The following is a 144,179-nucleotide window of genomic DNA, read 5'->3' as shown; positions in this document are numbered from 1 at the left end:
ATATTGAAGTTCAAATAAAAAAAAATTCAGGTATACAAATAATTTTTTGTAAAAAGCCATCTACAAGGTGAGGATGGGGTAGAGTAATCAGACTTCTACTTTTCCACAACTTCATTAGAACTGCCCAATGCAGCAAATGAAAATAAATATAGGATGCCCAGTTAAAAATTTAAATTTAGATGCAACATTTGGAACAGACTTATAACAACAAAGAAAATTATTGTTCATCTGAAATTCAAATTTGACTGGGCATCCTGTATTTTATCTGGCAGTCCTACCCACAACTAATGTCAAAAAGCAATGGATCAAGTGTGCAAAGTCCTGTGCAAAAGAAATTGGGACTTAAGTATTGTACTCAGCTAACTGAGCTTTCAATTAAAAAGGCAACAGACATCATGGTTTTGTTCTCAATCTTAAGGGAACGCTTGTAGTTTTTGCCCACTGCATAAGATGTTGGCTGTGTGTTTGTCACATATGTCTTTTGTTACTTTGAGGTATGTTCCCTCTATTCCCACTTTGCTGAGAGTTTTTATCATAAATAGGTGCTGGATTTTATCAAATGTTTTTTCTGTATATATTAATATGATCATGTGATTTTTATCCTTCATTTTGTTTATGCAGTATATCATGTTTATTGTTTGCAGATATTGTACCAACTTATATCCCTGGAATAAATCTCACTTAAAGGACCTGAACAAGCACTTCTCCAAAGAGGACATACAGATGACCAACAGACATATGAAAACTTACTCAAAGTCACTAATCATCAGAGAAATGCAAATTAAAATCACAATGAGGTATCACCTCACACCTGTCAGAATGGCCACCATCAATATGAACAAACAAGAAGTGCTGGCGAGGATACAGAGAAAAGGGCACCCTTGTGCACTGTTGGTGGGGATGCAGACTGGTGCAGCCACTGTGAAAGTAGTATGGAGTTACCTAAAAAAATAATGACCCAGCGATTCCATTTCTGGGAATTTATCTGAAGAAACCGGAAACACTAATTTGAAAAAATATATGCACCCTTATGTTCATTGCAGCGTTATTTACAATAGCCAAGATTTGGAAGCAGTCCAAATGTCCAGCAGTAGATGAGTGAATAAAAAAACTGTGGTACATTTACGCAACAGAATACTACTGGGCTGTAAAAAGGAAGAAAATTTTACCCTTTGCAACAGCATGGATGGACCTGGAGAACATTATACTAAGTAAAATAAGTCACTCAGAGAAAGACAAGTATCATATGATTTTACTCATACGTGGAATTTAAAGAACTATCAAGCAAAATAGAGATAGACAGCTCTTGAGGAGGCAGTGTTTGCTGGGGGTGGGGGGTGGGGAGGACTGAGCCAGAAAGAAAAAAAAGAAAAAGAACTCATGGAAATGGACAACAGTGTGGTGATTGTGTGTATAGGGTGTTGTTGGATGAAGGTGGAAGAGGGTATGGGGGGATAAGTGGTGATGAAAAAAAATTAAAATAAAATAAGAAAAAAAAAAGGCAACAGGCAGACATGAGAGAATCAAGTACTATAACTTCTCAATGAGGAAGTTCTTTTAACCATGTGGTGAGTAAAATAAAGAGCTCAGGAATGGAGAAGCCACGGTAAAAAAGAGTGCTGAATTTGGCAAGTTTTATAGAAGTTTGATTTAGAAGCTCACACATTGCCATCAGTTTTCCAAGTCTCTTCCTCTCTCACTCTGATCTACTTTCCACTGGTAGCATCATTCTCAGGACATTCTCTTCACGTGGTGGCCTCTAGTAGCTCTAGACTGACCTTCTACCAGCTTGGCAATGCTGTGGAAAGAGGGTGCTTTTTCTTAAAAGCATTTCCGAAAACCTCCTGGCCAGATGCTCATTTGCTTGTATTGGCTGGATGATGCAATGAGCCCAACCCTGGCTCAAGTATCATCACCATGGAAATAGGCTACTGCTCTTACTGGCTAGCTGTATTAGCTGGGGCTAGGGGTGGGGTCAGTCAGCTCCAATAAATCACTGAGAGTGGAGGAGGAGTGGTTCCCCCAAGGAAATTCAGGTGCTGTGACCAAAAGATGGGGAATGGATTCTGAGCAAACCAGAAGAGGCAACTATTCTATACATGGTATTTTTCCTCCCCAACTGAAGTGTAAACTTCTTTTTTTTTAATCCTCACCCGAGGACATTTTTTTATTTTTTGTTCAGATAGAGTGGGAGGGAGAGAGAGGAAGAGAGAGAGAGAGAGAGAGAGAGAGAGAGAGAGAGAGAGAGAGAGAGAGACATCGACGTGAAAGGGACACATCGAGTGGCTCCCACCCACACAACCCAACCAGGGGCCAGGGACAAACTGCAACCGAGGTACATGCCCTTAGCGGGAACCGAACCCGGGTCTCTCTGGACCGCAGGTGGACGCTCTAACCGCTGAGCCAAACTGGCCAGGGAAAGTGTAAACTTCTTTAGAACAGCAGCTCTGTATTACACTTCTTTCTGTCTCACACAATGACCACCTCAGTGTAGGTGCTCTAAAATATTAATTTGCTTTATTTGTGAAATAAGGGGCTAGGAATACTTGAACTCCAACATCCCTTCAGTTTTAATCAAGTTCTACGAAAAATTTCATGAAAACATGTCACGTGGGCCCCATATCAAGTGCTTTTTGTATATTCTATAGTAAACATTTGAACATTATTTGTAGGTATAGTTCACCATAGTTTCAATTTCAGAAATGTCAAACATTTTATGAAGTTATATTAGATGAGTATATTCTTATGTCTTCTTCAAGTCAATGATTCACAATACGAAGGAATAGTTTTCTTAATAATGCAGTTATTTTCCTAATATTCACATTTTCATTGAAATATGTTTGTCTTATTACTTCTAAACCTCTAAACAAGAAAGTTTTACCTTCATCCATTCTCCTCCCACTAATGTTGACTTAAAAATTCACTGTCTTGGGCCCTGGCCAGTTTGGCTCAGTGGTTAGAATGTCGGCCTGCGGTCCAGAGAGACCCGGGTTCGGTTCCCGCTAAGGGCACGTACCCCGGTTGCAGTTTGTCCCCGGCCCTGGTTGGGTCGTGTGGGTGGCAGCCACTTGATGTGTCCCTTTCACGTCGATGTTTCTTTCTTTCTCTCTCTGTCTCTCTCTGTTCCTCTTTCTCCCTCCCACTCTACCTGAACAAAAAATGGAAAAATGTCCTCGGGTGAGGATAAAAAAAAAAAATTCACTGTCTTGGTTAATTACCGTCTCCCATTTTGCTTAGGCAGAAACTCTACCAACTACCTTCCTCCTTTCATCCCCATTCAGTCGTCCACCAACTCCCATAGATTCTACCCCCTAGATATATTTTAGATGGTTCCTCTACTCTAAATCATTGCTCCCATACTCACTGCCATGGCTCAATTTCTATAGTTATTACTTCTATTGTACTGGTCATATGGATATACAGTGGTAAGAGAACAAGCTTGAGTCAGTCAGCTTGGTTCAAACCTGGCTCCAGTACTTTGTGTGATTCTGGGAGAGTTTATATAATCTCTCTTAGCCTCAGCTCCTTCTTCTGTAAAATGAGGCTAAAAATAGTACCTCATAGAGTTATTGAGAACATTAGGTGAGTTAAAACATAGAAAGCACTTAGATCAATGTCTGGCATCTAGTGGGTATTACATAAATATTAACCATTATTATTGTTATTGGTTTTGGTTACAGCAATTTAAGTGGCTGATTCCTGAAATATAATGAAAACTTATCAACAGCAGATTCACATGATTATTAACATTATTTTAAAATAGTAGCATTAGTGTTTTAATCACTAGCTCTCTGCAGAGTGTAGGGGCATTCAAAATCTAGTTCAATGCATTTTACTTGTCAAACGATGAAGGTTCTACACAATGACCACTAGATGGAAGCAAAACCTCTTATAAAATCAATTCTTACCAGAAACTGCAGCAGTGTACAAAGATCTATCCCTTTTGTCTCCTGTATTTGTACAGTCTCATCATCGTCAAAACAAAATAACATCATCATCATCAATCACCACCACCACCACCATCATCATCATCACCAAAAACAACAGCTACAACAAAGGCAGCTCATAAAGAGGTCCAACACTTTGTACATTAAACACAATTCAGAATAAAGGTCTGGAGAGCCTTTGCTGCAGAATTTAGAAATTATTAGTTAAAAAAATGCTGAAACTATCGTCATTTAACCAAAAGCCACCCACATTTACATAACAATAATCTCCTAAGGTTCATCATGGGAAAGATATGGGCCCCCTGTCCTATACCTAGGGACTGACACATAATGACCAATTGTCCCTGTGAATGACACACCCCCTCCAACGTTATTAAAAAAGAATTGTTGTTTTCCTATATTGTTTGGGATGAAGGTATTATAGGTATTTGATGACTTAATTACTAGGTTTATTTTTCCCTTTGAGATTTTCTATATCTCATCTTCAAATATGTATTTGGTGTCTTTCATTTGCAGTGAGGGGATTCATGTCTTTCTTCCTCCCTTATTTCCAGGGGGTCCCCAGCCTTTTCTTTCCCCACATAATTCTCCTGTATGAGATCCTCACCTCAGTGACACCTCCCATTACATCACTGTCATTATTATTATTACATTTTTGTCAGCAGAGATTCTCAATGGGCAGGGGGCTATGCACAGTAGGAATACTCCTAACCTCCATTCTGATGAGCTCAGCAGGAGCCGGCAGCTTTCTCTAATTAGCCCTCTCTGGCAATTAGCATGGATTGACACTCTTTCTCTTTGGGTGGGATTTGCTTGCTCTCATACATTTAAATATTCCCGGACTCTTTCACTTTTCTACTTTTCTTTTCCCCTCTCTCTTTTCTTTTCTCCCCCTTCTCACCTCCCTCTTTTCTCTCACTCTTAACATTCTAATTGTCTCCTTTCTACAATGCAATGCTATCTCAAACACACAACAATAAGAGAACATCCATATAATATAGATTTGATTTCAAAAGTGAAGGGAGTTTTCTTGCATACTAAGTATGTGTGATATTTTGGTAGGAAATGATTCTTTGCACTTAAAAGCAATGCTCAATCACTGCTGTCAGCCGCCCCAAACTGAATGAATATCGACTGGATGCACAGCGACACAAAGTGCAGCGACCTACTTAGGATCAACTCAAATCACACGCATGAAAAATGACTTCGATTCAGTCTCTTTCTTTTTTTCTTATCACACAATCTCTTTCCAAGCGGAAAGAGGTTTTACTTGTCTGCTCATTTCTCGAACCAAATCTCCATTTGAGACTTAGATTTCTTTAAGTGTAGTCCGGAACCTTAGCAGCTATGATTAGGTGATGGCAGAGGAATTCAATTTCTCACCATGCCCTCTTTTCTTCCCCCAGATCAGCCAACTGAGACAGCTCAGGCAAGAAGCAGGAAGGATGAATTTGGGTTACCCTACTGTGATCACAGCTGCTCGGTTCGCCCTAGTCAAGGAACACGTGCTGACTGGGGAGTTAAACAAATGAGCTAAAGCCACCTCCGGCGCCCTGTTATCCTTAATAAGGAGTTGAAGGAATTTCAAAGAAGGAAAGCATGTTTTTTTGTATTCTGGGGCAACGTGAATTCTGCTAAGCACTTCGATTTCAGAATGCACAAATGGAGAGAAGGAGGGGAAGGGAGAGAAAGAGGGAGGGGGGGGGAGTGTCTATTCTATTCTGTGTGCTCGCTGCCTGGCACAAAATGTATGCACAGCTACAGACGTCTGGGTTGCCTCTGGGGAGGGACTGGTGGAGATTCTCCAAGCACGTGGGCGAAGCTGTGGCGGTGTGATCTGCCTTGTCAGTCTCCTAGCTGGCCTCCCTGCTGCCTTATGTAACGTGGGCTGTTTGCTGATGGGCTCCTGCTTGATTGGCTCAAGGGTGGGAACTGCAAAACCTGTGCGCAGTCCCCGTGAGTGCTAGACTCAGGCAGCTGATTTGATTTTATATTTCTCCTGCACCAAGAGGTTAAACTGAGCACTTCTAAGGAAATCAACGTGGGTGCATGTGCACAGCATGCTGAGGAATGATGTGGATGAATAATGGAGGCAGTTTAGGTGGTCTGAAGTAGGAGTGGGTGGGTGGGGAGAATGAAACCCAAGAAGCAGCGAAGGAAATTGTGAGGGAAAATTCTCTCGCTATAGCAGCGAACCATAGATCATTGGAATTCTTTCCTTATCAAATGTAACCAGGGACCAGGGGACGGGAGCTAGCTGAGTGGAATGCCTAATAAAGGGGTTGTTTTTCTCTCACCGCCCTTTTTATCTAAATAGTGAAGGAAGTACATGCAGCAGATTGCAGGGCTTTTACAAGGAGGCGGAAAAAAAAAATAGACAAAACACAACAATGGAAAATTTGCAGCTGAAGACATAACTCATTGTACTGTATATTTTTTAAAGTCCACATTCATTTTTAGTCAAAAACCGTTTTAGAAAGTATTTCTATTTGCTCCCGAATTCTTGTCTGTCTTCCCAAAATGAAGTGACTTCACACTGCTTTTCACTATTTTGGCAAGCGTTTAACACGAACAGCCCAAATCTTTACACCGCTGCCCCTTTGAAGTTGCCTTATTTTCACTTCTCTGTAAACACGCCCAGCAACAAGGTATTGGGAGAGCTCCTCAAGTAACAGAAGTGTTTTGAATTTCTCTTGTACAAATCTCCGTGAGAACTAACACAACTCTCAGTGGGTCCTCCATAACCGCTAGCTTATGACTATACAGTTGAACAACTTAATGAGTTTTCTATAGATCTTCTCTTCCCCCCACAAAAATTTCTTTTGGGCTGATAATTTTGTTTACTCTTTCCGAGAGCCAAACGTTACTGAGATTCATCAGCAGAGGGCGCACTTTCACAGAAAATACACCAGTTCCCTGCTCTAGCTGCTCGCTTCCCCTCCCATTGGCAGGATGGAAGAAACAGGTTTTATTTGGAGGTATATTCCATTCAAATTCACTTTCTAGAACTTTGGTTTATTATTAGACCGTTCTCTTACTTGGGTGGAAGGGAAGAGAGAAAAACAGGTGTGTTTGTAACCATTGTGTTCCACCCCAATTCGGGGATGGCTTCAGAAACCGTTTAAGTTTTCAAAGATAATCAGAATGAGCCTGATCTAGTATGAATCTGGGAGCTCAGACTCCAGCTTCTCTAAAATGACAAATTGCTTCACGTTACACAAGAAACCACAAAAGATTCACACCCACCCTCGCCTCCTCCAGGCCTTGTCCTTTTGCAAGTGATTTGCAATCCCAGACAAGTGTTATATAACGATGAAGCAGAAGCCTGGAGCTTTGGCTTGTTATTTCTTTCGGAGAAAAGACATAAAAAAAACCTGTTATTATAGCACTATCCTAAATGCCTGTGAGATTGAAAAAATTTTTCTGAGAATTGTTAGAAACGTGGGGCAGTGGAACTGATCAAGTTTTGCATCAGTGCGAAAAACTGTGACCATCTGCAAGTGCAGGGGGCAGGGGCAGTTTGAATGAAAAGACACAATCTGGTGGGGTGAATGGAAAAGCTACAGACCTATAGTCAGGGAAAGCCGGATCTAGCCCTAGCTCACTGCTAACTAGCTAGCTAAGTGTCCTAAAATTAGTTACTTAACTTCTCTGGCCTCAGTTCTGCAAGCTGGAAATTAGATGATCTCAGAATTTCTTCCATTCTAGCGAGTTATTCTTTTCCCCAAAACAAATGTAGATGACATTATTAATTTGATTTATCATGGCGGATACAGAAGCACCCATTAATAAATCAACCATTTTGTAGGCTATAATAATATCTCAAACTTTCTAAAGTACTTTATATTTCACATTTATGAAAATAGCCAGTTATTTAGCAATAATTTTAGTATTTTTATGACAATGGGCCCTGGAGATTTCACTTCAGGGAATGCTAGAAAGAAATTGTGGTATGGTAGAAAAAAAACATGCTTGCATTGGGTTCCTGGATCTGACTTTTTTTTGCTGTATGACCTTGGACAAATTAGTTAACCATTCAGGCTTTTAATTTTTTGTCTTTCTTGGGGGAAAGTGATGGGAGGAGGAAAAATGATGCGAGGAAATTTTGAGGAAAATAATAAAAAGAGATGTGACAAAATCTTGTGAATCACAGACAAGAGAAAGAGACTAATTTTAATCTCCCCTACCTGTCTGGGCCAGTCTAGACCCTTCTCTCTCAGACCTGGCTATTATCAACCTAACTCTGAACCACTTTCCATTCCATCTCTGTTACTGTTGTCTAAAGCCTATAAAACATGGGGTAGTTAGGAATGGGTGCTTTGGAAGGGCCATGGACATACCCATGAGCTTTTGATTTTTAAAGTGCAAGAATCTCTTAGGGTTATAGTGAAAAATAATGAGCAAACTGGATGGCTAGGCACATAGTGAGCCATCAATACATGTGAACTCTTGAGTATTATTAATATTTATCATTACTACTACAATGTCCAACCTATAAAATTGTTTTCAGTGGTTCTCAACCTTCCTAATGCCATACATGCCTTTAATACAGTTCCTCATGTTGTGGTGACCCCCAACCATAAAATTATTTTCGTTGCTACTTCATAACTGTAATTTTGCTACTATTATGTCTTAGGCAACCCCTGTGAAAGGGTTGTTTGACCCCTAAAGGGGTCGCGACCCACAGGTTGAGAACTGCTGGTTTAGAGAGTTATTTAACCCCAAAGTCTGTGAAATATTTAGCTCTCTTTGTTATACTAACTTAGGAAATTCAAAATCACAAAATGTTGAATGAAGACATTTAAGGGGAGCTTTTCAGAGAGAGGATCTTTTTGAAAATGACCTCATCTTGATCTGCAGAAGTTGGAATTTGGGGACTGTTAGAATGTCTAGCCTTTGCAGACTAAGGAGACAGTGTGAAAAATATTTATTGTGGGGAGGGTACAGATTTCCACAGTGTAAGGTGGTGCTGGTCACTAGAAAGTTCTGTTGTGCAATGGTGGTGGGGGGAGGTGGGGGTTCCACGCCATTTCTGGTGATATCACCCCCACTGTCATTCCTGTGTCTCCTTGAAAGTGCATATTGCCTAGCTGGAGACAGAAACGAGGGGAAAAAATGGTGAAAGCCAGTACTGAGAAATCCCAAGTGATTAACTGAGTCCAGAGGATGGTGCATGAAGCAGTGTAATAGATTTACTTTGTGTGTCCAGGAGATGGGGATTTCTCTCTTTCTTTTTTTAGTTCCCAGGGCCATATATATATATGGTGTTCTTGGTGCCCTGCCTACATCCCTTGGTACGCACATCTACTTGATGCATCTGTTAAACATCTGTGACTCTATGAGCTCTTTTTCTGACTGGGTAGTATGCTCAGTCCCATTCTCAGAGCCAGCTGCAAGAGCCCCCAACTCTCAACCAATGCTGCACATGGGAGCTGTTGGAGAAATGTCTGTTTCCTTACCCACTGGTTGGGTTAAATCTGAGGTATGCTCTAGGCTGCTTCCCAGAGTTCCTCATTGGATGCGCATCCTTTGGAGCTTCCTTCCCTTCCCTGTACCATGTCTTCCCTCTGCTCCTGGTGTATATAGAGCCATTGGCACACTAATCCTTATTTCTGGGTTTGCTTCTGGAAGAATCCAACCTAAGATACCAGGTACAGGCTTCTATTTCAAAAATTTTACATGATTGTCTGCATACAGAACATGAGTTATGGTGCCATGCAGATCTAGATCTGAAAGGAGGTACTGCCACTTATCAGTTTTGAGACCTTGGGCCAAGTTCTTTAACTCCTCCAAGGTTTGAATTGCTTGTCCAAAAAATGAGAAGTGCAATAATGCCTAGTCATTGGATTGATGTGATGATTGAATATGATTCTGAATGTGAAGTGCCTTGCACAGAGTCTGGCTTGTATTAAGTTAGCTTTCAAATAAATACTGGCAATCACTGACTATTATTATTCTTATTCCCCCTCCTAATGTACATAGGAAGCTCATATATTGGCTGCAAAAGATGTCTTCTGGGCTACTATGGAAATCAGAGGAGAAAAATGATGATTTGTAGCCGTTTCATTCCTGTGACAGAACATCATTTCCTCAGGAGCATGAAGCTTCAATTTTAAAAATGCTGTATGAGCAGGAAGAAATGGAGATACAAAAAAGAAATGCCAGTGAAAGTCATCTTTCCCAGTTGGGCTCTGAACATGATAGGTGTGCAAGTGGGAGCTAGAACAGTGAACAAAGCCAGCATCTGAGGTGTTATTTTTAGAAGCTTGAGAAATACTGGGAAGAAGTAAGAGGGGAAATATTCAGCATTTATGTAACACATATTCAAGTAGCTCTGAAAGGAAGTTTTATATTTAATGGAGTTGTTAACAATTGGGACTTAAAGCCTAAAATATAAATAAGAACACTTCGCCAACTTGGGGGTATTTTGTTTGGTATGCTGTAGAATATTAGGTTTGGAGAAGCCTATGCAGGAATAGGTAATACACATGGAAATTAACATAGAACTGTTACTAAATTCCTGTTTGATTTTGTTTTAAGACTCTTACTAATGATTTTCTCCATCATACGGATTGAATTGTATCTCTCCCTACATGACAACACCAGCCCTCCTTGTCTATTGGCTTATCTCTTGTCATTCCTTTAAAAAATAGTATTTTTAAATTTAGTGCTTTTGTTCCTGTTGTTTCCCTACTTAAGCATGCCTGTTTATTTTTCTCCCATAGAAATCGTACCTTTCTTCAAATTTCTTCTACTACTGGGAACCGACTTATGAGGCTAGACAGAGAAATTGGGTCCATGACATGGATGCTGTTGTCTTTAGCCTATAGTAATTAAAGCCATTGGAAGTCTTTCAGGAGGGCAGTCACATTACTCACTGTGAGTCTTAGGAAGATAGTAATGACTCTGGCAGCAATGTAAAGAACAGCTTTAGAGAGGAAGACACTGGCACGAAGTTGGGAGGCTACTGTGATGGTTCAGGTGCAAGGAGGTCAGAACATAAGCTAGGCAAAGAGTAGAACCAAAGAGGTGGAAGGGATGACTTTGAGAGATCTCTGGAGTAGTAATTTGAAAAAATGCTGATGACCAACTGTATGTGGGAAATGGGAAGAAGAGAGGGTAGTGGTTACTTTGGGGAGGGGCTTCAGATTTCCACAGTTGTGGATGGTAGTAATAGAAGGCAAGTAGTGGGGTTCGAAGAGGTAAGAATTTTATTTGGACGCATGCTGATTGGCCATTCATTTGTTGCTACCCCAGTGTGCAACCAGCTCTCTGAGTCTGAAGTTGCAGGTAAGGACAGAGGAAGAGATATTGATTTGGTAGTCTCCTCCCAAAACTTGGCAATTAAATTATTGGGAAAAGGGAGTAACAAAAGAAGAGGGCTTTGGCAAAAGCAATATAAAAACCCAATATTTAAAAGGCGAATGAGGGAAGAGAAAACAGCGAATGAGAATGAGATGCAGTCTGAGAGGCAAAGGAGAATCAGAAGTGTGTAGCCTCAGATTTTGAGACAGGGCCTTCAAAAGGAAGGGGCTACTGAACAGCATGAACACTGCAAAATCATCATAAGGAGAGGAGAACCTAGGAAAGCTTAGTTGATTTTATATGTTGGTGACCAACACAGTTGCTAGGTAGAGATAGGCATAGATATCAGATTGCAGGGGACTGAAGAGGGTATGAGATAGGAGAAGAAAGAGGGCAGAACTAAATAACTTCTCAGAAGACTTTGACAGTGAAGGGTCACAACTGAACCAAAGCTAAAAATGACAGTTAGTGGTTTCTATGTGTAGACCCAGCTTCTATATTGACCTCTGCTAAATGGTGATTTGGTCCTATTGTCTAAGTCTGTCAAGATCAAGAGAGAAACTGGAGTGTGGCACAGGATCAAGAACCCCCAGGGCAATGAGTACTGCCAGGCACTGTTACAATAAATTGTTTAAAAAGTAGAACAAGCCCTGACCGGTTTTCCTCAGCGGTTAGAGTGTTGGCCTGCGATCCAGAGAGACCTAGGTTTGGTTCCCGCTAAGGGCATGTACTTCAGTTGTGATTTGTCCCTGGCCCTGGTTAGGTGGTGCGGGTAGCAGCCACTCGATGTGTCCCTTTCACGTCGATGTGTGTGTCTCTCTCTCCCTCTCTCTTCCTCCCACTCTATCTGAACAAAAAATGGAAAAATGTCCTCGGGTGAGGATAAAAAAAAAAAAAAAAGTAGAACAAGAGAATTCAGAGGTGTCTCCTATGTTGTGGGAACCAAATTTCCTTTTTGTCCTCGTCACAGAGGGGAGGAAAATATAATGATGCCCTAAATTCTCAATTGTGTAAGCAGGGATATAATTTGCATACACAGCCCAAGTAATGCTATTGGGAAAATTGTGCCTGAAGTCTTAATGAGGAAATTTAAACAGATGAGACGGAAGAATTAAAACTAATGTTAGCCTTTGCAGCCACTCAATTCCAGGCATAGCAATTTCTTCTTTTATGAATGTGAGGAGACTTTGATGACTAAATTAAAAGGAACAGGCAGCCTAGGTGTTGGGGTAGTGGTGAAATCCTATAAGAGTTAATGATGAAAGTAGAAAAGCATACACTTCTTTGGATTAATTACATTGTAGAGAAAATACTGATTTTCCGATTTAATTTGACCAACAGTTTTGGAGTGCCTGTGATGTCACAGGTATCATGCTTTTTCTCAGCACTGGGGACATAAAAGAAAATCAGAGACAATATCTTCCTTAAAGTATTTAGATCCTTGCCCTAGATGTCTAGCTCCTAATCAAGTCAAATCTAGTTTCTAAAAAATATTGGGATGAACAATAGTGACATCTTGTCTTAAAAAATGAATCTGGAGCCCTGGCCGGTTTTGCTCAGTGGTTAGAGCACTGGCCTGCCGACCGGAGACTCCCAGGTTTGGTTCCCACTAGGGGCACATACCTCAGTTGCAGTTTGTCCTGCCCAGGTTGGGATCGTGTGGGTGGCAACCAGTCAATGTGTCTCTCTCACATCGATGTTTCTCTCTTTCTTCGCCCTTCTCTCCCTCCCGCTCTATCTGAAGATTACACAAAAGTATCCTCGGGTGAGGATAAAAAAAAAAAATGAATCTGGACAATCATCATCAATAGCTGCCATATCAAAAAGAGAGGCAACCAGATATTCAAAGCCTCCTAATGGGAGTACAGAATACCTCTATGAAGTTTTCTTGTCAAAATATCAAAGCAGAATCTGACCAAGCCTTTAGATTTAACTACAAATTTATGGGAAACAGTGAAACGTGTTAAATGGTTCCATAGAGATGCAATTAGCAAAACATAGACTATCAAAACTCTACAGAAAAACAATATGCTTTCAACAACAAACTTGCATTGAAAAATGAGAGCGAGAATGAATTAGAAGCAAGAGACTGAGAAAGTCTTAAAAGACATTTACTAATTGCATAGTATGAACTTTATTTTGATTCTAAATTCAAACAAATTGTAAAAATACAAGATTAGAGAGAATTTGAATATTTACTAGGTATTTAATAACATTAAGAAATAATTGTTATTTTTTAGTGGAAATAATAACATTATGGCTATGTTTATAAAAATTAATCATTGTTTAGAGTCACTTGCTAAAATATATAATGATAAAATAATGTTATGTTTCGGATTTGCTTAAAATAATCTAAAAAGAGGGGGGATGTAGGTAGGGGTATATAAGAAACATATTTGGTCGTGAATTGCTAACTTTTAAACTGGGTGATGGGCCCATAAGGACCCTTCTTTCAATGCTTGTTTGTTTAAAATTTCCACAATAAAAAGTTTTTAAAAATTGGCAGAAAGTAGGTCTAGTATAATTCAGGATGATTAAATTTAGGTATTTTCCCCAATCAGTGTACTAGTTACAGAACTACTATGTGGCAGGTACAAGGCACTTTCGTTTACATGGGATGGGAAGAATGACAAGTTTGGCTATGTTTCCCATGGCTCAAAATGAGACATCACTGGCATACTTTTATCTGTTTTTCTTTCATCTTGAAGATGTTACTTCAGATGGTGATGTGAATTTTGGCATCAAGTAGGTTGAGAGCAGTGTTATGTGGCAAAACAAACTCCGAAACAGGGAGTATGGAGAAAAGAGGGGGATGCTCTGCTCTCACATTACCCAGGTCTCTTTCCCCCTCCTTCTCCTGGGAGATCTTTAGAGCCTTTCAATATATGTAGTGAGAAGGAACATTCCAGTCACTTAATCTTGGGTTGAAGATGTTTATAATATAGAATGAAATATGAATAATAGTGTTAAATATTTGAGAGGCATTGTCTAGTTTATTCCTCACATGGACTCTATGAATTAGATATTAGTACACTTATTATTATTTACATCTTACAGACTTGAAGAAGATAAGTGTTCTGTGCAGGGCCATGCAGCTGGCAGAGCTAGGTTCTAACCTGTATCTTTCTAACTCCTAAACCTTTGCTCACTACAACACCAAAGGCCTCTTAGCCTTTCTTTTCTATATCTCAGGAGTTCTGATGAAGACAACCCAACACATTTAGAAGGTTGCTGTTGCTCTGATTTTTCTGCTTTGTGTTATTTGCAACTTCTCCAAATGCTATTTCAATAGGCACCTTGGCTCTTTGAAGAGAAGTCTCCCAGAAGCTCTGTATGGTACTTGACCATTATGCACACATAGCTTACACTTTGGACGTGCATTTCCAAATGTATCTTTGGCCCAGCGTGACGCTCTCTGCTCAAGAGAATCTGTTAGTTTGTGATCTGTTCATGGTGACTAGGCTTTGGAAATCTGCTGTGTCTAACTGGGTACAGAATTACCAAGACATTGGGGACTTGCCATGTGGAAACTTGTCCCCCAACATCTGCATTCAAATCTGTGATATATTTTGCACATTTATGTTTATAGAAAGAATCTAATATGTTATCATTAGAGTTATCCTGTCTAAAAATGTGACAATACAGGGTTCAGAATGTGGGCTTCGGAATCAGACAGGTCTAGTTAATACAAACAGCTTAATAGCTCTAGGGCCTTAGGCAAATTATTTAACTTTTCTGAGCTTTAGTCATTTGATCTGACTAATGGAGATAATAACCTAGTGCAGTATAGTTGTGAGGATTAAAGGGCATGGCATAGTGACTAACACATAATATGAACTCAATAATTGGTTGTCCTTGTTGGTTTTAGAATTTCTCTTTACTACTATGTTTGTTATTTCTTTGGCTTTTGGTCACTGACTTTAAGGTTGAAAATGTTCTCTGTGCAAACAGCCAAATACCCAGATGTTAGATTTGGGGATGAAGGATAGGTTGGGGTAGGTTTAAGTGAAGAAGGATAAAGACAAATTTAAGGGAAAAGTTAATTTTTTTGAAGGTGTGGTTCAGTGATACTGTGGATTCTGATTTAGCCAGGAAGAGGAAATTTAGAGGTGAAGTTCCCTCCCTTCTTTCTCGCTTTTTTTTTTTTTTAAAATTTTTCTTTATTGATTTTAGAGAGAAAGGAAGGGAGAGGGAGAGAGATAGAAACATAGATGAAAGAGAATATCAATTGGCTGCCTCCTGCATGCTCCCCGCTGGGGATCAGGCCCACAATCTGGGCATGTGCTCTGCCTGGGAATCTGACTGGTGACCTCTTTGTACATGGGTCAACGCTCAACCACTGAGCCACACGGGCCGGGCCCTCCCTTCTTTCATGATTGTTCTTAAAGTAGGAATTGCCACCCTCTATTTGAGTCTTTATAAAGTATGAATTAATTTAGTTTGAATGATAAAGTACTATTTAGAGTAGAAACACTAAAACAACCTAAATCAGTATTAATTTGGGAAATTTATATAGGTCTCCTTACAAACTAGGTAAAATGAAAGAAAAGAAATATAACAAATTTAGTACTTATAACTTTTTTTTTTAGTTTAATCCTCACCTGAGGATATTTTTCCATTGATTCTTTTAGATAGAGTGGGATGGAGGGAGGGAGGGAGGGAGAGAGGGGGAGAGAGAGAAACGTCGATGTAAGAAAGAAACATTGGTTGGTTGCCTCCTGCATGACCCTGACAGGGGCTGGGGATCAAACCTGCAACTGAAGTACATGCCCTTGACTGGGAATAGAACCTGAGACTCTTTGGTTCACGGGCCGATGCTCTAACCACTGAGCAAAACCAGCCAGGGCAATAAACACATCTTTTCATCATCACTTTATATTCAGATGCTTCATTGAAGAGTTTGTGATTATACTACCCATAGGACAAATACGTTTTTAAAAAGATATGCAAAGGGGTACTTTAATTTGAGATAAAATTACCAATATATGAAATCAAAAGGTGCTGTATGTTAATCTCTCAGAATGAATTGAAGCTGATGTTATAAAAAATAACTATAGTGACAATGACGATACTGATGCATAACTATGTTAACCTGTCCAAGATGAATAAATTATTTCCTGACCCGAGTTTGAAAAAAACAATATTTTAACAATACATAATTTAATTTAATTTGTTATATATGTGCATGAAATTTAAAGTACAATAGTATAAGAAGACATTTGACTACTTAATCTGTGGGTCTACAAGTTTGTTTTTTAAATTAGCTCTGATTTTTTGGGGGGAAGAATTTTCTCTTTGGAAAACAAAGGTAGCAAACTTCTTGGGAAAGTAAGGGGACAACCAAAAGGAACACACTAGACAGGTTAAGATAAGAAGGTATTTAGGGCCTAAGTATTCCAGAAAACTAAAGACAGCATAATGTGAGGTCAAGAGCACAGACTATGTAGCTAGCCTGCCTGGATTGGAATCTGCAATGTTGCCAGCTCTATAAGGTTGAGTAAGTTACTCAGCTTTTCTGTGTCTCAGTTTCCTCACCTGTAAAATCAGCATAACAGTAATGCTTATCTCACATGTTGTTATAAGAATTGAATGAATTAATATTTTTAAGGAGCTTAGAACAGGGCCTTGTACATAGTAAGAACCTATGTGTTAGATAACATGGAGATAGATAAACCTGTGTCTTTCCTTGATATAGTTGGTTTTCCCCAGGAGGAATTGGTGCTTCTGCTACCTGGTTTCTGTATTAAAAAATATATATGTTTGTTTGCTTGCCTATGTATTTATTTATTTGCTTTAGGAGAACAAAAGCATATTCTAGGAGAAGATTGCATATGTGCCTGTGGCTAATGACTTAATGTAAGATGGAGTACAGGGCATAAGGAGGAGAATTGTGCTTCTGGGGTCAGACTTGAGCCCCCACAGATCTGGGATGCTCTCTTTGAAGGAAAAGATCTCTCAGTCACCTGGAGGCTGTGCCATAAATCCCTGTTAGCCTCTGCTCAACGCTATGCTCTGTTAGTGTATTGTCAAGAGCTTGTCCTGTGGAAAATAGTGAATACTGGCAAGAATGTGGGGTGGCTGATTGCTCATATACTGTTGGTAGGAGGGTCAAATGGCACAACTGCTTTTTAAATCTGGCAGCCTGGCTGGTGTGGCTCATTAGATTGAGCATTGTCCCATGGACTGAGAGGTCCCAGTTTAATTCCCAGTCAGGGCACAAGCCTGGGTTGTGGGCTCGATCCCCAGTAGGGGGCGTGCAGGAGGCAGCTGATTGATGTTTCTCTCTCACATTGATGTTTCTATCTCTCTCTCCTTCTCTATCTAAAAAAAAAAAATCTGTTTGGCAGTTTCTTCTAAAGTTGAGCATATGCCTACCCTATCACCCAGTAACCCTACCAATGACTATATTCCCAACAGAAATGTATACACATGTTCACCAAAAGTCATGAACTTGAATGTTCATGACAATACCGCTCATCATATCTAGATGTTCATCAATCAGGAAATGGATAAATGCATCTTGTAATATTTATGGAATAGAATACTATGCAAGAATGAGAAGGAACTATAACTCTGCTCAACAACACGTGCAACTTTTTCAAACATAATACTGAGAAAAAGAAGCCAGACACAAAAGCATACTGCATGATTCCATTTACATAAAGTATAAAAACAAGCAAAATGAATCTATGGTGATATGAGTCAGTGTAAGGGTTACCATCAGAGGAGATGAATGACTGGAAGCAGCAAAAGGAGGGGCTTTTATGATGCTGGCAATGTTCTTATTTTTGATCTGGGTGTGTTCAGTTTATGAAAACTCCCAGAGCTATATACTTATGATATGTGTACTTTTCTGTATATATATTAGACTTCAACAAATGTTTTAAAAAGGGAACACAGGTAATTTTTTTACATTCTGCCAACTGGGCATTGAGCATCTGGAGTTATTAATGCTGCTGCAATCTACACTTTGTATTCTAATTTTGTAAATGGTTTTGTTTTTATGTGTTTACGTCTTGTTTCTCTAATTAAATTTTAAGCTCTTTGATGAGATGACTGTGTCTTGTTTTTCTTTGTATTCCCGCAGTGAAGGAACAGTGTGAATGCTCATTAAATATTTGTTCATTTATCAGGAGGAAAAGCAGTCTTGCCTAGCTACCTCATAGAAGGGTATGGTTTTCATGTCCAATTGTAGCAAAATCTTTTAATAATTATGTTCTTTAATTTCAGACAGTCTTGGAATAGAGTGGCTATTTTGAGCTCTTAACCTTGTGTTTTAGACAATCTGATGTGCCAAATGCTTTGACTAAATTCTCCTGAGGTAAAGTGCCAGCTTTGGAATAGATTTTATGAGAAGCCAACTTTGAGAGCTGGCAGAATGGAGTGGCTGACTGCCAGCTGGAGGTGGAAAACTTGCTCTGAACTTTGGTTGACTACCTCCTTAAGTTACTGTGCCATGGATGAATTCTCTGGAGTTCTCCAGGGCTTGGAGAGAGGGAGGGAAAAGGAGAGGGAGAGGAAAGGAGGGAGAGAGGGGAAGGAGGGGGTAAGGGAGAGGAATGGGGAGGGGGAGAGGGAGAGAGAAAAAGAGAATAAGCAACTTATTTGAGGAGCAACTCCAGGGCCTTAGTCACAGTGGGAAATGGTGCTGGCTTAAGACACTGTCCATGAAATGAGTCAGCATGTCAGCTCATCAGCTGGACAAAGTCTCCGCCAGGAAGCTGTTATTGGGGAAAAATTTTACAATAAAATGAAAGCAAGCACTTATTCTCCTCCTTAAAGTAAAAATAGCTCTTGGTGGAAAAATTCTATACCACAAATAATGCACATGTAGTTATACTTATAAAACTCTGAGGACCTACAGGTAGGACTTTTTTAAAAAATCTCTCTCTCTTTTTTCTTTTACATTGAACAAAATGGTTGATTCTTTTTAGAGTGACATGTAAAAGAATCTTTTCAGACCCTGGGTTACTAAATATTTATACTGAAAATAATGTAGAAAAATACAGATTTTTCTGAAATCTGTAACTCTTTTAACTTATTCCAATTGGAGAAGTTATTGTAATTTTCTAGTATAATATTTTTTCACTTGGAAACTCAGAGCTAATTCTGCCTGCTTTTGTAGTCAGCTTGTAGGAGCAGCAGAAGGAAAAGGGGTGGTGTTCTGAGTTATTTTGTGAAATGCTGCATGGATTTCTTAGTTTTGTGGACATTGCTTATGGGGGCATGGAGCTTTCTTCATAATTTACTATTCCTTGTCCCTTCCTTGAACACACACACACACACACACACACACACACACCCTGAAGGCAGAATTTGTCTTGGTAAAAATTTAGTTGAAGCTGTACTGCGTTTATCTGGGATTTGGGGGGAATTCCTAGAGTGCCAAAATCTTGAACATATTTCTAGGGGTCTGGAAATTTCTGCAAGCCATTAGAGAGGGCAGAGAAGTCCTCAAAGTGTAGTGAGAGTTAGTCAGCAAGTGTGCACAGTTAGTTGACATTTCCTTCTCATTCTTCCACATCCAGAAAGTGTGATCTTGACAGTTGCTAGGCCAAGGCCTCAATACTGATTGAAGATTACTAACTGCTCCTCCCTTCAGAAAAAGGGAAACTTCAGCTGATTTGGAAACACCTATGAACTCAAATTATTTTCTTTTTAGGTAAAGTAGGAGGGATTTTAATTGATTCTTGACTCTGTCCTGAAACTTCCAAAGCTTACCATACTTGTACCCTAATGTATAGCTTTGGATTTTATTGTTAGAACATGTTTAAGGAGCTATAATCTTGAAAACCATCTTTAAGATAGCTTATTGTTACCTCTGTAGTCCTAAATGTAGCAGGTGTGTGTTCTGATGAATAGTTATTTAAAAAGCACTGTGTATATGAAGCAAAAACATGACAAATGCACCAATTTACACAGCTTAGGACTGTGAATTATCAGCAGTTGGTAATGAAATTTCTAGTTTTGTGGGTTTCATAGTAGGTGAAGCAACTGAGATGAGAGCAGATACTTTAGGGTGGAAGAGGTGGCAGTTTTTAGTTATGTTCAGGAGCTTTTGAGGTGGGGTGTGGGGACAGAAGGTTCCTATACTTATCAGGATAATGAACTCTGTTTCTCAGAGGACTGTATGGAACATTCTACCAGTGTCATGTGTGTCTTTGACTCCCTATGCCATACCATCAGAAGGAACTTATCCACCCTGGGTGCCCTTGCGTGCTCTCTCTGTTTTCACTTCTACCATCCTTTTCTTCTACAGCCCTCCACTTCTTTCCCCTCAGTATGGTTTCTTCTCAAACTTATCTACCTCACCCACATTATCCTGATAGAGTATTCAAGCAGATAGAACCTTTAGAGTCATTTAGATAGCTTTGCCATCTAGTTTTCTTGATTATAAAATAAGATGCCAAATAAATGTTTCCTGAAATAACTATCTACTAGGTTAGATGGGTTTTCATACTACTTTAAGATTTAGATCAGATCGACACTCCCTTCCATGACGATGTCCAAAACAGGTGACCCTCTTGATCCAAGGGGTTTCAGGATTTCTATGGACCAAGGAATGTCATATATTTGTCATTCTTTCTCTTTTTAAATGAGAATGTCTATTATGGTTATCATGTCACATTCTACTCATTCCTAGGTATTTTATAGCAGGGTTCAGCAAACTTTTAAGTAAAGAATCAGACAGTAAATATTTTAGACTTTTGGGCTATATGGTCTTATAGCAGCTACTCAGTCTGCCATTGTAGCATGAAAACAGCCATAGACAACATGTAATGGGTGTGGCTATGCTTTCCTAAAACCTTATTTACAAAAAATAGGTTAAAACTTTTCTGCAGGCTGTAGTTTACTGAGTCCATATACATTTTTCTTTTCACTCTGAGACTCCTATTATGAGAATTTTGTCACTTTAAACCTCTATATCACTTGACTTATATTTTATAATTTTACAGTTTCTTTTTTCTTAGCCTTTTCTGTTGTTTTATGGCAAAGTGCTCTTATGTGATTTATAATTCAGTAATTTGGTCTTTGGCTGCGTCTATCCTCCTACATATCATAGCTATTAAGATCCTTATAGTGCCTGGCCTGTGTGAGTCAGTGTCCCATGGACAGAGAGGTTCCAGTTTGAATCCTGGTCAGGGCACATGCCCGGGTTTCAGACTCAGTCCCCAGTAGAGGGCGTGCAGGAGGCAGTCAATCAGTGTATCTCATATCGATGTTTCTACCTCTCTCTAAAAAATCAATAAAAACATATTTACAAAATAAAAAAAATATCCTTATATCTATTATTATATTTTTGGTACTTAATATTTTCACTTGGTTCTTTTTTATGTTTTTTATTGATTTTATATAGAGAGAGGAAGGGAGAGAGATAAAGAAACATTGATTAAGACACAACAACACAAAATCTATGGGATGCAGCGAAAGCAGTTCTGAGAGGGAAGTTCATAGCACTACAGGCCTACCTCAAAAAAGAAGAAAAATCTCTAATAGACCATCTAACTTCACAACTTAAAGAACTAGAGAGCAAACAAAAAGAAAACCCCAGAGCAATTAGAAGGAAGGAAATAGTAAAGATCAGAGCAGAAATAAATGACATAGAGACCAAAAAAAAAAAACAATTCAAAAGATCAATAAAACAAAGAGCTGGTTTTTCGAGAAGATAAACAAGATTGATGGACCCTTAGCTAGACTCACTAAGAAACAAAGAGAGAGAACCCAAATACCCAGAATCAGGAATGAAAGAGGAGAGATAACAACTGACACCACAGAAATACAAAAGATTGTTAACAACTACTATGAACAATTATATGGCAACAAATTCGACAATCTAAGCGAAATGGACAAATTTCTAGAAACATATAGTCTCCCAAAACTAGATCAGGAAGAGATAGAAAACTTGAACAGACCAATAACAACAGAAGAAATTGAAGATGTAATCAAGACTCTCCCAGCAAACAAAAGCCCAGGCCCGGATTGCTTCACGGGGTAGTTTTACTGAACATTCAAAGAAGAACTAATACCCATTCTCCTCAAACTATTTCAAAAAATTCAAGAAGAAGGAAAACTTCCTAACTCGTTTTATGAAGCCAGCATAATTCTAATTCCAAAACCAGAAAAAGACACAACAAAGAAAGAAAACTACAGGCCAATATCCCCGATGAACATAGATGCCAAAATCCTGAACAAAATACTAGCAAATCAGATCCAGCAATACACCAAAAAAATTATCCACCATGACCAAGTGGGATTCATCCCAGGGATGCAAGGCTGGTACAATATTCACAAATTCATAAACGTGACACACCACATAAATAAAATGAAGAATAAAAACCACATGATAATATCAATAGATGCTGAAAAAGCCTTCGACAAAATCCAGCATCCATTTCTGATAAAAACGCTCAGCAGTGTGGGAATAGAGGGATCATATCTAGACATAATAAAGGCCATATATGAAAGACCTACAGCCAACATCATACTCAATGGGCAAAAACTAAAAGCATTTCCCTTAAGAACAGGAACAAGGCAAGGATGCCCACTTTCGCCACTCTTATTTAACATAGTACTGGAAGTCTTGGCCACAGCAATCAGACAGGAAGAAAAAATAAAAGGGATCCAAATTGGAAAGGAGGAAGTGAAATTGTCATTATTTGCAGATGACATGATACTATACATAGAAAACCCCAAAGACTCCATCAAAAGTTTACTAGACTTAATAAATGAATTTGGCAAAGTAGCAGGATACAAAATTAACGTCAAGAAATCGATGGCATTCTTCTACACCAATGATGAACTCACAGAAAGAGAAACTAAGCCAAAAATCCCATTTATCATTGCGGCAAAAAAATTAAGATACCTAGGAATAAACTTAACCAAAGAAATAAAGGACCTATTTGCAGAAAACTACAGGTCATTGAAAAAAGAAATAGAGGAAGATATAAAAAAGTGGAAGCACATACCCTGTTCATGGATTGGGAGAAATAACATCATTCAAATGTCCATATTACCCAAAGCAATCTATAGATTCAACACAATCCCCATCAAAATACCAACGGCATACTTCACAGAACTAGAGCAAATACATCAAAAGTTCATATGGAACCAAAAAAGGGCTCCAATAGCCACAGCAATCTTGAAAAGGAAGAACAAAGTTGGAGGGATCACAATACCAGATGTCAGGTTATACTACAAAGCCACTGTAATCAAAACAGCCTGGTATTGGCACAAGAACAGGCATATAGATCAGTGGAACAGAACAGAGAACCCAGAAATGGACCCAAGGCAATATGCTCAATTAATATTTGACAAAGGTGGCAAGAGCATACAGTGGAGTAACGACAGCCTCTTTAATAAATGGTGCTGGGAAAATTGGACAGCTACTTGCAGAAAAATGAAACTAGACCATCAACTTACACCCTACACGAGAATAAACTCAAAATGGATAAAAGACTTAAATGTAACTCATGAATCCATAAAAATCCTAGAAGGGACTGTAGGCAACAAAATTTCAGATATCATACGCAGCAGAATTTTTACTGACACATCCCCTAAGGCAATAGAAACAAAGGAGAAAATGAACACATGGGACTACATCAAACTCAAAAGCTTCTGCACAGCGAAAGATACAATCATCAAAACGGAAAGGCTACCCAGTGTATAGGAGAGCATAATTGCCAATGATATATCAGACAAGGGGTTAATTTCCAATACATATAGAGTGCTCATACAACTCCACAAAAGGAAGACAAAGAATCCAATTAATAAATGGGCAGAGGAACTGAATAGACACCTCTCCAAATAGGACATACAAATGGCTAAGAAACATATGAAGAAATGCTCATCATCACTAATCATCAGAGAGATGCAAATTAAATCAACAATGAGGTATCACCTCACACCTGTCAGAATGGTCACCATCAACAAATCATCAAACAACAAGTGTTGGCGAGGGTGTGGAGAAAAGGGGACTCTAGTGCACTGTTGGTGGGAATGCAGACTGGTGCAGCCACTATGGAAAACAATATGGTGTTACCTCAAAAAATTAAAAATTGAACTTCCATTTGACCCAGTGATCCCACTTCTAGGAATATATCCTAAGAAGCCTGAAACACCAACCAGAAAGAATACATGTACCCCCATGTTTGTAGCAGCACTATTTACAATAGCTAAGATCTGGAAACAGCCCAAGTGTCCATCAGTAGACGAATGGATAAAAAAGCAGTGGTACATATACACAATGGAGTACAACGCAGCTGTAAGAAAGAAAGACCTCTTATCCTTTGAGACTACATGGAGGGACCTGGAAAGTATCATCCTAAGTGAAACAAGCCAAACAGAGAAAGACAAGTTTCATATGATCTCACTTATTTGTGGAATATAATGAACATAACAGTCTAAGGAAGGGTAGGTAGTCCCAGAGACGCGGAAATGGGATAGACTGACAATCCCCTAAATAGGGGGGTGGTGGGAAGAGATAAACCACAGAACTTATATGCATGTATGCATGAACAGTGGACATGGACAACAAACTGGGGAAAGGGTGGGGAGGGAGGGGGAGGGGGGAATCAGTGGGGGGGAAAGGAGAAACATCTGTAACAAAAATTAATTAATAAAAAAATAATAAATAAAATAAACTACAAAAAAAAACAAAAAAAAAACCCTTACATCTTCTATGAAAAAAACCAAAAAAAAAAGAAAAGAAAAAGAAACAACATTGATTAGCTACTTCCCACATGCCCCTTACCGGGACTGAGCCTGCAACCCCAGCATGTGCCCTGACTAGTAATTGAACTGGTGACCCCTTAGTGCGTGGGGTGCGTCGGACAATGCTCAACCAAATGAGCCACACCAGCCAGGGCCACTTGGTTCTTTTAAAAGTCTTACTTTTACTACTTCATTATTCAAATAACCCTCCTTATTTATTCGACAGTACTTAATATGTCATCTGTTCCAGTAACTCTGCTTCATGTAGTATATATTGTTTAATTTGCTGTTTCTCTTTTGTAGATGTTGTATTACTGAGAAATAAAATTATTTTGTCTAGTGTCACCATGTTCCTTGGGTACCAGTTTCTCGCTCTAGTACTGTACAACAGGAATGAATGAAGCTCAGGCTCCAGTTGTTTATGTCCTCATGATGATTTTAAGGAGAGAAGAGTGTATGAACCCAAGTCTGGAATACCTCAGAAACCACAGAACTAATGCTAACAATCTCCATTTGCTGTTACTCCAAAAGGCAACTCTTCTTATCCTTCTAAATCCTTTCTTTAATTACTTAAGAAAGCCGGACTGGGAAGTGGTGGTCTCCTTATACTGTAGTCTACCAGTTCTGGAAATCTAGAGAGGAAGAAGGGAGGAGTGACTGCCTGTGTGGCCCTGACCAATCCATACCTGTTTATCAACTCCTTACTGCAAGGATGCTTTTGTGCTACTCTGAGAGAACCCCACTGACACTATCATTCTAGGCTGCTTCCACCTTTTCTATGTGAAGAGATGATCACATTGAGAGAATGTAGGGAAGGGGTAAGAGGAAAATTTAAAGGCTCTACTTAATCTATCTAATTCCTGCTGTGTTTGTCTGTCCACTTCCCCAGACTGTCACCATTCCCAAGGTACAAATTCATGACTGCATATGGCATCCTAAGACAGTCCAAATAGTTTTTTTTCTGTTAATTCCTTAGTTTCATCCTTTCCTCTCACTTGTAAAGTTTCTCTATGGTTGTTTGGTGGGGGCGGGTAGAGTCAGCAGCCTGTGTTAGTTCTTCACTTTGTCAAGAATCAAAAACTCCCTGAAGCCATCTTTTATACCCATTTTAAGACCTGTTTGGCCAAATAATTAAGGGATCTGTGATAACTACATTAGTCTTTCATCCAAAAGAAAACCGGACTTATCATAGGTAAGTCAGGATGGAGAAAACAGGAAAAAGAAAATAGACAATAGATGGATAACATGAAATATTAGAGCAGAAGTAAGTCTTAAGAAACCTCAATACAAGAGTAACTGCAATAAATGCAAGCATTCTAAAGTCACTATTAAAAGACAGAGAACATTGCTTGGCTGGTGTGGCTCAGTGGTTGAGCATCAACCCATGCACCAAGAGGTCACCCGTTCAATTCCCAGTCAGGGCACATGTCCAGGTTGTGGGCCAGATCCCCAGTGGGGGGCATGCAGGAGGCAGCCAACTGATATTCTCTCTCATCGATGTTTCTATCTCTCTCTCCCTCTCCCTTCCTCTCTCTCTAAAATCAACAGAGAACATTAAAAGAAATTAAAAATACGATTAATAGTACATTATCTACTTAAAACAGAAAGATTGAAAATAAAAAAAATGAAAAGATATACCAAGTAGATATGAGTCAATAGAATTTGGGGCAGTAGTCTTAATATTTGATAAAATAGAATTAAAACAAAATGTCTTATAAGAGATAAAAAGGCCTCTGTATACATGCAAAAGTTAGAATAGACTCAGAAGGAAAAAGGAATTATAAATACATATTTTCTAACAATATAGTCTCAAAATGTATAAAGCAATTACTCATAATATTAATAAATTATTCAACAATAATTTACTTAGATGTTTGAACATACTCCTTTCAAAAATTGATAAATCAAGCAATCAAAAACAGGGAGGTATAAATATAAAAATTAATAATCTTCAGCCATTAGATATTAATTAAATTCAATATATTTTTAGAACATTCTTAAAAATTGACAATGTAATAGGCCAGACAGGAAGCCTCAATAAATTCCAAAGTATCAATATTAAAAATCTATGTTCTTCCATAATAATATAATAAAATGAGAACATAAAATAAAAGAATTTCAAAAAATTCCTGTGAGCCCTGGCCGGTTTGGCTCAGCGGTTAGAGCATCGGCCTGCGGTCTGGAGAGACCCGGGTTCGGATCCCGCTAAGGGCATGTACCTCGGTTGCAGTTTGTCCCCGACCCTGGTTGGTCGTGCGGGTGGCAGCCACTCGATGTGTCCCTTTCACGTCGATGTTTCTCTCTCTGTCTCTCTCTTCCTCTCTCTCCCTCCCTCCCACTCTATCTGTGCAAAAAATGGAAAAATGTCCTCCGGTGAGGATAAAAAAAAAAAAAAAAAAATCCTGTGAGATTAGAAACTCAATAGCATACTGAAACCCACTTTGGTTAATAAGTAAACATTAAAATAAAATTCAAGTGAATTATAATAAAAATACTACTTGTCAAATTTTGTAGGACAAAGAATAATGTCCTTACCTAGAGATAAATTTATAGCTTATAATGAATTTATCAAAAAAACAGAAATGTGAAATGAAATGAGCTACACTTTAAAAAAAATCTTTACCAGAGGATATGTTTTCATTGATTTGAGAGAGAAAGAGAGAGAAAAAAAATAACATCAATGTGAGAGAGAAACATCATTCAGTTGCCTCCTGTATGTGCCTGATGGGGGACTGAACCAGCAATCTAAGTATGTGACCTGACAGAGAACGTTTCTGGTGCACGGAACTGGGCTCCAAAGAACTGAGCCACTTGGCTAGGGCAAAATGAGTTACACTTTTAAATCAAGAAGTTTTTTTTTTTTTTAAAAAAACTATGGATAAAATAGAGAGTAAAAATAATCAAAGGGCATAATGAATAACTCTAAGCAATTAAATTTGAAAACTAGAAGAGTAGATTATTTTCTGGAAAAAAATTTTAAATGCTAAAATTCACGGAGGAAGTTGGTGAAACAGAGTAAAAACCATTAAAAATCATGGGTGTCAATGGGAGGAAAAGGAGGGACATCTGTAATACTTTCAACAATAAAGATAAATTTTAAAAAACAACAAAAACAACAAAAAATATGTCAATTCCAAACTCCCGTTCCCTTTCCAGGATCATATATATATATATATATATATATATATATATATATATATATATATATATATTTTTTTTTTTTTTTTTTTGTATCCTCACCCGAGGACATTCTTTCATTTTTTGTTCAGATAGAGTAGGAGGGAGAAAGAGAGAGAGAGAAACATCGACGTGAAAGGGACACATCGAGTGGCTGCCACCCGCACGACCCAACCAGGGCCGGGGACAAACTGCAACCAAGGTACGTGCCCCTAGCGGGAACCGAACCCGGGTCTCTCTGGACCGCAGACCGACGCTCTAACCGCTGAGCCAAATCAGCCAGGGCGAGAGATCATATATTTTTATAGGTAATTTCTACTAAATCCTAAAGGAATAGTTAATTTTTATTGTAGATACATTGTTCTGGAAGATAGAAAATATGTCCATTTTAGGTTCTGAGGCTAATGAACTCTGGTTTCCTAAACTGAACGTGGACAAGACAGAAAAAAAATATTTATAAGACTATCTCCCTTATGATTGTAGATGCCAAAATCCTAGCGGAGGAAAATGATGTGGAAAATGCATTTGATAATTCAAAATCTTTTTAATATACATGTCTTCACAAAGTAGGAATAAAAATAACTTTATTAGGTACAGGTTATATGCCAAATTCCTAAAGCAAATATTATATTTAATTGAGAAATCTTAGAGAAATTTTTAAGATCAGGAACAAGGCAAGGATGCCTTGATCCCAGCTACTATTGAACATAGTATTAAAACCTGCGAAGTTTAAGAAAAAAACATAACAAAATAACTTTATAAAAATTAAAAGGTAAGCCCTGGCTGATTTGGCTCAGCAGTTAGAGCATAGGCCTGCAGTACGGAGAGACCCAGGTTCAGTTCCCGCTAAGGTCATGTACCTCGGTTGTAGTTTGTCCCCCTCCCCGGTTGGGTCGTGTGGGTGGCAACCACTTGGTGTGTCCCTTTCACGTCGATGTTTCTCTCTCTTTCTCTCCCTCCCACTCTATCTGCACAAAAAATGGAAAAATGTCCTTGGGTGAGGATTAAAAAAAAATTAAAAGGTAAGCAATAAAGCTATCATCTGTAGGTAATATAAATATCTACTTAGAAAAACCAATAGAATCAAGAGACAAGCTTCCGAAACACAAGATCAACTCATGAAGTCAATAGCATTTCTCTATACTAGCAATAACTGCCTAGAAATGATATTTTAAAAGGTACCATTTATAATAGCAAAAACAAAACAAGACTCAAAAATAAAATACCAAATATACACAACAAACCTACTAACAAACCAAAAAAATCCTTATAAAGCTGGGGTTGACAAACTATGGCTGATTAACTAATCCAGCCAACCATCTGTTTTTGTAAATAAAATTATATTGGAATACTAGGTACATCTGTGAAATATTATCTATAGTTGCTTTCATGCAACAATGGCAGAGTTGAATAGTTTTAACAGAGCCTGTATGGCCCACAAAGCCTAAAATATTTACTATCTAGTCCTTTAGGGAAAAAAATTGCTGACCCCTTCTCTAATGTATCTAGGAATTAACATAACCAAAAGTATACAACACCTGTGTGGGGAAAAATGTAAGCCCTATTAAAGGACAGAAAAGAAGAGCAGAATAAATGGGGAGACATTTCTTGCTCTTAGATTGAATGACTCAGTTTTATTAAAATGTCTGTCACCTCCAAATAAGTAACATCGACTATGTAATTGATGTGAAATAACTGCTTATATTAATTAATTATATAATGTACTCTAAATCCAGAATAAATCTAGATTTTTTGAGATATTCAGTAATTTTATTCTAAAAATTACTATAGAAGAATAAAGTTCTGCAAATATCTAATTCGATTTTGAAAAAGAAGAATAAAGAGGAGTTATCCATTCAGATATTAAGACATACTACAAAGCCATAGCAAGAAAAATATATGTGGTACTGGTGTAAGAACAAATAGATCAATGGAATGCAATAGAGAACTCAAAGACAGACCTTGTATAGATGGGAATTTAATATATAATGAAAGTGGCACTGGAAATCGATGGGAAAAGATTGGAATGTTTAGCAGATGACATTGGGAAAAACAGCTCATTATATGGAGAAAAAGGAAACTGGGACCTACTTAATACCATGTTCAAAAGTGAACTCCAGATACATGAAAGAACTAAATGTAAAAGATAAAGCTATAGTCTGGCCGGTGTGGCTCACTGATTGAGTGTTGACCCATGCACCAAGAGGTCACCAGTTAGATTCCCAGTCAGGACACATGCCCAGGTTGTGGGCCTGATCCCCAGTGGGGGGCATGCAGGAGGCGGCCAATTGATGTTCTCTCTCATTGAAGTTTCTCTCTCTCTCTCCCTCTCACTTCCTCTCTCTCTCAAATCAGTAAAGGAAAAAAATTAAGGAAAAAGATAAAGCTATAAAATTGAATTCAATTATATAAAAAAATAAAGATTTTTGTCCAATGAAGAAAATATGGGAAAAGTAAATAGTCGGATATGTGATAGACTGGGACAAAATATTTGCAGTGTCAAATTAAGGAGAAACTCCTGCAAATAAATAGGAAAATGATACCATAGTAGCAAAGTAAGCAAAAGGAAAAGAAGTAGCAACTTACAGGAAAAAAAAGGAGAAGAGGAAAGCAAATGACTATATCAGGTATATAAAGATATGTTCTAAATTATTTGTAATTAGAATTAGAGAAATGCAAAATAAAACAAGGGATATCATTTTGCACATATCAGGTTGGCAAACACGAGCAAGGTGGATAACACTAAGCCTGTGTGGAAATAGGAACCATTATACATCACTAGGGGGAGTGTGGGCTGTAGACTGTTGCTGACATTCTAGAGCAATATGGCAGTTTTCACCCAAATTAAAAATCTGTATGTAAGTGAGATCATGTGAGTCTCACTTACTTGTGGAATATAACGAACATAACAGTCTGAGGAACGGGGTAGTCACAGAGACGTGGAAGTGGGGTACAGACTGACAATCCCCTGAAGAGGGGTGAGGGGGAGAGATAAACTACAGAACTTATATGCATGTATGTATGAACAATGGACATGGACAACAAAGGTGGGGACAGGGTGGGGAGGGAGGGGGAGGAGGGAATCAGTGGGTAAAAAAGGGGAAACATCTGTAACAAAAATAAATTAATTAATCAAATTAAAAAAAAAACATAAAAAAAGAAATAAAAAAAAAATTTGTATATACCCTAAGAAGCCTGAAACACCAATCAGAAATAATATATGTACCCCATGTTCATAGCAGCATTAATTTACAATAGCTAAGATCTGGAAACAGCCCAAATGTCCATCAACAGACGAATGGATAAGAAAGCTGTGGTACATATACACAATGGAGTACTATGCAGCTATAAGAAAGAAAGATCTCTTTTTTTTTAATCCTCACCGGAGGACATTTTTCCATTTTTTGTTCAGGTAGAGTGGGAGGGAGAGAGAGGAAAAGAAGGAGAGAGAGAAACATCGATGCGAAAGGAACACATCGAGTGGCTGCCACCCGCACGACCGACCAGGGCCGGGGACAAACTGCAACCGAGGTACGCGCCCTTAGCGGGAACCGAGCCCGGGTCTCTCAGGACCGCAGGCCGGCGCTCTAACCGCTGAGCCAAACCGGCCAGGGCAGAAAGAAAGATCTCTTAACCTTTGAGATGACATGGAGGGACTTGGAAAGTATCATCCTAAGTGAAACAAGCCAAACAGAGAAAGACAAGTATCATATGATCTCACTTATTTGTGGAATATAATGAACATAACAGTCTGAAGACCAGGTAGTCCCAGAGATGTGGAAGTAGGGTACAGACTCACAATCCCCAGAATGGGGGGGTGGGAGAGAGATAAACCACAGAACTTATATGCATGTATGCATGAACAATGGACATGGACAACAAAGCTGGGGACAGGGCAGGGAGGGAGGAAGAGGGGGGAATCAGTGGGGGAAAAAGGAGAAACATCTGTAACAAAAATAAATAAATAAATAAATAAATATTTTAAAAAAATCTGTATATATTATAACCCAGAAATTTCATTTTTGGTTATATATCCCAGAGAATTCTCATAGAGATCTGTAAGTTTGCCACTTTCGAAGAGGCTCATCACAGCATTTATTTATAGGGGAAGTAGGGGGTAATCCAGATGTGCACCACTAGAGAAGCAGTTGATAGAATGTTAATGGTGCAACTCATGGAATACTGTACAGTAATGGAAGCATCTGACCAGTTGTACATAGTCACATGTATATCCTAAGCACATAGTGGGAAAGAAATTAAGGAGGGCATGCAAATGAGGGTGAGAATTGAGCCTAAAAGAATAAAGAAAAAATAAAATACAACAAGATCTGGGCCTTGCATAGCCCAATGATGAAAACATGCCACAGAGGAATATAATCAACTCAATCCTCTCCCAATCAATGTCATTAGCTGAATGCCTGCCCATTGCCTACTTCTCTCAGCCCCACTGTCTTTGACTTTGTGGTTGTGCCCATTTTTACAGGGAAAAGTCTCTTTGAAAGATCTTTGCCTTTGCCTGTACTGTAAAAGGTTAGGATTTCCTGCACTTCCCAGCTCTTATTGGTGTCAATGTCAGTCTGATCCAACTGAATTTATAGCTACTACATATTTCTTTCTCTTCTGGTCTATTGCTGACACCCATCACAGACTCCTGATACACTGTAGAATGATTATTTTCATATTTCTTCTTCAATGGTTTTTGTAAGAAGAAGTAAATGAGTTCACTTAATTATCTTGAATCAGAAGTCTAAAAGATTTATTATTTACTTTTTAATTTTGTGCTTCAACACTTCTAATCTAAATTTCAAACTCAGAGTTGTTGAAATAGCTTTCTTAGATATTTTAAGCTTGGCTTCCGAGAAAATTGCTTTAAACTAAGAATTCCAACACGTTTAGACAGAACTACTCTTTGTGGGTTTTGAATATGCCCTCAAAATCAACATCCTGGGTGCAAATTTGAGAACACTAAGCTATCTTTAAACTACTTTAGTACTTGAAGTAAAATTAAATTAATAAATCAATAAAGAAAGCAAAAATTGCATAAAAGCAGTGATTTATTTATGCATTAAATGCTAATATTGACACATATTATACTTTTTAAAATGCCAACAATTTTCTAAACTTGTTGATTATTTTAATTTTATTACTACTGTGCTTATAAATGTAGTTTTTAAAAATTAACCTTTAAAAATAAAATACATTTTAAAAAGTGTACAAATTGTAAGTATGCAGCTTGATAAATTTCCAGAGTACACACGTGTAATCATCAACTTGATCAAGAAGTAGACTTTACTAACACCCTACAAAGTCCCCTCATGTGAACTCCCAGTCACTTTCTCCTCTTGTCAAGGTAGCCAGTCCTAAATTTTTAAACCATAGATTAGTTTTTTCAGTTTTTAAACTTTAAATAATTGGAATAAAACCATACATATTATTTTGTGTCTGGTTTCTTCCATTCAGCATTATGTTTATGAAATTCATCTATGTCATTGTATGTAGATGTAGTTTATTACTTTTCTATTGCTGTATAATAGTTTACTGTATGAGTGCACCAAAATTTATTTACCCTTCTAACACTGATGAATACTCAGGTTATTTCCAGTTTGGGGGTTATTAACACCAGTGTTGCTGTAAATATTCTTGAGATGTTTTTGGTGTACATATATGCTCACTTCTGTTGGTTATGTTTGTATCTAAGAGTGAGAATTCTGGGTTATAGGAATACATATGTTCAGCAACTGTAGATGTCAACCAGCTTCCCAAAGTGGTTGTATCAATTTAAATTCCCAAAAGCAGTGTGTGAAAGTTTCAGTCATTCACATCCTTGTCAATACTTGATATTGTTAGTCATATATATATATATATATATATATATATATATATATGTTATTAATCCTTACCTGAGAATATTTTTCCATTGATTTTTAGATAGAATGGAAGAAAGAAGAGGGATGGAGAGAAAGAGAGAGAAAAACATCTATGTGAGAGAGACACATCAATTGGTTGCCTCCCACACAACCCCAACTGGGGCTGGGGATCAAACCCACAACCCAGGTACATGCTCTTGGCCAGGAATCAAACTCTTTGGTCCGTGGGCTGATGTTCTTATTACTGAGCCAAACCGGCCGGGGTGATATTGTTAGTCTTTTAAATTTTAGCCCTTTTATTAGGTATGTAGTTGTATCTCATGGTGGTTTTAATTTGTATTTTCCTGGTGATCAATACAATTGAGAATATTTTTTATGTTTAATGATTATTTGGATATCCATCTTTTAGATATATTTATTTAAGTCTTTTGATGCATTTTCCATTGTATTGTCTTTTGCCTACACATTTGTAAAAGTTTTCTTTCTTTCTCTCTTTCTTTCTCCCCCACCACATTTTCTCCCTCCTATTTCATCTTCTTTTAAAAATATACTCTGAGCTTGAATCTTTCCCATTTGTATGTGTTGAAAAATATTTTCTCCTGGAGTGTGAATTTCTTTTCACTTTTTTTTAATGATGTAGAAGCTCTGAACTGTAATATAGTCCAATGTATGGAAAATGTAGTGTAGTTTTTTTCCCCTCTAGTTTCCAGATCTCTGCCAAAATTCCCCCATTGTAATTTAATTTTTTGAATACATAATCTGGGCCATTTTAAAATCCATGTGTTATAACTCCATTCTCTGGATTTCCTGTGGTCTTTTTCTATTGTCTTTTAAAAAATGGTTTTTTGTTACATATTATCTCCTTAAATGTCTGATTACTTTTGATTGAGTGCCAGATATTTACACTAAAAATGTTATAGATGTTTTGATGCTCTGTATAATGAAAACTTTCTCCAGAGAGGATTTATTTTTGCATATGCTAGGTAACTATGTTTGGGGACGATCCCTCTTTCCCAATCAGGAATTGAGATGACATAAAGCTATGCTTTAATCCGCTTAAGGGCTGTTTTATTTCCAGTTCACCCTTCCTCTTAGAGTGTATGTAGCCCTTTGTGGTCCTGACTGATAGCTTGAGATATTTACCAGAACCCTTTTCCCAGGGCAGTCTGAACTCCAGATTTTGTGCCCTTATGCTCTGCTACGCTTAGCTTTTCAGCCTCTCAGCTGCTGCTTTCACTTCTGTAATTGGCAATTGCCTTAATGGTAAAAGTATTCCCAAGTGCCTGTCTCAAGTCTCTTAACTTCCATTTTTTTCTGGATCTTGACTCTGCAAATTCTCACTGCCTTGGTAGTTCTTTGATTCATTCAAGCTAAGTTTTTTAAAAAATCTTTTTTATCCCCTAGCTTTTCTAATTGTTCTCAGCAGTACTGTTGGTCTAAAACAACCCAGTCAGCTATTACTCCAGGGGAAACTTTTAAAAGTAAAAATCTGGTCATGCTATTCCCTCCTCAGAAACCTTTAATATGTCTTAACTTCTATCCGCTACCCACTCCTACCTTTATTTTTGCATATTTTTCTGAATCAGACATATTATTTTGTTTTCCGTTCTTTTCCTATATTTTGTCGTCTGTCTGGAGTTCTCTTCTGTCCCTTCACTGCCTCAAAAATAAAGTCAATTTCTTCATAAACAACATTCTATTTTTTTTCTTTTTCTTTTTAAAACCTTCACTTGAGATATGCTTCCATTGATTTTTAGAGAGAGAAAGAGAGAGGTGAGAGAGAAACATCGATCAATCAGTTGCCTCCTGTACGTGCTCCCACCGGGAATTGAACCTAAAACCTTTTGGTGTATCAGGCGATGCTCCAACCAACTGAGCCACCTGGTCAGGACAAACCATGCTCTATTTTATTCCTTCCTTGTATTCTTTTTTGTGTTTGACCTCTTATTTTATACATTCTATTTTAGTTGTAACTCTCACATAACCTTATAATTACTTGTTCATATGTTTGTCTTCCTCACTAGAATATGAGCTCTTTTTTTGGCCCAGACTGTATATTATTCATCTTTTTTATTTTGAGCTGCCTAGCGCAGTATTTAGCACCAAAGAGGTATCACATAAGTGTTTTTTTTTTTTTTTTTTTAGACTGAAATGAGTTGGGCTAAAAGAACACGTACATCTGAAAATATAGTTTTGTTTGGAGGTTATCTTTCCAGTCTGTCTTCTCTCAGGAATTAGTGAGGGCCTTAGGTAGGAATGGCCAATTGAAATGTTTCCCTTAGCTTCCTGACTGGTTGGTTGTCCTCTTTTATAATTACTATTTCTCACTGTCTATTGTGTCTAAAGGCGTTGCAGAGTGGTCAACGCCTTATACCAAGCCTGATCTTAACTTTACAGACATTGCAGCCTCTGAATTGTTCAATGTTCAAACTTTAAAGCATAAAGCCCTTAGTTTTATTTCACTGTTTCAACCCATTTGTTCTTTGACTGGTTCTTGTTTTTTAATCCTCACCTGAGGATATTTGCCCATTGATGTTTTTCAGATAGAGTGGGAGGGAGGGAGAGAGAGAGAGAGAGAGAGAGAGAGAGACATTGATGTGAGAGAGACACATTGATTGGCTGTCTCCCACACAACCCCTGACCGGGGCCAGGGATTGAACCTATAATCAAGGTACATGCCCTTGACTGGGAATACAACCTGAGACTTTTTGGTGAGTGGGTTGACGCTTTAACCACTGAGCCAAATAGGCCAGGGCTCAACCCATTTGTTCTTATTAGACCTCCATGGTTTTTCACAAATATTTTTTAGCCCATCCTGGATTTCAATAGAAAATTGACATCTTCTAGGTTGAGTGTTACCTGAAAAAGTTTTTCCTACTGTGTAGAAGTCATTTTCTCTGTACTTATACTCAAGATCTTGTTGTTAAATTTTTCCCCTCTGCACCCTGTTAACCAGCAAGTGTCTGGTGATTTGCTAGTTTATCGTATCATGGCATATGAGCAACATGGCTCTTGAAAAGCTTGGCTGTTCATCAAAACAATAATAAATATTAAAGTTAGAATGTGGTTCAATATATTATTTATTGATTCATTTATATTCTTCTAACCTTCAAACATAGTTTGAAGCAGGTTAGGTAATATAAAACAATGACCACAAAATAAAAATAAATGAATTTTTTAGAACCTTTTTTTACTTTATTGATTTTAGAGAGAAGAAGGGAGAGGGAGAGAGAGATAGAAACATCAGTGAGAGAGGACATTGATTGGCCGCCTCCTGCATGCCCCCCAATGGGGGTTGGGTCCACAACATGGGCATGTGCCCTGACTGGGAATCAAACTGGCGACCTCTTGGTGCATGGGTCAACACTCAACCACTGAGCCACACCAGCCAGGCAAGAATAAATGAATTTTTTTATTTTATTATTATTATTTTTATCCTCACCCGAGGACATTTTTCCACTTTTTGTTCAGGTAGAGTGGGAGGGAGAGAGAGGAACAGAGAGAGAGAGAGAAACATCGATGTGAAAGGAACACATCAAGTGGCTGCCACCCGCACAACCGACCAGGGCCGGGGACAAACTGCAACCGAGGTACGCGCCCTTAGCGGGAACTGAACCCGGGTCTCTCAGGACCGCAGGCCGACGCTGTAACCGCTGAACCAAACCGGCCAGGGCTAAATGAATTTTTTTAAAAAAAGAAAAGGAGAAAAACTAGCAAGAACTCCTTGCTATAAGAAGCTATAGATTTCACATACCAAATCTAGTTCTGTGCCTCCCGGTGGCTAGGGGGAAAAAGAGAAACTTAATAGACTTTATAACCCACATTTTCTCTTGTTAGAATCAATTCAGTATCTCCAGGGAAACTAGCAATATTTTTCTGAGGACATCTGAGAGAAATCAGTTTCTAATCCCAGCCAAATCATCTGACTTTTTAAAAATTGAAGATGTTACAAATCTCCAGTTTTGGTAAAAAGTAGTAGAAATATTTACATAGGTGATTAAAGAAACAAGTAATTTGATTTAAATCATAATAATTAATTTCCTTCTCTTACCATGAAAATGAATGATGTCAGATATGGTTTGGATTACTGTTGTGTTTTCTATAGGATTTCGATTATAATTAATAACCACTGCCAGTATGAACAATGGGTAGATGACACTGTGACAGATATTGAAAATGTGGAAGCGAACAGGACGGGATACATGGAACCTACTAGTCTCATAGTTAAACATAAGAACATATATAGATGTTAAAAGGATGTACAGTGTATCAGTTTCTTATTGGTTCTGTAACAAATCACCACAAACTTGGTGGCTTTAAATACATATTTAGTACAGTTATGGATGTCAGAAGTCTAGAATGAGTCGCAGGGGGTAAAATCAAGGTGTTGGCAGGGCTGCTTCCTTCTGGAGGCCCTAGGGGAGAATCTGTTTCCTTGCCCTTTCCAGCTTCTAGAAGCTGTGGCCTCCTTCCAGTAATTGTACCACTGAGATCTCTGCTTCCATCATCATATGTCCTTCTCTGACAGATCCACCTGCCTCCCTATTATATAATGTTCCTTATGATTGCATTCAGATATTCTTTTTTTTTTTTTTTTATCCTCACCCAAGGACATTTTTCCATTTTTTGTACAGATAGAGTGGGAGGGAGAGAGAGGAAGAGGGAGAGAGAGAGAAACATCGATGTGAAAGGGACACATCGAGTGGCTGCCACCGCACGACCAACCAGGGTCAGGGACAAACTGCAACCGAAGTACGTGCCCTTAGCGGGAACCGAACCCGGGTCTCTCCGGACTGCAGGCCGACGCTCTAACCGCTGAGCCAAACCGGCCAGGGCTCAGATATTCTTTAATTAGTCACATGCAAAGTCCCTTTTACCATTCAGGCAAAACATTCACAGGTTCCAGGGATTAAGATATGGACATGTTTTTTGGGGGCATCATTCTGCCTACCACAGAGTGCAAGCACACAATTGCCATGGTCTTTATATTAATTTATCTCTATCTCTATCTATCTGTCTATCTGTCTGTTTATATTTTTATGTATCTATCTACTGGATATGGCCTTTATAAACATAGTCAAGTTACTTAAAGTCTAGTTTTCAAATTTTCTATCTTTAAAATGTGGCAATAATATCCCATTCAGAGCCCTGGCCGGTTTGGCTCAGCAGTTAGAGCGTTGGCCTGCGGTCCTGAGAGACCCGGGTTCGGTTCCGCTAAGGGCATGTACCTCGGTTGCAGTTTGTCCCCGGCCCTGGTTGGTTGTGTGGGTGGCAGCCACTCGATGTGTCCCTTTCACATCGATGTTTCTCTCTCTCTCTCTCTCTGTTCCTCTCTCTCCCTCCCACTCTACCTGAACAAAAAAAAAAAAAAAAAAAAGGAAAAATGTCCTCGGGTGAGGATAAAAAAAAATATATATATATATATATATATATATATATATATATATATATATATATACCATTCAGAGAATGGTTATGGAGATTAAATAAAGTGGATGTGAAACATTTACCACTATACCTGGCACACAGTAGGTACTTTGTAAATGTTACCTGAATTAAAATTTATATCTAACACCTAAAACTTGTATACTGCAGAGAGTTTAAATCCAACTTGTCAGACTCTTTGGACAGAGAGAAAAATTTTATTCTTCTTTTAGGTTGCTGCATATTTTTAAGAGAATAGAAAATGTGGCTCCAGATAATACTAGCTTTGTGTCCCTTATTTGAAAACTAATCATATGGTGAAATATCAAATGCTTTGGCATTATATTCCATAAAACATAAGGGTGAAATGTAAAAATAGAAAAATAGAAAATCTCAACAATAATTCTGGTAGAAACGACTTGCAACTATTTAGCACCTTATTTTTATTTCTGGAACACTTTCTGTTTGAAGAGCTCAGATTACTTGGGACACATTAGCTAATTCTTATGGTAGCAGATGTAGCTGGTGCAATGAGGGAATAGGTAGTAGCAAAGAAGGGAAAAGGGATAAATCGGGCAGGTGTGACAAGCTAAAGTTTGTGTTTGGAAGCAGTTCTTGGCAAAGGTGAGAATATTTTTAGGTTATCTTTTCTTTTCCTGTGAAAGTCTGCAATACTCTAAAATTTGCTCCATTCTTAGAGCCTAGAAATAGAACCCTGGAAATAAAATGACTGCACGTTGGTGGTTATTGTGGGTTGGGAAGTGAAAGCCAAGAGTGGTGGTGGTTCTAAAACTTTTACTTTGTGATTTCTATGCCTCACCCCCTCTGGCTTCTTTGAGCCCCAGTAGCACATATCAATATTTTTCTGCCTTTTTCTACTTCCCCTGATGTTCCTCCCCCACACCAAAATACCTCCATTTAATCTTTTATTTGGACCACCACTGCCTGACAGTAATTCAGAGTTCTATTGTGCTGTTCTTTTTCATGAGATGTCAATAGATTTCAAAGCTTGGTCAGAAGACAGTACTGGTGGAAGATTTGGATGGCAAAGGAAACACATTTCCTCCATTTTTATTGTGTTCAAATTGCTTTCACTTCAAATCACTTGACAAATTTTTATTGAGGACTATTTCAATAAGCTTTTGGTGCTACATACTCGATATATAGCAGTAAACAACCTAGATATGGCTTCTGCCCTTATGAACCTTATAGGCTAGTGAAAGAGATAAATAATAAATGAGACTAATATGTAAATTAGATCATTAAGGTTGCTACAAGTACTAAGAATGAAATTAGCAGGGTAACAAGATAAAATGCAATAGGATGTAGTTTAGAAGAGGTGGGGACTTGGTCTGAAGAATAGAAAAAAGGTTAGTATGGCTGGAACATGATAAGGTGGGGCAGGGTTTTATAAGATGAGTTTAGGAAGGTAGACACACTTTTCAGTGATGCTTAGAAGCTTGGATTTTATTTTTAAAACAATGGGATGTTATAAGAGGGTTTTAAATGGACGTAATAACATTATCTGATTTATGGTTTAAAAACCACTCTGACTTCTAAATAGAAAACAGTTGAGAAAGGGGCAAGAGTGGAAGTAAGACGATCTGCTAGGGGATGTTGCTGGTCAGAGGTGCTGGTGGAATGGACCAGGGGAGAAAATGCCAATGGATAGATTTGCAATATTTTTGAGGTGGAATTGGAAGGAGTAGCTGTCAAATTGGTAGTGGGGGGTTGAAGGAGAGAAAGGAAACTTGGGTGATCCAAGATTTGACCAACTGGGTGACTGACTGATGGTGCCATCTACCAAAGTGAGAAAGACAGGTGGAGAAATTGATTTTGTGGAGGAAGCGAATTATGAGTTTTTGGTCTGTCAGTAATTTAAAGAATCTTTTAGAGCAGCCTAACTGGCTTCCAAAAGGAGATGTCATGTCAGCAGAAGATACAGTTTGGGAGTATTAGAATATCAATAGTATTTAAAGCTATAGGGCTGCATGAAAATATCAAGGTAAGACAGGGAAGAGGACTCTGGGGCTTATAAACATTTAGAGGTCAGTTGGTGAAGGAAGAACCAGGTAGGGAAAAGTGTGGTGTCACTGAAACCACAAAAGGAAATGATTTCAAGGAGGTAGTGATCAACTGTGTTGACTGTAGCTGAGAGCACATTGAGTTTGAGGACAGAGAGGTGACCCCTGGATCTGGCAAGATGGAGCTTGCTGGTTAACTTGATTGGAGTAGTTTCAGTGATGTGGTGGAAGAGTGAAAGGGAGGGGAAAATGAGGTAAACAAATATAGACACCAGTTTTGGCTTTCACAGCCTTAGTGTTATCTTTTTTAAACTTGTTGGGATGCCTTGGAGCAATCCTGGGGGATGAGTAAAGGTATGGAGGAAAGCAAGAATGTCTATTCCCTTATTTGAGCAATATTTGTTATAAAACACTAATTCAAGTATATTTGTCAATTATATTTGTATTAGAAGTTCTTAATACCTTACTTTTAAGGTGACAGGTGAATCTTGAATCAAACCTTCTGTCCTCTCTCTCTCTCTCTCTCTCTCTCTCTCTTTTTTTTTAATCCTCACCCGAGGACATTTTCCCATTTTTTTTGTTCAGGTAGAGTGGGAGGGAGAGAGAGGAACAGAGAGAGAGAGAGAAACATCGATGTGAAAGGAACACATCGAGTGGCTGCCACCCACACGACCGACCAGGGCCGGGGACAAACTGCAACCGAGGTACGTGCCCCTAGCGGGAACCGAACCCGGGTCTCTCAGGACTGCAGGTCGATGCTCTAACTGCTGAGCCAAACCGGCCAGGGCCTGTCCTCTCTTTTTCCTATTTTTTCCCACTTATCCCTTGAATGAAATATTTTTGGCATGTTCACTTTGTATGTGCTCTATATGTATTATAAACACTCTTGATTGTCTTAGTTTTTCTATTTTCCTTTCCTTTCATGAACTTAAATGAATGATCTTTCTTGTGGTTAGTTTCCATGTATGTGCCTATTTCCTTTCCTTTTTGTACCTTTTTCCTCCTGGGCTTTGTGCGGAGTTCCTTTGGCTGGGTTATTTTTGTATGTCCATTATGTTGCTGTCACATTTTCCAAAATGAGAACACAATGCTGGAGTAAGGTAGATATTCATGGAACAGATTGTAGGGATTGTAGGTGGTTGCTGACTCTAGGGTGAGGATTATTTTTGATTACTACCCTTTCAGTCAACTCCTTTTTTTTTTTTTTTTTTAATCCTCACCTGAGGGTATTTTTCCATTTATCTTCAGACTGAGTTGGAGGCAGGGAGGGAGGGAGAGACAGAGAGAGAGAGAAAGAAAAACATTGATGTGAGAGTGACACATCAACTGGTTGTCTCCCGCACGGCCCGACCACGGCTTGGGACCAAACCGCAACGGAGGTTCTTGCCTTTGACTGGAATTGAACCTGCAACTCCTTAGTTTGCAGGCCGACACTCCAACTGCTGAGTCAAACCAGCCAGGGATCAGTAAACTCTTACTATCATGGTCAGTAATAAATGACACTTTAGACCATACTAGAATGGTGAGAGGAGAATAAGAGCTTTCTATGGGACATGAAGGTCTAGATTGCATACTGTACTTGAGATTGCCGTGCCTTGTCATCCCTGGCACATTCCCAGATTACATTTCTGAGCTTCCCTTGCCATGGGGGGATTATGTGGCCATGGCATTGAGTTTAGGCCAGTGGAATAAGGGTACAAGTGAAGTGATCATCTTTCAGGCTTGACCTATAAAAACTTCTAGATTGATTCTCCATGCTATCTCCTCCCTTGCTTCCCAAGGTACAGAGAGAGTAACTATCCTGCAGTATAAACCAATGTTTTGGGGTTGGTAAAGCCACGAGATGGAAGGAGTTTAAGTATCTGAAGACCATGTGGAAGGCAATATTATACCTAGGAACATACTCTTTGGACTTCATGTGAACAAAAAATCAACTTACTAAGCCATTGAGATTTGGGGTCTGATTATTACAGGTGCTGTTATAACTGACTCTAATATACATTCCTGGTGTGATTTCTCTCTCTATAAATTGGCTCATTCCTCCTCATTCTCCTGGAGTCCCCTCTTCTCACTTTATCAAATTTGACAGCTACTTTGATGACCTGTTTTCTATTTTTTTCTAGCATAAAATATTTTCTGACCATTTCAGCCTGAGGTAATTTCTCCCTTCAAAATATTTTTTTTTTTTTTTGATGGGCAAGAGTAGAGAAAAATGTTTTGTTTAGTAACAAGGAATAAAAAGGAATTTTAAATTTATTTTCTCTTTTCTGGAGACTGAACTGTAGTAGTCAAATAGATAGCAACATACAAGAATTCCCTTGCAGTCCTTGATCTTTTGCAAAAAGGCAAAGATGCCTGAGTTATACCACTTGCAATCATTATTTTCTAGATAGAAGTGCCAGCTGTTGTGCTTTCCAATATATCAGCATTTTCCTTATTATCTTCAGGTTTTGTGACAGGAAACAGAAGTATTCCCTTGATGTTGATGGAGTCTGTGAGAAACGTGGTGACTTGGTCAATACCTGTGCCTCAGCCAACTGTGGGGAGCTGCTCATATTTCAAGGCAGTGCGTATGTTTTCACCTATGTACATGTATTTCAGTGCAGTGCAGAAGTTCTCATCATCACCAGTGGCCTTGGCCTTGGCCTGTTCTTTGAAAAGCTGCCGCTGCCTCATGATGCCATTCAGCTTGGTGTAGATTGCATATTTCCTTCATGACAAAAACTCAAAGCACTCAGTCAGACCCTCTTTAGAGTGGCGCTATTTTGCCAACGGGCTCATTTTCTGCAGGTGATCACAGATGAATGTAGGATTGATGCACGTCACTTCCAGGAATTCCCCAATAAGCTTATCAAGGAGCCTGGCGATGGTCCGAGGAGGGCATTCAACATATGTTTCCACAAAGATAGCATCAAGAATTTTACAAGTTTCTTGAGTTTTAAAGAGGTTAGTTTCTAGCAGCTTCACCCCCAGGGCGTTCTCAAGCTTTTCTACTATGCTGATTCTTTGGGATGGTGGGGTAAAGTCAATCTTGTAGACTTGACCCTCCAGGCCATCCGGATGTTAGGTAGCCTTGTAACTGCTAGTAATGTGCTTCATTATCCCTGAAATAATTTTCTGCATGATTTCCATGAGATCGTGATAGTCTGAGTAGGCCATGCAGAACTCACAGGTGGTGAACTCAGGATTGTGAGTCAAATCAATTCCTTCATTCCAGAACTAGCATCCAATTTCATAAACCAAGTCAATGCCACCAACCACCAGCATCTTATGGTAGAGTTCTAGAGCAATTCTCATATATAAATTCATGTCCAGCTCATTGTGGTCGGTGATAAAAGGTGTGGCCACAACTCCCCCTGAGAAGATGTTCACTATGGGAGTTTCAATCTCTAGGAATCCCAACTCATTCAAGAAATTTCTTATTTATGTGATGATTTTACAGCAGATGATAAAATTTTGCCTCACAAAGGCATTCAGAATCAAGTTCAAGTATCTCTGACCATATTGTGTTTCCTTGTCTGTGAGGCCAAAGTGAAGATGAGGTAACATATGCAAGTAAGAAGACAGCAGTGTGATCTCTTAGGGAATGATGCTCAGTGTACTCTTCTTGGTTTTCCCAGGATTCCCTTGAACTCCAATTATGTCTCCCTGATGCAGTTTGTTATTAATATGAATAAATTTTTCTTTGTGATTTAGAATTCCTAGAATTGGCTATGACTTGCAACTTGACCTCTCTCCTTGAGGTTCACAAAGATGAACTTTCCCCCCAAAGCTCTTTTGGCATGGACCCTACCTGCCACCTTTAAGGTGATTTTATTCAGATGGTTCCCAGGCTTCAGGTGACTGTATTAAGTAAGTGAGCAAGACATATACATGGAACATGTATAGGTATGGGTCTTTCCCAATGACTTTTAGTTGGTAGACTGCTTTACTGCAGATCTTGTAGTACTGGTTTGGGTCCAGGCTCTCCTCTCTGGCACCCACATCATTGTTAGTGGTGTGGCTGGTGGAAGCAGCATTGGCCTGGCTTAGTTGATTCTCACTGAGCTCCTCTTGCTTGGCCTCCTTCTCCTTTTTTCTCAGCTTTCAGGTGTCTCTTTAGCTTGTTTTTGCTCCGTTTCAGCTGTCCACTGTCCACATTCATCTGAAGCTCCTGCACCTGACCTGAGAGGTCTCCCTCCAAATTTCTAATGTGACTATTAGATTTAAATAATGAAAAGATCACAAGCTCTTAATACTTGTGTTACTTTGGATAAGTTACTTAACCTGCCTGAGGTCACTTTTCCTTTTCTGAAAAAATAGGCATTATACAGTCATGAGGCTGAAATGAGGTGATAAATGCAAAGGGCTTAGAACAGTATGTAGCATGTAGTAAGCACTCTATTATTAGGGTCAGTCGCCTACCAGTTTAGTTTAATTCTATACACTGAAATCCTAATTATGTCAAACACTGGGCTAGTGCAGTGGATATCACACTAAGGGATATGCTGTAGCATTAATTAATACATTAATGCAACTTATCTTCAATGGCATTTATTGAGCATCTACTATGTACCAAAGATTGGGCAATGTACTGTTGGGGATATGAATATGCCCCCAAGGAGGTCAATTACTTTCCATGTCCCCACAAGTCAGCAGATCAAATCAATTAATATTATTTGAAGAATTGCTTAGGAATATTTTTATTTCTTCTCCAAAGCTGAATTCCTATAGGTTTCAGGGGCATAACAAAATCCCTTACCTCATAGGGCTACTGCATAGGTCAAATGGTAAAATATATGGAAGTGCTCTGTAAACTTGAACATGTAAAGCAAATGTTTATGAAGATGTCAGTTTTCAAATCATTAAAGTTCTTAAAAAAATGTTCAACTTTGTATGATTTTGTCTTCTCCCCAAATTGAATATAAGCTTATTGTAGGTGAGATATGCATTATTTCATCTTTGTAAATCTCTGATATCTATCAGTGATCAGTAAAGAACAAGAACTCGATAAAATTTTATGGTCTATATTTTGCCCAATGAAGACCTTTGACTCTTTCCCGTTTTGGTGATTTTCTGCAAAGTAGTACCCATATACTGGGTGGAGGATTTGGCTACATTGGTTTCAAGAGAAGAAACTCATTTAAGGCATATTGTTGCTGTGGAAAATATATTTTAAATCATATTCTTCATTCTCTGAGAAAACTATCTTGAGTTTTAAAAACCAATTTTCAATGAAGAATCTGACAGGCAAGGAATGATTATTGAGCTCTTGGTCTGATCTGTGCATCTGTAGACAGTGTTGAATAAGCTGTTAATCCTTCCATCTTTATAGGATATTTTAGGGATGCTCATGGTGAGGTCATGCATATCCATTTTTGTAGTGTTCTCCCACTCTACCCACTCACCATGTGTTCTGGTGCTGTGATATTTTTGTCCACTCTCATAGTACTCTCTCCTTCTTACCTTTTTCCTTCTCTCAAACCCAGAAAAAAGAAACTTGGTTCTTCAATTTTTCCCCCCAAATTGAAATGTGACTGAGATTAGGAAGGAGGGCAGTGCTAATTTTCTTCCACACTTCAGATTGATGTTGAAATGACTCAGAGTAAACAGCTTGATATTCTGTAAAAAAACAATTCTTCAATTGAAGAAAAATTGTATCAATGATAAGAAAAAAAATGTTTATCTGAAAGAGATTTTCTTATATTCCCAACTTTCACTTTTAAATTCTTTCTGTTGTTAATGCCTTTCATGCAATTTCACGTATGCAGAAGGATTTTCTATAGGAAAAAATATCGAGTCATGCTCTTTACAATGATCCTAGGTGTGACTTAAATTAAGATGTATTTGTTTTTTTTCTTTTTAAAATTAATTAATTTATTTTTGGTTACAGATGTTTCTCCTTTTTCCCCACTGATTCCCCCCTACCCCTCCCTCCCACCCTGTCCCCAGCTTTGTTGTCTATGTCCATTGTTCATGTATACATGCATATAAGTTCTGAGGTTTATCTCTCCCCCACCACCCCCTCTTCTGGAGATTGTCAGTCTGTACCCCACTTCCACATCTCTGGGACTACCCCATTCCTCAGACTGTTATGTTCATTATATTCCACAAATAAGTGAGATCATATGATACTTGTCTTTCTCTGTTTGGCTTGTTTCACTTAGGATAATACTTTCCAGGTCCCTCCATGTCATCTCAAAGGATAAGAGATCTTTCTTACTTACAGCTGCATAGTACTCCATGGTGTATATGTACCACCACTTTTTTTATCCATTCATCTACGGACGGACATTTGAGCTGTTTCCAGATCATAGCTATTGTAAATAGTGCTGCTACAAACATGGGGGTACATATAATCATTCTGATTGGTGTTTCAGGCTTCTTAGGGTATATTCCTAGAAGTGGGATCACTGGGTCAAATGGAAGTTCAATTTTTAATTTTTTGAGGTAACACCATAGTGTTTTCCATAGTGGCTGCACCAGTCTGCATTCCCACCAACAGTGCACTAGAGTCCCCTTTTCTCCACACCCTCGCCAACACTTGTTGTTTGATGATTTGTTGATGGCGGCCATTCTGACAGGTGTGAGGTGATACCTCATTGTTGTTTTAATTTGCATCTCTCTGATGATTAATGATGTTGAGCATTTCTTCATATGTCTCTTAGCCATTTGTATGTCCTGTTTGGAGAGGTGTCTATTTAGTTCCTCTGCCCATTTTTAATTGGGTTCTTTGTCTTCCTTTTGTTGAGTTGTATGAGCACTCTATATATATTGAAAATTAATACCCTTATCTGATATATCATTGGCAATTATGCTCTCTCATACAGTGGGTTGCCTTTCCATTTTGATGATTGTATCTTTTATTGTACAGAACCTTTTGAGTTTTGTTGTAGTCCCATGTGTTCATTTTTCCCTTTGTTTCTGTCGCCTTAGGTGATTTATCAGTGAAAATTCTGCTGCATATGATGTCTGAAATTTTGTTGCCTACATTTTCTTCTAGGATTTTTATGGATTCATGAGTCACATTTAAATCTTTTATCCATTTTGAGTTTATTGTTGTGTATGGTGTAAGTTGATGGTCTCGTTTCATTTTTTTGCATGTAGCTATCCAATTTTCCGAACACCATTTATTAAAGAGGCTGTCTTTACTTCACTGTATGCTCTTGCCACCTTTGTCAAATATTAATTGAGCATGTTGCCTTGGGTCCATTTCTGAGTTTTCTATTCTGTTCCATTGTTCAATCTGCCTGTTGTTGTGCCAGTACCAGGCTGTTTTGAGTACAGTGGCTTTGTAGTATAACCTGAAATCTAGTAATGTGATCCCTCCAACTTTATTCCTCTTTTTCAAGATTGCTGTGGCTATTTGAGGTCTTTTTTGGTTCCATATGAACTTTTGAAGTATTTGTTCTAGTTCTGAGAAGTATGTCATTAGTATTTGGATGAGGATTGCATTGAATCTACAGATTTCTTTGGGTAGTATGGACATTTTAATCATGTTAATTCTTCCAATCCATGAATAAGGTATGTGCTTCCACATTTTCATATCTTCCTCTATTTCTTTTTTCAATGACCTGTAGTTTTCTCTAAAGAGGTCCTTTATTTCTTTGGTTAAGTTTATTCCTAGGTATCTTAATTTCTTTGCCACGATGGTAAATGGGATTTTGTTATTTTAAAGTTTTTTTTTTAGTTCATCATCGGTGTACAAGAATGCCATCCATTTCTTGACATTAATTTTGTATCATGCTACTTTGCCAAATTCACTTATGTATAAGTCTAGTAAATTTTGATGGAGTCTTTAGGGTTTCCTATGTATAGTATCATGTCATCTGCAAATAATGACACTTCCTCCTTTCTAATTTGATCCCTTTTATTTTTTCTTCCTGTCTGATTGCTGTGGCTAAGACTTCCAGTACCATGTTAAATAAGAGTGGCAAAAGTGGGCATTCCTGTCTTGTTTCTGTTCTTAAGGGAAATGCTTTTAATTTTTGCCTATTAAGTATGATGTTGGCTGTAGGTCTTTCATATATGGCATTTATTATGTCAAGATATGATCCCTCTATTCCCACATTGCTGAACATTTTATCAGAAATGGGTGCTGGATTTTGTCGAATGCTTTTTCCGCATCTATTGATATGATCATGTGGTTTTTATTCTTCATTTTGTTTATGTGGTGCATCACATTTATTGATTTGGAAATATTATACCAGCCTTGCATCCCTGGGAAGAATCCCACTTGATCATGGTGAATAATTTTTTTGATGTATTGCTGGATTTGATTTGCTAGTATTTTGTTCAGGATTTTGGCATCTATGTTCATCAGGGATATTGGCCTGTAGTTTTCTTTCTTTGTAGTATCTTTTTTTTGGATTTAGAATTAGAATTATGTTAGCCTCATAGAACGAGTTTGGAAGTCTTCCTTCTTCTTGAAATTTTTGAAATCTTTTGAGGAGAATGGGTATTAGTTCTTCTTTGAATGTTTGGTAAAATTCTCCCATGAAGCCGTCTGGGCCTGGGCTTTTGTTTGCTGGGACAGTCCTGATCACATCTTCAATTTCCTTTATTGTTATTGGTCTGTTCACGTTTTCTTTCTCTTCCCGGTCCAGTTTTGGGGGACTATGTGTTTCTAGGAAGTTGTCCATTTTGCTTAGATTGTCGAATTTGTTGCAGTATAATTGATCATAATATCTGTTAACAATTCTTTGTGTTTTTGTGTTTTCAGTTATTACTTCTCCTCTTTCATTTCTGATTTTGTGTATTTAGGTTCTCTCTCTTTGTTTCTTGGTGGCTCTAGCTAAAGGTGCATCAATCTTGTTTATCTTTTCAAAGAACCAGCTCTTTGTTTCATTGATCCTTTGAATTGTTTTTCTTTGGTCTCCATGTCATTTATTTCTGCTCTGATCTTTACTATTTTTTTCCTTCTACTTGCTCTGGAGTTTTCTTTTTGTTTGCTTTCTAGTTTTTGAAGTTGTTAGGTTACATAGTTTATTAGAAATTTTTCTTGCTTCTTGAGGTAGGATTGTAGTGTTATAAACTTCCCTCTCAGAAATGCTTTCACTGCATTCCATAGATTTTGTGTTGTTGTGTGTTCATTTTCATTGGTTTCCAGGAAGTTTTTAATTTCTTCCTTATCTCCATGGTAACCCATTCATTGTTCAATAACATGCTATTTAGCCTCCATGTGTTCCAATGTCTTTGCATGTTCTTGTTAAAATTGATTTCTAGTTTCATGCCATTGTGGTCTGAGAAGATGCTTGATATAATTTCAGTCTTGAACTGGTATAGACTTAGTTTGTGCCCTAACATGTGGTCCATCTTTGAGAATGTCCCATGTGTACTTGAGAAGAATGTGAATTCTGCAGTTTTGGGGTATAATCAATTCTCTGTAGATATCTATTAAATCCATTTGATCTAGCACTTCATTTAGAGTCTGTGTTTCCTTGTTAATTTTTTGTCTAGAAGATCTATCCAGTGATGTCAACGGGGTGTTGAAGTCCCCTGCTATGACTGTATTGCTGCTGATTTCTCCTTTGAAGTCCTCCAGAAGATTTTTAATATATTTTGGTCCTCCTATATTGGGTGCATATATATTTACCTAGGTTATATCTTCCAGTTAAATAGACTCTTTCAATACTATGTCATGGCCTTCTTTGTCTGTAGTTATGGCCTTCATTTTGAAATCTATTTTATCAGATATGAGTATTGCTACCCCAGGTTTTTTTCCTTTCCATTTGCTTGAAAGATTTTTTCCATCCCTTTACTTTCAACCTATGTGAGTGTTTTGTTGTGTGGTGGGTCTCTTGTAAACAACATATATGTGAGTCATGTTTTCTTATCCTGTCAGCTACTCTGTGTCTTTTTATTGGAGCATTCAAACCATTCACATTTAAGGTGATAATTGATATGTACTTATTTATTGCCATTTTTCTTTAGTGTGGTTTTATTTTTCTTCCTATTTCGTCTACTAATTACAGCAATCTTTGTAGCATATCTTGCAGTGCTGGTTTGGTGTTAATATATTCCCTTAGCCGTGTGTGTGTGTGTGTGTGTGTGTGTGTAAAGCTCTTTATTTGACCTAATTTGAATGATAGCCTTGCTGGATAGAGTAGTCTTGGATTGAGATCCTTGTTTTTCATGACCTTGATTAATTCATGCCACTCCCTTGTGGCCTGTAGTGTTTCTGTTGAGAAGTCAGCTGAGAGCCTTATGGGGCTTCCTTTGTAGGTAACCTGTTGCTTATCTCTTGCTGCCTTTAGGATTATCTCTTTGTCTTTAATTTTTGGCATTTTAATTACTATGTGTCTTGGTGTGGGCCTGTTTGGGTTCTTCTTACTTGGGGCTCTCTGTGCTTCTTAAACTTGAATGCCTTCTTCCCTCACCAAGTTAGGAAAGTTTTCTGTCACTATTTCTTCTCTAACCCTGGCCCATTTTCTTCCTCTTTGGGGACTCCTATGTTACGAATGTTATTACATTTCCAGTTGTCCCACAGTTCTCTTAAGCTATCGTCCTGTTTTTTAATTGTTTTTTCCTTTTGCTTTTCTGATTGGTTGATTTTTTTCTACCCTCTCTTCTAATTCACTGATTCAGTCTACAGCTCCCTCTACTCTGCTGGTTAGTCCTTCCAACGTGTTCTTCATTTCTGCCATGTCATTCTTCATTTCCACTTGGTTGGTTTTCAATGTTTCTATATCTTTATTCATGGGTGCTGATGTCCTTACTCATGCTGTTGATCTTCCTCAAGATCATGATTCTTAATCTCCCTCTGATAATTTGCTTAACTGCATTTCATCTATCTCATCTTTGATAGAGTTCTCTTGTTCTTTCATTTGGGATTTGTGTTTTTGTTTCACCATTTTGGCTATCTCAGTGTGTTTTGGAGCCTGCCAAATTTTCCCTGTGGGTGTTGGTGTTCTGCTGTTTATGGCTCCCTCTACTGGGTTTGGATGAGCCTGGGTGGGCCCACGTTCAACACCACTGTCAAGTTTTACTTTCCTGGGTAGATTTGCAAGCCCAGGAAATGTTCAGTTATCCTTTAGCTTTTTCCTGGTGGCTAGTAGTCTCAGTTACTCTGTGCCTTGGAATGTATCCCTGGTGTTCTGCATAAGAGGATTTCCAGAGGGTGGGATAATGCTGGTTGTTAATGAGCCTCAATTTGCATTTCTTTCCTTACCTGGGAAAGGCTGAATCTCCCAGGGTCAGGGTGGGGGTGCTGCTGATTTTCCCCAGAGCTCCGGGAAGGAGCACACTGGCCACTGTCCTTTGTGGCCTCAACTCAGCAAAAACTCTGAGTGCCCTCCAAATCCTGGGTGTCCCCACAGAGTTCCAGACCAGCCTGCCCTCCCTCTGCAGTAGCCCCCAGGTGAGTGGCTGTGGCTATTTTAGTGCTCTGTCCAGGTTCTCTGGGCTGTGGAGCGGGCTTGGTCTTTATTCCCCAAGGGCACTGCTCACAGCTAAGAGTGAGTGTTGGTGTCCCTGGGCTCCCAGCCTGCCACCTCACGCCTCAGCAGATCCTACTAGTGTCCCTGGTTATATGGTCCTGTCCTGCTGCTTTTCTGTTGCTTTTTTTCTGAGGATTTGTCTTTATTTTAGTTGTAATTCCTGTTTTGTCCTGGGAAATCGTCTGTGTAGATTCTATTCACTCTGCCTCTATTTTCCAATTGTCTAGGCCTATGTTGTACGCAGCTGGGTCGCACAGGTCTTTCTGTTGCCCCTGCACCCTGCAGGTCCTGCGGGTGAATGGACTGTACAGTCCCTTTGGGGACCTGTCTCTATGCCTAAGTTATGGGCTGCTGGGTCGCACAGGCCTCTCTCGTTCTTCAGCACCCCACAGGCCCAGTGGGTAACTAGATCATTCAGTCCCTGCTGGGTCGCACAGTTTTGTCTGGTGCTTCAGGACCCTGCAGGTCCCATGGGCAGGCAGCTGGATTGCACCAGTCCCTCTGGGGCTCCATCTTCCCACTGCTCATGTGAGCTGGTGGACTGCACAGGCCTCTGTGGAGCCTCAGGTCCCGCAGCTGGAGGCTGGGGAGTGCTGCTGCCCTGTGGGGCTCAACTCCTGCTCAGCTTTTGCTGTATTTTTTGAGGATGGGTCTCAGCTGTTGGTCTGTGCTTCTGTTGCCTGGGAGTGGATGTCTTCTCCCCAGCCTCTGTTGCTGGGGGTATATCTCCACTCTGATCTGGCCGCTACTATGGGGGATGGTGCTGGGCTCAGAGCTGTCTGAGGCTTCTGCTACAGGCACCTTGGGAGCTCCACCACTGTGCACCGGTCTTTGTTGACACAGAGTGTCCACTGGTCCGATGGTGCCAGGTGTGCTGGGCCCTATTTGCTCCCACTGCTTTCTCCCATGGAAGACCTGTCGATCTTCCAAAATGGTGGGACCTCCCCGCAGCGCAGGGAGAAGTGCCCTGAAGGGCCGCTTACTGTGGTAGCCGGCCTGTCCACAGCACAGGAACTTTCTGCTCAGTGTCTCTGCACTCCTGGGGTTTGGTTGTCCACCTTCACGTCCACTCACACTCTCTCAAACACTAGCTCACTCTCTCACACACTCACCCTCCCTCCGATCCTGCTGGCCACCATTTCTCTTCTAAATTAAGATGTATTTGTATAGAATTGAAATAAGATCTCTTTGTTGTTGGTCCAGCACCACGGACAGAGAAAAGGCTTCTAGTCTATTTCTCTATAAAGAACAGCTTGTAAGTCCTCAGTTCACCTTGCCCTTATATTAAATAATGTTATGTCAGGTCTTATCCCAGAACTACTGCCTCTTTGCATTTACTATTTTTGAATATTCTAGATATCATTTTTTTCTTTAGCTATAGGTAGTTTGAGATCAATTAGACTCTCATTTTATGAAACAACTACTTTTCAAACTCTATTCTCTCATTAAAAAGTTATTTTGAAATTATTATAGATTCCGAGGAAGTTGCAAAAGTGGTACAGAGAAGTCCTGAATATCCTTTACCCAGTTTCCAATGCAGGGTTGTCAAATTAATAAAAAAACAGAATGCCCAGTAAAATTAGAAATTCAGATAAACAATCAATACTTTCTCAGTATAAATATTTTTAGTATAAATATTGTTCTAATATTTGGGACATATTTATACTAAAATCAGTTGTTTTTCTGAAATTCAAATTTAACTGGGCTATTTCTTAAAAAAAATTAGGCCATATCTTGTTAGGGATGTGAAGTCAAATTACTGTGTTTTAAAGTTACTTGGAATAATTGTTCTTTGTCCATATTATAACAGCAACTGGATAAATAGTTATGTTCATTTATATAATTTTACTTTTGAATATTTTAGAAATTGCTTTTAAATTTAATTTTGTTTTAGATATTATTTACATGTTTCTAAAGTCATATTTACATAAATACAATTTCAATTAATTATTCCCTAAACTAATTAAAATTAGTTTGCTCATTTCTATGTTTTTAAAAAAAGATTTACTATCATTTTCCTAGGCACCACACTGTTATGAATATTTTATAAAACATTTTTATGAAATAGAATGAATGATTCCATGAAGTCAGCCTCTATAACATTGCATGGCCTTCTTTTGAGTTGCTTTAAAACACGTCACCTTTTATTCAACCTAGAGAAGAACTGGAATTTTATGCTAATTAGCCTCCTAGTTTCTTCCATTTTGTACATGACCAAAATTATTTTCACAAAGTCTTTAAAATAGAGAACCAAGAAGGGAGTTTTGCAAATGTAATCCTAATTTAGGTATTTAGATTTTGTTTTATTTTTATTTTTTCCATACAGTTGTTTTAAAATGAATTTTTTTTTTATCCTCACCTGAGGACATTTTTTCATTTTTTTGTTCAGATAGAGTGGGAGGGAGAGAGAGAAAGAGAGAAACATCGACGTGAAAGGGACACATCGAGTGGCTGCCACCCACACGACCCAACCGGGGCCAGGGACAAACTGCAACCGAGGTACGTGCCCTTAGCGGAAACCGAACCCGGGCCTCTCTGGACCACAGGCTGACTCTCTAACCGCTGAGCCAAACAAGCCAGGGCTAAAATGAAAATTTTATAAGGACCCGGCTACTTCTGAGTTGACACTAGAATCTTTCCGGTGACTTCAGCACAGGCCAGAAAAGCCACTCAGGCAGACCTGATGAGCAGCTTCTAAAACATGCCCTAATGAGTTTTTCTTATTTTATTTATTTATTTGTATTTGTATTTATTTTTAATAAAATAGATGAGGATATGTTTATTGATTTTAGAGAGAGAAGAAGTTGGGGGGGCATTTATGTGAGAAACATTGATTGGTTTCCTCCTCTGAGTGCCCTGACTGAGAATTGAACCTGCAAACTTTTGGTGTATGGAACAATGTTCCAACCAAGTGAGCCACCAGTTTTTTTTTTTTAAACAAAGTTCTTTTCTTTTGTTTTTTATTAATTAATTAATTTATTTTTGTTACAAATGTCTCCCCCTTTTCACCCACGGATGCTCCTCCCTATCCCTCCCCGCCCTGTCCCCACCTTTGTTGCCCATGTTCATTATTCATACATACATGCATATAAGTTCTGTGGTTTATCTCTCCCCCACTACCCCCTCTTCTGGGGATTGTCAGCCTGTACCCCACTTCCACGTCTCTGGGACTACCCCATTCCTCAGACTGTTATGTTCATTATATTCCACAAATAAGTGAGATCATATGATACTTGTCTTTCTCTGTTTGGCTTGTTTCACTTAGGATAATACTTTCCAGGTCCCTCCATGTCGTCTCAAAGGATAAGAGATCTGTCTTTCTTACAGCTGCATAGTACTCCACGGTGTATATGTACCACTGCTTTTTTATCCATTTGTCTACGGATGGACACTTGGGCTGTTTCCAGATCTTAGCTATTGTAAATAGTGCTGCTACAAGCACGGGGGTACATATATTCTTTCTGACTGGTAAAACAAAGTTATTTTAAACAACTCTGTATGTAGTTTCTATGTTTTGGAATTGTGAGAAGAAGCAATGAATTAATATTTCTTAAAAAAACCTATTTGGGGAGATGGAAATAAACTGTTATTCAATGATAATTCAATTAAAAAATTAACATGAGTTGTTAGTGTGTCTTGGATATTTATGAATATTTTAATTTTAACAAGAGAGATATGACAATTTAAGTGTAACAAATACTTATTATCATTTTGGGATAGTTTTGTGGCTATCTTCTTGCCTCCTATCTTTGACTCTTCTTCTTTTCTGAAAATATAAACCTTAACTTTTGAAATAAAAGTACATTTTTACCTTTTTGATTACTAAAGTAATATATGCTTATTGTAGAAAAATGGAAAGTGATAAAAAGCAAATTTAAAAAATAATAATTCCGTCCGGCCAGTGTGGCTCAGCAGTTGAGCATCGACCCATGCACCAAGAGGTTTCTGGTTCAATCACTGGTCAGGACACATACCCAGGTTGTGGGCCCGATCCCCAGTGGAGGGCAGGAGGAAGCCAATTGATATTCTCTCTCATCAATGCTTCTATCTCTCTCATCCCCTCACTTCCTCTCTCTCTCAAATCAATACAGGAAAAAAATTTTTAATTAAAAAAATAAAATAATAATTCCATTACCCAAAGAAAATCATAGTTATCACTGATGAAATTCTTTCTATGCTTATTTTACATAGATGAGATTAAATTTGCATGTATTCAATTTTATTTTTCTGTTTATCATTGAAATATATATATATATATATATTGATTTTAGAGAAAGAGGAAGGAAAAGGGAGAGAGAAACATCAATGTGAGAGAGAAACATCAATTGTTTTTCTCCCATATACACACTGACTGGGAATCAAACATGCCACCTGGGTACGCGCCCAGACCAGGAATCAAACCTGCCACCTTTTGGTACATAGGACAATGCTCAACCAATAGAGCCACACCAGCCAGGGTGAAACATAAGCATTTAAAAATATTATTAAAAACTTTAAAATAATTTATTGGTTGACCAAATTACTGTGACCCATGTGTAAAAAATTTAAAGAAAATTCAAAATGTGACTATAATCTTCTAAAGACAAATTCTGGAAAAGTGCACTTACTTATTAATCCTATCTTGGAGTTTTATGAACTGTGAGAAATCCATATCAATTTTTAAGTCTTTTTACAATAAATATTTTAAACATATGTCTTTACACCAGTGGTTTATGTTCCAGAACTCCCTGTGGGTCAGGCCAAAGCAAGTTTCCAACTGAGACTACTTCCTTGCATAGTTGTTTTTCCTCTTTCCTAGCCTGCTTCCCTCACTTCCTTTCTCATAAGGACTCTCCTTCAATACATCTTGTGAAGAGCAATCCCTGTCACAGCTTCTGCTTCTAGGAATACCAACCTAAGACAGTTGGTAGCAGGAGTGGTCCTGGAAAGCAGACTCTAAGGATGGGAATCTGGAGTCTGATCACTCAGCTGCTGGTGGCAATGGGAAGGACCTCATCATGGTGGAAGGTGGAGTATTGACAGTCCCCGGAATGCTGGAGTTGCATAGTTGCTAAGTCAGAAAGTGGGAATCTTCAGGACCATCTTAGAATTCTACCAACCTGTTTGAGAACTCTTGTGACACAGCTTTTAACACCCTGGTATAGTCCCAGGAGAACATTTTTACATGTTCCTGGGATAGCTCTTGAGAGCTTAGAAAAAAATGGTAATGGCCTATATTAAATGAAGTAGAGATGTCAGGACTGTCAAAACAGACTGTGAAGTAGGGGGTCAAAAGGCTCCCAGAAGGGGGCATGCTAGACTGGCTCTATTATATAAGACAAGATAAAACAACCAATTGACTATGTTCTTTGGGAGGGACCTATTTTCCAAGGCAATGAGGAATGCACTGGCAAAATAGGTATTGGCATCATTGAATAGCTTAATAGTGGCTTTTTCTGTAGGCCAGAGCTGACAGTAGGAAATGCTGTTGCACACCTGGTTCCCTAGGAGCAATAGAGATGACAGAGTCCAAGAATAGCAGAGGCAATGCTTAATTGACAGAGGCAAATATGAGCATAATAATTACAATGGGCAGCAAGTTCAGAATGGCAGCCAAGGGACCCTGGTTTGCAGCGATCTATGGAGATGGCTAATAGAACATGGTATTTTTAGAAGCAACATATACAGGCAGCCAGCCTTTGTATTGCTTAACATATATAATCACAAAATAACAAGAATGAATGATCAGAATGCTGAGGTCAACAACACAATGGAAAGCCACAGTCATATGACAGGTTCTATACCCAAGCCAGTTCTTAGACCTAGAATGAATTGACTGAAGACTGGGTTTTCATGACAACTACATCATTGCATGATACAGTAGTGATTTCCCAACTTCTTCCCTAAAAAAACTTATGGAGATTTCCTTGACTAATCATGCATGGAGGAAAGGGGAATACTCAGATATTTCTAGGGATGTTTGATACAGAGTCCTAGTTGGTGATGATACTCCAGGATCCAAGTACCATCATGGCCTCCACATATTAGTGTAGGGGTGTATGATGCCAGGTAGTGAATGGAGTCCTGACTCACAGTGGGTTCACCTGGGCACATGAACCCACCCAAAAGTATAAACAGTATGGACACACATAGCAGTTGGCAACCTTTACATTGGGTTCTTGACCTGTGGAGAAGCCCTGAAACTATATCCCACTCCCACTCCCAAGCTAAGAGAGCCAATCACAGACAATATTGCATCTTGGGTGGAATGGATTAAACTATGGGGAAAATAATATGAGTCTTTTTTTTTAACCTTTCTGGAAGGTGGGACTGTTTTATTTTGTGAGGAAAGCATGGATAGGGTACCAGTTGTGTTTTTTTCCCTCCCCACGACCCATCTGTTTTATACTTAGCTGCAACAATAAGGGTTCTGCCAATTTTAGATCTTTATTGTATGTGTGTGTTCTTCTTGCATCTTCATAGACATTTTCATGGGAATCTGAAGGGTTCTGTCTTCAGACAGAATTGTTAGCCAGATGTCATTTAAAAATATATGACTTTTATGGTTTCATGAGTTACATTTAAGTCTTTTATCCATTTTGAGTTTATTCTTGAAAAAATGCTCAGCTTCACTAATCATCAGAGAGATGCAAATTAAGACGACTATGAGGTATCACCTCACTCCTGCCAGAATGGCTGCCATCAACAAATCATCAAACAACAAGTGCTGGCGAGGGTGTGGAGAAAAGGGGACTCTAGTACACTGCTGGTGGGAATGCAGACTGCTGCAGCCACTATAGAAAACAATATGGTGTTTCCTCAAAAAATTAAAAACAGAACTGCCATTTGACCCAGTGATACCACTTCTAGGAATATATCCAAAGAAGCCTGAAACACCAATCAGAAAGAATATACGTACCCCTATGTTCATAGCGCTGTTTACAATAGTTAAGATCTGGAAACAGCCCAAGTGCCCATCAGTAGATGAGTGGATAAAAAAGCTGTGGTACCTTTACACAATGGAATGCTATGCAGCTATAAGAAAGATTTCTTATCCTTTGAGATGATATGGAGGGACCTAGAGAGTATTATTCTGAGTGAAATAAGCCAGTCAGAGAAAGACAAGTATGACATAATCTCACTTATTTATGGAACATCATGAACAAAATAAGCTGTTGAACAAAATAGATCCAGAGGCATGGAAGTAGGGAACAGACGGACAAACCTCAGAGGGAAGGGGGGTGGGGAGAGATGAACCAAATAACTTATATGCATAACCAATGGACACAGACAACAGTGTAGTAAAGGTGCAGGGGGTAGGAAGTGTGGAGGAGGGTGTCAATGGGGGAAGAGGGACGTCTGTAATACTTTCAACAATAAAGCCAAATTAAAAATATGTGACTTAAATAACTTTAAGAATAATTTAAATTTATGATTAAATCACATAAAAATGAATTTTGGCAGATAGGTATAAATGGCTATAGAATTATTTTCTTTTGACATGCCACAAACGAATCTTCAGGGAATTGAATTCACCATAAAATAGTTGCAGTTAAATTCCTTGCACCTACATTCACCTGAAGCTTTTGTAGGACTGTTACAAAATATCTTAGAAATACTGTCTAAGTCTATGATTATGTGATAAACCCAAAAGGTGGGAAATATATGAACATTATTTTGCTGTCACTTTATTCAGATTTCTACTTGTCAGCAACTTGTCCCTTGACTCATTCTCAGATGGCCTCTTGTCTTGGCTTGGGGCAGTCTTCAGTTTTTCACACTTGCTGTGGGCATGGCCATGGTAACTAGCCAGTAAGAATTTATTAAAAACTTACAGGGGAGTCAAATTGTGTGTAGATGGTGACCAGTTCAGGAAATCTGAACCTTTTGAACGTGATGATTTACCAGAAATAGAAGCCTTTAATTCCTGTGTGGACATGTGATAAAATGCTTCCAGTTTGAGTGCCTCCCATGACTCTATTCTTGCTATTTACTTAGTTACAGCATTAAGTTAATGTTACATGCTTGCCAGGAGTGAGGCCACTTAAAATTATTATAAATATGTATTACTTTGCTAGGGCTGCCATAAAAAAGTGCCACAAATTGAGTGGCTTAAAAAACAGAAATTGATTGTCTCACAGTTCTGGAGGTTAGAAGTCTGAGATCAAGGTTGTCAGCAGGGCCATGCTCACTTTAAAGGCGCTAGGGAGGATCTGTTCTAGGGCTTCTCTCCCAGCTTCTGGTAGTTCCTTCCCTTGGGGCAGTATACTTCCAATCTTTACATGGTGTTCTCCTTGTGTGTGTGTGTGTCTGTGTCCACATTTTCCCCCTTTATAAGGACAGTATGTATATTGAATTAGAGACCCATTCTACTTCAGTATGACTTCATTTTAACTAATTATATCTTTAACAATCTTATTTCCAAATAAGGTCACATTTTGTGGTACTGGGGTTTAGGACATTGACATGAATTTTGGGGGAACACAATTCAACTCATAACAGACTCTCTTCCTAAATATTCAGACAAGTGGTTCTCAATATTGGTTGTGTATTAGGGTCTATTAAAGAGTTTTAATAATTCTTATGCCCAGATTGCACCCCAGGCTAAACATATCAGAGTATGTATGGGACTCAGGCACTAGCACTTTTTAAAGTTCTGCAGGTGATTTCTATGGCACTCAGTGTGAAGAACCACTCTATTTGAGCATCCTTCACTAAAAATATAATTTCACCCAATTCTACAGATAAAATGTTAAGAAAATAAAATTACAGTAATATATGAAAATTTTCTCCTTGTTGTTAATAGCAGTAAGATTAGCTTTAGAATCAGGACAAAAATTTTTGAAAAAGTGGGATTATAGGTGATTTTTTTCCTTTTTAATTTTTCTACCAAAAAAAAAAAAAGAACATGGAATTATTGTACAAAACCCACCAATCAATAAACATTTTTCAAAATAAAAAACACATTTCCCTGGCAAGTATGGCTCAGTTGGTTGGAGTGTCATCCCATGAACCAGAAAGTCATGGGTTCAATTCCCAGTCAGAGCACATACCTACGTTGTGGGTTCAATCCCTGGTTAGGGTGTGTGCAGGAAGCAACTGATCTATGGTCCTCTCTCACATTGATGTTTCTCTCTCTCTTTCTCTTTCTCCCTTTCTCCCTCTCTAAAGATTAATAAAAAAAAAAAACCCAAACACATCCCTTTTTCTTATTCTTAACTATCATGGACATACATACATATAAGCATACATAGAAGCATTCCTTCTGGATTTAGTGTCATAAAGAAAACTTGACAAATTCTTGGCCCTACTATCTAATTGCTGATAAGTCAAAGAACTATAGGTGACTCTTTTTAAAACAAAATGATCATTTATGATAGCAGTTCACCAATATTTAATTGATTTATAGGTAACAAATTATGTTGCAAATCAGCTCAGATACCTAGGCATACCTTTCAAAACCAGTTCGTTGTGAAGTTTATTATAGGAAATCATGTTGCTCAACCTTAAGTATTCTAAAGTTCTCCATCTGAAATGGTTTAGAATTTTTGTTAAAGCCAAGGAAGAATTTGGTCACATGCTTTAAATTTTTTTCAGGATTAATTTATTGTGGTCTAGAACTTGTGATCTTTTCGTCTACTCTCTGTGAGTTAGTGGTGACCCAGTATTATTTCTATAAAAGAATGCTGGCCCTGCTCATGGGTAGTCCCTTGGCCTATTCAACTCTTTAATTTTCATAAAAGGTTAATCTCTACTATCCATTAAAGCATATTGTTCTACACTCGACTGGCAACATAGAATATAGTAACACCAAGAACTCATCTGGAAGAAGAATCTCAAGCTTGCTGTCATTCAATGCTTATCTAACACTTGGTTGGGATTTTAGCAATTCATCCTTTAGAAATAAGTGCACACATGTGGAATGGAATATGTTTAAGGTTTGCATTTTTTGTAATACAAAAGATTGAAAACAAATCTATCATTTTTTCTTTTGTGGATTGTACTTCTGGTGTTATATGTAAGAAATCTGCCTATCCTAAGGTCACAAAGATTTTTCTTTTGTGTTTTATTTTAGAAGTTTTTAGAATTTTAGGTTTTACATTTAGGTCTGTGATCTATTTAGATATAATTTTGTATATGTGGCATATTATTGATTGAAGTTCATTTATTTTGCATGTGGATATACAATTGTTCTAGCAAAAGAACAGTCTCCACACCTTTGTCAAAATCAGTTGTCCATAAGAAAAAAAACCCAAGTACACTGTTGGGATTGTAAACTAGTGCAGTCACTATGGAAAACTGTAAAAATTTATTAAGAAATTAAAAATAGAGCTACCATATGACCAAGAAATTCCACTTCTGGGTATTTATCTGAAGAAAACAAAAACAATGATTGAAAAATATATGCACCCCATATGTTCATTGTAGCATTATTTATAATCCCCAAGATATGGAAGCAACCTAGGTGTCCACTGATGGATGACTGGATAAAGAAAATGTTATATATTTTCTATAGAGTTATATTAAGTGAAATAAGTCAGACAAAGAAAAATACCTCATGATTTCACTTATATGTGAAATCTAAAAAATAAGATAAACAAACAAAACAAAAACAAACTCATAGATACAGAGAACAAACTGGTAGTTGCCAAAGGAGTGGTGGTGGGGAGATGGACAAAAAATGGTAAGAGGATTAAGAAGTACAAACGTCCATTTATAAAATAAGTCACAGGGATGTAAACTACAGCACAGGGAATATAGTCAGTAATATCATAATAACTATATATGGTAAAAGATGGGTTCTAGAATTATTATGGTGATCACTTTGTATGTTATATAAATGTTTAATCACTATGCTGTACATCTGAAAAAATATGTCAATTATAATTAAAAATAAATTTTAAAAATTGGTTGTTCATATATCTGGGGATCTATTTCCAAACTATATATTTTTCTTTTTTAAAAAAATGTATCTTTATTGTTCAAAGTATAACAGATGTGCCCTCTTTTTTCCCTCATTGTTCCCCTCCACCCCACTGCCCACCTCAGATCTTTACCGCACTATTGTCTGTATCCATGGGTTATAAACTGATGAATAAAATAGATCCAGAGGCATGGAAGCATGGATAAGATTGACAAATCTCAGAGAGAAGGGATGGGGGGAGCAGGAAGAGATGAACCAAACTGTATTTTTTCCTAATAATCTATTTGTGTCCCTTAACAGAAATATCACACTGCCTTGATTACCATGCCATTATAATAAATCTTGGACTTCATAAAAATTAAAAATGTCTATTCCTTGCACTGGCTGGTTTGGCTTAGCAGTTAGAGCATTGGCCTGCAGTCCAGAGAGACCCGGGTTTGGTTCCTGCTAAGGGCACGTACCTAGGTTGCGGTTCATCCCAGGCCCCGGATGGGGGTCGTGCAGGAGGCAGCCACTCGATGTATCCCTTTCACGTTGATGTTTCTCTCTCTCTCCCTCTCTCTCCCTCCCACTCTACCTGAACAACAACAACAACAAAAATGGAAGGATGTCCTCGGGTGAGGATAAAAAAAAAAAAAGTCTATTCCTTGAAAGACACTGCTAGAAAATGAAAAGACAAGCCACAGAATAAGAAAAAAATATTTGCAAATCATATATCTAATGAGAGACTTGTATTCAGAACATATAAAGAACTCTAAAACACAAAAATAAAGCAACCCAACAAAAATGGGCAAATTTTTTGAACAGATACTTCCCCAAGAAGATATATGGATGGCAAACCAGCACATAAAACATGCTCAACATCAACCCTGGCCAGTTTGGCTCAGCGATTAGAGCGTCGGCAGACCAGAGTCGTGGGTTCAATTCCGGTCAAGGGCATGCACCTTGGTTGTGGTTCGTCCCTGGCCCTGATTGGGGTTATGCAGGAGGCAGCTAGTCAATCTGCCTCTCTTGCATTGGTGTTTCTCTCTCTTTCCCTCCCACTCTATTTGAAAATAAATGGAAAAATATCCACGACTCACAGGTTGAGAACCGCTGCTCTAGATGGATCTGCAAGGAACTAGGAGCACTGGCTGCCTGGATAGTAAAGTGTGGGTTAACACTGGGAGGGTTGAAGAATGGAAGAGAGACTCTCACCATAAACATGGGTTGCTTTATAAAAATTAAAAAAACAGTTTTTTTGAAGTAATTCTAGACTCATAGTGCTGCAAAAAATGTATGGAGTCCCATGAACCCTTCACCTAGCTTCCTCCAATGATGACATCTTATATGATTGTAGCATAATATCAAACCCAGGAAATTGATATTGGTACATTACTATTAACTAGACTACAAACCTCATTTAGTTTTCATTAATTTTTACATAATCTCATTTGTGTTTGTGTAGTTTTGTGCAATTTTATCCCATGTATAGATTGATGTGCTTACAGTCATAATCAAGGTACAAAATTGTCTTATCACCACCAAGGAACCCCTAGGTGCAGACTCTATATTTGTATGTCCTTTCATGGGTTGCTTTTCAAACCATATGATTGTATTATATGTTTTAAAAATCAAATTTAAGGACTTCTGGTCAAGATGGTGGGTAGGTAAACACAGTCCTCGCCTCCTCCCACAACCACACCAAAATTACAACTAAACTATAGAACAATTACCATTTAGAACCACCTGAAATCAGGCTAAATGGAAGTCCTACAACTACAAAATTAAAGAAGCCACCACACAGAGACTGGTAGGAGGGGTAGAGGCGCGGACTGGCTGGTCCCACACCCACGTGCAGAGGATAAAAATCAGGAAGGAGATTGAGGCTGCTGAAGTCACAGGCAGTTCTTCTTAAAGAGCCTGCTTACAGACTTACTCAGACCTGCTCCCTCTGAGCTCCAATATGGGGGAGGCAGCTTGAAAGACACCAGAGCCATATGGGGAAAAACTGAGTTGTTTGGTCTTGGAGCGAGAGCTGGAAAGGCAGCTTTCTCTTGGACAGAAGTGCTGGTGGAAGCCATTGTTCTTTTGGTGAGCCCTTCCCTGGGGCAGCAGACAGCACCATATCTGGGACTCCAACAACTTGGTTCACACTGTTTGCCCCAACCTGAGTGATTCCCTGAGGCCCCGCCCCACCCAACTTTCAGGCCCACCCAAGCTGTTTCCAATGGCTTTACCATAGGATTGGCTTGTCTTGGCTCCTGCTTCAGATTTTCCTAAATTCTCTCAAACAAACAGCATCTGGTCTCAGCAAGCCCCATACCTCTAGCTAACTGGCCCCAGGCCTGGCACTAGAAACAGCCAACCTTGGTTCATAGCTTGGCGTGGCCTGGGTACGTCCAACACCACTACAAGAAGCAGCCATCTGTAGATCACTTTGTAGTTTATACCTGGTGGCCCCAGGTAGAACACCAGCAGTGACTGACCTTGTCCCAGAGCCAGCACACCCAGTAGACAGCTTCAGACTACATCAAAGTACTACTACCCAACCAACTCCACAAGCAACACACTGAAGGAATAGACTCAGTGGGTACCAGAGCCCTGCTGATATAAGTCTTTCTCTGTGTGGTGGTCCCTGCACAGCTGATCCTCCAAGGTAGTCTGAGGTCAGTGGTCAGTGGGCACAGCCAGTCCTTGCAGCTGATCAGCCTGAGTAAATCCCTCCCATTTAAGTGCCAACAGAAATCAAGAGTCAATTACAACAGAATAGTAGACAGTCCACACTAGAGGTGCGCCTCAAGGGCCCAGCTGGGGTAATCAGGGAGGCTGTGCCACTGGATCCTACAGGACACCTACAACAACAGGCCACCCTAGGAAGCCTAGGAGACATAGCAACTTTACCTAATACATAGAAACAAACACAGGGAAGCAGCCAAAATGGGGAGACAAAGAAACATGTTCCAAATGAAAGAAAATAATAAAACTGCAAGAAAAGAATTAAACAAAATGAAGATAAGCAATCTAACAGATGCAGAGTTCAAAACACTGGTTATAAGGATGCTCAAGGAACTTAGTGAGAATTTCAAAGAACTTAGTGAGAATATCAAGGAACTTAGTAAGGACCTCAAGAGCATAAAAAAGGACAAGTCAGAAATGAAGGATTCACTAACTGAAATAAAGAATAATTTACAAGGCATCAATAGTAGAGTAGGTAAAGTCAAGAAGCAAACCATCAATTTGGAATATAAGGAAGCAAAAAACACCCAATCAGAACAACGAATCTAAAAAAAATGAGAATAGTGTAAGGAGCCTCTGGGACAACTTCAAGTGTACAAACATTCATATCATGGGGATGCCAAAGGAGAAGAGAGAGAGCAAGAAATTGAAAACCCATCTGAAAAAATAATGACAGCCCTGGCTGGTTTGGCTCAGCCGCTGGAGTGTTGGCCCTCAGACCAAAGAGTCATAGGTTTGATTCTGGTAAAGGGCACGTACCTGGGTTGTGGTTCAGTCCCTGGCCCTAGTTGGGGTTGTGTGGGAGGCAGCCAGCCATGCAGCAGGCAGCTGGTCATGCAGGAGGCAGCTGTGTCTCTCTCATATCGATGTTTCTCTCTCTTTCACCTTCCCTCCCACTCTATCTGAAGATAAATGGAAAATATATGCTTTGGTGAGGATTTAAAAAAAGAAAGAAAGAAAAAAGAATGACAGAAAAGTTCCTTAACTTGGTGAAGGAAACAGACATACAAGTCCAGGAAGCACAGAAAGTCCCAAACAAGATGAACCCAAAGAGGTTCACACCAAGACACACCATCATCAAAATGCAAAAGATTACAGACAAAGAAAGAGTCTTAAAAGCAGCAAGAGAAAAGCAGTTACCTACAAAGGAGCTCCCATAAGACTGTTAGCTGATTTCTCAAAAGAAACTTTGCAGGCCAGAAAGGAGTGGCAAGAGATATTCAAAGTGAAGGAAAGCAATGACCTACAACCTAGATTACTCTATCCTGCAAAGCTATCATTTAGAATCAATGGACATATAAAGAGTTTCCCAGACAAGAAAAAGCTAAAGGAGTTCATCACCACCAAACCAGTATATGAAATGTTGAAGGGTCTTCTTGAAGGAGAATATAAATATGAACAATAAAATGGCAATAAATACATATCTATCAACAATTCAACCTACAAACAAAATGAGCAAGCAGAAAAGAAACAGATTCATAGATACAGAGAACTTTTTGTTGGTTGCTGGATGGGAGGGGGTGGGGGGGATGTGTGAAAAAGGTGAAGGAATTAAGAATGACAAATTGGCCCTGGCCGGTTTGGTTCAGCGGTTAGAGCGTCGGCCTGCCGTTCTGAGAGACCCAGGTTCGGTTCCCGCTAAGGGTGCGTACCTCGGTTGCAGTTTGTCCCCAGCTCTGGTCGGTTGTACGGGTGGCAGCCACTCGATGTGTTCCTTTCACGTCGATGTTTCTCTCTCTCTCTCTCTCCCTCCCACTCTACCTGAACAAAAAATGGAAAAATGTCCTCTGGTGAGGATAAAAAAAAAAGAATGACAAATTGGTTATTAGACTGATGACCCTCAAAGGGAAGTGGGGATGGGGCGGGAAGAGATAAACCAAAGAACTTCTATGCATATATCCATAACCAATGGACACAGACAATAGTGTGGGGAAGGCAGGAGGGTGGTGGAATCGGGGAGGAGGGGGGTCAATGAGGAAAAAAAGGGGGGACATCTATAATATATTCAACAAAAGAGTTGAGTTTAAAAAGAAAAAAAATCCAATTTAAAAACTTGTGGAGAGAAGCAAGCAAGATTTATAGAAGATATTTGTGACCTGGAAAAGTCCTGCATTATATGTTGAAGGGCAGGAGGTGGAAGTGGGAAGTTTTTTGACCATTTGGTAAATGATAATTCATTTATTTGGTAAAATATAGTCTTAATTAATTGCCTCCAGAGGACCACTGGGCTGCAAAATTTAGGTCTTTCTCTTTGCAAGTGAATTTATACAAATTACAATAAGGGTATATTAGATTATTGTGTATACATGTGTACAAAACAGTAAAAGTAAGCCTATTTTTTGGAGATGAACTCAATAATTCTAGTGACTCCCCTGGGAGGTTGCCCATTGACAAACGTGTCTTTGTCACTTCTCCTAAGGCAGTGTTTGTTTTTGTTTTTTTTCCAGGACTTTTACTTTTCAAACAGCTTATTTGAGGGAAGTACCAGATGGCTATGAACCCACTGAGGTTAATATCTGGCTTTTCCCTTACTATTATCTTGGCCATAAAATATGGACTTGATTAAAAAATCCTTTTATATTTGTCCTTTGGCCTTCCCAATCTTTCTTTTGCTGTCTTGTACAAAGAAGCAATTAATCAAATTGGGTCTCATTTTTGGCTAAGAAAATCCCTAAAACAATGGCATGAGTGATAGGCCTATAAACTTCTTAACTGCTTAAAACTTTGTAAGGTATATAAATGTCTAATTACCTGAAACTAATATAATACTGTATGTCAACTATAATTAAAAAATAAATTAAAAATGAAACTGGGCCTGGGCCTAGTAAGAGCTCAACAAATAATAATAATTGGTGGGCTGTGGAAGCTGCTGCTTTGTGAGAACCCAAGGAAGAAACTTCTCGTTTTTGTGATCCAGAACAACTCTTCCTTCCCTTGAGCCTCCTAGTCTATCTTTGTCTCATGGACACTGGGCAGAAAGCTTAACTGATTGTATTTCTTCTTTGTGTCTATTTCTAGATAATTGAGAGTCTAATTTATGGCCTGCCTCTCACCATAGTATTTTGTGTACTAACCTCATTCTTGGATTCAACCAATCATTCTTTCTTTTTATAATTAATTAATTAATTAATTTTTATTACAGATGTTTCTCCTTTTCCTCCCATTGACACCCTCCTCCCTACTCCTGCCCCCACCCTTCACATTATTGTTGTCTATGTCCATCAGTTATGCATATAATTTATTTGGTTTATCTCCCCCCCCCCCACTTCTTCTGAGGTTTGTCATTCTGATCCCTACTTCCATGTCTCTGGGTCTATTTTGTTCATCAGCTTATTTTGTTCATTATATTCCAGAAATAAGTGAGATTGTTGTAATGTGTCAGCAAGATAACCAGAGATGCACAGCTGAATTGTAAAGGAGCACTTTATTACACCGGCGGGCTGAGGATACAGCTTCCCCAAATCCTCAGCCCTGATTGTTCTTACTCGTCCACTTTTTTTTTTTTAATCCTCATCCGAGGACACTTTTCCATTTTTTGTTCAGATAGAGTGGGAGGGAGGAAGGGAGGGAGAGAGAGAGAGAGAGAGAGAGAGAGAGAGAGAGAGAGAGAGAGAGAGAGAAACATTGACATGAAAGGGACACATCAAGTGGTTGCCACCCACACAACCCAAACAGGACCAGGGAAAAACTGCAACCGAGATACACGCCCTTAGCGGGAACCGAACCCAGGTCTCTCTGGACCGCAGGTCAACGCTCTAATCGCTGAGCCAAACCAGCCAGTGTGCTCCTCCACTTGAGGAGGAATACTCCACATTCCCTTTTGGCTCTCCCTCAGGGCACCGGTACAATAGTGGGCGTGACAGTGATTACAGAAGTCAAAATAAGAATTGGTCACTGGGCTCATGACTTTCAGTTCCCAATACTCAGAAACTGCAAGATACTCAGAAACTGCAAGATACATCCCAACACTTTAGGCAAAATTCTTTTACTTCTAGGGGCAATTAACCTATTATTGGAAAAACACCAAGGAAGGTCCACTGCCCATAAAAATGGAATCATTTAGTGGCCCTTAGCCTGGGACCCAGATAAGGATGGAATTGCCTAGTCTCCAGATGGCCTTGATAAGAATGGAATCTAGTTGCCTTAGCCTCGGGGCCCAGGTCAAGATCATGTGATATTTGTTTTTCTCTGATTGGCTTATTTTAATTAGCATAATACTCTCCAGGTCCCTCCATGTTCTTTCAAAGGGTTAGAGATCCTTCTTTCTTAGAGCTGCATAGTATTCCATTGTGTATATGTACCACAGCTTTTTTATCCACTTGTCTATTGATAGACACTTGGGCTGTTTCCACATCTCAGCTATTTTAAATAGCACTGCAATGAACACAGGGGTGCATATATTCTTTCTGATTGGTGTTTCAGGCTTCTTAGGGTATATTCATAGAAGTGGTATCACTGGGTCAAATAGCAGTTCAATTTTTTTTTTGAGGAAACACCATATTGTTTCCCATAGTGGCTGCACCAGTCTGCATTCCTACCAGCAGTGTATTAGAGTCCCCTTTTATCCACACCCTCACCAGCACTTGTTATTTGATGATTTTTTGATGGTAACTATTCTGTCAGGTGTGAGGTGGTAGCTCACTGTTGTTTAAATTTGCATCTCTCTGATGATTAGTGATGTTGAGCACTTCTTCATATGTCTCTTGGCCATTTGTATGTCCTGTTTGGAGGGGTGTCTATTTAGGCCCTCTTCTCATTTTTTAATTGGGTTCTTTGTCTTCCTTTCGTTGAGTTGTATGAATACTCTATATATTTCAAAAATTAACCCCTTATCTGATGTATCACGGGCAATTATGTTCTCCCATACAGTGGGTTCCCTTTCCATTTTGATGCATGTTTCTTTTGCTGTGCAGAAGCTTCTTAGTTTGTTGTAGTCCCATTTATTATTATTTTTTTCCTTTGTTTTTCTTGCCCTAGGTGATGCATCAGTGAAAATTCTGCGGTGTGTAATGTCTGAGATTTTGCTGCCTACATTTTTTTAAAGAATTTTTATGGTTTCATGAGTGACATTTAAGTCTTCTATCCATTTTGAGTTTATTCTTGTGTATGGTGTAAGTTGGTGGTCTAGCTTCATTTTTTCTGTATGTAGCTGTCCAGTTTTCCCAACATCATTTATTAAAGAGACTGTCTTTACTCTACTGTATGCTCTTGCCACCTTTGTCAAATATTAGTTGAGCATAATGTCTTGGGTTAATTTCTGGGTTCTTTGTTCTGTTCCACTGATCTATTCAACTTATCTTTCTTTTTTTATGTCAGTTTTTTATTAATTAATTAATTTATTTTTGTTACAGATGTTTCTCCTTTTCCCCCCACGGATTCTCCCCTCCTCCTCCCTCCCCACCCTGTCCCCAGCTTTGTTGTCCATGTCCATTATTCATGCACAGATGCATGTAACTTCTCTGGTTTATCTCTCCCCCACCACCCCCTCTTCTGGGGATTGTCAGTCTGTACCCCACTTCCACGTCTCTGGGTACCCCCATGTTCGTAGCAGCCTTATTTATGATAGCTAAGATCTGGAAACAGCCCAAAGTCCATCAGTAGACAAATGGTTAAAAAAGCTGTGGTACATATATACAATGGAGTACTATGCAGCTGTAAGAAAGAAAGATCTTTTATCATTTGAGACGACATGGAGGGACCTGGAAAGTATTATCCTAAGTGAAACAAGTCAACTTATCTTTCTGAACTTCATTTCCCCTATGTATATATTTTCTTGAAGTTCCTTGCTTTCTGACATGAGGGTGTATAAATAAATGAGGCATACTAAGGCATTAATAAAGAGAGACCATGAATTTTCATCTCACCATGAGTGTATATTTAGAAGGAGTCCATAGAGTTTATTATAGGTTCTATCGCAGGTCTTACTGTGTCAGGGAAGGATAGTTGGGTAAAAGGTATTAAGAGATATTTTTTTAAAAAGGTGGAAAACAGGACTGACAGAAGATGGCAGCAGGCAGGACCAGAGGGAGGTGAGTGTGTGAGAGAGTGAGATAGTGTGTGAGAAAGTGTGAGTGGACGTGAAGGTGGATGACCAAACTACTGCAGTGCAGAGACTCAAAGCAGAATGTTCCTGTGCAGTGGATGGGAGCAGCCAGCTACCATGGTAAGCTACTCTTTAAGGCGCTTTTCCCTGCACCGCGGGGAAGTCCCACCATTTTGGAAGATCCCGGATTTTCCCTGGGAGGAGGCAGTGGGAGCAAATAGGGCCCAGCAACCTGAGCCCACCAGTGCACCTAGCACCATCGAACCAGTGGACACTCTGGGTCAACATAGATGAGTGCACAGTAGTGGAGCTCCCAAGGTGCTGGTCGAGGAAGTCGCAGATAGCGGGGAGCCCAGCACCATCCCCTGTAGTAGCAGCCCAATCAGAGTTGAGATATAACCCTAGCAACAGAGGCTGGGGAACAGACATCTATATTCAGGCAACAGAAATACAGACTAGCAGCTGAGACCCATCCCCAAAAACTACAGCAAAAGCTGAGCAGGAGTTGAGCCCCACAGGGCAGCAGCATTCTCCAGCCACTAGCGGCAGGACCTGGGGCTCCACAGAGGCCTGTGTGTTCAAGCAGCTCACAAGAGCAGTGGGAAGCCCAAAATGGACATCAATCCAGCTGCCTACCCATGGAACCTGCAGGGTGCAGGGGCACCAGAGAGGCCTGTGGGACCGAGTAGCCCACAAGAGTTGTGGGAAGCCTGAGCCCAAAAGGGACTGGTGCAATCCAGCTGTCTACCCATGGGACCTGCAGGATGCAGGGGCACCAGAGAGGACTGTGCTACCCAGCAGTCCATAAGATAGTCATAGAGCCAGGTCCCCAAAGGGACTGTGTGATCCAGTTACATGCAGGACCTGCAGGGTACAGGGGCAACAGAAAGGCCTGTGCGACCCAGCTGTGTACAAGATAGGCCTAGAGGATGTGAAAATGGAGAGAGTGAAAGGAAGCTACACAGACAATTTCCCAGGACCAAATGGTAATTACAACTAAAATAAAGACAAATCCTTGGAAAAAAGAAACAGTAAAGCACCTGGACAGGACCATATTTCCAGGGACACTGGTAGGATTTGCAGAGGCACGAGAGGGTGGCAGGCTGGGAGCCCAGGGAAAGCAGCAGTCTTAGTTGTGAGCAGCGCCCTTGGGGAATAAAGACCAAGCCTGCTCCACAGCTCAGAGAACCTGGACAGATCACTAAAATAGCCACAGACACTCCCCTGGGGACTAGGGCAGAGGGAGGGCAGACTGGGCTGGAACTCCGTGGGGACACCCGGGATTTGGAGGGCACACAGAATTTTTCCTGAGTTGCGGCCACAAAAAATGGTGGCCACAAAGGACGGTGGCCAGCGTGCTCCTTTCCCTAAATGTGGGAAAAAGCACACCCGCCACCCCTCAGAGATTCAGCCGTTCCCAGGTGAGGCAAAGAAATGCAAATTGAGCGTCATTAACAACCAGCATTTATCCCACTCTCTGGAAATCCTCTTATGCAGACCACCAGGGCTACATTCCAAGGCACTGAATAACTGAGACTCCTAGCCACCAGAAAAAAGCTAGAAGATAACTGAACCTTTCCTGTGCTTGAAAATCTACCCAGGAAAGAAAGACTTGACAGTGGTGTTTAACATGGACCCACCCAGGCTCATCCAAACCCAGTAGAGGGAGCCATAAACAGCAGAACACCAACACCCACAGGGAAAATTTGGCAGGCTCCAAAACACACTGAGATAGCCAAAATGGTGAAACAAAGAAACAAATCCCAAATGAAGGAACAAGAGAACTCTATCGAAGATGAGATAAATGAAATGCAGTTAAGCAAATTGTAAGAGGGAGAGTTCAGAACCATGATCTTGAGGAAGATCAACAGCATGAGTAAGGATGTCAGCACCATGAGTAAAGATATAGAAACACTGAAAATCAACCAAGTGGAAATGAAGAATGACATAGCAGAAGTGAAGAAGACATTGGAAGGACTAACCAGCAGAGTAGAGGGAGCTGTAGACCGAATCAATGAATTAGAAGACAGGGTAGAAACAATCAACCAATCAGAAAAGCAAAAGGAAAAACAATTAAAAACAGGAAGATAGCTTAAGAGGACTGTGGAACAACTGGAAACGTAATAACATTCGTAACATAGGAGTCCCCAAAGAGGAAGAAAATGGGCCAGGGTTAGAGAAGAAATAGTGACAGAAAACTTTCCTAACTTGGTGAAGGAAGAAGGCATTCAAGTTCAAGAAGCACAGAGATCCCCAAGTAAGAAGAACCCAAACAGGTCCACACCAAGACACATAGTAATTAAAATGCCAAAAATTAAAGACAAAGAGATAATCCTAAAGGCAGCAAGAGATAAGCAACAGGTTACCTACAAAGAAAGCCCCATAAGGCTCTCAGCTGACTTCTCAACAGAAACACTACAGGCCACAAGGGAGTGGCATGAAGTAATCAAGGTCATGAAAAACAAGGATCTCAATCCAAGACTACTCTATCCAGCAAGGCTATCATTCAAAATAGAAGGTCAAATAAAGAGCTTTCCAGACCAAAAAAAAAAAAGGCTAAGGCAATAAATATATTAACACCAAACCAGCACTACAAGGACTGCTGTAATTAGTAGACGAAATAGGAAGAAAAATAAAACCACACTAAAGAAAAATGGCAATAAATAAGTACATATCAATTATCACCTTAAATGTGAATGGTTTGAATGCTCCAATAAAAAGACACAGAGTAGCTGACAGGATAAGAAAACATGACTCACATATATGTTGTTTACAAGAGACCCACCACACAACAAAACACTCACATAGGTTGAAAGTGAAGGGATGGAAAAAAATCTTTCAAGCAAATGGAAAGGAAAAAAACCTGGGGTAGCAATACTCATATCTGATAAAGTAGATTTCAAAATGAAGGCCATAACTACAGACAAAAAAGGCCACTACATAATATTGAAAGGATCTATCCAACAGGAAGATATAACCTTGGTAAACATATTTGCACCCAATATAGGAGCACCGAAATATATTAACAATCTTCTGGAGGGCTTCCAAGGAGAAATCGACAGCAATACAATCATAGTAGGGGACTGCAACACCCCGTTGACACCACTGGATAGATCCTCTAGACAAAAAATTAGCAAGGAAACAGAGACTCTAAATGAAACACTAGACCAAATGGATTTAATAGATATCTACAGAGAATTACACCCCAAAACTACAGAAAACACATTCTTCTCAAGTGCACATGGGACATTCTCAAAGATAGACCACATAATAGGACACAAACTAAATCTCTACAAGTTCAAGAAGTTTGAAATCATATCAAGCATCTTCTCAGACCACAATGGCATGAAACTAGAAATCAATTGCAACAAAAACATGTAAAGACATTTGAAAACATGGAGGCTAAATAGCATATTATTTAACAATGAATGGGTTGCCATAGAGATTAAGGAAGAAATTAAAAACTTCCTGGAAACCAATGAAAATGAAGACACAACAACACAAAATCTATGGGATGCAGCGAAATCAGTTCTGAGAGGGAAGTTCATAGCACCACAGGCCTACCTCAAGAAACAAAAAAAAATTCTAATAGACTATCTAACTTCACAACTTAAAGATCTAGAAAGCAAACAAAAAGATAACTCCAGAGCAAGTAGAAAGAAGGAAATAGTAAAGATCAGAGCAGAAATAAATGACATGGAGACCAAAAAACAATTCAAAGGATCAATGAAACAAAGAGCTGGTTCTTTGAAAAGATAAACAAAATTGATGCACCCTTAGCTAGACTAAGCAAAGAGAGAGAACCCAAATACACAAAGTCAGAAATAAAAGAGGAGAAATAATAACTGACATCACAGAAATACAAAGGTTCGTTAACAAATATTATGAACAATTATACGGCAACAAATTTGAGAATCTAAGCAAAATGGATCGATTTCTAGAAACACATAGTCTCCCGAAACTGGACTGGGAAGAGATAGAAAACATGAACAAACCAATAACAACAAAAGAAATTGAAGATGTAATCAGACTCTCCCAGCAAACAAGAGCTCAGGCCTGGACGGCTTCACGGGGGAATTTTACCAAACATTCAAAGAAGAACTAATACCCATTCTCCTCAAACTATTTCAAAAAATCCAAGAAGAAGGAAGACTTCCAAACTCTTTTTATGAGGCCAGCAGAATTCTAATTTTAAAACCAGAAAAATAGCCTACAAAGAAAACTACAGGCCAATATCCCTGATGAACATAGACACCAGAATCCTGAAAAAAATACTAGCAAATCGGATCCAGCAATACATCAAAAAAATTATTCACCATGACCAAGTGGGATTTATCCCAGGGATGCAAGGCTGGTACAATATTTGCAATTCAATAAATGTGATACACCACATAAACAAATTAAAAGATAAAAATTATATGATCATATCAATAGATGCTGAAAAAGCATTCGCCAAAATCCAGCACCCATTTCTGATAAAAATGCTGAGCAATGTGGGAATAGAGGGATCATATCTCGACATAATAAAGGCCATATATGAAAGACCTACAGCTAACATCATACTCAATGGGCAAAAACTAAAAGCATTTCCCTTAAGAACAGGAACAAGGCAAGGATGCCCACTTTCGCCACTCTTATTTACCATAGTATTGGAAGCCTTAGCCACAGCAATAAGACAGGAGGTAAAAATAAAAGGGATCCAAGTGGGAAAGGAGGAAGTGAAACTGACATTATTCACAGATTACATGATACTATACATAGAAAACACCAAAGACTCCATCAAAAATTTACTAGACTTAAATGAATTTGGCAAAGTAGCAGGATACAAAATTAATATCAAGAAATCGATGGCATTCTCATACAACAATGATGAACTCACAGAAAGAGAAACTAAATAAACAATCCTATTTACCATTGCAGAAAAAAAATTAAGATACCTAGGAATAAACTTAACCAATAAAATAAAAGACCTATTTGCAGAAAACTACAGGACATTGGAAAAAGAAATAGAGGAAGATATGAAAATGTGGAAGCACATACCTTATTCATGGATTGGAAGAATTTACATCATTAAAATGTTCATACTACTGAAAGCAATGTATAAATTCAATGCAATCCCCATCAAAATACCAACAACATACTTCACAGAACTAGAACAAATACTTCAAAATTTTATATGGCACCATAAAGGACCCTGAATAGCTATAGCAATCTTGAAAAAGAGGAACAAAGTCAGAGAGATCACATTGCCAGATTTCAGGTTATACTACAAAGTCACTGTACTCAAAACAGCCTGGTACTGGCACAAGAACAGGCAGATAGATCAATGGAACAGAATAGAGAACTCAGAAATGGACCCAAGGCAATATGCTCAATTAATATTTGACAAAGGTGGCAAGAGCATACAGTGGAGTATAGACAGCCTCTTTAATAAATGGTGTTGGGAAAATTGGGTAGCTACATGCAAAAATATGAAACTAGACCATCAACTTACACCCTACACAAGAATAAACTCAAAATAGATTAAATACTTAAATGTGACTCATGAATCCATAAAAATCCGAGAAGAAAATGTAGGCAACAAAATTTCAGACATTATACGCAGCAGAATTTTCACTGATATATCACCTAAGGCAACAGAAACAAAGAAGAAAATGGGACTACATCAAACTCAAAATCTTTTGCACAGCAAAAGATAACAATCATCAAAATGGAAAGGCAACCCACTGTATGGGAGAGCAGAATTGCCAATAATATATCAGATAAGGGGTTAATTTCCAATACATATTGAGTGCTCACACAACTCAACAAAAGGAAGACAAGGAAACTAATTTAAAAATAGGCAGAGGAACTAAGTAGACACCCCTCCAAACAGGACATACAAATGACTAAGAGACATATGAAGAAATGCTCAACATCAGTAATCATCAGAGAGATGCAAATTAAAACAACAATGAGGTATCACCTCACACAGGCCAGAATGGCAGCCATCAACAAATCATCAACAACAAGTGTTGGCGAGGGTGTGGAGAAAAGGGGACTCTAGTACACTGCTGGGAATGCAGATTGGTGCAGCCACTATGGAAAACACTATGGTGTTACCTCAAAAAATTGAAAATTGAACTTCCATTTGACCCAGTGATCCCACTTCTAGGAATATACCCTAAGAAGCCTGAAACACCAGTCAGAAAGAATATATGTACCCCCATGTTTGTAGCAGCACTATTTACAATAGCTAAGATCTGGAAACAGCCCAATGGTCCATCAGTAAACGAATAGATAACAAAGCGGTGGTACATATACACCATGGAGTACTATGCAGTTGTAAGAAAGAAAGATCTCTTATCCTTGGAGATGAAATAGAGGGACCTGGAAAGTATTATCCTAAGTGAAACAAGCCAAACAGAGAAAGACAAGTATCATGTGATCTCACTTATTTGTGGAATATAATGAACATAACAGTCTGAGGAATGGGGTAGTCCCAGAGATGTGGAAGTGGGGTATAGACTGACGAACCCCAGAAGCGGGGCTGGTGGGGGAGAGATAAACCACAGAACGTATATGCATGTATGCATGAACAATGGACATGGACAACAAAGCTGGGGAGAGGGCAGAAAGGGGGGGTGAAGGGGGAATCAGTGGGGGAAAAGGGGGAAACATCTGTAACAAAAATAAATTAATTAATTAAAAAATTAATTAAAAGGTGTAAAACATCAGTCTCACGCATATATAAATTGAAGGTGTTAAAATAAAATAAAGGTGTTAACTTTACCTCATTAAGTAAATGAGAGAAGGCAAAGAAGTCCTAGGAAAAGTCATAGAAGTACAAATTTATATGGAATACAGGAATGTTTAAAGAAATTGCAAAAGTTTGCAAAGCTGGTATTTTTTTGGTTGTTTGGGACTTATCCCACTCATCAGTCAAAATTCATTGGCATGCCTATAGATGTCTATGGACAAGAATTACATGCCCTGGACGGTTTGGCTCAGCGGTTGCTGTGTTGGCCTGTGGACCAGAGAGTTCTAAATTTGGTTCCCGCTAGGGGCACGTACCAAAAAAAAAAAAAAGAGAATTAGTTTGGCCCTGGCCAGTTTGGCTCAGTGGCTGGAGCATCAGCCCATAGACCAAAGGGTCATGAGTTCAATTCCGGTCAAGGGCATATCCCTTGATTGCCGTTTGATCCCCAGCCCTTGTTGGGGCTCTGCGGGAGGCGACCAATTGGTGTGTCCCTCTCACATTGATGTTTCTCTCTCTTTCTCCCCCTCCCTCCCTCCCTCTCTCCCAATCTATCTGAAAATCAATGGAAAAGTATCCTTGGCTGCAAATTAAAGAAAAAAAAATAGTTTTCATTTCTATGTTATCTACAACTTGGGCTGTTGTCGACTAGCTCCATAGAATAAGGATCAGACTACCTGGAAGAGTGCACTAGAGACCAAGGATTGGCAATTTATTCCCAGAATCAAATCCAGCCATAGCCTATTTCTGCATGTCTGTGAGCTTAAAATGATTGAAAAAAATCAAAACGAGAATAATAGTTTGTGATATGTGAAAATTGTATACAATTCAAATTTCAGTATCTATAAACAAAGCTTTGTTATAACACAGTCCATTCATTTATTATTATCTCTGCTTTCACACGATAATGGCAGCATTGAGTAGTTGCCACAGAGAACTTATGCTCTGCAAAGATGGAAATATTTACTATTTGGTTCTACAGAAAATATTTGCCCATCCTGCTCTAGACAATTAATAGTTTTCCATTAAAGTGCACTTTCTCCTACTAAGTATAAAAATACTATTATGTCTAAGTTTCTCTGTCTCTTCTTTCTTCTCTTCCTTCCTTCCTTCAAACATTTATGGAATGCCTATTGTGTGCCAATACACTGATACAAATATGGGATACAAAGGGGAGAGAATACACCACTTCTGTGCTAATGTAGCCTTGTAGTCCATGGGAAGAGAAATATTAATCAAATAATCACATACAAATGTATAATTATGGATTGTGAAGTTCCCAGAAGGGAAGGAACAAGGTGTTATAATAATATGTATAAGAGATTTGGCCTTTGTGGGGTTGGGGGAGTAATAGCAGAAAAATCTTACCCAAGCAACTGAAGATGAATCTGATTACCATGTCTGACTGGTCATGGTGAGTATGTGGGAGAGTGAAGTAAGAGCTGAGGCCTTGTTGAGTTTGAGTCTTTATCTTGATGGCAATGGGTAGCCACTGAAGGGTATTTAGCAAGAGAGTAGTGATGTGTCAGTTGGACCTACAGATCAGACAATAGATAAAAGGGAGGCAGTAATTGACACAGGACATAAGCTGGAAGGTTACTGAAATAGTCCAAGCCAGGTCAGAATTTTTGCTTTACAAATCAAGAGTAGGTTTCAGTTTCAGGGTTGCAATGAAAAGCTATGCTCCTAACAGGGCTATTAAATCATGAGAGTTCTTTGTAGATCTGGCTTGGAGAGATTTCTTCCACAGGTCTTACTGAAAATCCATAGGGTGGTTTGTTGTAATAATAATTCACCGAATGACACCTTTTCTTTAGAGTTGCAAAGATCTACTGCCTCCTGTACACCACCTCCTCTACACTCACACTAGAGAGATGAGGGACTGACCTGTGCTTTTCAGATTATTATCTCATTCCACCTTGGAGGCATGCTTTAAACAAATGTGAAGCTTATGACTTCTTTTTCTGCATGACTGGAAAATTTCTATAGTGTTTTTTTTTTTTTTTTTTTTTTTAATGCTCTACAATTTCCTACTAATGGTTCTCCAGGCTGCAGGGGATTCTTTATATTGTTAACATTCTTACCTGCCAGGATCTTATATCCTTTAGAACCTGGTATTTGCCTTCTAGGCTGGAATTGAGTCTGTAACAACTGATATGACTAATCACATTTCCACAAGACTCTCAAACAGTTTCCTTTTTCTGAGGGGCTCTCCTGGTTCAGGAGAAAATTGGTAGGTTCCCCATTTGCACTCTTTGCATTTCAGATTGGTTTAGCAATTTTAATCCTTCCGTAGCAAGGCCTGCCTTGGGAGCCAAGTATACTTTTAGATTAGTAAATCCATCTAGATATGTCTTAGCGAGTCATATCTGTTTCTCCAAGGGTGACCAACCACCCTGTTCTGTCCATGACTGAGAGGTGTCCTAGATTAGGTATATAAGGTTATATATATTTGCAAGAAAACCAAATGAAGGCTCAGAGAGAGTGACTTATTGAAGGTCACATAGAGCACTTTAGGTAGAACAAATAGGTCACAGTTTTTGGCTCTATCTATTGAGGAGGCATGAAAAGATAATATGCAGGGTCAAAAATCTATATCATACCCATGTGTCTGCTTAAGGAAAAGCACTTTCATTTTTATTGTAAATCTATATATTTATTTATTTATTTATTCATGTTTTTATTTTTATTTTTTTATCCTCACCTGAGGACATTTTTGCATTTATGTTCAGATAGAGCGGGAGGGAGAGATGGAGGGAGAGAGAAACATAGATGTAAGAGAGACACATCAACTGGTTGCTACCCACACGACCCCAACCTGGGCTGGGACAAACTGCAACCGAGGTACATGCCCTGAATGAGAACCAAACCCGGGACTCTCTGGTCCATGGGTCAACTCTCTAACCACTGAGCAAAACCATCCAGGGCTTTATTGTAAATTTAATTAACATACTTATGATGCCAATATTCCTTGGAGAGACGGAGAGATGGGGAGGGGGTGAGAAGAAGGAAGGGAGCGGGAGAAGGGATGGGGGGTGGGGGGAGAGAGAGAGAAAGAGAGAGAGAGAGAGAATAATATGTCATGAAAAACAGCCCTGCTCCTTATTGTTACATATTCTGTCAGCAGCTTTCAGAATTGGCTACCAATCAGAAACAGCTGGAGATCTTTTAAAACACAGGGGTGCCTACATCCCATTCCCAAAGACTGCTTTAATTAATTTGAAGTGGGGCCTGGATAGCAGCAAGGTTGAGAACCTCCCCAGGTAATTCAAACACACAGATAGGAATGATAATCACTCTTCTAGTTCAGTGTTTCTTAAACATCCATGAGCAATAAATCATCTGGAAATTTTTGTGAAATGCAGATTTTAATTCAGCAGGTCTGGGGTAAGGCTCCAAAACTCCCCAGGGATGACCATGCTAATATAAAATGATTGCATTATTGTGTTGCTATAAAAATAGTTTGAATTTACAAAGTGCCTAGGTGATGGGTCTAGTCAGAAGTATTGCTTTGTCAAATATATTTAAATTGATGGGTTCAAACTGATGGGTCCATCCTTTGGGGCCCCTAACTTGTATTTTCAAAATATTCTGACTTCAAGTTATCACTGGTAGCTCCAACGTGGTGTCCATTGTTTCTTGGATTCTTGTGTATGCAGAGTTGATTCTGCCTTTGCTCCTGGTGAAGTCCATGTGGAATAATGCACACTGCTGCGAGTCAGCAGGCCATCCTTCTGTTTGGCTGTCTCAGTGTTGACCTTTTCCTCTTGGATACCACTGAGCTACAGAAGATCCTGGAATGAATGTGTTTACTATCCTATGATGGGAATCTAGAGTACAAGAATTTGTGTACTTGACATAGAAGGAGTCCTCTCCCAAAGACCAAATTGGGTAGCATATTCAGTTCTGTAGATGTATTTTTCCCCATTCCTGGTTCCATAGAGAACTTTGGCTACAAGTTACTCTTTTATAAGGTCTTTTAGACTAAAGCCATGGCGGGGTGATTCAGAGCAGTGCTTTTCATTTTCATCCCTCAGCTCCATTTGGGTAATGGGGTGTAATTCTGAATAAGTCTACATAGAGGAGTGAATGAGACTACAATATAATGGAGGTGCAACTCAGACATTTGCGAGCCCCTCAACTCTGCTCAGAATGAAACAAAGGAATTAAACTAAATAACATTTAATTATTGTTTAACTAATTAAAGGTCACTACTATTTTTTTTTTGCTTAGGTTCTCTTTTGTAGTATTGAATGTGTTAGGCATAGAAGATTTGCTAACTTGCCCACCAATATATCTCTATAATAATATTTCTTTGTGTCATCCCATCTACCTCATCATATTATTTGCTTTCTATGTGGAACAGGGCCCATATTTCTCAAATATTTGTTTCAAAATATAACAGTGCCCCCGGATAACTTTAATACTAGTTTCAATTCCTGAACTGTGCCAGCCATTTCCAGGAAGCACACACAGTGACAGCCCTCCATAACGTCTATTTTCCCTTTGTCTGATTCATAGCCAGATGTATATCTTCAGCTGACATTTAATAACACCAGAATGTTCTTATGAGTAGGAGGAGTAGGTGATTGCTTATGGGGACATGACTCAGAGGACTGGGGAAACCCTCCTTTTATCAAAATGCTTTCCTACCTTCTGTCTGATGCCTAAAATTCTTGCTAGAGAGCCCTCTTCTTTTGGTTAAGGTTCTAGTTCTTGTTAAATACTTTGAGAGGGAGTACCACTCTAAACCAGAGCTTCTCAAACTTTAACATGTTTATGAATCATCTGGGACATCTTGTTAAACTGCAGATTTGGTTTCAATAAGTCTAGGGTGAGACCCATAAATCTAAGTTTTAATAAGCTTCCAGGTGGGGCCAAAGTTGTGGGTGGACTACGCTTTGAGTGGCATGGGGGATCAATGGTTCTCAAACTTGGCTGCATATTAGAACCTCCTGAAGAGTTTTTACCAATCCAGAAGTCTAGACTGTGCTCCAGACCAATTAAATGAGATTCTCTGGGGGTAGGACCCAGACATAAGTATGTTTTAAAGCTTCTCAAGCAATTCCAATGTGCGGCCACATTTCAGAACAAGTGCTTCAAACCAGTGTTTCTCAACCCTCGCTGCTATTAGAATGACTATATCAAGGGAGCTTTTAAAAAATACCAACACCTGGATCTGCCTGGGATCAATTAAATCTGAATCTCAACTGGTGGGATTCAAGCATTAGTGCTTTTAAAAAGCAGCCTGAATGATTTCAATGTGTGATGAGGTTTGAGAATCGATGCTCTGTTAATCAGTCTTTGTAACTTCATATAGATAAAATCTCCCATAAGCAAGATATGGGGTAAGGGGAAGCAAGAGGTGGAAAGCTCAGAAAATGGGCCACACAAAGGGCAGGAATGTGAAGTAAGCTTTAAAATGGGGCAGGTGTGGATCTGAGCATTTTGTACACTGTATAACTTGGCCCAGGGCTACCATGGAGGGTGTTGACATTAGAGGATTTGGGAAGATATGATCATGGTACTGTCTTGTTGGTTAGTTAGACTGAGTAGTGGGCAGAGTACAATGTAAAAGGAGAGCCCACTAACTTTTAAAATTTTTTCTCTGAATTAGATACCTTACTAAGGGTGACCAATGACCCAAGTTTATTCAGAACTGTCCCAGATTTAGCACTGAAAATACTGTGTCCAGAGAAACTCCAAATTCCTGGGCAAACCAAGACAGTTGGTCACCCTAGCCTTACCTTTGCAGCTGTGACTCAAATTTTGGAATGTGACCACCACAGAAGAATGGATGTTTCTTTATGGCTAGTTGGTTGTTAGAAAATTGACCTCCTTGAGTTCTTAAGTGTTTTTCGTTCATTGTTAAAGATGAAGGCCAGGAATTGTGAAGATAGTGAGGAATTTGGAGAAACCTGATCCTGGATGCATGCTTAAGGACAATTGAATAGTTGATAGTAATTCTTTTAAATTATTAAAAAAAAGATTTGTGGTGCAAACACACACATATCACTGTTTGGTTGGCACAGCATTTACCTACATAGGCTTGGAAGCAAATAGATTCTGTGGAGATGAGAAAAAAATCATGATCTGTGCCCATGAGCTCCAGTCTGACAGATGAGCATAACCTACTCAGAGAGTATTTTCAAAGTACATGGCTTGAATGCAGATTTATGCCATGTAAAATGAATATGCAAATGTTAACAGGACACAAAGTCACAAAGTAAAATGCCATATCAAAGCTGGATGGGGTTAATTGGGAAAAACTTTTTTGAAGATGTGAATGTCACTTTATCAAATGAGAATAATATCACATTTCTAAAACACAATAAAAGCCCAAACACCAAAACTAAAACCAGAATAACTCAAAGTGCTCCTTAAACGAAGGAGATAAAATCTGGATGATTCAATGTCTGTGTTCTAGTTTACAGACTTCAGAATACAATCTCTGAGGCAATAAACCCTCAGCACAATTGAAGCCTGGTTTTGAAGCTACTTCAATTTGTATGATCAGGCTGCTGGTAGTTGGTTTCCTTGACTTAGAAGCCATCAGGAATTTCTTCTGGAAATTGGAACTTCAGGGTAGACTCTCTATAGCAGTGGTTCTAACATTTCAGTGTGTATCAATTATCTGGAAGACTTGTTAAAGAGAGGCTGAGCCTTACTCCTACTCTATTCAGTAGGTCTGGAGCAAGGCCAGAGAATCTCCACTCCAGGTGGTGCTGGTGCTGCTGGTCCAGAGATCACACTTTGAGGAAGAATGGATTAGAAGAGTTTTATAGACACAGGGATTCAGCTCATTCTAGAACACACCTTGCCATTTAGAACTTCACAACTAAAACTGAAGGATGTAAAAGGGATAAAAGTTGAAAGTCAAGAAAGCTAGATGCCACCTGGGGAAACAAACCGAAAATATCCTTATTTTTGCGTGTGCCTAGAACTATACCTATCCACTAAAAACATGGTGTTTCTTGATTTTATGTTTGTGCAGTCAAAATGACTCTTACCATTGTGGCTTAAAAGTAAAGAACATCCTGCCCTTGTTGGTTTTGCTCACTCAGTGGTTAGAGTGTCAGCCCAGAGACCAAAGGGTCTCAGGTTTGATTCCTGATCATGGGTTGTGGGTTCAATCCCCAGCCCCAGTAATGGTTCTGTGGGAGGCAACCAATTGATGTGTCTGTCTCACATCAATGTTTTTTTTTTTCTCTCTCTCTCTCAAAATCAATGAAAAAATATCCTTGGGTGAGGATTAAAATAAATCAATAAATCAATCAATTGATAAATACATAAAAAGTAATGAACATCTTACTGTTTAAAATGAGGAAATAAATCTTGTTTTCTCATGATTGATAACATGGTTACCATATTCTATTCTGAACATATATATCAGAATATGTCATTCATCCATTCTCTTCCTTGAGAGGGTCATCTTATTGGGTAATGATTTGGACTAATGAATTTCTTAGCAGTTTATGATGCCAGTAAGGTAATTTAATCAGTTGCTCAGGAAATACTGCAAGATACATTTCAATTAAAACTGTATATTTTGGACTTCTGACCAAGATGGCGCCGTAGGTAAACACGGTATCACGTCCTCCCACAACCACATCAAAGTTACAACTAAACTACAGAACAACCATCATTCAAAACTGCCTGAAACCAAGCTGAATGGAAGTCCTACAACTACAGAATTAAAGAAGCTGCATCGAGACTGATAGGAGGGGTAGAGGCATGACAGGCTGGTCCCACACCCACGTGTGGCGGATAAAAATCAGGAGGACATCTCGACTGGGAAGGTTCTCCCTGAGGACTGAGGGGTCCCTGTCCCACACCAGAAGCCCCGCTCAGGGTGCCAGTGCCAGGAAGAGAAGTCCCCATAACTTCTGGCTGGAAAAACCAGCGGGAACTGAGGCTCAGGGAGGCTGACGCGGCTGGAGCCCCAGGCATCTCCTTAAAGGGCCCGCGCACGGACTTGTCGGACTCTCTCCCTCTAAGCTTGGAGGGGAGGCAGCTCGAGGGGCACCAGAGACATACAGAAAAAACTGAGCTGTTTGGCACTGGAGCAAGGGCTGGAGAGGGGGCTTTCTCTGGGACAAACGTACTGTCAGAGGCCTTTGTTCCTTTGGTGAGCCTTTCCCTGGGGCGGCAGACAGCCGCCATATCTGGGACTCCAGCAACCTGGCTCACACTGGTAGCCCCACCCTGGTGATTCCCTGAAGCCCCACCCCACCCAACTTTCAGGCCCACCCAAGCTTTTGCCAGTTGCTAAACCATAGGATTGGCCTGTCTTGGATCCTGCTTCAGGTTTTCCTAAATTCTTTCAAACAAGCAGCATCTGGTCTCAGAGAGCCCCATACCTCTCGTTAAGTAATACACAGAAACAAACACAGCGAGGCAGCCAAAATGAGGAGACAAAGAAACAGGTCCCAAATGAAAGAACAGAACAAAACCCCAAGAAAAGAACTAAGCGAAATGGAGATAAGCAACCTAACAGATGCTGAGTTCAAAATACTACTTATAAGGATGCTCAGTGAACTTAGTGAGGGCCTCAAGAGCATGAAAAAGAACCAGTCAGAAATGATGAATGTATAGTCGGAAATGAAGGAAGCATTAACTGAAATAAAGAATAATTTACACAGATTCAACAGTAGAGTACGTAAATCCAAGAAGCAAACCATTGATTTGGAATATAAGGAAGCAAAAAACGCCCAATCAGAACAGCAAAAAGAAAAAAGAATAAAAAAAAAATGAGGATAGTGTAAGAAGCCTCTGGGACAACTTCAAGCATGCCAACATTCGCATCTTGGGGGTGCCAGAAGGAGAAGAGAGAGAACAAGAAATTGGAAATCTGTTTGAAACAATAATGGCAGAAAACTTTCCTAACTTGGTGAAGAAAACAGACATACAAGTCCAGGAAGCACAGAGAGTCCCAAACAAGATGAACCCCAAGAGGCCCACACCAAGACACATCATCATCAAAATGCAAAAGTTCAAGACAAAGAGAGAATCTTAAAAGCAGCAAAAGAAAAGCAGTTAGTTACCTACAAGGGAGTTCCCATAAGGCTGTCAGCTGATTTCTCAAAAGAAACTTTGCAGGGCAGAAGGGAGTGGCAAGAAATATTCAGAGTGATGAAAAGCAAGAACCTACAACCAAGATTACTCTATCCTGCAAAGCTGTTATTTAGAATTGATGGCCATATAAAGACTTTCCCAGACAAGAAAAAGTTAAAGGAGTTCATCACCACCAAACCGTTATTATATGAAATGTTGAAGGGTCTTTTTGAAGAAAATTATAAAATATATGAACAAACAAAATGGCAATGAATACATATGTATCGACAATGGAATCTACAAACAAAATGAACAGGCAGAACAGAAACATTCTCATAGATACAGAGAACATTTTGTTGGTTGCCAGATGGGAGGGGGTTGAGGGAATGGGTGAAAAAGGTGAAGGGATTTAGAAGTACAAATTCATTTCTAGACTGACAAACCTAAAAGAGAAAGGGGTTGGGGGTGGGAAGAAATAAACCAAAGAACTTATATACATAACCAATGGACACAGACAGTAGTGTGGGAAAAGGTGGGAGGGGGGCGGGAGTGGAGAGGAGGGGGTCAATGGGGGAAAAATGAGGAACATCTGTAATACATACAACAATAAAGATTTACAAAAAAACTGTATATTTTGAATTAATGCAAGATAGAAAGCTCTGTTGACTCTCTTAGGTTAGCTCAACTACAATACCTAAAGTAAATGCTTCTAACTCCTGCGGGAGAAATGTAAGCAAGGTAGTAGACTTTTTGGTCACTGATCCCCTATTTGTTTCCTCATTTCTTTCTTCCCAATGACATTCCAATTCTGCTCAGTTATCTACAAATCATTTATTTGGGAGGTGATCTCTGTTAGAGAGTGAGAAATGAAATAGAGAAGGGAAGGAAGTCAATCAAGGAAACATTATCAAGTGAGTTAGCACTGTGGAGCTCAGTCCTGCTGGGGAAATATGATGATGATAGAGGGCAGGCATGCTGTTAGGAGACAATTCTCTATGCTGTTTCTACATGTCTTGTGATAGCTTTGTCCTGCTCTATGCTTTCAAGGATGTTTGCATAGCAAATAGTATTGGAATATAGAGATAATGTCTCCATTCAGGGGCCAAGAGCAGATGTGTTTCCTGACTAGGATAATAAAGAGGGACAAAGATTGGGTAGGTTTGCCTAATAGCCCCTTATAAGATTAGTGGTTTCTAAGCTTGGGGTCCTGCAGCTATGACACAGACCCACTGTGTGCATAGCATTCACCTGGACCACTTCACATTACCTCCATGGGATTTGTGTGTCAAGGGAAACCAGTGAGAACATGAAGCTCATGCTGCCTGCTGTGCAGTAATTAAGTCTTTTGTATCAGACCCAGAGGACTCTTGTCTTCTGCCAGCACCCATGGAACTGCGGCAGGTTATCCTGCTAGTTTGCAGGTGGGGTAATATCTCAGACCCTTCACAGTCCTTGACAGATGTCTCAGACTAATCTCTCCTGAGCAATGATAAAGCTGGGGTATATAACAACTCTCAGTCATTGGTTGAAGGCTGCTCCCAGGAAGCATCAAATATCCAACATGTCCAGCTTTCTGCATAAACATGCTAAGTGACCTTCAACTTTGGAGAAAGTCCCCTGACAAAGAGATGTAGATGTTGCCATTTACAATTTGCTGTTGCACAACTGCCTGAATAATATAGGTAAGGCACAAAAAGGGTCTGCAGTACCTCCCCTGGGATTCACATACCTCAACTTAGAAACTGCCAGTGGATAGTAGTACAAGAGGGTAAGATACAAGATAAAGTCATAAGAGGTAAGGTACACCAGATCATGAAAGATTTTTTGAGCCATGTTAATTAATTTGGTGCAGTGCAGAGCTGTGGCTTTTTAAAAGTAGGGTAGCACAGCAGAATTTTCACTGATACATCACCTAAGGCAACAGAAACAAAGGAAAAAATGAACACATGGGACTACATCAAACTCAAAGCTTCTGCACAGTAAAAGAAACAACCATCAAAATAGAAAGATAACCCACTGTATGAAAGAGCATAATTGCCAATGATCCATCAAATAAGGGGTTAATTTCCAAAATATATAGAGTGCTCATACAACTCAACAAAAGGAAGACAAAGAATCCAATTAATAAATGGGCAGAGGACCTAAATAGACACTTCCCAAACAGGACATACAAATGGCCAAGAGACATATGAAGAAGTGCTCAATATCACTAATCATCAGAGAGATGCAAATTAAAACAACAATGAGGTATCACCTCACGCCTGTCAGAATGGCCACCGTCAACAAAGCATCAAACAACAAGTGTTGGTGAGGGTGTGGAGAAAAGGGGACCCTAGTACACTGCTGGTGGGAATGCAGACTGGTACAGCCACTATGGAACACACTAAGGTGTTACCTCAAAATATTAAAAATTGAATTTCCATTTGACCCAGTGATCCCACTTCTAGGAATATACCCTAAGAAGCCTGAAACACCAGTCAGAAAGAATATATGTACCACCATGTTTGTAGCAGCACTATTTACAATAGCTAAGATCTGGAAACAGCCCAAGTATCCATCAGTAGATGAATGGATAAAAAAGTGGTGGTACATATACACCATGGAGAACTATGCAGCTGTAAGAAAGAAAGATCTCTTATCCTTTGAGACGACATGGAGGGACCTGGAAAGTATTATCCTAAGCGAAACAAGCCAAACAGAGAAAGATAAATATCATATGATCTCACTTATTTGTGGAATATAATGAACATAACAGTCTGAAGAACAGGGTAGTCCCAGTGACATGGAAGTAGGGTTCAGACTGACAATCCCCAGAAGAGGAGGTGTGGGGGAAGAGATAAACCACAGAACTTATATGCATGTATGCATGAACAATGAACATGGACAACAGAGCTGGGGATGGGGCGGGGAGTAAGGGGGAAAGGATGTCAATGGGGGAAAAAGAGAAACACCTGTAACAACAACAACAAAAAAGTAGGGTAGCTAGTATATTGTATCTTAACTGTGATTGAAAAATAAAACAAGTAGTAAAGTAGGGTAGCTGCTATTTATTGAGTATCTACTATATATTATGCATCATGCCAGGGACTTTAAATATATTAACATAAATATTAATTTTCACACCATTATTTTCATTTTACATATAAGAAAAATGCTTAAGAGAATTTAAGACACTTGCTAAAAATTAACACTAATATTAATTTTCTCATTTACTCAATAAGTGAATGTGCCAGTCCTCAAGTCCAGCTGTGTTTGATCTGAAGCCAAAGGTCTTTTCACTATGCAATAGCTATCTCTTTTCTTCAAACAGTCTCCATGTATGAATAAATAAGATATAATTTGCCCAATGTGAAATGATTCATCTTAGGATTTGTGGCTTCTCATTTTATTTTTGAATAAGAGAAACTCATGTTTTCATTAATCTAGTATATATAATGTGACTATGAAATAACAATTTATTATTTATTTAATATAAACATTAAGCTAAAGCCAAAACCAATTTGTGGTTGATCAATAAGTTCCCTTAATTCAAATCCAAATATTCAACTATAATATTTTTGAGAATCATTGTAATCCAAGTTACCTTCGTATATTTAAAAACTCTAGATGTATAATGTATATTTAAATAGAAAAACTCCAAATATGTCAATTTTCATGTTTATCTAAGTGAATCCTGTGATTTTATTGTCATTTAGCCATATCTTATTTATATAACAAATGATTATGTCCCAAGAGCAATACCCATTTATGATGCTAATGGTTCATAAATAAATTCCCTCTGCACGCCTAAACACCAAAAGAAACCTTTGAGATGAAATCTTCCATGATTTATCTTAGCTCCTATGTGAGAGTATTGAGAAATGTTGGCAAAAGAATAATCCAGTTATTTTTGAGCTAAATATGGAAATGAAAGTAAATAGTGTCTACATTTTGAAGGCTAGCTAGGTGTTGAATTTTTTTCTAAACATTTCCCAAGGGTAGTTAAAAACAATGTGGAAATTCAAATGAAAATATTCTTTTTATAAATATGCTTAGTGCAGGAATTTTGAATTTTTTAATGAAAGCCTTCTAGATTACAAAGCATTTCTTGGAGTGTTTTTTCCTCTATGCTTTTCTTAGGGTGACTAAATGTTACTGCTACATTAAAAAGAAGCATAAAATATAAAATTCAGGCTTTACAATGAAGCCATTACTGAAGTAATCTGTTTGGTCACCTACACGCTTTTGCAAAGTCACATTTTTTTTATTTGAAAATTATAATATTCCTGGATTCTATTAGTTTAGAAAATTTTATATATTTTATACCAAAGTATAAAGGCCTACATTTATGGTAGGTTCCAGAGTTCCTCTGATAAATATATTTACAGCAGAGAGTAATTAAACTGCCTTAAAAATTAATTCTCAAAATGTCTGTATTTGGTTTGTCATTTCCAACTTTGTTGAGGAAGGGGCCTGGAGCTGATAGAGCTGAAAGGAATTAAGCTTGTATATTACATCACTTAATTTAAAAATTACTTAGAAATGCCTATGGAATTTGGTTAAAATCTATATCTGTAAGTGAAAATTATGTTGTGAAATGAAGAAATGTAGTAAAGGTCAAAGCTTCCTCAGAAAACTGAGAAGTCATGGTCGGCCTCCAAGAATACCAATTTTCTTAGATTCCTTCGGTTCTATAAAGGAAATAGGATGGGTACTTGGGAGCCTGAGGTTAATTCTCCTGGCATTGGGATTATCACCTCTCTCAAGGGAGGGAAGCTAAGGTTGCCTTTCATTGGTTGGCCAGCTGTTCTGAAAAGCTTGGAAATTGTCTGAGGTAGGGAAGAGTTGAAGAATAAACTTTTGACTTTGTGACCTGAGGTCATATTTGGGGAAGGAGGGCCATTAACTAAGGATACAAGGGCCACATGAATAGCAGGTGACATCTTGGGGCCTTTGGCTTAAATGTGTGAGAGACAGAACTATAAATTCAGAAGAGGTGGAATTACCTATAGCCTGCTGGCCAGAGCAGCCCTGCCTTCAAAGGAGGCGTTCTACTTGAGGCATAAAGAGTTATGAGAGCAGGTAGAAACTGACAGAATAAGTAGTCAGCAACAGAGACTGCAAGTCCAAGAAGGAGAGAGTGAATTTGGCCAGCAATGTCTGGTCAGAACTCAGTTAAGTGACAGGAGACATGGAGACTCCCAGATTTGTCTGGGCCTTATGCCTACACTTCAATATCCATATATACAAATGCCCAATCCCTCAGAATTTTGAAATTCAATACTTTCAAAAATGAATTTGTTGCCCAAATCAACTTTCATTCTGCATTCTCCAGCTGGGTTGGTGGCTGGCTCAGCCATCTGCCCAGTCAACCTGTCCATCAATCCTTATATCCAATCAGACAAATTCCTCAATCTTTCCGTCCCTCATACTCATGTCTGCTACCACTGCCTTGGTTTAACCCCTTTTATTTCTTTAAACTCCACATAACTATCACATTGGTGGATCAAAAATAAACAAATCTGGCAATATCACTCCACTGCTAAAAAGTCAGTGGCCTTCGCATTACTGCCTGTGTGGTATACAGCACAGGCAGTGTATACAGGCAGTGCAGTCCTTTGCATAGCAAAGTAGCATGCTGGTAAACCAGTTCTATTTTTAAAAGGGTCCTAATGTGTAGAGTTTGCAAATTTCCATAGTTTAAATACTCCCACCAAGGCCAATTTCAAGCTACCACAGTTTAACAGCCAGACCATAAAATTTCTGAATATTTAAGAAGTGGCTGCTCACTGGCTCTAGCATGCCAAGTACATCAGGCCTTCGAACATGTGGTATTTGCCTATTTACCACTGGCCAATCCTTTCTTCAGACTTTATGCTCTAGGATGCAGTAGTTGCTACCTGCATATTCCAGGCTATTTTTTACCTGCACGCTTCTGTTCATGCTGTCTGAAATTCTTTCCATAGAACCTCCTTTTCACCTTCTCTTGGGATGAATCTCTTATTCTTATCCATCCTGCTAAATTCTTTCATTCCTTCAGGACCTGGTTCACTTGGACCCTCCAAAAAGACTTCTATCCTTTACTCTCTCTGTCTTCTTTAAATTGAAGTATAATTAACATATCATATAACATTACATCAGTTTCAAGTGTGCAACATAGTGATTTGATATTTGTATACATTGTGAAATGATCACAAGTCTAGTTACCATCAATGACCGTACAAAGTTATAAAACTTTTTCTTGTAATGTACTCTCCGTGTATTAATTGGGGTAGCCCAGAAGTAGACCCTGAGATGGGGATTCATGTCATTTATTAGTCATTGTTCCCAGGAAAAACTAATAGGAGGGTGAGGAAGAGGACTGAGAGAAGGAGGAGGACAGGAAAGATGCAATATGGCCATGGAGAGTACCTTTGACCCCATCCCATGGGGTACCTTTGGAGACAGCATAGGGTACACATCAAAGTAATCTTAATTGAGTCAAAGGGGCTGGTGTACTTACATCTCCACACCTGTCAGTCATAGAGCTGCCTCTGGGGAAGTAAATTCCCAGACACCATCTCTCTGTGGATGTGCACAAAGTGGGCTCCTGCAACCTGAGAGCTGTCCTACAACAAAGAGATACAGTGCTGGCTTCTGGGAATGAAAGCAGCCTAAAATTGATATGTATGAAAAATGGCAAAGGGATTCTAGCAGATACTGACCAGTGCTGGTCATATCCTCTGCTCCCCAAAACACATGTGTATGTATGTGGGGACACACACACCCTTCATGCTGGTTTGGGCTCCCCTCCTCAATACTTCTATAATATACAGGATATATCACCATCATTGTAATTACCCTGTTTTAAATAATTTCTTTATGTATCAGAGTCCTTCATTTTACTGTGACCATCTTGAGGATAGGAGTCATTTGTCTTTGTAGTACACTGCTAGACACACAATAGGCATTCAATAAATATGTATAGATTAAAAACACAAGGGATGAGACCATGATGGGGTTGGGGAAGGAGCATGAGTGGAGCAGAGTCTCAGCAAGGCTGGATGGGAAGTTAAGGCACATGAATCATTGAGTATAGCCTTAGTCTTAAACTTTGTCCACACCCCCAATGTTTGGTATGGTCTGCAAAGATAGTATTAACACAAAATAAATTTGGCAAAACTGGAAACTGGCTCCCAAGGCCTCCTGGGGATTAGCTCTGCTATTTTTCCTTTCAAGAAGTACTGTAAATTATGAGGGACAATTAGAAATTATGGGTAAAATGTTGGCATTATAAAATAACCTATGCCTGGCCTCCAAGCCAGAGGTTAGAGGAGGCTTGAATGCATTGTTCATGGGGATTTCCCCGAAGTCTGATTAGCATCTAAGCATACTTTAAACTGCAGCTCGACCGCTTGCAACATGTAATTATGGATATTACTAGCACGTCTAATTTGACAAACAATGCCAGGGGCACACGTGAAATGGGAACTGTACCATTTGGCCAATATACGCTGTGGAGTTCAGTTTTGCACTGCCACCAGGGCCATCTATGTGTGTCAAACAAAACCTTATGAAGATGACAGATATGAGGAAAGTAATGAGAGAGTAGTACTTTTTCCTCCTTCTCCCCTCTCAAATTAATAGTTAAAATTTTTTTTTTCTTTATTGATTTTGGAGTGAGAGTAAGGGAGAGGGAGAGAGAGATAGAAACATTGATGAGAGAGAACATCGACTGGCTGCCTCCTGCATGCCCCCCACTGGGGATTTGGCCCACAAGCTGGGCATGTGCCCTGACTGAGAATCAAACTGGTGACCTCTTGGTGTATGGGTCAATGCTCAACCACACCAGCTGGGCTCAAATTAATAGTTTAATGTAATTGGTTAAACTACAAGATCCACAAGGAAAACCAAATTCTAACCATTGTTAAGAAACCATTCACTCTCTGCCCTCAAATATTGGGATGTTTGTTTCTTGCCAATTCTGTTTTCTTTTAATTTAAAGCATTTGAACCAATGTGGGGTGAGTGGTATTTGAGTGACATGAAATTCAAGGAGAAAAAAAAGGAAGCATGATAATTATTTGGGAAAAAATTATAAATATTCTAACAAGAAAAGACTAAAAAGTATGAAAAGGAAAATCTGAGATTAGCCCTAAATTACAGTATTTTAAATAAAATTTCTTAAAATTCGACCTTTAGTAAAAATTCATTATCTCCCTTGTCCCCAGTCTACTAGTGGCCTTATCGATTTCTCAAGTACTCAGAGTTGAAACTTTGAGGTCATTCATCTCTTTTAGCCTCTTAGTATGGAGGTCCTCTTCTTATCCCTTTAGAATTTCATGTACACAAATATGGCCTTAGGATAATGGACCAGGTGTATATTGACATGGATTTGAGGGATTTTATGGGACATCCTTGTTGTGAGTCTGGAAGATAGTTTGGTCTTTAATGCGTGCACCGTCAAATTCAACCTCCTTGAGAAAGGGTTACAAATCTATTGACTGACACCTATAGGCTTAAAGGAATTGGTTGGACAGATGTTAAACCAGGGACTTGAATGTGGGTTGGAGGAACAGGAAGAAGGGAAAAGAAAGTCAGGAGCAGAGATATGATGCTGGCAGCAAAATATCTATTCCACTGTTTTGAGAAGGTCTAGTTCTATGCCTAAAATTCACCTTGGCATGTGCTCTTTAAGATCACATCTCTCTCCACTTTCAAATCCACCAACTTGTCCAGAGACACTGGACTAATTATCTCCATACTTTTTTCAACCTCTTTCATCATTTCACTCCCATGTTGAATCTATCTGATCTTCCCCTGGTTCTTTACCTGGCCCACCCATCAGGCACTGGATAATAAAAATCAAAATAGTGGCTTTAATCTGGAGTGGCCACCTACCCACCCCACCCTGAGACAACTCCCAATTCCCACCCATAGTTCCTTATCAAGATTCTACCACCTCTTACCCCTCTGGTTCCAGGTACCTGGCAATCTATCATTCTCCTCTCCTCTCTTTCAGTTTTGTGCCCTTGTGATTCCTCTGGCATTTGTATCTTGGCACTCCTTTTTCAGTTTCAGTTTTGATTACTCTTGTCTTTACAAGTGTTCCCTGTTGCATGTTCTAGTCCCCATCTCTGCATCTTGAAGGAAAGGGAGGAGAACATATACTTGTCTAATTCACACTGTAAATCTGGGAGCTAATTATGCCAAAAGAGCCATGTAGCATTTTGGTGAAAGACTGAAAGTGTGAAAAAGAAAGGTGTGATGTTTCGTGTTAGGTCCCATTGAAATACCCATCTTCATAATTAGAGCCAGTCTCCTTACAGCACCTGCATTTTGACCTCAGTATAGGGTATATTAGCTTTCATAAACTTATTTGCCAGCTTGTTTTCAATATTTACTAAAAATGTCACATTTTCTGGCTTAGTATTTGTAGGCCTGTTGAGCTTTTTTTTTTATTAATTAATTAATTTATTTTTGTTACAGATGTTTCTCCTTTTGCCCCCACAGTTTCCCCCCTCTCCGCCCTGTCCCCAGCTTTGTTGTCCATGTCCATTGTTCATGCATACATGCATATAAGTTCTGTGGCTGTTTGGCTCAGCGGTTGGAGCACCGGCCTGTGGACCAGAGAGTCCCAGGTTCGGTTTCCGCTAGGGGCATGTACCAAAAAAAAAAAAAAAAAGAAAAAATGCCTGTTGAGCTTTTTATTTCTCAATCTGTTTCCTGTTAAGAACAGAACCTGATGAAAATGACCTCTGTAAGAGAGGGAACCTTGAGCACTACTTCTTAAACTTGGAAACCTACACAGAACTCCTGGGGGGCTTATTAAAATGCAGATTCTGATTCTGTAGGTCTGGGGTAGGGCCTGAGATTCTGCATTTCCAGCAAGCCTACAGATGCTGCTGCTTGTCCAGGAACCACATTTTAAGTAGATGTCAGATACCTCAGCCATGATTAATTAACAATAATGAAGCTAAGGGAGGTTAGGTTTAAGAACCAAAATTTTCAACAAGCATATATACTATATGTACCTTGTTTTGGAAAGGATCTGGTAGAACTTCGGGCCCCAGGCAGATAATGGCCAACTGGAAAATGTCCTTATGAATCTTCTCAGAGATCTCTTCTGATGGTTCTGAAAAAGAGTAAGGAAGGTTAGAATCTTGATCCAGAAACATTTTTGTCTGCAGGAATATTTTAGGTTGCTGTTGACTGGAGAGTTAGAGCTGAACTAGCAACTTCCTCAGGGGATGTGTTCAGGTGTTTTAGATTGGAGACCCTAAGAGACACAGAAGTAATCAGTACCAGTCAAAGGTTCCTAAATGCAGCATTCTTCCAAAATGTAAATGTATTCATACGTAATTAGAATTGGTGGCAAACTAGTCTGTGACTGTTTCTCACCTCTTTTTTTTTTTTTAAATTGAGGTAACACTGGTTTGTAACATTATATAAGTTTCAGGTGTACAACATTATCATTTGACATCTGAATATACATCATTGTGCTCACCATCTCAAGTCTAGTTTCCATCTGAAACCATACAATTGACCTTCTTTACCCATTTTGCCTTCCTTCTACCTCCCTTCCCTCTGGTATCCACCAACCTGTTGTCTACCTCTATAAGTTTGTTTTTGTTTTGCTTGTTCATTTGTTTTGCTTTATAGTCCACTTACAAGTGAAATTACATGGTATTTATCTTTCTTCATCTGACTAATTTTGCTTAGTATAAAGAATTCACAATAGCTGTCATGATTAAACTCAAGAAAACTCAGACAGTTCAATGAGTTCAATAATAAAATTAATTAACAGAAGGAATTACCAAAGAGATTGAAACTCTTAAATAAAAACTTATCTCCTATTTTTGATCACTTAAATTTCCTTCTTGAGATACTTCTTTTAATTTTAGTAGTAGCAGTAAAATTAGCCTTAGGCATGGTAACTGCCCTTTCATCTCTCTACCTGCAGCATATCCAGGTAATATTTGCAATGGAAATATCAGGAGAAGACAGGATATGAACCAGAGCTGGCCACAGGGCCCACTTGTTACGACACTGTATTATAATTCATTGTCTCCACTACTATGTCCCTCCCTCCTCTTCTCCCTTTCCTCATTCCATTCTCATCTCCCAGAAACAGTTTTGTTTTATCTTCCTGAGCTCAGCAGATAGCACAGTGGCTGGAAACTCACTCAATAAAAGTGTAATAATGAAGTTACATTTTTCCTCCCAAGTCTTTGCTGAAGGTGCCGGAGTTGTCCAAGGCAAATGTATATCATACAGTCCCAAAGTGGAACCTCTTCTCTTTTTTTCTGCCACATTCATCAATGTTAAAAAGGTGCCTCATAATCGAATTAAATGAGAAAAATCTCTTTAGGTTATGGATGTCAAAAGTACCAGTTCAGAAACTTGGTGTTTCAGGGAGTTTTTCTGACCTTTCAAATTCACAAGGGTGATTTCATTTGTTGACCTTCTCCCCTCCCTCCAGGCTGCTTTTTCTGTTTTTCTCCCCATGCTTTAAGCAGAAAATGGAAGCAATATGGGCCCATGAATATTTAGTTTATTATTTTCCATGACTACAGGTAAAGTCAGTGGGACATACCACAGGTCTACAGTACCCAGAAATTCCCAAGTAAAGACACCCTGTTTAACCCAGAATTTTACTCTCATGAGCTCATCTTTCCTCTGGTATACAAAGCCTCCCAATAATTCTACTGAGATCATTGCTCCACGCCTACTTGCTGTTTAATCATTTGCATGTGGCAGTTCTATTATAATATTAGTACCATGAGGAATAGGTCCTAGGGCAAGGAGGAGTGATTCCATCTTTGATGAGGTCTCAGGTTTACTTACTTAATCTCCAGCTAAGCTCTTGACTCATCTCATTGTTATAGCTGCAAGAATGCTATCTTTGTGTAGCATTAAGGTTGCTTTTTCTAGATCCCTCTGACCCATAAATTTCTCTCCTGAGCTACTTTATTCATACTAATTAACCTTGATGAGTTTCCCTCCTTTAATATACTAAACTATTCTTCAAATCTGCACTCAATAACATACATTTGGAATTCATCTTGGACTTTTGGATCAAATGCCATTCCCTGAAGGTGAGTGTGGGGCCACCGAGCTGCATATTTCTACAACTCAGAAATAATCTATGAGCCTGACTACTGAGTATGTGAGCTTCTTGAAGAAAGGGCCTATATCCTACTCCTCACTCTGTCCCCTATAGTATTTTAGCCCCAGTGACCCCTTGTTTTTGCTCCCCCAAATTAAAATGGCTTTATTATTTATTTATCATTATAAACATAATTCAAGCTCAGTTTAAAATGTTAAAACAGTACAGATTAGTATACTGAAGTAAGGAAAACAGTATCTTAAATTTCACCACTTGGAAATTAATCTGGTTCACAATCTTCCAGACCCTTTTCCATACATAGAATACATAGACACAATTTTAGGCAATTGGAATACACTCTTATGTCCAAATAACATCATTATCATTTCAATAAGCACAGATATCAAAATAGGTATTTATTTATTTGCATTGAATCTAATTGCAATTTGAACAGAAACCTAAAGCTGTTTACAATTCCTGTAACTTCACCTTATTTTTCTAGCTAATCCCCATTTATTTCTCTTCAATCCTCTCCCTCCTCTCTAACCAGGCTCCCCAGCAGCCCTGAGGGGCTGCCTTGGCTGTTGCAGTTGCCAGGGAAAGGAAGAGAAGGAAGGAGGTGCAGGTGGTCAGGCAGCGGGAGGCATGTTCCATGCTGTCACTTCCAGGAGAATTGGCCCTCTTTACTTCTGCCAGGTGGGAGTTGAAGTGACGTCAATCTCCATTTTTATACTGTCTCCTTATTTTTTTTACTCCCTTCACCATTTGCCTCCTTCCTAGGCAGCAGAAGGGAGGTATCTGCAGAGAGCTATCTGCACAATCGTCAAGCTCCTCAGGCGATTCTGATATAGGGGGTACACAGCTACTCTTTGAGCCATGCTGATCTACTCACTGCAGACCAGGTGCAGCTTATGGCTGAATAGGAATCACCTGGGGAGATGGTTAATAATACAAATCCCTGCACCTCATTCCCGGAGATTCTGATTTTGTACAGCTGGGATGTTGCCCGAGACTTTGCGGATTTTTGGTTTGTTTGTTTATTTTTAACAAGGTCCCTAAATGATCCTGATGAGCAGCCAGGTTAGCCCATGCACTACTTCCTGGCTACTCAAAGTGAGGTCCATTGACCAGCATTAGCAGCATCATCACCATCTGGGATCTTGTTAGAAATGCAGAATTTCAGGCCTTACTGTAGACCTATTGAATCAAAGCCTGTATTTTAACAAAAGCCAGAGATGATTAATATTGCACATTAAAGTTTAAGAAGCATTGCTCTACCCCAATGCTACAGAATTGGAAAATTCTTTGTGGGTTAAACTAAAAATATTGTAATTTACTTGATTCCCACCTATTGATCTGTTGGTAGCATTTCACAAAACATATCTACAATTTACAGCAACATTTTCCCATGAGAGAAGTGATAACAGATGCTAAGTTAAAGGAAACTCTCCAACATTTTGAACCTTGGCCTATCTTTGATTTTATGAATGAAATGAAAGAAGTCAAGATTTGCATGAATATTTTAGATTAATGGTTAAAAGTAGATGATATTTTTCTCTTCAGAGTGATTTGACCTCTCACTTCTGAATTACAAAGTTCTTGGTAAAAAAAATTCAAGTTGTCCTAGGTAATATTTGCACCAGCTTAGGCATTGCCAATGTCCAGTCAATAACAACTGCATTTGAGGAGAACAAAAACAGCAATTCAACATTCGTTTTAATCAGTGACCTCATACCTGCCCCACTCCACCCCCGCCAGTTCCTATGGAGCCATCATTCAGGAAAAACTTTGGTTTTCTATGTTGCTTATGAAACCTTTTGACTATAATTGTGACTAGAATTGTGATTCACCTAGATTTGTCCCAGAAAAATCTATCCTTTAGTGTTAGCATGTTGAGCATTCAAATTATTATTTCAAAAGGATACTATAAAGAAATACTTTTTTCTCCCACTTACAGTAGGTCACGGAATTATTTCTCCATTTATTTAGTTTAGATGCAGGGTAAAACCTAAATAAAGTTATTCATTATAAGCTGATCTTCAGGGCCCCATACCTTCCACTTCTAGTTTTGTTTTCTCCTTCGGGGACACCTTTATTCGGTACAGTTTTTAAAGTCTATAACTTCTCGGTGCCTTCTTGCTTGTTTCAAAACTCATTCTCTGGATAATTTCCTAAACCTTTGCAACATTGCTTCTGTTAGGGACGGAAAGCCAATAGGGTGCCCCAAACCTGGGAAAATATTGGCTGACTATAGTGCCAATATAGTGGCTCTATGAGGCCATCAACAAATTAGGCTTCTTTCATCTTCCTGCTCTGCCATTCATAATGTGTAGCTTTTGTTCTTGGGTTTGCAAGATGGCTGCTGTGTCTCCATGAATTGTGTCCATATTTTGTGAAGGAAGAATGCAAAGAGGAAAGGACCATTGTTTTTAGAAGTCTGCCCTTTTTAATAAGCATTCCAGGAAGCCCCTCCCAACAATTTCCACTTATATTTCAGAAGCCTGATCTGGGTCACATGACTACCCCTAGCTGAAATGGAATGTGGGCACATTGCTACCCCGACCCCCAAATTGAAGTTCTGTAACCAGAAAAGAAGGGGAAAATGGATACTAGGTAGGCAGTTAGCAAGACCTGCTACTCTCACTAAATTTAGGTAACTCATAAGATATTTGTATTTGAAGGGGAACAAAGCCTTAAGCCAAATAGAATAGAATTTCAGGCCTTAGCTACTGTGTACTTAGTCTTTGTGTCTAGAGATGAAAAATGTCTGTCACCTCTCAGCTCTCTGCAGAATACGTGCCTGCTCTGTCAGGGTGTAGGTTAGAGCCTGCTTAGAAAAGAAACCACAAACTGTGAAACTTAGGTTACCTTGGCTCAGCCCCAGCTGTGCCCTGCTCTATTTGAGGAAGTGACGTTCTTAATCGAAATCTCTAAAACAGAAAGATCCTCCAAATCCCTGCTTTTATTTTGAGAAGATATTAGAATAATTATCTTGAATAGTGTTTTCTATGGCCAGTTAATTGTTTTTATCTGATTGCAATTCTAATGCAATACCATACAGACTTCATTTTAAAAAATGACATGTATTTGAGAACAGACTGATAGTTGGCGGGGGTGGGGAGGAGACTGGGTAAAAAAGATAAAGGTATTGAGAAGTACAGATTGGTAGTAACAAAATAGTCAGGGATAGGAAATAATAGTCAATAATATTTTAATAATTATGTGTAATGCCTGGTGGGTACTGGAAATATCGAGGGGAACTGAATCATCCCAGCCCAGACCCCAGACATGTGAGGGAAGAAGCCTCCAGATGATTCTAGCCCTTAGCCATTCAAGACACCCCAAACCAGCTGAGGAATCACACATCATGGATCAAAGACAAGCCATCTGCAATGTGGGGATGATTGTCTAACCACTATGTTGTACACCTGAAACTAATACAAAATAATACTAAATGTAACCTATAATTTAAAAAAGAAAAAAATGGCAGGTATTTAAACTAAGAGCTTAATAAATTAAATTCTTACTAAATCTCAGTAATTATTAAGGATACTCTGTCTTTTCTGTCTGGATAGGCCCTTGATCTGGCACTTATGTTCTCTTTGGGGGAGGAGACCCTAAAGGAGAGAAAGATGGATGCTGTCCTGGCCTCACGTGTAGTGTTGAGAGAATGGGAGGCAGGCCCTCAGGGTGAGTAGGCTTGGATATCTGTGGAATATAGTGACTTCGATTTAAATAGCTTTGGTGATCAGGTCTCGAGCTTAAGAGTAAGAGAAACCACAATTTTTTCCCTGACTTTAGAGACTAGAGGGAGAACTGTGAAGGATGACTATAAGAAAGCTCAGTGCTAAGAAGGGCTGGAGGGCTAAGTAGGGTCAGATTGGCAAAGGATGCTTTGTATGACTAAGACAAGGTGCCATGTAGAAAAATATACTGGAAAGGTCTATTAGGAAGTAGTGAGAAATTGCTGAGGCCAGAATTTTAGAAATGAAGTTCAGATCAGATTGTGGGCCAGGATCCCTGTTTCCTGCTCTCCTATAACGTTGAGGGATTTGGGTGGCACTCATGGAGTCTCTAAGAGTCTGTGGGACTTAATGGAATTGTGTTTCCTCACAAGTGCACTGAATATTTAAAGTTTGAGGAAAGGCCACTGTTCAAGTTAGTATTACTGCTTAACAAACCATCCCAAAGTGGTGGTGCAAATAACAACCATCATTTTATTATGCTCAGAGATTTTAGGGGTCAGGAATTCAGAGAAGGCACATTGTGGATGGCTTGTCTTTGATCCACAATGTATGATTCCTCAGCTGGTTTGGGGTGTCTTGAATGGCTGAGGGCTAGAATCATCTGGAGGTTTCTTCCCTCACATGTCTGGGGTCTGGGCTGGGATGATTCAGTGACTGAGCTCAGCAGAACTGAGGACCTACACATGGCCTCTGCATGTAGCTTGGGCTTCTCACTATATGAAGGCTGACTTCTGAGAAGAGCCTCTGGATGATAAGATTGCTCCAAGAAAGGGCAGGCTGCATGGCCTTTTACAATGCAGCCTCAGAAATCACATAGCATCATTTTTACCTTTGTGAAAATGTGTGGTCCACGCATTTATAAGCCTAACTAGATTCAAGACAAGTAATCTTAAAGCAGCCCCCTCTTTTTTTTTTTTTTTAATCCTCACCCGAGGATATTTTTCCATTTTTTGTACAGATAGAGTGGGAGGGAGAGAGGAAGGGAGAGAGAGAGAGAAACATCGACGTGAAGGGACACATCGAGTGGCTGCCACCCGCACGACCAACCAGGGCCGGGGACAAACTGCAACCGAAGTACGTGCCCTTAGCGGGAACCGAACCCGGGTCTCTCGAGACCGCAGGCCGACGCTCTAACCGCTGAGCCAAACTGGCCAGGGCAGTCCCCTCTTGATAAGAGTGTCAAAGAATTTGAGGACTTTAAACAAACAAACAACAAACGCCCACTTCCTGAACTTGGAATCTTGGCTGTATATCTTCTAGCTATTTGACCTTGGGCAAAAGACTCAACTTCTCTGACCTCTACTTTCCTCATCTACCAAACAGTAGGTGCCCATCTTATGAGGTTTGGGTAAGGACTAAATGAAATAAACTTATATTGAAACATCTAGCTCATTGCCTAGAATATAATGTGTTCAATATTGCTTGAGCCTAAATCTGAAGAATGCTTGGGGAATACCAAGCCTGAAGTAGGGGTTTTCTCAGTTACAGAATCGAGAATTTAGTTAAAAGATGTATGTGCTTTTAATGAATACATACTTATTAAATACCTACCACATGCCAGGCATGTCCTCCTGGCCAGGGACATTTCTCATTAAAGATTATCAGACATAATATTTCAGTTGGTTATGGACACAAATATTTTCTAAACATCTTCTCCTACCTCCCATCATAAATACTGCCCAGAAGTGAACTTTTGACTCTGGTTCTTCTCCTGGTCTTGATATTTTATGCATCTGTAGTTCTTTGACAGCTCGACTGGGGCTAAAGAGGCTCAGATGGCCTCAGTTAAATATTTGGAAGTTACTTCTAGCTGTTGGCTGAATCACATTTTTCTCTCCCCATCATGGTCTCACTTCCTGAGATATATATTAGACTGAGCTTCTTCACAGTCTCAGGGTTCCAATGTAACGTCAAGATTAAAAAATGCAAGGCTCCATAAGACCTAAACTCCAGAAGTAGCACAGATTAATTTGTTGATCAAGGCAAGTCACAAAGCTATCCCAGCCTTAAAGGGTAGGGAAATACATTGCCTTTCTTCTTGAAAGGAGTATCAAAGTCACATTGCAGTGGGACATGGACCCAGAGATGTGTGATTCATTGGGAGCCATTATTATTACAATCTACCACCCTTGTTATTTAATTTGATTATTTCAAATTATGAATGGGGCTATATCTAGCCATTTGCATTTCTTCTTTTTTAGATTGTCTTTAGCCATTTTTTTGTATCATGTCTTAGGGTTATCTTACCAATTTTAAATAACTCATATTTGTTGCAAATATTTTTCTCAATTTGTTGATTTACTTTTTATGTTGTGTTTTTATATTTTATATTTTTTCTTTGTCATTTAAAAATTACTTTTAAATTTAAGAAATCTTTCTTCACTCAAAAATCAGATACCTATTCTAGCTTTTATGTAGTTTATTTATGTGTAATTTTAATCTATTAAAGTTAATTTTGGTACATGATATAGTGATAGTTTAATATGATTTTCTTATATAGCTGTCAATTTATACTATACATTCCTTATGGGAAAATCCATCCTTTCCCAAGTAATTTGTAACACCTACTCAATTGTATAAACATACTTATGTATCTCAGAGTATGCTATTGTATTATTTCTTCTGTTTTATTGCTCTCTCTATAAATCTTTTACTGATATCTTATTATTTCAGTTATTTGAAGTTTATAAATAGCTTTAATATCTAGCAGAGCCAACCCACTTTCATTTCACTTAAAAAGTTTTCATGGTTATTTTTGGCTTGTTTATTCTTCCAGATGAACTTTAGAAATATATTATCGAATTAAAATAGATCCTCATGAAATTATGATCAGGACTGTATTACCCTTCGTTTGGGAAGAATGAACATCTTTACAAGATTAAGTCTGCCTAACCAGGAACATGGTATCCAAGTCTTCTCTTATTTCTCTTAATAAAAGAAATATGTATATATTCCAAGCATTTCTTATTATATGTTACTTCTAGGGTAATTTTTAGGTTGTGCTATTTCATTTTCATTATACTTCTATCTGCTTATTACCTAAACTATTGATTTTTTGATAATTACCCTGCATCCAGTCACTTTTTAGAATGTGCTTATTAATTCTAACAGTTTTCCTATTGATTTGCTTGCCTTAACTAGGTGTGCAATCTTAATGTCTGCAACTAATAAAAATTCTTTCTTCGGCCTAAATAGTCATACCTCTTTCTTTGGTTTGTTTAATGTCTTATTGTATTGGCCAGAAATTCCAGAACAATATTAGAACTTGTCTGATTTTTCAAGCAATAGCAAAGAAGTTTTATAACCAGAAACTCATTCCAATGTTTCAAATCTAATTCTGTATAGTATATAATATGTATGTAATATGTCTGGTTTGCCTTTCCCAAGGCCAATCCTGTTGTTTATGTCATTTTACTAAATTTTTTTTATTATTCCTCTGAATATATAGTGAAAAGTATTCACAATCTCTCTGTAAAAAAGCCTATAGTCACATGAAAAGAATTATTAAATATTTCTTTATTTTTCTCTTCTTTCTTTTTCTTTTCACTTACCTATTTCTTGTTTATCAAAACTTCTCATATTTGTGATTTCCCTGGATCACTTCCAAATCTTCCTCATATTTGTTTAGCTACTGAATGTGGAAATGGACCACATCTTTTGAGAAGGGGTTTACTCTTATGACTAATTGAAGGCTTAGTTCACAGTTCTTACTAGTTATAATTTCAGTATTTTTCCTGTTTTCTAGTGTATATTGCTCAGCCTTTTATTTGTTATGGAAATTAAGTCTTTATCTGACATAAAATCACATCTGATTCAACTGACATTTACTTCCCAGTGACAAACAGGCTTATTACCAAAAGCTGTCCTTAGACCCAGGGTCCTTCTTTTACCTCACTTCTCTGGATTTTACTTTTTACAGCAAAGCTTCCCTAAAGGTTAGTTTATACTTTTTGTCTCCACTTCCTCAGCTCATATTCTCTCTTTACCCCATTTCAGTCTGGGTTAAGTCTTTTGTCCCCATTGTGCCACTGGAATTTCTCTTATCATGGACACATTCATCTCTACTTTGCTGAACCCCATGATCAATTCGCAGCCCTCATCCTACCCATCATTTTAGCAGCATCAGAAACTGTCATAATGCTCTCTTTCCCAGTTGCTTCAAGGGCTCCACACACTCTTCCGAATTTTGTCCTACCTCCCTGGCTGCTCCCTCTCTGTCTCATTTGCTAGTTCTCCTCCACTTCCAGACTTTTAAAAATAATCATAGTAAAATATATACAACATGACATTTAGCATTTTAACCATTTTAAGAGTACAATCAGTAGCATTAAGTACATTCTCAGTGTTGTGCAACCATCACTACTATCCATTTTTAGAATATTTTCATCACCCTAACAGAAATTCTGTACCCATTACATAATAACTCCTCATTCCTGACTCTCCCCAGCCTCTGGTAACCACTATTCTAGGTACTTCATATAAATGAAATAATATATATTCTTTTGTGTCTGGCCTTTTTCACTTAGCACAATTTCTTCAAGGTTCATCCATGTTTTAACATGTATCAGAACTCCTTTTTATAATCAAATATTTTTTTCATATTTTGTTTATTCACTGATCTGTTCATGGATATTTGCATTTGAGTTGTTCCAAACTTTTGGCTATTATAAATAATGCTGCTATGAATATTGGTTACAACTATTTGTTTGAATTTCTGCTTTCAATTCATTTGGGTATATCCTAGGAGTTAAATTGCTGGATCATGTAGTAACTCTGTGTAAATTTTTGAGGAACTGCCAAATGGTTTTTGGCAGAGGCTACACCATTTTACATTCCATTCCCATCAGCAATGCAGTCTTTTTTTTTTTTTTAAGGGTTCCAATTTCTCCACATCCTTGGCAGCATTTGTTAATTTCCTTTTGTTTGATATTGCTATCTTAATAGGTGTAAAGTGGTATCTCACTGTAGTTTTGATTTGTATTTCCCTAATGACTATGACCATTTTTGAATTGGGTCATTTGTTTGTTTGTTTTTGGTTATTGAGTTGTAGAAGTTTTTTTATTTTTCTGGATATTAATCTCTTATTAGACATATGATTTGCAGACATTTTTTAAACTTTCTATGGGTTGCCTTTTCACTCTCTTTCTTGATAGTGTCCTTTGATGCACAAAAGTTTTAAGTTTTGATGAAGCCCCATTTAACAATTTTTTCTTTTGTTGCTTGTGCTTTTGGTGTCATATCCAAAAAATTACTGCTAAATTCAATGTTATGAAGACTTTCTCCTATGTTTTCTTATAAGTGTCTTATAGTTTTACCCTTTAAGTTTAGGCTTTGGGTTTACTTTAATTTTTATATATGGTATAAGACAAGCATCCAAACTCATTCTTTTACACGTATATATCCAGTTTTATTCCGGCATCTTTTTGACTTAAAATATTACAACATGCTTTGGCACATTCTTTATTCTACCGCTCCTCTTGTCCTTTATATCTAGATAACCTCCCTTGGCATTCTAATCCAGTCTTCTGGCTTTAAAAGCATCTACATACTGATGTTTTCTGGATTCTATCCCCAGCCTAGATTTTTCTCCTTGAACTCTAGATTCATACATGCAAGTTGTTACATATTCTTCTATAACTTCAGACTCATATATGAATTCTACACTTCCAATTTGGGCATTAAAATACTAATGTGTCCAAAAATTAACTTATTACCCTCTTCCTCTTCCCAAATCTTTTCACCTATTTCTGAAAGACTACCACAATTACTCCAGTTGCTTAAACCACAAACTAAGGTGTAATCCTTTATTTCCCTCTTTCTCTTACATCCCACATATAATCCATCAGGAAATCCTGTGGACTCTATTTTCTAAGTATAATCTAAATCCAACCACTTCTTACTTCTCTGCTATGACTTCCATAGTTCAAGACCCTACCTTCTCTTGCTAGAATTATGCAGGGACCTCATAATGGTCTTCCTGCATCCACTCTTAAAATCCTATACTTGATTCTTCACATAGCAGCCAGAGTAACTCTTTAAACCTGTAAATCAGATCACATTATTTTCTTGCTTGAAATTCCCCAGGGGCTTGTTATCATGGTCAGAATGGAAAGTAAATCCTTACTGTGGCCCAAGAGCCCTGGTTCCAGTTATTATTGCTGTATAGTAAATCACTTCAAAACTTAGTGGCTTAAAACCACAACCATTTTATGACACTTTAGAAACTTGGTAGGTGTTAGCTCCTTGGTTCTTTTGCATTATCATGGAATCAACTGAGGTCACTCAGGGGGACTCAGCTAGAGAATAAAGTGATCTGGCAGGTCCAAGACAGTTTTATTCACATGTCAGGCTCCTTGGTGGGGTGACTAGAAGACTGGTCTTAGTTGCAACTCTGAGTGGAATGCCTATATATGGCCTCTCCTGTATGTCAGGCTCAGGATAGTTGAAGCGAGTATCCAAGAGACCAAGTGAAAGTTGCATGGTCTTTTTATGACCTCACCTTGGAAGGCATCAATTCCACAGTACATTATTGGTTGCAGCAGTCAAAGCCCACCAGATCAAGAGGAAGGAACTGCCCTGACTGGTTTGCTCAGCAGTTAGAGTGTCATCCTGCGGACCAGAGAGTCCTGGGTTCAGTTCCCGCTAAGGGCATATACCTTGGTTGCAGTTTTTCCCCGGCCCTGGTTGGGTCATGCGGGTGGCAGCTACTCGATGTGTCCCTTTTACTTTGATCTTTCTCTCTTTCTCTCTCTCCCTTCCACTCTATCTGAACAAAAAATGGAAAAATGTGTTCGGGTGAGGATAAAAAAATTTACAAAAAAGAGGAGGGAACTTAGACTCCACTTCTCAATGAGAGGAATGTCAAAGAATTTGTGGCCATTTTAAACAACTATCACAGTGCTGTGTGACCTAGCTCTTATGATGTATCTGACCTCATCTCCAGCTTTTCTCTGCCTTGCTCACTGTTTGAATCACACTGGAACACTCCAAGGTGGCTTGTGCTTCAGAGTTTTTATTCTTGTTGTTCTCTCTGCCTTGAATATTTTTTTCTTCAAATCCTTGAAAAGCTTACTCCTTCATTTCATTCAGATCTCTGCTCAAATGTTCCCTTCTTATAAAGCCTTCCCTGGCTACTTGTCTGAAACAGCACCTCCCCTCAATGACTATTTCCTTACCTTCTGTTATTTTCTTCACAGACACACTCAATCCTGTATTTTATGTATATATTTTAATCATTTTTTTAAGTTGCCTATCAGTATCACATTCACCAGCATATAGGCTCTATGAGGACAAAAATTCAAACTGATGTGTTCACTTGTGCATTTAGCACCTTGAACAGAGATGGACACAGAGTTGCTTCATCCTACTTGTTAAATGAATGATTGCATTCACTTGCATGTTTTCCATTTTCTCTTATAATCCTTCTTTTTCAGTTCACTGAGGAAACAATGTATTTCCAATCTTTGTCTTTGGGGGACGTTTTCTACCACTGTAGCTCTTTATCAACTGGCAAGCATTTATTTTTGAAATATTTCTGTTGCATCCATTAAAGTTTTGGACAAATCCTGTATTTGAGCAGCAGAGTCTATTTCTCTGGCTTTGATTTGTTTTTCAGTTTGTGCTTCTTCATTAAACCCCAGCTAGATAATAACTTTGAATTTTCTATGTGCCAAGTAAAAACCTGAAAGTGATTAAAATTTTTTCCACTAGAAATATGTTTAAAAAATAAAACAGTATGGTAATTGCTTACATAAGACTGTGTTAGTCTCAATTAAGTTGCCTCAGGCCCTGCTATAGCATGTGCTTTCTCTTACCTGAAGAATCTTAGGAAAGAATGCATATATTTACATCCTATCTAATTCCAGCAAAGGATTTGAGGCAGAATATATTCACAATAGGAGACACTTAGTAAATTAGGGCAATGCAAAATAAAGTTCCAAAAAGTAAAGTAATTATTTGTCTTCATAGAAACATGCCAGTTATTACATTGAAATGTGAAAAAAGATGTTTGCAATAGGATTTTTTTGGGGGAGGAATTGTAAAAGTGCCATTTGGGTGTTTTAATTACAGGAGAAAGACAATAATAGAAATGAATCTATCTGTGTTCTGATAGATTAGGCTATAAATGGAGTACACTGATTTTTTTTAAAAAAAAGGTTTGGGAAATATTGGGCCTTTCAAGGGATTTTGGGATATCCTTATTTACTTATTTTCTGTAGATCAATTGACATTTTTATTAGCCTTCTGCAAATTAGCATTCTGAATATTCTGAATGTTACCTTTGGATCCAATATATTTTATTGTCTGTACCAACATTTGTAATTATATTGTATGAGTCTTTATTGAGTGCTTGCTTTGTGCCTAATTTTTGGCTATTGCTCTATTTATGGATTGAGGCAACAAATTAAAAGAAAATTTAATAAAAATGCCATCGTGTCAGAAATGTTTGCAATGCATTTTGTTCAACTACAATTTGGTGGACACTTATTGTATGAGTCACAAACTCAAGTATGACCACGCAGATAAATTAGTGAAGCAGGGAAAGTGTATGAAAAGTCAATTGCCAGAAATTTAAGCAAGATTTCTTTATTTTTATTTAAATATATAAAGAGATAATATAATAAACACAGATATACAAATGAAGATCATGTTTTACCATATACCCAAGGAAATGTTAATTGAAAATAGACATAGTTATTATTAATTCTTTTATTTCATGTTTCGTTACTCTTTTGATTTGGAACTGAAAAACAGATACCTTAACTTCTGTGAAAACATGAAGTGTCAGGTCTTATATTTCACATTGTGAGGTGCCGGCTAGAATTCAGCCTTGAATCTTCTAACTTATTTTGATATTTAACTGAATTCAGTTTCATAACAGAAAGAAGCTCTTCATAAATTGATAATTCACTTTAGACACGGATAGGATCATTGTACAGTGTTCTTATATTTAGGACAAATAAATGTCATTATTTCACTTTTAGTATTATATTGCATTGCAGTTCAATAACTTTCTATCGAGCTCCCAATTCACACTATCAATGCTAGTTAAGGAAGATGAATTGAACAATGCTAGCTTATTTTTTTAAAGTTTCAGATAAAAAAACATATTTGGAATTTGGGATTCAATTTCACGCTTTTGGGAATGTACCTCTGGCTCTGGCATTCACTTTTTTAAATAAAAGAAAGTAGGTAAGATTATTCTCTGACAAATGAAATTACCAAAAATCCATTTTTGTGTGATTAGTGAATAAAACAAATGCCTCCATTTGCTAATGCCTTTAGTGAGAAATGTTCAAAATATGTGGGAGGGTCATAACGTTAAGTCTGTGATCCAATTTCTGCTGCTAGGTTGAAATGGGCATTTTTCTTTGGGTGACATGAAACAGAGGATGTAATCATTTTCAAAAAACCATTCAAAACCCACTCATGATTAAAACAAAACTTTCAGCAAACTGGAAACTATTGAAGCAATACAGATCTTCTTGCCCCTGCAGTTCTCTAATATCATTAAATATGCTGGTGACATCATTACATATTAATGATGCATCATCCATCCTGCTGACCATTACTCTTTCAGATGTTGTAACTACTTTGTTAATGGTGGTCACAAATGAAAGACTTGCTTAGAGTATGCAAGAAAATGTGAATAAGCTATTTTCTGGCCATGTTAAATTTACCATCCAGAATTTTATAGTGCAAAAGTAGAACAGCATATCAATCAATCATGTCTTTTCTTGAACTCTTTAGGCCATCTTCACTGTATTCCTAGTGATAGAAGAAGTAAACTGCCATTTTAGAAAAAGCAAGTATCCAGGAGATAACCAGGCCCTTTTGCTTTCTACTTCTGTAAGCTGCTTACCGCTCTCACATCTAAAGAATGTCCACCCAGCCCACTAAAAAGCTAGGCATGCCCTACAACTCGGGGCCCAGAATTTGGAGACTGCCTCCTCTGGGTCCACATGTGTGAATAAAGGAACCTCTTCGCTTCCTCTGGTGTTCTGTCTGAGTCTTTTCCGTAACATTTGATTCCCTGACCAGGAAACTACTCACATGAGCAGGCAATTGCCACTCGTGAGGTGGCCCTGTGGGTGCTCCATGGAGCCCTGTGACAGAGGGAAGTGTGTATCCCGGCCATTTTGGGTCCCTGCACATTCCGGGCTCTATGGCCAGCTGTTGGAGAGGTTCACACCCCACCCAGGCTGCCGGGGGAAACAAATGGGTCCAGCTTCAGGGACTGCACAGCTTCAGGACTGGTGAGTGCCCCTGGGGCCAGAAGCCCGAGTATAGGCCCACCCTTGAGGTGGAAGGAGAGACTGATCACCTCTCAGGACTTCTGGCCACCATGTAGGGCAAGCCCTAACGGGAGGGAATGTTTAAACTTGTTTGAATGTCAGTGTGTGAATGAGTGTGAATGTCTGTGTGGTTCCACCGGTGCAAACCTATGGATTCTGAGTGGGCCCCAACCTGAGGTACCGTGGTGCCCTCATACGGCTCAGGGCAGTATCAGGATCTGGGGGACACAGTCCCTCCCTGTGAACCTGATCTGAGTCAGGGGTTTGTACTGACCTGCCAAAGCTAAGAGGTACCTAAATCCCCACGAGGGGAGCAGCCAGGCGGGCGAACTGAAAATCCCCACCCCTTGTCTGTCTGTGCCGTTATGGGAGGAGAAACCGTGGGAGGAGGCCCATCAACAGTACTTGACTGTGTGTTGCAGAATTTTGATCAATTCCGGGGCAAGGATCCGAGCATGACCTTGAGCCAATTGGAAACTTTCTGTTCAGCCAAATGGCCTAGTTTTGGGGTAGGCTGGCCCCCTAAGGGAACCCTCAACCTAGGAATCATATGGGCAGTACATCTGATAGTAACAGGGAGGCCAGGACACCCAGACCAGTACATCTACATAGATAGATGGCAGGAACTAGCTCAGGACATGCCCAAGTGGCTCCAACGCTGTGCTGGGCAGAAAGTGAAATTGGCAGGGGTAACTGGAACAAAGAAAAAGACCTCACCTTGCCAAATGCAGGCAGTCCCTGCCCACGTCCTCATGGCTCAATCTGAAGAGGTGGACCAACCCCCTGTTCTCAAAGGCGACCCAGGGGAAGAATCACCCATCCACTTACCCACCCTCATATGTACCTGAGATGGTCCCCCATGCTCCCAAAATTGATACTACACCACCATGTGTCTTGCCAGCACCAGCCCCAGAATCACCCCCAACCTCCCCGGTCTCAACAAGGGGCTGGCAATGGCAGCCACTCCAGATGCCTCTCAGGGAGACCCAGGCCCCACCACAAATTGGGCCAGATGGTACCAAGCAGCCGGACGAACCATCATTTATTACCAACCATTCACCCCCACTGACCTCTTAAACTGGAAGCACCATACTCCGTCCTACTCAGAGAAACCCCAGGCCCTGACTGACCTTATGGAGTTCATCATGTAGACACATTGTCCCACCTGGTACGACTGCTGATAGCTACTCCTCATCCCTGGTTCAAACACTTGACGGACGGAAGGCGCAATTCTCCAGGAAGCCCACTGATATCTAGAGACCATGGTGCCCATGGGCACTTTAGACCCAGCCCAATGGGCAAGAGCAGCAGCACCTGAGGCCCAACCTGACTGGAACCACCACTCAGAAGAAGGGAGGGCCGCACTTCAGAGATACAGGGATGCCCTTCTCTGCAGAATCTGGGCAGGGGCCTAACAGCCTACTAAGATGTCAAAGGTAGCTAATGTGACTCAGCGGCCTGATGAATGCCCTGGGGATTTTTACAAATGTCTGTGTGAGGCCTATCAGAGATATACCCCATTCGATCCTGAAGGGCCAGACAACCAGAGAATGATCAACATGGCGTTCATCTCCTGGACATCAGGAAGAAGCTTCAGAAACTCAAGGGCTTTGCCAGAATGAACATAAGCCAACTAAGAGATTGCCAACAAGGTGTACAATAACAGAGAGGAGGCGGCCGAGCGGGAGGCTGGAAAAAGAATGGATAAATAGGGAGCCCTCCTAGCAGCCCCCCTAGGAAAGCCCCTGTACCCAGGAAAGGCCAGCGGCCAGAAGGGAAAACAACCCTACACACTGGAGAGTGGAACCACACCCATGTGCTACTGCAAAGAAAGGGGACACTGGAAAGGGAATGTCCCAACCGAAAGAAGAAAAGGCAGGCCGATAGGCAATCAGGACCTGAGACCCGGGCGCCTACCATCCTCATCCTGACAGACCTAAACTCGGACTAGGGGAGACCAGGCTCAATACACCTTGGCCCCCATGAGCCCATGGTCCAAATGACGGAAGGGGGCCAAACCTTCCCCTTTTGGTAGATACTGGGGCAGAGCATTCAGTAGTAACAACCAGGGTTGCACCTCCCTCAGGCACAAGATCTGTCATTGGTGCCACCGGACAGCCTAGTGGCCTGAGACAGTTTGGTCAACCTTGAACTGTAGAACTCGGGGACCACCAGGTAAAGCACAAATTTCTATACATGTCAGAGTGCCTGGTTTTGCTCCTGGGATGTGACCTGCTTTCTAAGCTAGGAGCCCAGATCTCCTTTCACCCATCGGGAGAGGCTCACTTATAAGTTGGCACCCCACACCTCATAGCAGTCTTAGTTCCCCAGGAAGAATTATATCGACTATATAAGGAAGCAGAGGAAGGCCAATGGGAGCCAACAGAGTGAAGGGGGATTGACTTTCAAAAGAGATACCCAAAGGACTGGGCAGAAGACAAGCCACCAGGATTGGCAGGAAACCATCTGCCTATAATTATAGAACTGAAGCCGGGAGCTGGACCAAAACAGATCAGCTAGTACCCCATCCCCAGGAAGGCCAGGTTAGGCATCACAGAGGTAATCCAGAAGCATCTGAGGGAAGGTATACTTGCCCCATGCCAGTTCCCCTGAAACACTCTCTTGCTGCCAGTGAAGAAGCCACATGGGAGTGGGTACAGGCCAGAACAGGACCTGCGAGCAGTTAATGAGGCAAAAATCACACTGCACCTTATGGTACCGAACCCATACACGCTCCTCAGCCAACTCCAACCGGGGGTGGCCCAATTCACCTGTTTGGACTTGAAGGACGCCTTTTTCTGCCTCCGACTTGCGAAGGCGAGCCAACCACTCTTGCTTTCGAATGGGAAGACCCCCACACTGCGGCAAACACCAAAAGACCTGGACCAATTTGCCACAGGGATTTAAGAATTCACCCACTCTCTTCAAAGAGGCCCTGGCTAGAAACTTAAAACCGTTTACTGATACATAAATGGACCTAGTGCTGCTACAACATGTAGATGATCTCCTACTAGCCATGCCCACATTAGACAGGTGCTGGGAAGGTACCTGCCAGCGCCTTGAACTGCTGACAAAGGCAGGTACCAGGCCTCGTGGGAGAAAGCACAGCTATGCCAGGCCCAGGTAAGATATCTGGGATTCCTCACTTCCCAAGGGAAACGGGTCCTGGGCCAGGAAAGGAAGCAGGTCATAATGGCCCTACCAACTCCAGCCACACGGAGGGAACTTTGATTGTTCCTAGGGGCGTCCGGGTTCTGCTGAATCTGGATACCAGGATATGCAGCATTAGCCAAACCACTTTACTAAGTGCTAAAAGGCCCAGACACAGCACCCCTCTAATGAGAAGCTGAACAGGAGAAAACCTTCTAGGCTATAGAAGATCATCTTGGGCGCACGCCGGCCCTAGGGCTGCCAGACCCCAATTGGCCTTTCAACATCTACATGAATGAAAAGGAGAAAATAGCATTAGGGGTCCTTATGCACAACCAATGAGACTATGGCAAAGGCCAGTTGCATACCTGTCTAAGCAACTGGACAATGTAGCAGCAGGCTGGCCGCCCTGCCTAAGGGCCATAGCTGCAGCTGTCACTCTCTTACAGGAGGCAGACAAACTAACACTTGGGCAAGAGATCAACATATTTGTTCCCCACATGGTATCTAGCCTTCTGGCTGGACAGGGACACAAATGGCTCTCCAAGCCGAGACTGACACAGTACCAGGGACTTCTCCATGAGAATCCACGAGTGAAAGTCAGCACTGTCCAGCGAATAAACCCGGCTACGTTCCTCCCTGCTGAGCTGGGAGAACCAGACCACGACTGCCTTGAGACAACTGAAGAGGTACATGCCAGCCCACCAGACCTGCGGTACCAGCCTCTAGACAATCCAGACTTAGAGCTGTACATCGATGGGAGCAAGTACGTGACTGAGGGGAAATGAATGGCGGGTGCACTGTCGTGGACAATGAGAAAATAATTGCAGCAAAGCCCCTGCCGACCTCTTGGTCTGCCCAAAGGTCAGAACTCTGGGCATTAATTAGGGTACTCGAAATAGCAGAGGGGAAAAGGTCTACATTTAAACAGACTCTTGGTATGCCTTCACCACCATACACATCCATGGGACAATCTACCGAGAGAGAGGACTATTAACAGCCGAGGGAAAGAAATTAAAAACAAGGCAGAAATACTTCGACTGCTAGATGCAGTCTGGGCCCCTCGGGGAGCAGCAGTAATGCATTGCAGGGGCCACCAGAGGAAGAGACAGAAGTAGCCCAAGGGAACAGAAGGGCAGTTCAGGCAGCAAAGGCAGCAGCTACATAAAGGGAGGCCCTGACAAATACCCCAGCCATAGAAGGTACCCTATTAGAACTGAACCTCAATCAGCCAGACTACACCCCGGAGGAACAGAAATGGGCCATACAAGAAAACTGCCTTCGAATGCCCACCAGCATATGGAAACTGCCAGACGAATGGCTCTACATACCCCAAGGCCAGGCCAGCAATCTCGTCAGGCAATGCCAGGCCCTCACACACCTAGGGAAAACCTCTCTAGAGGCCTTACTCTGGAGGTATTACTACTTCCCTAATGTCTGGACTATGTGCAGCGGCAACGGCTCAATATCTGGCTTGTGCCAAGAAAAATGCAGCAGGTCACCCAAAAAGGCTTCCTGGAATACAACACAGGGGGCAGCAGCCTTTTGAGGACCTACAGATTGATTTTACTGAGATCAGGCCAAGCCAGGGATACAGATACTTACTCATATTAGTCTGTACTTTCTCTGGATGGGTAGAAGCATTTCCCATCAGAACAGTAAAAAGCAGAGAGGTAGTCAAGACCCTCCTCAGAGAAATTATCCCCCACTTTGGGTTGCCTAGGACCATTGGAAGTGACAATGGGCCAGTGTTTGTTGCAAGAGTGCTCCAGGAACTAGCAACACAATTAAAAATTACTTGGAAGCTACACACGCTATTGCCCTCAGAGCTCAGGAAAGGTAGAACGCATGAGCCAGACTCTAAAAGAAACCCTTGAAAAGTTCCATCAGGAGACCAACCTGCCCTGGTCAGACCTGCTACCCTTAGCTTTATTCAGGAGACGAAATGCCCCTAATGCCACAGGGTACACACCATTTGAGTTAGTTTATGGGAGGCCGCCAGCCATACTACGCCTACCTAGAGGAGAGCTTTGGATTATAGGGGAAGTGGGGCAGACTAAGTACCTCCAGAAGCTGGGGAAACACTTAGCCAGATACATCAGGCCAGATTACACCAAGGACCCTTACCACGAGGGGGGCCAGCCCACTCACATAAACCAGGGGACTATGTATGGATTAAAGACTTAAAAAAATGAACCCCTCTGACCCACATGGACCAGGCCCCAGCTTGTCATACTAACAACCCCTACCCCACTTAAGTTTGCGGGAATCACCCCCTGGATCCATCACAGCCGAGCCAAGAAAGCAATGGATCCAAGGGATTCCAGGAGGACGGATGGGGACCCAGAGGACCAGCTGCCATGGTTGCCAACCCTGCAGCTAAAAACAAAACCAGGCATCGACGAAGGCTCAGAGAAATGGACAATTGCCCAGGATGGTACCTGACTGCAGTGGAATGTTTTGCTATAATCTTAGGAATTGGACTGATGACTGTAGCCCCAACAGAATGGAACACCTGGGAGCGACTGGATCCTGGGGGAACATAACTTAGGCTAGTCTGTGCTTTTGGATACTTCCTATGCTTTGCTTAGCAGACCCTGCCCCAATTCAAGCCCCTGTATGTAAATGTAGGAAGCCTGCAGAAAGAATACAACTTGCAGGAGGAGTAGCAAGCTATAAATTTCCTGCATCGCCCTTCACATATGCCACTGCTATGCCAGCGACATGCCTACAGTGCTATCTCCCAGGTAGCGACCAGGCTGGGCTGCACACATGTGTCTGGGACAATAAATTATACATGACGGGTAAATTGGGAGGGATCATTAGATACCAGAGTCAAAAGCGTCAGGAATAGGAGCCCCCGGGTAGACAAGTTTGTTGGAGTACCTACCGCCAATTAAGTGATATAATCTGGGAAGAATTTAAGACGGTCTAGAAGGAAGCTGTTAGAGAAATAGCCAGATGGCTGAGGACACAGGAGGAAAACATAATGTATAAGGGTGCCAACCTTACTACTTTCCGGGAGGCACTACAGACAATCAGCCCCATAGTACAGGTTCAGGAAATAGTATGAACCATGTACTCAGCATACCAGAATATTAGCAACTCCACTCAGGAATGTTGGGTTTGCCTACGGTTCCAGGAGAAAGGACTCCTAGAAATACCTGGAGTCATACTGGGGCGCTTCCTGGTCCCAGTCAGACCCTAGACCAAGGGCCTATAACAACCAATGTATTCCTAGATACTAGAGGATCAAATGTAACCTGCTAGAGCCGGAGAAGTTCTCCTCAGAAGGACCCAGTAGGATCTCTTAACCCAGAGCTTTGTCCCAGCAACCTCAGTATCCCCATTAACAGCAGTTTATGTACTAAGTCAGGATTATTCCTCCTGTGTGTACGGGAGGCCTATAGATGCCTCCCTGCCAATGGGACCATGAGATGTCTAGAGGTCTTCCTTACCCTTAGCCTCAGCATCTGAACCCCCTAGGAAATATAGAACCTACTCCTACTCCAACTGAGCCGAAAGGGACCTACCCGAACCAAAAGGGGGGTAGGCATAGCAGTTGTAGCCGGAATTGGCATTGCAGCTAGGATAGGGACAGAAGTAGAGGGCCTAGGGCTCTCCGCCTCTATCTACTATAAGTTGTCTGCCCAACTTCATGCAGACATGACTACAGTAGCAGACTCCTTGAGCATCATCCAACAACAGATTAATTCACTAGCAGAAATAACTGTACAGAACCTCTGAGCTCTAGACTTGCTAACAGCAGACAAAGGAGGAACTTGCATGTTCTTAGGGGAAGAATGCTACTACTTTGTAAACCAGTCTGGAATTGTAACACAAAAGATCAAAGAACTCAGAGAAAACATAAAACGCAGAGCCAAAGAATTAGAAAATTGGAATTGGGGAATAGACTCATAGGGCTGGCTCTGATGGCTACTTCTACTAATTGGACCGATAGCCATCATTCTTCTAGGAGTAAGCCTTGGACCATGCATAATACAGACCATAGTCCAAACTTTAGAGTCCACTGTAACCAGGCGGGCCACAGCCAAAATATTGGCCCTCCAACAGTATCAGTACAGATATCAACTCCTATAAAGGTCTGAAGACCCAGATGATTATAGAGATCTGTATTATGATGCAATAGGTAGCAATAGCAGCTAATAGCATAAAAAAGGGCATGATAGAAGAAGTAAACTGTCATTTTAGAAAAAGCAAGTACCCAGGAGATAGCCAGACCCTTTTGCTTCCCAGGAGATAACTAGAACCTTTTGTCGTCTAGAGATAACCAGACCTTTTTGCCTCCTGCTTCTGTAAGCTGGTTACCCCTCTCACATCTAAAGAATGTCCGCCCAGCCTGCTATAGAGCTAGGCATGACCTACAACTCAGGGCTCAGAATTTGGAGACTGCCTCCTCTGGGTCCACATGTGTGAATAAAGAAACCTCTTCGCTTCCTACAATATTCTGTCTGAGTCTTTTTCATAACACTAGAATTCAATCTCTGTCAATGTGGTCTATACCCCTGCTGTGCACTCACAACTACTAGGGGCTAGGAGAGTGGAGGATAGGTGAGGGGCCCAGGGCTGAGCAAGAGGAGCGGTACAATTTGCACAAGATATGTCTGTCCCTCATCCCATATGGCTTGAGACTGATTTGGGAGAGCAAAGAATCATCACATTGATCAGAGGTAAGAGGAGACATGGATATAGAATTGGCATTGTGCCATGACCTCCTTTTGTGTACCACCAACACCTTTGGAGGCTTCACTGTAGGGGATAAGGGATCAACTTGAGTTCTAGCAGAAGTACATACAGGGTAATGGGCTCCTGTGGCCAACTCTGCCACCCTCAAGTGCTATAGACTGGAAAAGGCATTGTTCCTGGGTCAATGGTAGACCATTGTAACTCAGAGATACTTTTCCTGTGTGTGATATGAGTGAGAGCCACTCCAAATCAGCACCAATCTTGTACAGTTTCATGATGGAAATATCATGCTGGTTGGTGGGAGCATTGTGCTCACCAGACTGCCCTCCTGGAATTAGGACCTCAATCCTAGTCATAGATATGATTCCTACAGCTCCTTGGGGCATCTGGTTGACCTCATGCAAGGGGTAAGATAGCAGTTTAAAAAGCAACCAGAAAGGAGAAATGACAATCAGTGACCAGGTTACACAACTGTCTGGGGGCCTGAGCAGCACTACTGGTTGGGTCAGTACTGGCCCTGGAGGGAAATTTAGAATTTCCAGAAAGGCAATCCCAAAGCCCAGGGCCTTTTATATTTAATAAACATTCTTTTATAAAATTCCCAAGTATAAATTGTTTAGTGTCAGGCAATTAAATTAATATGTGACTGCATTTCATAGCAGCATTATCAGTCACATTCTCTCAAAATAAATCCTGTAGAAATCACATTCCTTTTTAGTTTACTAAATGTTTCCTCACACATTTAGTATGTTGGTTAAGAGCACAGGTTCTGAAACTAGAATGCTTAGATGGAAATCCCAGATCTTCTACCTACTGGCTTGGTGATATTGGACAAGTTACTTAACTTCTCTATGTTCTAGCTTTCTCATCTATTTAATAGGAAAAATAATAGTACCCACCTCATAGGGTTGTATTGAGTATTAAATGTGTGAATGCATATAGATTCCTAGAACCCTGCTAGATGCATGATAAGTACTTTGTAAGTATGTGTTATTTTTGTATGCTAGTGCTTGTCAGTGGGAGCAAATTTGCCCTTTAGGGACATTTAGCAATGTCTGAAGATAGTTTTGGTGTTGTGTGTGTGTGTGTGTGTGTGTGTGTGTGTGTAGGTGTGCAGGAAGTGCTACTGGAATCTTGTGGATAGAGGCAAGAGATGCTGCTAAATATCCTACAATGCAAGGACAGTCTCCACAACAAAGAGTTATTTGGCTCCAAATATCAATAGTGCCAAAGCAGAGAAGCTCTGTTGTATACTATTGACAGTTCTTACTATGGTCTGTTTCATGTGTGTCTTCAGCTATATTCTTTTGACATAGGTGTACTTTCTTTGAAAAAAAACAAAAAAACAAAAAACAACTTACAGTTTTAATTTCTACAGGGAAATATTTTTTGTTTAATTTACCTTGAAATTGGCTACCCTCTTATTTAAGCTATCATATAAATAGTGGTTACAAGAAATATTTCTTGATCCTCTTTACTCTATTACAAATGCAATGGAGCAAGTACAGTAACAATTGTGAGCCTACAATTGGCTTCAGAGACAGGGAGAAAATAGAGAGTAATGGGGTGATAAGGTGGCAGAGAGCTGGTCTTAGGTCCTTAAAGCACTCAAATCTTGAAATAAACCTCTTTCTTTCCTGCTCCCTCCCTCTTATATGCTAGAAGGCTTAGTGTCAGTTATTGTTTGAATGAGGTGGGAGGAAGGTGATGGGAGAAAAAGGTGAACTAATGAACAAAACTCTATCAGTTGATATTTCAGATACATTTACTGTTTCATGCAATTGCAAAAATAATAATAATAATGAGACTGAATCACAAGAGCAACCAAAAAACTGTACGTGTGTCAAAAGATTGGACAAATTTCTGGGAATAGTTTGGTCCTGAATGAAGCCTACTTACATAGTGGAATGTTCTCTATGTACTCTAAGTGTGGTCCACAGACCAGCAACATCACCTAGAGTTTGTTAGAAAGGCAAAATCTCAGGCTCTGCCCTGGACTTTCAGAATCACAATCTGCATTTTAACAAGATCTCTAGGTGATTTATATGCCCATTAAATTTTGAGAAATACTGAAATGCTCTCTCTGTCTCTGGCACATATGGTATGCCAGGTTAGCTTTTAATTCAGGAATGGACCTATTAATAAGCTAAAGGTGATGATAGGAGAGAGAATTTTTAATAAAAGAGAAAGCTATTTCCCCTTCCATTAAGTAATTTACATACCATTGAGTTTATGTAAAGATTCTCAAATGATCTGATTTTATAAGATATGATCTTTTCATTAAATTGATGTTATGGTTAATGATTTGTGTCATATTTGCAATTTAAAAGTTAAGAATAGTGTCAATGATTTGAAAAAGTGACAAAATGTGTTCTGCTATCTTTGTAATTTGACAGGAAGAACCCCACTTGCAATTCAGCCATGGCATCCTATATTTCTGATCTCGATAGCACATATTTATTTTCATTTATCCAGATATGATAACGCTAATCTCCTATATACTTAGCTGACTGCCACAGGATGAAACTGAAAGAGAAGTTACAGTAAATGAATGGTAGAAGAAAAGGACACATTACTTCAATTAAGTACACTTTCTTATTAAATGAATTGGACTTGTAAACCAGCAGACTGAAAACCACAATTCCATCAGTACCCAAGTGTGAGGCAGCAAAAGTGGGGCCTGCTCCTTCACTCTCAGGGACATTTGAGCCATCACCAGATGCCTGCTTCTGACTTTCACTGCCCTCATTTTTAATCCTGTCCCCACCCCAGGGAAGGAGAAGAGGGTGGGTATCTCATTCTCTGGCAAAGGGGCCAAAGGGTAGGGTGTGTAAATGATGTAAAGCTCTATGATCTGCATATTAGTAATTGCATGCCAAATCTAACATCACTGTCACTTTCTCCCCTATAGCTCTTGATAACTCTCCATAGCCTTTTACTCATGTTACCTACTGAAACTACAGTAGATCCTAGAGAACTTGACATAACTGTAAAACTTGAGGCAGATATAGAACTCTGGCTTTCTAATCAGAAAACAAAAATATTCCCATACCCTTCCATATTGGGTGATTTCCAAAGTACTATAATCTGTGTGCCTTGGAAATGGTTGTGTGTTTTGGGCTGCAAGCCACCAGTGAAATAAATTTTAACTTTATCTGCTGCTGGTGAAGGATAATGAGTGTTTTCTTATGAAATTTGGGGCCTCTCTCTCCCCAGCAGCTTATGCACTTCTATTGTGCCAGCTTCCATATATTTTCATTATCATTATTAGACACAACAACATCTAAAACACTATTAAAATAAATCTCATCTCAAATTGCCTTCCTAAAGTGAACTGAGGAGATTCTGGCATCCATAAATGTAGAAATGTAAACTGCAATCAGCTGTGCGTTGTATCAGGCCCCCCCCCCCCCAAATAAAATAAAATGAAGAATGTATCAAGCTTGGAGGTTCATCAGGAGTTTCTAGATAATTCTGCCACTGTTTCAGTTTTACTAGTCTCTCACAAAACATTGGATCTCATTAGGATTTCAGCTCTTGAGCCCCAGGATGCATTGTATTTAATTAATTCTTCCTGGCATAAAACTTTTCAGAAGCTCTGAGTACTGGTAGCCAAATAAAATTCTCTCAAAGGTAATCTCAGAAATATTTTGAATATTTTGAAATATATATATATATATTCATTTATCTTTCAATATGCAAACTCAGACCTTGGGGAGGTATGGGTACAGAGAGACAAATATCTAGAGATGTGTTTTAGAGCCAGTATGAAATCTGGTTTAGAGATAGTCTTTATTGCTGTTGAGTGATTGTGAGCAAGATGCATGCTCATCTTTAGATAGGGTAGGTGGCATGGCTAAAGTTTATTGAAACCTTTATGAAATAACAGAAATCTGGGCTGAATATTCCCAAGCTGTGGTATGTCAACTATTTATAGGATTTTAATAACCTTATAGTTATGGGTTCTTTCCTGGCTTGTCCATTTGACATCATCACTGGACTGTCATTTGAATATGAGGGGTTTTTATTGTTTGTTTGTTTTGCTGGCTATTGCATTTATAAAACATCATCAAATGATTGTTCCAGGGATGGGAAAATACTGCTACAAAGATTATACATTCCTGTTACGTATAATTTAATATAAAAATGTGTTACATTCCAACAGAATTCATAGTGTGGTGTGCAATTTCCAATGCCATTAAGTAACTTATAACGGGTAAAGTCACACTATGCTGTCTATACAAGATGTCCAATAGAAAAAAATCAAATTATGATTGATGTTTGCAATCTTTACATTTCTTTTATTTTTTAATTAACTTGTTTTTGTTACAGATATTTACCTTTTCCCCCCACTGACACCTTCCTCCCCATTCCCCCCGCCCCATCCCCAGCTTTGTTGCCTATGTCCATTAGTCATGCACATATGCATATAACTTCTGTGGTTTATCTCTCCTCCCCAAAACACCCCTCCTCTGAGGCTTGTCAGTCTGTACCCCACCTCTATCTTTCTGGATCAATTTAGTTCATCAGTTTGTTTAGTTCATTATATTCCACAAATAAGTGAGATCATGTGATATTTGTCTTTCTCTGCTTGGCTTGTTTCCCTTAGCAAAACACTCTCCAGGTCCTTCCACGCCATCTCAAAGGATAAGAGATCTTTCTTTCTTACAGCTGCATAGTATTCCATTGTGTACATGTACCACCGCTTTTTAATCCACTCATCTACTGATGGACATTTGGGTTGTTTCCAGATCTTAGCTATTGTAAATAGTGCTACTATGAACATAGGGGTACATATATTCTTTCTGATTGGTGTTTCAGGTTTCTTAGGGTATATTCCTAGAAGTGGGATCACTGGATCAAATGGCAATTCAATTTTTAACTTTTTGAGGTAACACCATAGTGTTTTCCAGACTAGCTGCACCAGTCTGCATTCCCACCAGCAGTGTACTAGAGTCCCCTTTTCTCCACACCCTCGCCAACACTTGTTGTTTGATGCTTTGTTGATGGCAGCCATTCTGACAGGCGTGAGGTGATACCTCATTGTTGTTTCAATTTGCATTTCTCTGATGATTACTGATGTTGAGCATTTCTTCATATGTCTCTTGGTCATTTGTGTGTCCTGTTTGGAGAAGTGTCTATTTAGGTCCTCTGCCCATTTTTAATTGGATTCTTTGTCTTCCTTTAGTTGAGTTGTATGAGCACTCTATATATTTTGGAAATTAACCCCTTATCTGATGCATCATTGGCAATTATGGTCTCCCAAATAGTAGGATCCATTTCCATTTTTTTTTGGCTGTGCAGAAGCCTTTTAGTTTGATGTAGTTCCATGTGTTCATTTTTTTCTTTGTTTCTCTTGCCTTAGGTGTTGTGTCAGTGAAAATTCTGCTGCGTATTATTTCTAAAATTATGTTGCTTCATTTTCTCCTAGAATTTTTATGGATTAATGAGTTATATTTAAATATTTTATCCATTTTGAGTTAATTCTTATGTATGGTGTAAGTTGGTGGTCTAGCTTCATTTTTTTTTTTTTGCAGGTAGCTGTCCCATTTTCCCAACACCATTTATTGAAAAGACTGTTTTGACTCCACTGTATGCTCTTGCCACCTTTGTCAAATATTAATTGAGCATATTACCTTGGGTCCATTTCTGGGTTCTCTGTTCTGTTCCACTGGTGTATATGCCTTTTCTTGTGCCAGTACCAGGCTGTTTTGATACAGTAGCTTTGTAGTATAACCTGAAATCTGGTAATGTGATCCCTCCTACTTTGTTCTTCTTTTTCAAGATTAATGTAGCTATTCGGGGTCTTTTTTGGTTCCATATAAACTTTTGGAGTATCAGTTCTAGTTCTGTGAAATATGTCATTGGTATTTGGATGGGGATTGCATTGAATCTATAGATTGCTTTGGGTAGTATGGACATTTTAATGATGTTAATTCTTCCAATTCATGAACAAGGTATATGCTTCCACTTTTTATATCTTCCTCTATTTCTTTTTTTCAATGAACTGTAGTTTTCTGTGAAGTGGTCCTTTAATTCTTTGGTTAAGTTTATTCCTAGGTATCAATTTTTTTGCTGCGATGATAAATGGGATTGTGTTTTTAGTTCCTCTTTCTGTGATTTCATCATTGGTATATAAGAATGCCGTTGATTTCTTGATGTTAAGTTTGTATCCTGCTACTTTGCCAAATGTATTTATTAAGTCTAGTAGATTTTTGATGGAGTGTTTGTTGTTTTCTATGTACAATATCATGGCATCCTCAAATAATGACAGTTTCAGTTCCTCCTTTCCAATTTGGATCCCCTATATTTTTTCTTCATGTCTAATTAATGTTACTAAGACTTCCAGTACTATGTTAAATAAGAGTGGTGAAAGTGGGCATCCCTATCTTGTTCCCATTCTAAAGGGGAATGCTTTTAGTTTTTGTCCATTGAGTATGATGTTGGCTGTAGGTTTTTTTATATATGGCCTTTATCATGTTGAGATATGATTCCTCTATTACCACCTTGCTGAGCGTTTTTATCAGAAATGAGTGCTGAATTTTGTCAAGTGCTTTTTCAGCATGTATTGATATGATCATATGGGTTTTATCTTTCCTTTTGTTTATGTGGTGTATTGCATTTATTAATTTGCAAATATTGTACCATCCTTGCATGCCTGGGATGAAACCCACTTGTTCATGATGAATAAATTTTTTGATGTACTGCTGGATCAGATTTGCTAATATTTTGTTAAGGATTTTGGCATCTGTGTTCATCAGGGATATTGGCCTGTAGTTTTCTTTTTTGTAGTATTTATCCGGTTTTGGAATTAGGATTATGCTGGCCTCATAAAATGAGTTAGGAAGTGTTCCATCTTCTTGGATTTTTTGTAATAGTTTGAGGAGAATGGGTGTTAGATCTTCTTTGAATGTTTGGTAAAACTATCCCGTGAAGCTATCTGGGCCTGGGCTTTGGTTTACTGGGAGTTTCTTAATTACATCTTCAATTTCCTTTGTTGTTATTGGTCTGTTCAAGTTTTCTATCTCTTCCTGGTTCCGTTTTGGGAGGCTGTGTTTCTAGAAATTTAGAAATTTGTCCATTTCTCCTAGATTGTCCAATTTGTTGGCATATAATTGTTCATAGTATGTTTCAATGATCCTTTGTATTTCTGTGGTGTCTGTTGTTACTTATCCTCTTTCTTTTCTGATTTTGTTTATTTGGTTTCTCTCTTTTTGTTTCTTGTTGAGTCTGGCTAAAGGATCATCAATCTTGTTTATCTTTTCAAAGAACCAGCTTTTTGTTTCATTGATCTTTTGAATTATTTTTTTTTTTAGTCTCTATGTCATTTATTTCTGCTCTGACCTTTACTATTTCCTTCCTCCTACTAACTCTGGGGTTTTCTTTTTGTTTGCTTTCTAGTTCTTTAAGTTGTGAGGTTGGAAAGTCAATTAAACATTTTTCTTGTTTCTTGAGGCAGGCCTGTAGTGCCACGAACTTCCCTCTCAGGACTGCTTTCACTGTGTCCCATAGATTTTGTGTTGTTGTGTGTTCATTCATTGGTTTCCAGGAATTTTTAAATTCTTCCTTGATCTCATTAGTAACTCATTTATTGTTTAATAACATGCTATTTAGCCTTCAAGTGTTTGAATGTTTTTGTGTGTTTTTATTGTAATTGGGTTCTAGTTCCATGACACTGTCATCTGAGAAGATGCTCGATATGATTTCAATCTTCTTGAATTTGTAGAGACTTGCTTTGTGTCCTAACATGTGGTGTATCTTTGAGAATGACCCATGTGCACCTGAGAAGAATGTATATTCTGTAGCTTTGGGGTGAAATGTTTTATAAATATCAATGAAGTCCAACTGATCTAGTTTGTCTTGTACGAACTCTATGTCTTTGTTAATTTTTTGTCTAGAAGATCTATCCAGTAGTGTTAGTGGCATGTTAAATCATCCACTGTGATTTGTTGCTATTGATCTCTCCCTTGAAGTCCTCCAGAAGTTTTTAAATATATTTTGATTCTGTCATATTTGTTGCATATATATTTACCAGGGTTATATCCTTTTGTTGGATTGCTCTTTTTAGTATTATGTAGTGACCTTCTCTGTCTCTTATTGTGGCCCTTGTTTTGAAGTCTATCTTGTCAAATATGAGTATTGCTACACCAGCTTTTTTTCCATTTCCATTTGCTTGGAAAATTTTTTTCCATCCCTTCACTTTTAGCCTGTTTGTTGCGAGGTGGGATTCTTGTAGACATCAAATATATGGGTCGTGTTTTATTATTCAATCATCTACCCTATTTCTTTTGATTGAAGCATTTGAGCCATTTACATTTAAGGTAATTATTGATAGATAGTTATTAGTTGCCATTTTAATTTTATGACTGTGTTTCTCTCTTTCTGTTTCTTCTTCTTACAACAGTCCCTTCAGCATTTCTTGTAGTGCTGGTTTGGTGGTGGTAAATTCCTTTAGCTTTTTCTTATCCGTGAAGCTCTTTATTTCTTTTTCAGTTTTGAATGATAGCCTTGCTGTATAGAATAGTCTTGGATTCAGACCCTTGCCTTGCATTACTTTGTATATACTTTATGCCACTCCCTTCTGGCCTGCAGCGTTTCTATTGAGAAATCAGGTGACAGTCTAATGGAAGCTCCCTTGTAGGTAACTTTCTGTTTCTTTCTTGCTTCCTTTAATATTCTTTCTTTGTCTTTAATGTTTGTCATTATTATTATGATGTGTCTAGCTGAGGGTCTTCTGGGGTTCATCTTGCTTGGGACTCTCTGTGTTTCCTGGACTTGTGTGACTTTTTCCTTCACCAGTTTATGGAAGTTTTCTGTCATTATTTTTTCAAATAGGTTCTCTATTCCTTTCTCTGATTCTTCTCCTTCCAGTATCCCTATAATGCGAATGTTGTTACATTTTGTATTGTCCCCCAGCTCCCTTAAACTTTTCTCCTTTTTAAATTATTTTTTCCATTTGCTGCCCTATTTGGGTGTTTTTCTCTACCTTGTCTTCTAAGTCACTGATTTGGTCTTCAGCTTCTTCTAATCTACTATTGAACCATTCTAAGATATTTTTTATAACCGCTGAGTCATTTTTTATTTCCTCTTGATTTTTATGCATAGCTTCTATCTCTTTTTTTAAGCTGAAGTAGTTCCCAGTGAGCTCTTCATAATTCTTATTAAGTTGCTTGTAGTTCTCATCAAATTGTTTGAGCACCCTTAAAATCATTGCTTTGAATTCTTTATCTGACAAGTTGCCGTCTTCCATTTCCTATAGTTCCTTTTCTGCTGATTCTTCTTTTTCTTTCCTTTAGGTGTTGTTTCTTTGTCTCCCCATTTTAGCTGTCTGGTAACTCTAGACCTGGTAAGGGATGTTTGAATGTGTAGGCAGCTCACTGTGCCTCCAAGACTGTTTTTTTTTGTGCGTGTGTGTGTGTGTGTTGCCTCTTGCCTGCTGTGGATCCTGGAGGACTGACTACTGGGGGCTGGTATTGGTGTGTCCTGGTAGGTGCTGCTACTGGATCATGTGGGCCCCTTTGAAGCTGTGTTCCCAGCTGATCGCTGGTGTCACCTGTAGCTGTATATCTCAGGTCCTATTGGAGCCATGCTCCCTGCCTGTACCGTGGGCAGCTGTGTTGCATAGGCCTCACTGGAGCCCTGGCTCCCCAAAAATCTTGTGGGAAGCTGGGTTGTACAGACCCTGTTGGAGCCCCCACTTCTTGCTGATCTTGTAGGGAGCTGGATCACACAGTCCCATTTGGAGACCTGGCTCTATGTCTATTTTATGGGTTGGTGCATCACATAGGCCTCTCTGGTGCCCCAGCATCCCACAGGTCCCGCAGTTAGCTGGCTCGCACCAGTCCCTCTCAAGCCCCAGCTTCCCACTGCTCTTGTCAGCTGCTGGGTTGCACAGGCCTCTGTGGAGCCCCAGGTCCCGCCGCTGGTGGCTGGAGAGTGTTGCTGCCCTATGGGGCTCAGCTTCTTCTCAGCCTTTGCTATTCTTTGTGGGGATGGGTCTCAGCTGCTGATCTATTGCCTGGGGATGAATGTCTGCTCCCCAGCCTCTGTTGCTGGGGGTATATCTGGACTCTGATCAGGCTTCTACTGTGGAGGATGATGCCGAGCACCCGGCCGTTTGTGACTTCTGCAACTGTCACCTTGGCAGCTCCACTACTGTGCACTGGTCTGTGTTGACACAGAGTGTCCACTGGTTCAATGGTGCGAGGTGTACTGGTGGGCTCAGGTTGCTGGGCCCTAGCTTCTCCCACTGCCTCCTCCCAGGGAAGACCCTGGATCTTCCAAAATGGTGGGATCTCTCCACAGTGCAGGGAGAAGCACCCTGAAGATCCACTTACCATGGTGTCTGCTGCTCCCCATCCACAGCACAGGAACCTTCTGCTCCGTGTCTCTACACCGCACAAGTTTGGTTGTCAACCTTCATGTCCACTTACACTCTCTCACTCACTAGCTCACTCTCTCATGTACTCACCATCCCTCCAGTCCTGCCTGCTGCTATCTTTGAATCTGAGGTTTTTAATAACTAATAATAATAATCAACAGTGGCAATTTCTATTTTTTTGAACTTATTTCACAAGATGTAAGAGATGAGAAAACCTTTTGTTCAATCAAGGTCTCTAAAGTTAATGATTCAGAGAATAGTTTAAAAATATTCCAAAACAGAAGAAGAAGAAAATGGTGGCAGGGTGAAAGGAAGATACACAGACTGTCTCCCAGGACTAAACTGGAATTACAACTGAAATAAAGACAAGTCATTAGGAAATACCAATTGAAGAGAATCTGGAGAGAACCCTCCTAACCAGGGATGTAAAGAAGACTCCAAATTGAGACTTATAGGAGCTGTGGAAGCATGGCTGGGTGCCCATGTGTAGCAGTTGAGGGCTGTCTTAGCTGTGGGCCGTTTCCTCTGAGAAGTTGGGGGTTAAAACCCCAAGCTGGCTTCCCAGCACAGAGTGGTGGATCAGAGAAAGGGGCCCACATACCACTTGGCTTAGAAAATCACCAGAGCAGAGATTTTGTCCAGCAGGGAGAGGCACTGGGAACAATGGTACTTCCCTGAAGGGCCAGAGCACTAAATCAGCTATAGCTACTCTCCTTGGGTTCCAGCAGAAGGAAGGTAGACTGGACTGAAACTGTGTGAAGAGAGTCAGGGATTCGTGGCACTGGGGAGAGAGCTGGGAAGGAGCCCACCAGGAGTTTTATGCTGAATCACTCCCTTATAGAACAGTAGCCATATTACTCAAAGAGCCCCTTCCCAGAGCCTTAGGGAGAAGCAGTGGCCCCTCCCTCAGGAATTTAACACCAACTGGCTGGAGAAATGGAAATTGAGGCTTATTAATAGCTAGAGACTACCAGCCAGCAGGAGGCAGAAGAAAGCCTCTGAAAGATTTGGACCTGGTTCTCAGTGTTGGGAGTTGTGACTCTGAGGACTGAGCTGTGAAGGCTGAGGCTTGAGTTTCTATGCTGAGCCCCTCCCCCACGGCTTCAGTAGCCATCTCTGTCAAGTAGCCCCATCAGAGTGGTCTTATCCTGTGGGAGAAGCAACTGCCCTTCCTTCAGGAATTTAATACCACCCTGTGGCTCTTGGGACTGAGCTATGAAGGAAGAGTCCTGGAACCCTGCACTGAGCCAATAACCCACACTGCAGAAACCATTTTCTTATCAAAGCATCTTTAACCCAGGGGAAAGCAATTGCCCCACCTGCTGAAAATCCTCTTACCTTGTCCACCTACTGGATTTTTCGTTTAGCTGATGGCTACAACCTGAGGTTTATTAAGTAACTGAGACTAATAGCCTGCAGGCAAAAGTTCTGGGATAATTGAATCTTTGCTTGGCCTGCAACTCTACCCAGGAAAGTAAGACTAGATATTGGTGTTTAATGTGGGTCCTCCCACACTCATCCAAACCCAGTAGAGGGAGCCACAAATAGCAGAACACTGACACCCACAGGGGAAATTTGACAGGCTCCAAAACCCACTGAGACAGCCAAAATGGTAAAGCAAAGTACAAATCCCAAATGAAAGAACAAAAGAATTCCACAGAAGAAAGGATAAATGAAATGAGATTAAGTAAGTTATCAGAGGTAGAGTTCAGAGTAATGATTATGAGGAAGCTCAATAGCAAATCAGATCCAGCAATATATTAAAAAAATTATTCACCATGACCAAGTGGGATTCATCCCAGGGATGCAAGGCTGGTACAATATTTGCAAATCAATAAATGTGATACACCACAAAAACAAAATGAAAGATATAAACCATATGATCATAACAATAGACACTGAAAAAGCATTTGACAAACACAAGCACCCATTTCTGATAAAAACACTCAGCAATGTGGGAATAGAGGGATCATATCTCAATATAATAAAAGCCATATATGAAAAACCTACAGCCAACATCATACTCAATGGGCAAAAACTGAAAGCATTTCCCTTTAGAACAGGAACCAGACAGGGATGCCCACTTTTGCCACTCTTATTTAACATAGTACTGGAAGTCTTAGCCACAGGAATTATACAAGAAGAAAAAATAAAAGGGATCCAAATTGGAAAGGAGGAAGTGAAACTGTCATTATTCACAGATGACATGATATTGTACATAGAAGACACTAAAGACTTCCTCAAAATCTACTAGATTTAATAAATGAATTTAGCAAAGTAGCAGGATACAAAATTAACATCCAGAAATTGATAGCATTTTTATATGCCAATAATGACCACTCAGAAAGGGAAACAAACAAACAAACAAACAAACAATCCCATTTACCATTGCTGCAAAAAATTAAGATACCTAGGAATAAACTTAACCAAGGAGGTAAAAGACCTGTTCTCAGAAAACTACAGGATATTAAAGAAAGAAATAGATGAAGATATAAAAAAGTGGAAACATATACCATGTTCATGGATCAGAAAAATCAACATCATTAAAATGTCCATACTACCCAAAGCAATCTACAGAGTCAATGCAATCCCTGTTAAAATTCCAACAGCATATTTCAGAAATCTAGAACAAATACTCCAAAAGTTTATATGGGACCATAAAAGACCCCAAATAGCCACAGCAATCTTCGAAAAAAAAAGAACAAAGTGAGAGAGATCACAATACCAGATAGCAAGTTATACTACAAAGCCACTGTAATCAAAACAGCCTGGTACTGGCACAAGAACAGACATATAAATCAATGGAACAAAACAGAGACCCCAGATATCGACCCAAGACAGTATGCACAAGTAATATTTGACAAAGGAGGTAAGAGCATACAATGGAGAAAAGATAGTCTCTTCAATAAATGATGTTGGGAAAATTGGACAGCTAAGACGAGCCAGTAGACATCCTCCTGGGTTTTCTGAGGTTACACATGGGCAGACCTACTGGTTGTGGGTGTGGGTGCTGGCTCACAGGTGTCCAACACAGAAGCTCCTCAGCACACATCTAAAAGGCATAACTAAGGCAGTTAAACAACTGCAATCAACATTAATTTGCTGGCCAGTGGAAGGGTCCCACTAAAGACTCCTATGGCCTCTCCTGTCTGAACTTGGGTGGTCTCCAGCAGAAGACTGTGCCAGCACCTAGACCTACTCAGCAAAACTCATCTGTGGAAGAGCAGGTTTCTTCACAAGTTAAGATTTATATCATGTTTCTTCAATGAACTTATGTAGTGTTTGAGAAAAAAAGTCCACTTATCTCTCAGCATAAAATAGAGGCTTTGGAAATTTTAGCTGTGAGGTTTTCAGTGGTGGCTCTAGATGTGTGAATCCCAGGAGCTGGTAAACTTTCAACAATAAAAATTTAGAGGCCAACACGAAATTTCCAAATTTATGTTACCAAGTTGGAACTTACACAATTAAGCAAACACACAGTACCATCGCTATCAAGTTATAAAAGAAAGGGTATGTTAACATCATAAAAGGAGGAAGAAACTTTGAATAAAGAACTGTACTTTTTCTAAAAGATAAAAAAAAAAAAATCTCCCAAAGCAAATTATCTTGTTTGATCATGTTTTTCAATAGGAAATTAAAGGGAAGGGGTGGGGGTGGGGGGAGGCAATGAGTTGAGGATAGTTATGGAAAAGAGCATGAGGCAGCTTTTGAGATGCTGATAATGTTCTCTTTCTTGATCTGTGTGCTGGTAACAGGGGCATGTTCAGATTGCAAAATTGTATTATGCTATGCACTTATTATCACTAGATTTAAAAAATATGTTTTTATTGATTTTTTTTTTTTTGAGAGAGAAGAAGGGAGAGTGAGAGAAACATCGGTGTGAGAGAAACATCAATTGGCTGCCTCCTGCATGTTCCCTACTGGCATTGAGCCTGAAAACCGGGCATATGTCCTGACCAGGAATTGAACCAGGACCTCTAAGTCCATGGGAGGACTCTCAATCCACTGACCCACACCAGCAGGGCTTGGTACATTTTTTCATGTGTGTTTTAATAAAAAGTAGCAAACAAACAAAAACCTCAAAATATGTAATTTATGAAGGTTCGGACCAGGTATAATGGAGGCAAAGCCATGGTGAAGGCAAGGGTAGGATAATGTCACTTAAAATGGAGATTGGATGTATTAAACAGGTGTGACCAAACTAGTAGCCAGAGTCTGTGGAGGAAAGTTTGAGATGAGAATGATGGTTTATGGTGGGAAGGGGGATAGTGAATCAAGATGGTAGAACTCAAAGGGAGTTGAAACAGGAAGCCAATTCAGAAACCAAGTGTGCTAAAGGATTTTGGCAGGAATCAGCATAGATCTGAGCAGCAGAGGAAGTAGGGGTGGGTCTCTTCTTCCCAGTTTAGAAAGTGGCAGAGACCCTAGCTAGGGTCTTGGATGGAACAATACTCATTTAGAAGATACAATTGTCAATTATACAGAAAACATTGCTTCTCTAGATAGCATGTTCTCTGAGACTCGGTCTGGTTTTTCTTGGCATCTGCTGGAGCACTTCCAAGTGAGAAAGAGTCCCTTTTTGACACTGTTTGATTCTCCAACCCAGGCAAGGATCAGATTTTGTGACTATCCCTACCAAACCAGATGGTTGGATGGTTCTGCCAATTGTTTACTCGACAAACACTTGTTGAGCATCTACTATGTGCCAGGAGCTGTTGTATGTGTTGAGGCAATGAAAAAAGCAGAGAAAATCCCCGCCCCTTGATGCTTACACCATGTTGATGATGTCTAATATACCACAGCTGAAGGGTTTAGTTGGTTTATAGTTTTATAAACAAAGAAAAAAATCTGTTGAGAATCATGAAAACATGACAATGGTTAAAATATACACAAGTGTGTCCAATGGTTAACCTAGGCATGTGTATACGTAAAAAGGATATCATACATAGAGATGTTATTTGCTAATTGCCAGTCCAAGGAGTGTATAATTCATAGGGTCAGAAAGACCCATGTTAAGGACTTATGGTTTAAGACCTCTCCCTCTTTCTTGCTTGGTGAGGGTAAGCAATTTGCTTGCCTTCTCTAGGTTCCGATATTTTTCTCACTTATGAAATGATAATAATTTGGTAACCTATATTCTAAAGTTGTGATGAGGGTTAATATGTTTATCTTAGTTATTATCTCATTAAAATGATATTTGTAACTATGAAATAAAAGGTAATATATTCTGAATCCCCAAATACTTTCAAGTCTTCTAGTTTTCTTCAGCCCCTTTTTAAATATGAGTCCCATGTAAACTTTCTCAAGTGTCTCAGGCTTTCTTCTCTATGTTGTAGGTTGTTCAGGATGTGTTGCAGTATTTGTAAGGATTGTTCAGGTGGGGAGACTTACAGTTTCCTAGGCCTCTTTCTTTTTGAATTCCTACTCCATCCAAATTCTTGATCCGCACTCAGTAGGCCACAGTCTTGCCTCCTGCAATCTGCCCCATGCTCAGGCACCTTCGTTACACCTTTGTTCCCTCCAGGTATCACTAACACAAGGCTATTGGGTACAATAGACTATGACTGAAGATTTGGAGACAACCAAGGGAGCCCAATTGCCCAGATAGGGGCACCCTCTTCATGGAGAATTCCTCACTGACCATCTTTCCGTCCCTAAAACTTGGCTTTTTCCCTGACTTGTCTTTATTATCACTCTTCTTATCCAATCCACCAGGAAATCCTCAAAATACACAAAGCATGAATTTTTTTAAAAACTCATGTTTTTCAAGTGCCTAGGACAGTATCTGGCATACAGTAAGTGCTCAATAATTATTTGTTGAGTAAATGAATAAAAAATGTGTTCAGAACAGAGCCTGACATTAAGAAATATACAAATTTAAACTTTTATTAATGAGATTTTATAGTCTGTAATTTAGCCTTTTAAGTGGTTATTGTCAGGAATAAGTTTTCTCTGTAGAAAATGAATTGTACTAAACCTCACACTTTGTTAATTAATTAGCATTTGGGTATACTATCTCTATTTTGCTTCCCCAGGATTGATCATCTTGAGTGTTTAGTAAAGTCAGTTTCCCAGGGTTGTAGAACTGTGGAGGAGAAATTGAGCCCTTAGTGTTCCCCCCACAAGGAGCAGGTCCTTTCTTAAAATCAGCTTGAGACTAGATGAAAACCTCTCTCTTTACCACAAGCATCATATCCGCAGGTTTAAATAGCATCTGGTTGATTGAGGAAAGGAACCATCTGAACTGTCAGGTGTTTGAAATTAAAAATAAAATTGTATAACCAAGAAGCCACTATCACAAGTTCTGCACGTGTTAGACATTTTAGGTACTACCAAATACATTGCATAAGGTATCAAGAATGTGAGAAACATGCACATTTAAATATTAGTTCAGTGAGACACCTTTTTTTTATGGCTGCCTCAATGAAAAAATTTAGACACATATTAACATTGCTCTGCTTAAATTCTTTTTTACAATTCTCTATAAAATACATTAAATATGCTCCCTTAGTCTAACATTTCAGTAACCTCCATGTACAATATAGGGGTAGAAAATATTGGACCTGAGACCTCAGGTTGTGTTTTTATTCCTTCTATGTGTGAATTCAGTCTCAGCATTCTTCTCCATGGAACATTCCAAGCAGTTGTTATTGACTGATCCTTTGCCTCATAGTCTACTCTTAATATGGCAGCCAGAGAGAGCCTTTAACATGTGTGACAGACGACTATCTTCCTCTGATTAATGTCTTCACCCCAATCATTCACCCCAAATGATCGTTCTCTCTTTCTGACTTTATCTCTTGGCACTCTCTTACCTACTATGTGCCATCTGTGCTGACCTCCTTGTTTCTTCAACACACTAGAAACCTTCCAGGACCTTTGCACTGGCTGTTACCCCTTTCCATAACATTCTCCATAAGCGTAACTTCATAGGCAACTTCATTAAGTTTCTGCTCAAATCTTACCTTTCTTCTTCTTTTTTTAATCCTCACCAAGGATAATTTTCCTTTTTTTTTTTTTTTATCCTCACCAGAGGACATTTTTCCATTTTTTGTTCAGGTAGAGTGGGAGGGAGAGAGAGGAACAGAGAGAGAGAGAGAAACATTGATGTGAAAGGAACACATCGAGTGGCTGCCACCCACACAACCGACCAGGGCCGGGGACAAACTGCAACCGAGGTACGCTCCCCTAGCGGGGACCGAACCCGGGTCTCTCAGGACCCCAGGCCGACGCTCTAACCGCTGAACCAGACCGGCCAAGGTGATAATTTCCCTTTTATCTTCAGATAGAGTGGGAGGGAGAGAGAGAGAGAAATCAACGTGAGAGAGACACATCGATTGGTTGCCTCCTGCATGACCCCAACCAGGGCCTGGACCAAAATGAACCGAGGTATAAACCTGTACCTTTGGTCCACAGGCTGACACTCTAACCACTGAGCCAAACCAGCCAGGGTGCAAATCTTACCTTTTTAATGAGGCCTGTCATAACCAACAATTTAAAATTGTAACCCCTAATATCCCAAATACATAGAGTACTCATACAACTCACATGATCTTACTTATTTGTGGAACATAATAAACAAAATAAGCTGTTGACCAAAAGATATCCAGAATCATGGAAGTAGGGAACAGACTGACAAACCTTAGAGGGATGGGGGGTGAGAAGGCAGGGAAGAGATAAACCAAAGAACTTATATGGATATATGCACAACCTATGGACATGAACACTAGGCTGGGGAAGATAGGAAGGAGATGGAAGTGGGAAGGAAGGGGTCAATGGGGAAAAAGGGGGGACATCTGTAATACTTTCAACAATAAAAAAATATAAAGAAAAATTGTTTTAATTAAATAAAATTGTAATCCCTTTGTGGTAGGCAGATTAATGCCCCACCCATGATATTCACATCCTAATCCCCAGAACCCGTGAATATGTGACTTTACATTGCAAAAGGGGCTTTGCAGTGTGATTAAGTTAAGGATCTTGAGATAAGGACATCATACTGTATTATCTGTATTGGTTTGATGTAATCACAAAGGTCCTTAAGAGAGAAGCTGGAGAGTCCGAATCAGAGAAGATGTGGCATGGAAACAGAGGTAAGAGAAGATAACAATTTGAAGATGTTATTTTGCTAGCTTTGAAGATGGAGGAAGAGACCATGAGCCAAGGAATTGTAGGTGTTCTGTAGAAGTTGGAAAAGGCAAGGAAATTAAATCTCCTTTACTACTTCCAGAAAGGATGCAGTCCTGCTAATACTAATACCTTGATTTTAGAATTTCTGACTTACAAACCATAAGACAGTAAATTTGTGTTTTTTAAAGCTATTATTTATAATAATTTGTTACAGCAGCAAAAGGAAACGAACACATTCACTGCTCCACTTTTTTTCATGTCATTCATCAACACCTACTGTAAAAATGTGTTTATAATGTCTACTATTTATAGTCTCTCTCTTGTCTCACCCTGTCCCCGTTAGAATGTAAGTCCCACAAGGACAGATATCTTTTTTTTTTTTTTTTTTAATCCTCACCCGAGGACATTTTTCCATCTTTTGTACAGATAGAGTGGGAGGGAGAGAGAGGAAGAGAGAGACAGAGAAACATCGACGTGGAAGGGACACATCGAGTGGCTGCCACCCGCACGACCAACCAGGGCCGGGGACAAACTGCAACTGAGGTGCGTGCCCTTAGCGGGAACCGAACCCGGGTCTCTCCAGACCGCAGGCCGACGCTCTAACCGCTGAGCCAAACTGGCCAGGGCAAGGACAAATATCTTTGTCTGTTTTATTCATTGCTGTAAACCTGCACTTAGAACCTGATATATAGTAGCTGTTCAGTGAACATTTGTTAAATTAATTAATTGGTTAGTCTCTGATCTACTTACCCTCTGAAATTACTTCTCACCACTTAAAATGAATCATCATCCCCCTCTGAATTGCGAATTATCTTCACCTGTCAGTGAATCCAATTTGGGTTGTAGCTTTCCATGAAGCCCTCCCTTGACTCAACAGTCCACATTGAACTCTACATTTTCTGAATTCCTATAGCATCTCTTATACAGTCATGTGTTGCTTAACAATGGGGATATGTTTGGAGAAGTGCATTTTTAGGTGATTTTGTTGTGTGAACATTATAGAGTGTACTTATGCAATCTAGATAATATAGCCTACTATACACCTAAGTCAGAGATTTTCAACCTTTTTCATCTCATGGCACACATAAACTCATTACTAAAATTATGTGGCACACCAAAAAATATATTTTTTGCTGATTTGACAAAAAACAGGTATACTTTTTTATTCATTCACACCAGATGGCTATTGTTGTGTTGGCTGTTGTCATTTTTTTATTTGACAGTCTAAGGGAAAAGAAAGAGGTCAGTGCCCCTGACTAGTCAGGTATTGCAGGTTTTAAAATTCTTGTGGCACACTGGTTGAAAATCGCTGATCTAAGCTATATGGTATAGCCTATTGTTCCTAGGATAAAAGACTGTATAGCATGTTACTGCACAAAACAACAAGATTAAATCAACCAAAAGAGAAAATGATGTAATCAAGAGACAGGGTAAACACAAGATGTATGACACCACTGCTAGTATAACACGACATACTGTTTTACAGCAAACTTTTAAAAAAATTTTATTTATTTATTTTTTATTTATTAATTTGTTTTTGTTACAGATGTTTCTCATTTTTCTCCCATTGACACCCTCCTTCCCTTTCCCCCCACCCCATCCCCAGCTTTGTTGTCCATGTTCACTGGTCATGCATACACGCATGTAAGTTCTGTTGTTTATCTCTCTCCCCCCCCAACCTTCCTCCTCTGAGTCTTGTCAGTCTGTACCCCACCTCTATGTCTCTGGGTTAATTTTGTTCAGCAGTTTGTTTAGTTTATTATATTCCACAAATAAGTGAGATCATGTGAACTTTTTTTTGGTAAGTAGAAAAACTTTAAAATAATGATAAAAGTATAGTATAATAAATATATAAACTGGTAGCATAGTCCCTTAATATCATTATCAATTATTATGTACTGTACATAATTTTCTGTGCTATACTTTTATACAACTGGCAGTGCAGTAGATTTGTTTATACCAGCATCACCACAAACACGATAGGAATTTTTAGGTCCCATTATAATCCTATGATACCACTATTGTATATGTGGCCTATTTTAGGCAGAAATGGCATTATGCAGTGCATGACTTTAGTTATCCCCCAGTTTTGCACTTATATTCTCTTATCTTTACTATCAATCAGTTTTAAGTCAGGAGGCGGAATCCACACAGTAATTGGAACAGAGAGAATTTAATATAAAGAATTATTAACTAATAAAAGGGGACTAATAACTAAGGGTAAAGAATAAATCTAAAGAATACAGGGAAGGATATAGTAGGGGCAACCACTACCTTTAGGGCTGAGGCAGAGTACCCAAGGCAGGAACAAATTTTGAAAAGCCCCCTCAGGCCCCAAGACTTTCATTGAGGTGCTGTGGCCAAGGGCCAGTAAGCAGGAAACTGCTGGCTAGGGTACCAGGTGAACTCACCAGGAAGCTACTCACCAGGTGCTGATGAGATTCATGGGAAGTTGCCCAGGTGGTGCTACAGAACATTCTGAAAATCTGCCCTCTGGTTTACTAGTGGAATTTTCTGGGAAGCTCCTTGTAATAATGCCACTGAGACTGGCTAGGAAGCCACCTGTGGGGGGTGCCCTGAAACTCACTGAGAGGTGAGCAGCTCTTAGTGTTCTGTATGCCACTGGCCACTGCATGCTGCAGAAGCCAGCAAGAAACAAAATAGCACATTAAGAAAAGGAACCCCTCTTTGCCCTGCCATGTACCTCTAGCACCATTTATTGACAAAATCTAACACTGCACCATCTGGCAAAGGAGAAATATTTATGGGGTCCAGTTCCAGTATCACTAAGCAGAGCAAAGAAGGGTGGATTTGGAGCTGAGAGGCAATACACTGATAACTGGCACAGCTTTATAATTCCTCTTGAATGTTAGTAATATGGTAAATCCCTTCTCCCCACCTCCTGCCATGGTTTATATGGCATTTAACATAGTACTAAACACATGTAGTAAATACTTGGTTGACAGTAAATAAGACTTTCCTGAACTCTTATTTGTTCAATAGCTGAGGAAGGTGATGGCAAAATCCTCTCCCTTTTTGTTATCCTATTCTGAAGTCTAATGACAGAGCAGTTCAACCATGAGTGAACAACAGCTGCCACCAAGCTAGCAATTTCCAACTGAAAACCAGGCTGTGATTTTCTCCTCAGCGATTATGCCATCTTGGATGTCATTTTCAAAAACGCTGAAGCCAAGCTGGGGCGAATTTAGATTTTGTTTATTAAATTCTCACTTGGTGGGAAGCAGCCCTGTCAGCTGCTGATTGTCCTAGAGTCAATTTTTACTCTCAAGTTTCCAAGGCCAACCCATCAAAGAAGTATGTTCCAATGCATCCCACATTCTTCCTTTGTCATAAGGACTTAGATGGTTCACAGACCAAT

General features: G+C 39.5%; 1 pseudogene; it reads right to left on the bottom strand.

The window, feature by feature from the left end:
- Window positions 1-43,839: 43,839 nt before the first annotated feature.
- On the bottom strand, window positions 43,840-115,696 carry LOC118635546 (annotated as a pseudogene).
- Between the last annotated feature and the right edge of the window lie 28,483 nt (window positions 115,697-144,179).

The sequence above is a fragment of the Molossus molossus genome, unplaced genomic scaffold (genome assembly GCF_014108415.1).
Source record: "Molossus molossus isolate mMolMol1 unplaced genomic scaffold, mMolMol1.p scaffold_m16_p_2, whole genome shotgun sequence".
Taxonomy (NCBI): domain Eukaryota; kingdom Metazoa; phylum Chordata; class Mammalia; order Chiroptera; family Molossidae; genus Molossus; species Molossus molossus.
Note: the sequence above shows the minus strand (reverse complement) of the source record. Positions and strands in the feature narration are given on the sequence as shown.